The following is a 143,435-nucleotide window of genomic DNA, read 5'->3' on the forward strand; positions in this document are numbered from 1 at the left end:
TCATTTAAGAAAGAAGAAAAACTTCCCTCAAGAAGGCTACCAACAGTTTATTATTAATTATTCAGAGATCAGTTCCCCACCCCCAAAAAGAAGATGTGTAAACACTTTCTAACTCATTGTATGGTACCACTATCACCATAACAGCAAAACCAAAGTCATAAGACAAAGCCAGCATCTCTTATGGATAATATACAAGGATTAAAAGCAATATATATTAAAGAGTGAATTCCAGAACCACACAAAATGGGTTTCATACGGTGATGAAGTGGGATTTAGGAATGCAAGTATGGTTTCAACATTCGAAAATAAAACAGTAAATCAATGAAACATATCATGTTGATAGAACAGGATGCATTTTTAGTTACTATCTGCATTTTTAGTTACTATCTGCATTTTTAGTTACTATCTGCATTTTTAGTTACTATCTCATAGCCATGGAAAGGCATTTGACAAAACCCCACACCACACTCCATAAGAACGTTCATCTGACTGGAGGTGAACCGGCTTTTCTCAACCTGACAAGGCCACCTGTGAGAGCCCTGCAGCTGACTTCATCCCCAGCGGACAGAGGGAGGCGCTCCCTCGGAGGTGGAGACCGGGTGTGGATGCCCATTCACCCCACATCTACTCAACACAGATGACAGACACCATATGAAACAGAAAGAAGCACACGTGTCTCTACTGCGTGTGACACGGGGGCCACACCCCGGCCCTCATTTCACTAAAACTGAAGCCAAGCAGGTGACACCATCTCACTTGGAAGGAAAGTGTTAAATTCCTCTTCAGGTGCTCACCCACTTCCAGCCAGACAAACTTCTCATGGTCTGTGGTGCTGGGTTTTGTCAAATGCCTTTTCCACAGCTACTGAGATAGTAACTAAAACTGCATCTTTTCTCTTTTCTCTTTTCTCTTTCCCTTTTGGTGTCTTTCAGCTTGATTGACACTACCACAGACTAGGTGCCCCTTCACAAAGGGAACTCTGGTTGCTGGTTTCGCTGGCTAAGCAGTAAGGGTCAGAGAAAGGAGTTTATTGCTATGCATGCCTGAGTTCTCACTGGCAGCTCTGATACAGGACTTACATACTGGGGAACAACCCCACCCCTGTGACTGCAATCCCAGCCTCCTGACACACACACATGCACACACACACACACATACATGCACACACATACATACACACACACACACTCACACAGACACACATGGACACACACACACACATGCACACACATACACACACATGCATACACATACATATACACACACACACACTCACACAGACACACATGGACACACACACATACACACACGTACACATATACATACACACACACACACACATGCACACACATACATACACACACACACGGACACACACACACACTCACACAGACACACATGGACACACACACACACTCACACGGACACAGAAGACTGGCCACCAATATAAGCATCTTAATTGCCATCTTCCCTTCCTTCCTGTTCACTTCCTGTCTGTTACACCCCTAAAAGGTATGCCTCTATGTGACCTTCCGAGTAAACAACTTGCCCTGCTGTCCTTGTGTCAGGGGCAACTTTGACTCCTGGGGAACTTGGAGCTATGAGAAATAGTCATAATAGATTGTTAAATCAACTTGAGATCTCTAGAAAGGTTAATAAACCTGAAGCTGAACAGGAAACAGCCTGCATCTATGTTTGGTCTGATTAAGACCAAATTTACTAATAAACTTCTCTTGTGGGACAAAAGCACATATGTAAAAAAAAAAAATCCTTTGAAAATGTCCATTGGTTGTTAAACTGTCAGCATTTGGACTCTTTAAAAAAAACATGCCACTCTTCTAGAGTATTCTAAAGAGAAGCCAAAAATCAGTAGCCCCCTTTCTTTTCTAGGTGGGAAAAGAGTTCTCAACTCACTGATTCTGTAAGTATTTAATGTTTTTAAAGTATGCAGTAGTCAGGGTCAGACTCGTAGGAGCAACCACAAACCTTGCTGATGGTGTTGTGGGTATCTCTTCTTTCTTCCCATAGCAACCCTACAAATTCTGGGATTTGTGCAAAACAAAAAAAGTGCCTTGGTCCTAGGCAGGACCTCCATCCCTGGAGCCATCCCCACAACGTCACTTCTGTACCATGTGGTGCTACCTGGTATGTGGCCAGTGGGTGGCGCCACCTGATATGCGGTCAGTGGGTGCACTGGCTTTGGTCCCGTGTAGTCTCCACACCTTCTGTGCTCATGGAGAGAGAGGGGTGCAGCTCAACCCTCCGATGGGCTCCACAACCTGGCACTCTGCCAGCCTTCCTTCCTCTACAGCTGTTTGCAGACCAGCCAGGGACAGCCAGGGCTCTTGTGACAGTTGTTCATAGGAACACGGTAGTTTCAGTTTTTGAAGTGGAAAGATATGTTTGTGTGGCAGATGTTTGTTATTTAATTGGTTAATATTGTGTTCATTAACTCTTAAAATGAACGAATGTTTTGTTCTTTTAATATAGTCCCTAAGACCAATGCTACTGTGGACTCCAGTGGGCTCTGTCTCAGGGGCATGCTGTCTCAAACTCTACCTCCTGGGACCGGAGACCCTGATCCCTGGTAGCTGCTATCTGTGTGAGCACTGAACTGCTAAATATCCTAAAGAAACAGGACACAAGGCCATTGTCCTCCAAGGTCCTCCAAGGTCCTTGAAAAGGTCTTCTTTTCTCTGTGTGTTTTAAATAATAACACAGGCCAGTGATTTGTGAATCAGCCTGATAACCAGAATTCAAGCCCTAGGACCTATATAGTAGAGAAAATCAGCTGCCCCAAGTTGTTCTCCACACATTTGGCAAGTGAACCCACAAACAAACATACTCCAAACACAAAATAAAAATGCTTAAAAAAAAAAAAAGTAAGGAACTGGAAAAACGGGTTAGCAGTTAAGAGAGCACCAGCCTCACATCCAGGACCTAAGTTCAATTCCCAGAACCCTCAAGGCTTCTAACAACTGTCTATTAACTCCACTAACAGGGTATCAGATCCTCTGCCCCCCAACCCACAGAAGCACCAGGCTCACACATGATGTACACATACATGCAGCCAAAACATCCATACACATAAAATAAAAACAAATAAATCTAGAACCATAACTTCTTAAAAGAATTTTAAACTGTCCTTAAAAGAGTAATCACAAAGCACTCAGGTTTCCCAGGTCTACGAGAATTTAATGAAGTAAACACTGTATTCTCATAAAGTCCTAGTTGTTAAAAGGGTTTTTAAAAAAATCGCTGGATCTGAAAAGCGAGGAGAGGAGGCGGGAGGTGCGTTCCCTCCGGTGCTGGAGAGTGAGGACAGGGGCAGGGGACTGAGCAGGAGCTGGCTAGCTTGCATGCTGGGCTTGGGACCGGCTCGCCAGGGCAGCGAAGATGTCGGTGATTAGCGGAGGCCGGACCGCGGGCGGGCGGAGCGGGGCGGGCAGCGGGCTGACTCTCCGCCCCGGGGAGGGCCCCCGCGGAACGCCGGGCGGAGCAGCGGCTTTAAGGGTTGGCCTCGGGGACCCGGGCTGCTCACTCGCGCGCTCGCGTCCAGCCATCCCCCGTCATGGAGCGGCCGCCGCGCGCCCTGCTGCTGGGTGCAGCCGGACTGCTGCTCCTGGTCCTGCCCCTCTCCTCTTCCTCCTCTTCGGATGCCTGCGGCCCGTGCGTGCCGGCCTCCTGCCCCGCGCTGCCCCCGCTCGGCTGCCCGCTGGGTGAGACCCGCGACGCGTGCGGCTGCTGCCCGGTGTGCGCTCGCGGCGAGGGTGAGCCGTGCGGGGGCGGCCCGGCCGGCAGGGGGCACTGCGCGCCGGGCATGGAGTGCGTGAAGAGCCGCAAGAGGCGGAAGGGTAAAGCCGGGGCAGCAGCCGGCGGGCCCGCGAGCCTCGCCGTGTGCGTGTGCAAGAGCCGCTACCCGGTGTGCGGCAGCGACGGCATCACCTACCCCAGCGGCTGCCAGCTGCGCGCCGCCAGCCTGCGCGCCGAGAGCCGCGGGGAGAAGGCCATCACCCAGGTCAGCAAGGGCACCTGCGAGCAAGGTGGGCACCAGCGCCTCCCCGCCCACTCCCCCTCCTCCCCCGCCGCCCCGCCGCAGAGCATCCCTAGAGACCCGCGGGAGGGAGGAGTCGATGGCTGCCCGGTATCCCGAGCCAGGAGAACCGCCTCCGCGATTCTCTTGGGATGGTTTTATTTGGAGTTGCCTGTGTGCGCCAAGAAAGTGAGAAATCGCAGCAACGGGTGTAAATATAGAAAAGATTTTCCGAGACTCGGAGGCACAATTTACCCAACTAGCCTGCAGGGCAAGTCTCAAAAGCCTCTACACTCTTGGAAACCTTTTCTCGTCATTCTTTCCTTTTCTTTCCTTTGGGTGTGTACAGAGAGATGGCTACACAGGGTTAGCAGAGAAATACAAAGGAAAGACTTTCAGAAAGTCGATTAAATGACTAGATATTTTTTTTAAATTGAAGTTCTTATTAATATTTCAAGTACTGGAGTTTCCAATTATCAAACGGTAACCTAGCTAGAGCATTATACTTGGAGGTAAAAAAAGAAACACAAACGCTTTGATGTGAACCCTCTGACCATGTTGTTTTTTTCTTCTCGGGCCTTAGTTATGTTTTTCATGATTTGTTCTCAGGATGCAAGGTTCCGTAGGAATGGCTTTGACATTGTGTTTGTCTCTAGTATCCCATACTAATCCAAACTTGCACAGATGAAGTTGGAAAAAATAAAGTCTGAGGTTGGGAAGACAAAAGAAATCAGAAACTTTAACTCTAGTGCCTGAAATAACATTTTCCGTGAGTAGCCGTTTGGAGGGAAAGTTAGAGCCCTGCGCTGGCAGCTGCTGCCCCTGGCCTCGGCCAAGGTGGGAGGGGAGGGGAGGAAAGTCAGCTGTTGCTTCTTGAACACAGTTCAGACCTTCTCCAGATTTTCCAAGGAACAGTTCTTTCTTTACAGCTTTTCCCAGAAATCCATATGCAAATAGGCTGTGTGCCATCCGCTTCACAGTTCGCCACTGAAAGCTTTGCCTGGTGTACCTCACAGTTACCCACTTCTGGCATTATCACCTCACGTTTATAAAATCACAGACCGAATACCCCGGTTTCCAACAGAAACAGTCATTTTTCCCTTTGGCTCTTGCACAACAGTCACATCATAAAGGGAAATGCACATTATGAATTCATTCCAAATATTAAGAGTTTCTTATAAACTTCTTTCCCAGAGTCTCAGAGTCAGGCATCTCTGCCCTGTCAGCAGATTAGCCTGATGACTTTCCAGGTGGTGTTTCCTCATCTGTGGCGAGTTTATTTTGTTAATTTTTATTATTTTATATGTTTGTATTATTTTATATTTTATTATATAGTTATATGTGTCATGATATATATTATATATTCTTTATATAATATATACATATTTATAAAACAGTATAACTTATATTATTTTATAATTAATAAAATAATGTATTAATTATACAAAATGGTAAGTTTCGTTATGACGTTTCATAAATGTATTATAGTTAGCCTCATCATTATCCTCTCCTCCCCTCCCCCACTCTTCTTCCTCCTCCCAAGTCGTGCCCCTCTATTTTCCTGTCTTGTTTTATCAATTTCTCTCTTGCTACTTCCTTCTCTCAACACTCACACAGTATGAAGAAGTAAGAAGGTCAGTCTGCCCCATTGCCAGGGTCGCCCAGCTCTTCCGTCCCTCTCCAGGCTGCAAACCATCTTAAGGGCGCAACCCGGCTTCATCTTTATGCTCAGGAAGATGGTGAGAAATAGCATCTAAACCTGGAATCCTTGACATAAACCCGGCTGTCTTCTCCCCGCCCTACCCTGACAAACATGGGGGCTGGCTTCTAAGGCTCTGGTAGGAGGATGCCAGAAAGCTCAGGAGAGGACAGGGAACCTTCCGCAGAGGAGAGTGGGCGATCGCATACTTATTTGGGGTCCTAGGTATAGTTTGACCTCGACGAAAGCTTAAATGGCCAAAGTACCGCTTACTTATGCACCATTTAGCACTGGGTCTTTGCAGAGAATAAAAATGTATTTCCTCCCCTCTTCTAGCCATTTCTTTGCCCCCAAAAGAAACTTTCATTGTGTTTGCACTGAGGGAGAGAAGGTGTATTTTTGCAGAACTCAGCCCCGGTGAAATAGGCATTCTACATTCTGTTCCTCTGTTTCCATTAAGCATAATATTTATTGAGCAGCTAGCCAGCTTCAGCTGTGTATAGCTGGGGAATGCAAGGAGCGAATCTGGTCTTGGCGATGAAGGAGGTACGCACTGGTTACAAATTGCCGAGCACTTTCCCTAGATCCCTGGAGCACCTCCTGGTGTTGCTCTTCACTGAGATTACCATTTAATGCCAGAGAGAGAGAGAGAGAGAGAGAGAGCTTGTCCTGCTTGGTTCTGTATTTCTGCAGTTGAAGGCGAAGCCATCTGCTTGAAAATCTGTTAGAAAGATAATGAGCTAATAATCTCAAGTCTTGGAGCCGTCACTGTGAACTGAGTGCCAGAAGAATTCACTGGGGTCCTTGGCTAACTGGAAGGGGAGACTGACAATTCAGCTTAATAAAAAAAAAAATCAGGACAGAGATGGTGAGGCAGTCATGGTGTTCTGCGTGCCTTTGGAAATGCTGTGCCTTCTGCCTAGAGTGCTCCCTGCCTACACCCTGCAGACAGACAGACAGATACACACACAGGGACATGTACACAAGAATACACACAGACAGGCACATACCCTCCATTGGAATTTTTGTCTTTTTCTCTGTGAGACCTGACTTTGCCCCTGCTCCATTATGATGTTATTTATTCTCCTAGTACTGTTCAACATGAAGAAATTCTTACTGGATCCATGCTGTGTTTTCGTTCAAAGGTTCCGTGGCTAACAATGAGCTGCAGACCTGACTCCCTGGATATGAATATTAACTGTACCATGACCCACCAGCTCTGTTCTCTCATGACCTCTCTGTCATAAGGTTCCTCGCCTGTCGAATGGGGTCACAGTTATATCACGGGGTTTTATGATGATTAAATGCCCAGAGAAGTAACTGTAGAAACCCCTGGATGGAGATTGGCATCCTTGCTCAACCAGAAAGTTGGCTCTATGTGAGAAGGGAATCTTTGTTGCCCAAAGAGCCCAGATCTCCCCGGGCCCAGATCAGTACTTGAATGGACTCCTGAATGAAAAAATCCTCCATCCCTCTTCTAGTCTCAGGGTAAGCAACTTTGAATAAATAGACACCATTTCTTAAATTGCAGAGTTCAGTGGAAGCTTTAGACAGAAGCGAATGATACTTTTACATAGTTGTGTGTACTCTGAAAAATGTACAACAGGGAGAGACGGGTTCGAGGCTAGGGGTGAGTGAGGCGGGTAGTGAGTGTGGTGGGTGAGGCAGCGCCAGAGTGGAGCCATCTGCCTGCACGGAGAATAAGGTGTGCCGCACAGACCATCCCGCCATCTCCTTAAATGTCTGTCTTTCTCCTATAATAAAGGGCAGCCTCTGTCTTATAATGCCTTTCAAACACAATGTCTGACTAACAAGGCTTAGCAGTCAGACAGAGGAGACCCTTGGGGAAGTGCCTTCCTCTGGGAATGTGGACAGTAGGCTCCCTGCTGTGTGCTCTTATACACACACACACACACACACACACACACCTCACACACCTGCCTCCACTGTGTGCTTCTGCCTTCCTGAAGTCTAAGCAGGGAATTTATCTGACTCTGTTCTCATCCATCTTGAGCTCTGATGCCATGGTTTCCTTCCACCAAATCCTCAGACTCTCACATTCCATCGAGAGCTACAATCAGGTCCAGGAGCTGTGTTGTAAGGGGGAAAAAAAAGGAGAAGAAAGCTTCAATGAAGTTTATTTGGCAAACTTAAAACCCTTTCTCTAAGGAATTCATCTTAAACTTGTTTTAAGGTTGGTAACATGTCGTGTCATTGCTACTGTGCCATTCCTATCCTTGAGTGAACCCAGGAACGCCACTGGAAGCTGAGACAGAGGAGTTCCAACAGCCAATGAACTTGTTAGGGGACTGGTTTATCTTGAGACCGGACACGTCAATGTAATGTTTTGTTAAGATAACTATGTCTCGCAAAAAGAACAGATTTATGCTGGGAGGGTGTCCAGATTTAGGGAGAAAGAGCCAATAATGAATTCTTGGGAAGTGATATCCTGGTTGAGATAGAGAAATTAATTAATTAATAAAAAACCATTAGCTAAAGAAGATCTGGTATGGGGTGGGAATGCAGTCAGAAGGAAGAGGACATGGAGTATTATTTAGCCTTACAAAAGAAGGAGATCTTGTCATTGGTGACAGCATGGAGGAACTTGGAAGACTATGTTAAGTAAGCTATTCGCAAAGAGACAAATACCACATGATCTAGCTTCTGCATGGAAAGGTAAAATGTCAAACTCAGGGGAGCAGAAAGCAGAAGGTCCTTTTTTACAGAGGCAGAAGGTGAAGTTGGTGTAGGAAGAACTGAAGAGAGGTTTGTCAAAGAACACAAAAGACAATTAGAGACAATGTCTAAGAACTGCCAGGCCCGAGACCCTAACTTGCCATGACAGGCTGTGTTTCCCAGGGTGTGCCCCGTGCTCCCTATGACTCTGAGCATTGTCTTACTAAGTCCTGTCTTAGATGGCTCACGTCCTAGCCAGTACTGCCTCTGAATTACCGCCCCACCATTAAATTACCCTCTGTCCTTGCTCTCGGGTCAGAAAAACAGAGAGAAAGGGCAAAGTTGCCTATAAGAGAGTCAATGACTGCAGACTTGCGGTTGAGAAAGAGACGTACACGAGGCTTCTGGGACAACCCCTTCCCCCACTCCATGCCCCCCAAAAGTAACAGCCTAGGCAGAAAGCCATGAAGAGAACACTTTAAACCTGTGGTGAGGATTCAAAGTGTAGCTCTCCACAATTAATGGATTCTGGGAGGGGAGCAGGAAGGGAAGCTCTCAGCTTCTTTAAGGGGCTGGTCACTGGGGTTTGATCAGTACATATATGGGCAACACAAATTGGACTTGTTTCCTCCTCCTCCTTCTCCTCCTCCTCCTCCTTCTCCTCCTCCTCCTCCTTCTCCTCCTCCTCCTCCTCCTCCTTCTCCTCCTCCTCCTCCTCCGGGGATTGGGGGGAGTCACAAGGGTTGGGGAGCAGACCTGAGAGGACTAGGAAATGAGTGTGATCCAAGTGTATAAAATTCCCAAATAATCGATAAAAAAAAAAAACATGTTGAAAAAAACCTGCCCCAACCCAATAATAATGCTTCTATAGTTTTATAACTATTTTGGCCTTGTTTGCCCTTGTTAAATAAACATAGAAGCTTCTAGAACGGTGAGCAGAACACTCATTCTCCCTTATTGCTTGATCCTGTTTTAGCCACCAAATTGTAGGAAAGCTCTGAGCTCCTGGAGTAGCTTTAGAAAGAGAACAGGCAACTCTGAAGAAGGGTAGAGGACTCAGGCAGGGTTCCTTTAGAGCAGTGGTTCTCAGCCTTCCTAATGCTGTGACCCTCTTAGACAGGTCGTCATGTTGTGGTGACCCCCAACCATAAAGTCATTTCATCACAACCTCATAACTGTAATTTTGCTATTGTTATTAATCATAATGTAAGTATGTGATATGCAGGGTCTCTGATATGGGACCCCCCCCCCAAAGGGATCACAACCCATAGGTTGAGAACTGTTTTAGAGAAAGGCGCTCCAGAGTACAAGGTACAGTCTACCCAGTTTGGGAATTGGTTACTAAATGGCAAGGGCCCATTCCAGAGATCCTCAGGGAAATAGAACTTAAAAGTCCAAATTAAATAGCCACAGGGACATTCATGTTACACACCAGGAAGAAACCTGTAACATGAATACTGTAGCATGGTTGTGTGGGAGTCCAGAAAGCCTCATTTAGAGCTGAGAAATGACCTCAGTTGGGAAGGCAGAGTAGAGGAGGCTGTCACCACTTTCCCCTTCACACAGGTCAGCTCTGAGATGGAATGACAGAGCTGAGTGGCCAGTTACTGACAACCTTAGTATGAGCTGTCCTGTCCCTAGAAGGGTCCACTAGAGACTTGCCTTCTAGAAGAAACTGCCTTATACGGGTGTTCTTTTGGACAGCTCACTGACACAATGCCCTTGGTTGGAGTCCAAGGGCCTCTCTCATTCTGGGTAGAGTCCAAGGGCAGTCGGCCTCCCTGTTCCTAAAATCTGCCTCCCAGTGGATAAGATTGTGAGCTTCCTCTACCTCTAGCTGCCCCATATGGGTTCTGACTTAGCCTCTACGCCTTTAACTATAGCACAAACATCTTCTTAGAAACCAGTAGAAAGGAAAGACTGAGTCTTATCAAAAGAATTAAGACAGGGGGATCCATGAATGTCGTTCTCTTTGGGAGTTTATGAGTGACAAGATCAGAAAGTTTTGGAAACTTAGATATATCCAGTAATTCATGTGCCTGTTTACGTAAGGTAAACATATAGTAAAGATGTCCCCAGATATCCTTTTCTCTTTAGGAGTGGGGTCTGGGGTAGAGGCTTTCAAAATGCCCATGGTGAAGAGCACCCCTAAACACACCGTACACAGAGACCCTGATGGAACAGGATAAGAAAGCCAGAGTAATGGTGGGAAGCCTGTCTCCCTTTCACTTGAAATGTACGTGTGTTAAAGACTCAAATCATGTTTTATCCCAAATTCAATTAAGGGCAAAAAAAAAAAAAAAAAAACCGATCTGACCCTTTTGAAAAAGCTAATGTGCTGAATTGCTTTCTGGGTTCGCAGAGGACAAGATTAACTAGCCACAGCTGGGGCTTACAGCAGGCTCCACCCCCTTTAACCTCAACAACCCAGCAGAAGGTTGGGAGGGGGACAGTGAGGGGGGGAAGGGGAAGCAGCATAGCTGTCCAGGAAACCCAGGGAGGAAATCCTGCTGTTCCCAGAAGCAGGCCGGAGTAACACAGAAGTCTTGCCTCTGAAAACTAAGAAAGGTTCAAGCCAGGTAAAACAGGCCGGGTAATCTAGCGTTGACAAAGACCGGTTCATGAGATATGAGAAGCCTCATCAACTCGCAGTAAGTGTCCATGAGGCCAAGGCCGAGCCAAACTGACAGGTTCACAGAGCTGTCTGCTGTCAAAAGGCAGTTGTCACGCCTTCAGGATAAGTGCGTATAGTGGTAAGATTTAGGATGATGACTTGCGTTCTGTAATCCCACCATCTCTCCGCTTTCTCAACTTGAATATCTACTCCACACCTAAGGGTGGCACGTGGGTATCGCCACTGGTACTCACTGATTTGCATCTGTAGGTATTGAAGCCTATTTGTTGGTAGTGGTGGCATTAGAATTAGAATCTTTTAATTTATCTTTATTTCATAGGCATTGGTGGTTTTGCCTGCATGTTTGTCTGCGTGAGGGTTTTGGGTACCCTGGAACTGGGTACCCAAACAGTTACCAACAATTTTGGTATATTCCACGTGATGCTAGGAATTGAACCTCTATGGGGAAAGAGCAGAGCCTTAACCACTGAGCCATCTCTCCAACACCAGTTTTAGACTCTTGACAAGGTGCAGAGGGAAAATTCATGGAAGAATTTGAGAACTCAAATCATCTTATTCCATTTTGACACTGGAAGAAAAAAAACCAAAAAACTAGTGTGTTAATTAATATTTTGCCAGGCATTGGTGCAGCTGACTGCCGTTGCCCTGTTTCTCACAGTGTTTTGGGGGGAGATGGGACATCTCCAGCTTCTACAGGAGCCTGCTTGCCTTTTTTATTTATTTATTTATTTATTTATTTATTTTTTGTTAAAGTCAGCATATAAGTGATGAGTTTTATCACAGCTTGTCTTCCCTTGAATGAAAAATATTTCCCAGGCATTTCATTTACATCAGCACAAATTAGCAGCCAGGGGTCAAGTGCTGGGGTCGGAAAGGCTTTGGATCCGACATCTGCTCTGCTCTCTGCTGGCTCCACTCCAGGCTGAGATGAAAACGTTTATCAAGAAAGAGATCTCCTGGAACTTTCCAAAAGGTTTTGAAAAGGACCACACAGAAATGAAGCTTTAGGAATGTGTCAGGGCAGCCCAGGCCTGCAGGACTCCAAGCTGGTTCATTCACCATGGGAGTTTTCAGAACTCGGGGCTCCAAAGGGGGCATTTCAATCGGGGCTTCAGCAATTAGATGGCAACCTTGGCTTCCAAAAGGAACTGCTCAGGAAGCCACCAGCTTTTGATGGAAAATGAAATGCATGCTTCTCTCTGAGCTCAGACATCAAGGAGCGGGGCCCTGCAGTGTGGCCCCTTATTAAAGATGCTAAGCCCGGCTGGAGAGGACAAGCCAGGGCAGAGATAAAGACGGTGCCCAAGGTTTGACAAGCCTGGGCTTCAGAGCTAGAGGCCCCCGAGGGCTCAGATGTGTCTCGGATCAGAGGCTCGGAGTGGTAGAGTAGAGTGGCTCTGACTTGGCTCTGTGTACCGTGGGGCCTTTGGTTCAATGGTAACTGGCGAAGCAGGGCAGGGCAGGTCTTTCTAAACTCAGCCCAGAAGAAGCAAAGGGAGCCCCCAGTCCCTCGCTACCACCCAAATACTCTCTCCTCTGAGGACTTTTTCTTTTTATCCATTCTGCCTGGCCCATCATTACAGGCTGCTCCCTTTTCCTGTCTAGCTGAGCTTAAAGAAATTGGCTTTTCTTTCCTGGTCCCACGTCCACCCCTCCACCCCTCCACCCCTCCACCCCCCACTCCTCGTCCTTTGCTGGTTATAGAGTGGCAGTCGTGCTTTAAGTGGTGAGCTCTGCTCAGCGCAGTTGCCTAAGTCACCAGATTCCTGAGCCGCGCTGACCCGCCCCTGTAAAAGCACCGGTCAGCAAACACTCAGCATGCCTCTCTCCTGGACAAGCATCCAGAAGTGAGGGGTACCCCTCCTTTTCTTAACACCACCCTAAGAAAGTTTTTTTCCGGATATCTTAGGATCTTTATGCACTCCATCAACTGGAACCTATGACCTCAATCAGGATAAGCCCAAAGGTGGGGGGAGACAGCTCCTGGCCTGGCCTGGCCCGTGGTGACTGTAGGTACAATGGGACTTCAGGGCTGTCTCTAGCTAACCTTTACTTCGTATGGTATGCTTATAGTGTGCCTCAGCAGGCAAGACCTGCATGCTATGTGTGAAGAAATACAGCACAGAGCTTGCACGCGTGCACTCTGGAGTCAGTTGGTCAGGTCCTTTATCCCTCTTCCCCGTTGTCTGAGCCAAACTTACTCCGTTCATTGTTTTCTTAGCTGAAAACCAGCTATGATTGTATCTTCCACTTCAAGGTATTAGGAAGGCGAGATAACACGGGAAAACAATATTGAAGTCTAGCACACAGAAAGGCCTCGTTCCATTTCATTTCCATTCTTATTGTTACTGGCATTATGAAGTCTGACTGAAGCGCCATTGAAATAACAATAAAAGTCAACAACAGGGGTACACACTTGTAATACCAGCACTTAGCAGGCGGGGGCAGGAGGCTTGCAAGTTCCAAACTGGCATAGGCTTTCTAGCAGAACCTGCTTTCCAAGATTTAAAAAAATAATAAAAATAAAAAGTGTCATTTCTGTGGCGTGATGCTGTCTTACTCTCACCAATGGAAACACAACACTGCTTTATATATCTGTTTCCTGGTTAGATGTGAAAACTGTTTATGGCTGCACGATAATGAAGGGTAATAGTACTAGAGACCAACCTCTAGAAACTTCCACCTTATTCGATGAGGACCAGGAATCCCACCTGTCCCTGTGGGATCTCAGACTCCATGAAGAGGGTGTAGTGACTGGCACGCGTGCTTAGACTCCATGGCTAGCATAGATACTGAGCTTTAGAGCACAGAAAGTGTCTGTCTTCCAGCTCAGTGTCACATGTATTGACTTCTAGTGGCACTCTTCACTTGCTTTAGTCCGTGGCTTGGGTTCAGGGGTCATTCAGCGCAGTAATCACTGGTCCGTCTCTTCAGTATGTGTTCTTCTAGTATCTTTGACATAGGAACGCTCCCTAATAAGTTGTTTGATATATATATAAACTATGGACTTCTTAGAGGACAGTGAATAAAAATCAGTCTGGAAAAGGAAGAGTTCCATTAATGCTGGGGGCACACACTGGGTATTGTCTTTGGCTCTTAGAGTCTTGCTGATAAAAACTATAATAGTTCCTTCGCTGTGTTTCTGTCCTCTGACCTACACGTGTAGCCTCAGCTTGGCAGGAAGACATTTGAAAAGAATCAAAACATTCAACTGTAAATGAGCAGATGTAGACTCAGGAGGTGCCCTGTGTCTGAGAGATCATACCATTTACTGTCAAGTGCGGACTAGAAATGCGGGTGCAGGTAGGAGCGCTGAGAAAATGACTAGCTTTGCAGACCAGGCACCTGCAAGCTGAGTGAATGTGGCAGAGCTTTATGACCTGCCACTTTCCAGGTACAAGGCCGCCTCACCTTCCGGAGCAGTTGTCCTTAGCTGGTCTGCTCACCAGGGCGAGTCACAGAAGGCTATGCCCGAGCTCCACTCCGAGATTCTGATTTAATTGGTCTGGACGTGAACTGAGCCAAGGAACTCATGAACACTTTCCAGATGATTTAATGTCCTGCCCGAAAGCCTAGAAGTATTATTGTTTTAAAGTGATTTCCCGTGACTATAGGGGACTCTCATTCTTAGGGAAATTCTTAGATGATGGGACAGTATTTGCTCTGCCTGCCCAGAATTCAGTGTTTTACAGCCAAGGGACTTTTCAGGATGCCGTTTGTCCACCATAGCAAATAGAAGCTCTTGAAACGCGTGATGGCCTCCCATGTTGTGGGGCAGCTCAGGGCTTGCCTCTGTCTTTCCTCCTGGCTAGTTCAACGCTCTCACCTGTTTGGACAAAGTGGAAATGTGTTTGCCTCTGTCGGAATCACAGTACTTGAGAGTTTACCTAAACCCACATGATCCAGCCCGTGTGTTGTTTCTCGGGAGCACGCCTCCCTTGCACCTCAGGTTTTCATCAGCTTTGCTCGTCACTGAGTCCTCCATGTCACACAGCCTAGGGATGGGGTAGGCACCGGATGAACAGATGCATGAAGGATGAAGGCAGATTTTTCAGGCACCCTATTAGAAAAAGGAATCTTTATCTCTTCTCTGGACTATCTGAACTCTCCCCTCTCTGGAATCTCTAATAGGATGGTGTAGCTCCACTCAACTTAGAGGTCCCCCAGCCTAGAGGGGAGTCTCATGTCACTTGACTGAGACCCTTCTGATTGACGCATTCTCGGCATTGTTCCCTGACACAATGATGCTCTCAGCCTCACCAGTGGGCATGGGGATTGCCTGAGTTCGCGTCTTTTGAACGTTCAGCCATGTCAGGACATTTAGCCTCCTGAGAAGGTCCTCTAGTCTCCCTTCCCCCTCAGCCAGACGGCAGCAACACAGAACACAGCTGTGGTATCTGATCATTCTTCACTATGAGTTTGTGTCCTGTTAGTTTGCTTTGAGCACAGGTTAGTGAATACCGAGCTACTGTTCCTGGGGGTAATACAGACGAACCCGCGACCCTTGCTGTGTGTGCACATTTCTGTTTACAGGCTACCCTGCCTTGGACTCTCAAAGCCCTTACTAACCAGCACCTCATGGTGATGCTATTGGTCCTCACAGGGAAACTGAGTGTAGCGGCTTGAATGAGATTGGTCCTCATTAGGTCAGGTGTTTGCATGCTTGGTCACCATGGGGTAGAACTGTTTGAGAGGATTAGGGCAACAAGCAAGTGTTGGCAAGTGCAAATCCTGCAAAGGAGGACTGAGGACATTTGGAAATGACTGTTCCAACAACAAGCAGTAGGGACCTTACAAGGATGTTGAATGCAGAACTCTTATGTGAAATGGGCCTCCTTTATATAACGGTGGGCAAGAATGGATGTTTAAGGAACCATTTGGGGGCTGACTCTTGATCCAACAGACACATTCTGTCCCTGACTGTATTGTTCCATTGAAATCTGGATTTTGTCCTGACCCTTGACCTTCTGACCATTAACTCCCTGTAAATAGGACTTCCGCTCTTATTTCATAGGGCAGCAGGAAGGTTATATGACTGCTCCCCCCATTTCTTCTTCCTGCCTTCCTCCCAGCTAGTGGAAAATTAGCCCTTTGATTCCTATCGAATTCTTGCGTTTTGTACATGTTGTGCTGTGTGCCAGAGGGAATTTATGTCACAAGAAAGATACTGGCGTCTCTGTATGGATCCTGCAAAACTAATGTCTGTTCTGATTGGTTGGGGAGTGCAAAAAGGCAGAATAGATGGTAAGACTCAAAGTAGGGTAGCCCTGTGTAAGCCCAGTCAGTAAAAACACACAGACATGAAAGATTGCACACACCCGCAGGCATACATGTAATTTTATTAGTGATCCCCAGAAGCATATTTCCCTGGCATGGAGAAGTGAGCGAGGGCCCAGTCATACTTACAACCTGCACGTATAATGAACAAATACATTTTATCCTCATTGCATTCTGTGGGCGCTTATAAGTAGTATAACTGCCTTGCTGCATAGTATATAAATGAATTTATTATTGCTTCACCCAAAATAGCATATAGGGATGGAAAGGAGTGGATCTTATTCGTACTTGTTTATAATTGAATTAATAATAGAACGTTAGTGCAAACGAATCTTCAGGATTGTTTTAGGGACTGGAGAGATGGCTCAGCACTCAAGTGCCCTGGCTGCTCTTCCAGAGGATCCAGGCTTGATTCTCAGCACCCACGTGACAGCTCACAAACGTCTATAACTCCATTTCCAGGGGCTCTAACATCTAGCCTCTGGCAGGAACCAGACATGCAGGTAGGGCACAGGCACACATTCAGTGAAAACACCTATGTACATTAAGACTAATATTTTTAACTTTTGAAGTAGTTTAAATACCTTGATAAATGCTAAGGAAAATATACAGTAGATTTATACCACTCCGTCTAGTTCCTTGGCAGAAGAAATAAAAGGAACATTTTAAATAGGTGCAGTGGTCTGCGGAGACAGTGAGGGCAATGTCTTCCTATCAGTCTCCAACAACTCGGCATCTACTGTTTCTCCCCATGGACAAACCAGGATGGATTTAGAGTCCACACTTATAAATACTTGTTAATTAACTTCAGCTGCTCTGCAGCTCCTGCGTGTCCTGGGAAGATAGGCAAATTTAATTTTTATTTTTACTAAAGATCTTTTTGTTATTAAAAAAAAATCTAACTTTGACCCAGCCACTCATAAATCTGTGGCAGGAAGATTAAGAGTTAACATAGACGATCTTATGTGAAAACAAAACAAAACAACCGAAAAGGCTCAGCCGCTCCCCACAAACTAACAGGGTGGAAATCTGAGGGCTTTGCCAAATTCAAAAATGGCCCCTGCCCTTGGAGCTGACCTTGAGTTTTGCAGAGACTGTGGGGTCGTGTTCCTCTTTTCCTCTGAAGCGTTGGTCTCCAGCGTGTCATCCGTAAAGCCATTATCCCAGCTAATAACACTGCTGACAAGATACAGCACAGAGGAAACTGCCTGTGGCTTCCGGCAGAATTTTTCACATTTTTGATGGAGAGATAACATAACAGCAAAGTGGGATTTATGAGCATTTCCCTGTGGGTGAGTATGTGGTATCACCCGTTTAATCCCCAGAAGAAGGCTGTGATAGGGTATCATCTGTACTTTATAAAGTAGACCACCATGATGCAGTGATCTGGATGCCCGAGACCTGCTCCTGTTACCGGAAAACAGATGCAGCTAAACCCAGAATTCAGATGAGCTGCTGGGAATGCAGGCGTAAGCACCACACTCAATCCCAAACCTGCCACACCCAAGTGTCAGAGCCTACCAGAGGTGTTAGATGCTTCTGCATTCATTTACAGCTTGCCTGCCTGCCTGCCATCTTTCTTTCTGGCAAGGTCTTGGTTTGGAGCCCAGGCTGGTGGCACTCATGAGGCTCTGCTTCAGCCTCTAGAGTGCTGAGATTGCAGCCTCCACCCTTGGCATTGTAAATAGTTCTTAATCTACATATTCCAGTTTGTGTCCTTCCTGTGAGTGTTCTTCCTTAAACTTCCTGCCCATCCCTGCAGCCTCCAGCAACAGATTACTACCTGCAGGAGAAAGTGCGAGTACTTATTCTGTAAGGTTAGGTGTGTGCTTTTTCAAGAAAAGTATCCAGGGGATCAACAGATGTTCTTTGATACACTAAAATAATGTAAATGATTCAAGTTTTGGCAGTGGTGTTGTCTGATACAGCTCAATAAAATGATTCCCCAAATCCCTGTGATCCACTTGGCTAATTGCAAGTGATTCAAGTCCGAGACTGCTTAGATTGGTTTGTTTCGTGAAATGAAATAATCAACAGGTCATTTCACTTCCTGGGGCGGGGGCATGGCACAAAAAGTAAAGCAAATCAGAAGAGGTAACCAGATAAACTCCTGTGTCTTCTAAAAATAACACCTCACCACTGAAGAGAGGAAGCTGTAGACAAATTACTTTTCAATCCACTTAAATAAAATTGAGTGCTCTGCAGAGATCTCACCATGGCGCACACCTATTTCAAATCCACAGGATAAGAATGCGGTCCACTGAGCCCATAAAAACCAGCATATCTTTCTGCTAGGGACCCCAGCAGATGTCCTTTGGACATCAGGAGAAAAAAACGGTACCCAGTAGTTTCTCGTGGAGATGTGACGTTTATTTTAGATTGATGAGTTCCTGTGTGAACAAGGCACTGAAACTATGCATGGCACCATCATGTGGGTGTAGTGTTTCAGTTTATAAAAACTGTCAGCTTATGCCTCTCTGTGTTTGTACATTCATCATTTGCACGTGCCCTCTTCCATTCTCCCTCTTCAGATTATGTACATAGTATTACAAAAGAACATCATGAACTCCTACCCCCAGTGGCCATGACCATGGTTAGACAAATTAATGAAGTGACAAATTTGAAATCTTAAGACTGTGAAGCCATGGATGAATGCAAGATTTTGTTCCGTTTGACTCTGCCAGTGACGGAAGCCACAACTCTGACTGCATACCCAATTAGTTAACTACCTCGTGTGCACCTATAGCAAACGTTTGCTTCTAATTAAGCCAATCCATGTGCATCCGGGCCACCCCTTTTTCCTTAAATACTCACAAGCAGAGTCCAGGGACTACGGTATTACCAAGTTATCTTGGACCAACCGATTAGTAAAGAAACCTGCTACTAGTTTCTATGGCATAAAATATAAAGTTCTTACACTTGGCATCCATTTGAGAACATCTGATCCTTCTTCCTGCCAGTCATTAGCCATGGAATGAAGGGTGAGCATCTGCCTCCTAGAAGCTTGTGTTGCATATTGACCTGGAAAGGTCTAAGTAAGGATGGCAAGTCTTATGTTATCCATCAATCACTTTAATGAGTACAAGAGAGCACCTTGCCACCCTGCCAAACACTATAGGAATTAGGAATGACTCTGTCCTCAGTAAAGGATGGGAAGGCTTACTGAGTGCCACGCCATATTATAGCAGAAGGCTCTAGAACAGACTCCAGTCTGCAGGGAGTCGTGTTGACGGGGAAATGGCAGGAGCAGAGGTTCTCCATCTCCATCCCTGAACTCGGTCTCCCTGGCAGAATAAATGGAGCCGTCAGAATCAGAATGAGGGGAATAGGAAGGTGTTTAATGGATACAGAGTTCCAGTTTTACAAGATGAAACGATTTCTGAAGATTGCTCTCACAACAACGTGAGTGGATAGATAGATAGATGCCCATCGACTCATGGAGTCACATGGTAGTCGGATCACAATGCATTGTGGACTCACAACCTGTTCTGTCACTGCATCGGAGCACAGTGCACTTGCTGCGCTGTTTCCCCTTGTGATTGAGTAACTGACTGATCACTAAGGCTTCTTCACCCAACCTCTCGAGAATGTCACACCCTCAGCACTAGCCTGGGAAAAACAAACCCTCCAAATCTCATGTACAGCTTCCGCTGAATGTTACCACTCTTGTACCATGGCAACCTTTTAAGCACATAGTCTGAGCCATCGTAAGTGGGTACCAACTGTACTGACCTGTACACATAAATAGGTGAGGTGGAGTTGGGTGGGTGGCTCAAGTGTAGAGCTCTTTCCTAGCATATCTTCAGTGATGGGGTGGGGGGGAAAGAGTCAATATTCTCATATTTAGTGTAGCATGTGTTTTACCAAAGCTTAAAAAACAAAATTAAGTAAAAACACAGAACCACTAGATACCAAAATGGTAGGTGACAAGCTGTTCCTGAAAATGCCACAATGCAAATGGGTTGGAACCTGTGCCACAAGGCTTTGGGAAATCAGCAGTCATGAGGAAGGGACCAGGGCAAAGCAAGGTCATGATGACATCTCTGACCAAAGAAAGTCCCCACAGATGCTCACTGTGCTATGCACACTTGGGTAGGTCCCTGGGACCCGGGGAAGGTGCAGAAGGAGCTGCAGTCGCCTGGGCCTTTCACCTACAAAGAGCTGCTGTGAACACGAAAAACAGTTCAAATCTGGGCGATCCAGAGACAATAGAGACAAATAAAGGTCAGGGAGGGGAACAAAACCAGGAAGCCACAGAAGGAAAGTCATCGAATTTTTATCACTAGATGAGAGCATTCAAAATGGCGATCTCAGAAGGGAATCTTGGGCAGCAGTTCCTTCAAAAAAGTGTGTGTATTTTACATAAAAATAAGCACAGAATAAGATCAAAATCAGAGGCTGGGTGGTGGTAAGACCAGAGTCTTACAGAAGCATTAAGAAGGTTGAGAACTGCTGGGCTGGGTGGGCGGTGGTGGCACACGCCTTTAATCCCAGCACTCTGGGAGGCAGAGGCAGGCGGATTTCTGAGTTCGAGGCCAGCCTGGTCTACAGAGTAAGTTCCAGGACAGCCAGGGCTATACAGAGAAACCCTGTCTCCAAAATAGGGCCAGGGAATGGCACTATTAGGAGGTGTGGCCTTGTTGGAGTAGGTGTGTCCTTGCTGGAGTGGGTGTGGCCTGTCACTGTGGGCACAGGCTTATGACCCCCCCCTCCCCATCTGCCTGGAAGCCAGTATTCTGCTAGCAGCCTTCAGATGAAGATATAGAACTCTCAGCTCCTCCTGTACCATGCCTGCCTGGAGGCTGCCATGATGTTCCTTCCTTGATGACAATGAGCCTGTAAGCCAGCCCCAATTAAATGTTGTCCTTTATAAGACTTGCCTAGGTCATGGTGTCTGTTCACAGCAATGAAACTCTAAAACAGAAATATATGTGTGTGTGTGTGTGTGTGTGTGTGTGTGTGTGTGTGTGTGTATCAGAGCTGGGGAATGTGTGTGTGTGTGTATATAAAACTTTAAGAGAAGTAACAAAAGCCATAAACAGTGAAGAAATGAGGAGCAACTACAGCTGCCCAGGCAAACAGGAAGATCTGCTAGACCTCACACAGAGTCTCCCCCAGTTGCAATTAAAAGAACAATCTTCAGTAGCGTTGCCCCTCCAGATTGACCTACTTTTGCAAAACTCCTAACTCTCACTGCTGGGAAATGTGTGAGGAAATAAGCGTTCTCATCGATAGCGCGAGGGCCGTGAATTGCCCAAGTAATGTAGGAACACCTGTTCAAGTTAAAAGTCCGCATGCCTTCCGAACCAGCAGGCTCAGAACTGGGGACCTAGCACACAGGAGCAAGAGCGGCAGGATAAACATATAAGAATGGGTGTGGACCTGTGCATAGTTAACATGCGGAAGAAAACCCTTCTAGGTTTCTCTTAAGTCAATCCATGCTATGGATCATTGTATGGCTACAGGATACAGTGAAGTCCCTCCTGACCTGCAAAGAACAAGCTTTGAAACGTTGTTTAGTGAAAGGGGAGACCAGCAGGGTGACATGTCTGACTTTTTTTTTTTCATTTTAAAAAAGGAAACAAAAGTCATATAGAATGAATATAGGTTACTTGGGGGCAGGTTTATCATAGGATTAAAAAGGACCCTTTATTGTCTCTTCTCATGTTCGCCTGTTGTTGAATTAATATCCTAAGCATGTACTGTTGCATTTTTTAATGCCAAAGAAAAGATTTGAGAAGAATACTGTATCATTGGTTTTCTCCAGGTAATATAAATACTGCTCTAAATCTAAAGGAATTTTCTCTCCCTTTTAAAGATGTTTATTTATAAGATGGTGAGGGAGGGGATGTATATGTCAGTGCATACATGTGTGGAAGGCATAAGACAACTTTTTTTTTTTTTGGCTTTTTGAATTTGGTTTTTTTTTTTTTTTTTTTTTTGAGACAGGGTTTCTCTGTGTAGCCCTGGCTGTCCTGGAGCTCACTCTGTAGACCAGGCTGGCCTCAGAAATCTGCCTGCCTCTGCCTCCCAGAGTGCTGGGATTACAGGCGTGCGCCACCACCGCCCGGCTGGCATAGGACAACTTTGTGGAGTCAATTCTCTCCCACTTTTATGTGAGTTCCAGGGATCAAATTCAGGCTGCCAGGTTTGTGGCGCAAGCCTTCTTTTAATTAGCAAAAGTGAAATTGAAATTGGAGTTAGACTCAAAGCTATAGATCAGCATAAGAGAGTCCGTCCACACACAGCACCTCTTCTGGATATACGAGACAGTCCCAAATAACAGCCCAGGACCAGTGGTGATGTGAAAGGAAAAATGATAAGGCATCCTTTGGAACTCAGGGGGACTCTCAGGAAGGCTGACTCTCAGAAGGGCTTTCTTCCTGGAACTGGGTCCTTAAGCTGCTGTGTGCTTCTGTTTCCTTCTGTTTCACATGGAGAAACAAAGGGTCAGAGAGGATCCAAGGTCCCTAAAGGACTTTTCCAGCATTGTTTCATCCTTCCCGTTTAACTGGTTAAAAACAGAGGGCTCCCTAGGTTCAACCCACAACAGCACAAGGCCAACGGGATGTGGTGGGAACTGGAGCCAGGCCCAGTCAGCTTGCCTGTCCACATGTCCTCTCTCACACTTTGCCCTGCCTCTGTCTGACACACACACCAATGTTACTGGTTCAGTTGGCTGGCATGCATTGCCTTTTACCTGTGTATCCAAAAATCTGTCAGATGCAAATTACTTACATAAAATGCCTAGTATGATCTAATCTGTCAATGTCGAAGGACCAGGGAGGCAAAATGATTTGATTATAAGCCCAAAGTAGAAACATTTCTGGGCCAGCATAAAAACTCTGCAAGTTCCTTTATTTGTGTTGAAAACCTAGAACACTAATTTTTCCCCTCCCTTTATGAATAGAGGATACTAGAGTTTTGTTTTTAAAAATCGGGATTCTAGCTGGGCGGTGGCAGTGCACACCTTTAATCCCAGCACGGGGAGGCAGAGGCAGGTGGATTTCTGGTTTCGAGGCCAGCCTGGTCTACAGAGTGAGTTCCAGGACAGCCAGGGCTACACAGAGAAACCCTGTCTCGAAAAAACAAACAAACAAACAAACAAACAAATCAGGATTCTGGAGCCAGTGAGATGGCTCCGCTGGTCAAGACTTGCTGCCAAGCCTGACAACCTGAGTTTAAGCCTCAACCTGGTGGAAGAAGAAAACCAATTCCTGCAAGTTGTCCTCCACTTCCACATGCGTGCCGTGACACATGTGTGCCTTTACATACATGTGTGCATTTTAAACACACGGCAAATAAATAAACTAACAAATAAATAGGTCTGTAAAAATAAACAGCCCAAGGTCCCATAGAGTGGAGAACAGTTACGGCTCATGTGTGAAACGTTCACTTGGGCATTTGAGTGCCTACTGCTCGGTACTGTTTGTTGTGGAATCTTTAAGCTAGGGGGCATGGCTAGAAGGAACCGACTGGGGGAAGACTTTACAGGTTATAATGTGCAACCTTCCCAACCCAAACACTGTCCTTTTCTGACCTGCTGTATGGCGGGGCAGCAAGCCATGTTCCAGACTCCCATGACCATTGAGAGTGTCTCCAGCTTGCCCTCCTTCCCAGCCATGAACCCAAAGAAGACCTTCCTCCCTCCATGCCCCTGTGAAGCATTTGTCACAATAGTGAGAAAGGTGACTGAGACCCTTCTTGACTCTGCCAGGGATCCCAAGGTCGTATTGCAGCTGATGCTTACATTTAGGCTTGGTGAGAGTCCCCGGGCAGTAGTTACGGCTTCCATCACCAAATGTTTTTCACTCAGGGTCCAGGCATTACTGTCCCGGTGGGAGGGTCACACCACACACGAAGTAGGATGTGACTAATAAAGAATGTGACTTTGCTGCAAGTCTAGACAGCTTCTGATAAACGTTTTTTTAAAAAAAAAAGGTCAGGAATGTTTTCCTTTGTGGGGGGAAAACTATGTGGTCCATGGTGCGAGGGGGAGGAGTGGAGCAGGAGAGATCTAAACTCTGCCTCCCTCCCACATAATTTCTCAGCATGTCAGCAGCAGTCAAGTTCGACTGCCCATCCCCCTAACCCCACCCCCGCCCCTGGCTTTAGGACATAGGTGGATATAAGCCAGAAGAGAAGAGGAATACATCTGTGACACATGGGTAATTCCAAAGTGATGACCCGTCAAGGTTGTTAACCTTGACAACACTGGAGGCAGCTTCCACCCTGTAGCCAAGAATGTTCTAGAAAGTATCCACCAAGGCCCACTTTAAATACCCATTGGGATCCTTACTTCCTGCACCAACAAAAGAGGGAAGCCCTGTAGAGGAAGCAGGTGTTGACTCCTGGAAGAGAAACACCCAAGTAGACTATATGGCATCTCTTGGCATTCTTCATAGACCGGTAGATTCCAGAAACACCAAACAAGGGCATGACGAGGGACTGAAGAATATGGAGTTGGCACTGCCACCCCTTGGGCAGGGAGGGGATGCAGCAGATAATTTTGTAAGGAAAAGCACATTATACACAGGACCCATCCACTCCTGTCTTTCAACACATTTTTACTGTCTTCTCGAACTTCCCAGTCCAGTGTCTGTTGTAGGGAAATGGTGTGGGTGAGACCAGAGCTGTCCCTGGTCTGTTATGAATAGAATATGAACATTTCACAAAGGAAGCTCCTTCTAAACAGCTGGGCAGGGATGGGGCTGGGAGATAAGTTTTTGCTATAAACTTTAGTGTGGTGGCTTCAGTGGTTTCCGCCGTCATCCATATCCCAGAGTGCACAGGACTAGGGCAGGTAGAAGGATGAACACGGAGGCTGGGGGGAAAAGATTTCATCTTATCTCCATCCTCATATCCACATCCCAGCTTCATGCATTGTGTTACTCAATCTCCCGTCACCATAGCAACACCTGTGCTAAATCACAAGCAGGAAAGATCGCTTTCCTTCATAAGTTTGTGAGGCTTCTATCCATGATTTGTTGACTCTGATGTTTGGGGGCCTGTGGTGAGGCATCATGGTGGGAGATGTGCAGTAAAGAAAAACTGCTCACCTCATGACTAGGAACTGGGTGGGGATAAAAACCATGAGCTAAAGGGATAAATGACTCAGTGGTTAAGACGGGCTTTCTGTTCTCACACAGTTTTGGATAGCTGTAACCATCTGTGACTCGAGTTTCAGAGGGACAACCTGACGTTCTTCTCTGTTGCAAGGATTTCTGCCTACACATGGTACACATAAACTCACACAAGTGCACACACATATAAAAAATAATTCTTTTTTTTCTAGAAAAGGTGAAAACAAAGTGCCTTGGGACTCATCACGCCCTTAACAGACACACTCCCAGTGACCCAGACTTCCAGCTAAGCTCCACATTTTAAAGGCTCCACAGTTGCCAGGCAGTGGTGGTGTATTCCTTTAGTCCCAGCACTTAAGAGGCAGAGGCAGTGGATTTCTGAGTTCGAGACCAGCCTGGTCTACAGAATGAGTTCCAGGACAGCCAGGGCTGCACAGAGAAACCCTGTCTCAAAAAAAAAAAAAAAAGTTCCACAGTCTCCAAAAGAAACATGAACTGGGACCACATATTTAACTCCTGGGCTTTGAGGGGACCCTCAATATCTAACTGCAGCAGCACCCCTCACTTTTGCTGTTGATATATATAGTATATTTTGAAAACTTGTTCATCAGGACGACAACCGTGGCAGGCCAGTGCTTTTCCCCATTGTACAGAGGAGAAATTGATTTGATGGTTCTTTCATTCTTGTAGCTAGGAATTAGTTCAAATGCCTACCAAACCTCGGTCAGCTGTGAGGGGATGAGAAAGTCCTATCAAAGAGCCACTGCTCAGAAAGCAATGGGGATCATGGCGGGAGGCAAGTTCTAGAGGCAAAGCTGTTCTGGAATCTTGGCCCTGGTACTGAAGCTCTGTGAGTCTGTGGCTGTTACTTAACCAGAGTCCTTGTCTGTAAATACACCTTATTAGGTTCTTGTGGGGATCCACAGAGGGGTTGTGTGCAAGAGCATGGACTAACGCCTGACCTGTCGGACAGAAGTTTATTACATGTTAGCAGGGACGGTATTATTCACCGCAGTGGTAGTTTTTATTGTTCAGTTACTAGTAATGAGAAAAACTGTGTCACAGGAAAAGCATGTCAGAGGTCAGCTGCAGAGACCTCACTGGACAGAAGACACCTGGAAAGATCACAAAGAACTTCGCCTGCTAGCTGTCTTCCCGTTAACTCTGTTTTGGATTTTAAAATAATAGTTCCTTAGTGGAGAAAGAGGACAAGTCGCTTCTCTTTGCATGTAATGTCTGTTGGGCTGCGGAAGACTGGGGACTCGGTGCAAAATTCATCTGCAGCCTGTCCCAGGGCTGGCTCCGGCCTCCCGGTGCGACGGTGCTTACTCTGTCAATTATTTGACTCTCTGAAGTGCGCCTATCCTGAACAACCTCTGCTAAGGGGGGCTGTGTTAATGTGTAACGCCAAGATAAGCGAAGCACTGCTCTCTTTATTGCCCTGGTTTTTCCATGACTGTTCAGTTGGAAAACCAAAAATGGTTCTATTTGCATCTCATCAAGCTCTGTTGAAAGGCGGGGGAGAAAGGGTTTTTGCTAATGATGAGCATGGGAAGTTGTAACAACACAATGAATCACCTGCAATTCATTTTTCTTTTCTTTTCCTTTTTTTTTTAAACAATCGCACAAACTAGCTTAGAGAGGTGGTGCCATTGAACAAGCAGTAAAGAAGAGCTGAGTAGCTGGGTGTTGCTTTTGTAGATGGAAGGCATGGACCTCATCTTAAAAGGCCTCAAGGTCAGTTTTATCCCTACCCAATTGGAAGGCATCGATGGAAACCCACAATTAGGATGCACTCGCAAAAACGAGCATCTTCGGTAGACAGTGTTGAGTTGGTCCACAAGCATCCGTGACCCCAGGGGCAGGAGCCAGCTCTGCCTGTGGGTAGGTTTCCCAGGTCAGTCGGGATAGATGGTGGAGCTGGTCCCCTGCACAGTGTGACTGGAACTTTCCATTGCTAAGGGAAAACTCCCTGCTACCATCCAAGTGCATTTCTGAAATGCCTGACTGTGTCAGGGGCCCTGCAGGCTGGGGATTAGCCAGCCTTCCCTGGACAAGGTTAATGTTCAAAAGCAAATCGCGAAGGAACGTGGTACAGTTGGCTTAATAAAAAGTCCTTGAGTGCAAAACACGTATTTGTATCACTGGATCGTCAAAGGTGCCTTGTAAAAGGTGAGGAAGAGATATCAATAATTCAGAATGAAAGTCCTAGAATTTAGAACTGGGGGCAATGTCTTGAAGACTAGGGACAGGAAATGGGTCTGTTGTCACGGTTTCTGTTGACCACAAGTCTGTTTGCATGTCGGTTAGTGTGCAGAGGCGGAGGTTTTGATTATCTAGGAAGTGTTACAGCGTCGTGGTTAGGAGCCTGGTTCCAGGACCCCATTACCTAGTTTTAATTGTTGTCACCATTGTTGTTCTTATTGTTAAGACAGAATCTCATAAATCCCAGGCTGGCTTTGAACTCCCTTATGTAGTAGCCAAGGATAATTCAGAGCTGTCAACCCTCCTGCCTTTACCTGAGAGCTGGGATTACAGACCTGAGCTGACTTGCCTTGGGACATGGCATTGTTCCCCTTGGCGTCTCATGTTCTGTTACAGAGACCTGAGACTTCTATACAGGATTCACCTCCAGGTGTATCCCAGTGTTTGCATGGGAGCTGGTGTTCCAGGGCCAGTGTCGGGTCTGTTACCTGAGTTTTTACTATGAACCTACCGTGAAGAACCTCCACCAAGGAAGGGCTGCTTCAGTGTGCTCTGTGGCATCATAAGGCATACTGAAGCACGACTGTGGTATGTCTTATTCTGTTTTGTTTCCTCTGTTTAAATCTAGAATGACTGTGGGCAGTGGTGGTCCATGTCTTTAACCCCAGCACTCAGGAAGCACTGACAGGTGGATCTCTGAGTTCAAGGCCAGCCTGTTTTATGGAATGAGTTCTAGGACAGCCGGGGCTATACAGAGAAACCCTGTCTCACAAAAACAAACAAAAAACAAAAATAAAAATGAATCTAGAGTGACAAGGTTAGAAAATTATTTGAATTCTGTTGACATTAAATGAATCATTTCAGATACTAGTGAAAGAAAAAAAAGACCTGAAAATATTAAATAATAACTCCTTTTTGGTATCAATCCATCTTCGATTGGATTTTCCTTGAAATTATGAATAAAGCTTTTGATCTTGTTCCCATCTGAAGAAAGTATAAATCAAGACTTCATCCCTAAGAGAGCATCTCCATCGGTTACTTGTCTTCTTGTTGTGACCGGTTACCTGACAGGAAGTGATTTAAGGCTTTAGGGGTTTATTGCAGCTTTGAGGGGACAGAGGCCATCAAGGTGAGGAACACATGGAGGCAGACATGTGATTCGTCCTGTCCCTGTGCAGCCAACAGGAAAGATAAAGCAGATAAGGAGCAGGGTGGGGCTATAAACCGCAAGGCCTACCCATGTTGACCCACCTTCCAGAGAGGTTTCATCCCCTAAAGTCCCGCAGGCTTCCCAGACAGCAGCACCAGCTGCTGGAACACACAAGCCCGTGAGGGGTGTGTCCCGTTCGTTTTGAAACAGTGTCATTTCCTGTCTATAAGGTTCTTCACAGATGTCTACCCAGGTGCCTTGCTCGAAGCCAAGCACCTGTACTGCTTTCGTTGTCCCTGCTGTCGTCCATTTCCATTCTTCACCTCACTCTGTGCTCATCCGTAACCTCTGCTGACGACTTCCGTAACCTCTGCTGACGATCTTGATCGCCCAGTTCCGCTCCTTCAGAGCTGGGATTGCAGGCACGTGCAACCCCACTCCACTTAGCCTTACGTTCTTGCACAGGACAGGTGCTACAAGACCTAACATACCGGTGCAGAACAGAGTAAGCCTGTCAATGTTGACATGGCCCAAGGTGGCAGGCGTCTCTGCTCAAGCTCATTGCTTTCAGGGAATAAAGATGGAGTGAGGTGAGAGTCATGGAGAGAAACTCTTCCAGAGTAGTTCAAGTCTCTGTTTTTCTATCACTGTCACAAAAACATCACAAGCGGGGCAGTGCCTACGAAACTGATTAATTTGAGGCTCACTGTTCATGGATTAGTGCCCATGAGCTTTGTCATGGGAATCATGGCGGCAGACAGGCATAGCTCTGGCACAGTCGCTCAGAGCTCCTGTCTGGATCTACAAGCACAAAGCAGAGAGAGCCAACTAGGAATGGCATGTGGTTTTGAAACCTCAAAGCCTGCCTCCCACAAGGCCACACCTACTAATTCTTCCCAAGCAGTTCTACCAACTAGGGACCAAGCATTTAAACCTATGAGTCTACAGGGGACAGTCTCATTCAGATGCCACATAAACCTTCCCTATCTTGGTATAAATAAAGAGATCTGTGGTATACTAAAGAGTTATGCTCCCCCAAATGTTATGTGCCCAAGCCCTGTTTTTGGTGGCGTTTGCAGGTGAGGATTTGGGGAGGTGATTAATTATAAGAGAAGAGCTTTTAGGCATGGGACTAATATCCTTGTCATGCCATATAAGGCTATGGCAGGAGGATGACCATCTACATAAGAGGTGAAGTCCTCACCAGCATCCAGCTATTCCTGCACAATGACCTTGTACCTCCGAGTCTCCAGAACTCTGAGAAACTTCTTCTGTGTAAACCACCTAGTTTATGGTATAGTTTATGGTATAGATGCTCGGGCTGCCAGACCCCTTGGGCAGAAGGTTTTCGTGTAGCATTCCTAAGTAGTCCCATAGGACTTCTGGAAATGGAATTCCATCTGTGTGAGAACAAGCCCATTTGGAGCTTACGCACATTGCAGATCCATTACAGGTACGCACAGGTGTGGGGGAAGAGCAACAGTTAAAGCGAGCTGTGGAGATTCGGGCGCCTTTACCCCATGTTACTCTGTCATGCCCACCCACTGTGTCAGATGTGGAAATCATTTGGACTTTATGCTTTCTCCATTCATCAAATGTTCTTTAACCTCCTCAGCCGCCATTCTGACTCCTTTCTCCCTTAGAGACATTGGGTTGCTGTTGGGCTCCCCCCCACCCACACTTCCTTTTTTAAAAATGTATTAGTTTCACCGAAGCCTTGTGCTCTTTTTAAGGTTTTAGGGTTACTGTGCAGAAATCTCATTAGAAACGTATTGCTCATTAAAACATATTGCTTGGCAACGAGGCATTGAGAGTGGTCACCCCAACTGAAATTTTTAGCTTATATTTTTACTTTTAAACCATTAGGTTAATTAATGATAATAGCTAAGCTAATTAATTTAACCTCCATGGAGTCTTCTCGTCTTATATTATTCCAGCCTCTTCACTGGAAGCTCAGTTTCACTGATCAAACATCAGAGACAGTTGAACCCTCATCTAGCCGTTCATACTAGTCCCCAAATAAGGAACAAGTGATTATACTGCCTTTGCACAGTCAGGATACCAGGGCTGTTTAACTTCAGTCACTAGGCAGGCAATGCCTCTAACATTTATTATGCTAGAGATGATGTTTTTGGTAAACAGGTTTGCTGAGTCCCTTTTATTTTATTTTTTTTTAAATCTTTCCTTAAAGTACTCCTGTGTTGGATTAACAGATTAGTTTTAGGTAGTTTAATTAGGAAGTTATTACCTATAGTCTGATAACTAACAATGGTTATCTGAGTTGTCATACACTTGTGTTTTAGTTCATTAGTCTGGAACCCCCCACCCGAAGTTTGGAGGAACAGACATTCCACTGTGGATGGGGAGGCTTTGATCACACCTGCAGGGTTCAGGATTTATCTTAGGGGAGGAGAAGCAGGTATCCTAAACAAATCCTATCCTACACAAAGTAAAAATAACACCGACTGAGAAACTTTGGGTGCTGTGATTCTGTGCTACCATCCACATCTTTTGAAGACAAAGCTCATGTCAGCGCACAGTCTCCTATGCCCGGCAGGAGGTTCGCTAAGCAGCCTCGTACCAGATCACAGACCATGTTCTGATGATCCTAATGAGGATGGACTCCTCAAAGCCGTGTTCATCTCACTGTGGATAAATGGATTCAAGTCTTACCCACGGGCCTTTAATTTTCAACTTTGAATTTGCAAACTCTCAAATTCCTTCAATGCCTGGTGTACAGAGAAGGCTATGAATAGCAGGCCTGCTTATTTTTAATGGAAGAAGTCTGTGAGTACAGCACCGGGCTTTGAAACGTGATTAGTCAAGCGTCTGATCAGCACGATGCTCCACTGAACAGTGTTTCCCGCTGCATTCCAATCAGATTCAATGTCTGTCCTGCAAAACATGACTGCTCCGAAGACACCTACACTTGAGGTAAATAACAGTCTGTTGTTTTAATAGCCATGATATCAAATTAAATATAATTCAAAATGTTGAAGCGTGATGGTATTTGGGTGCTGGTAAGTGGGTTTCATGTGGTATCCACCCCCCACACCATGAAATATGGTTTTTTTAGTTGAAATATTTAAAAATAATACGTTGCTGAAAAGGAATTTATAGCACTGAGCATGGGGTATATAACACACCTATAATCCCAGCACATGGGAGGCTGAAGCAGGCAGATCTTGAATTCAAAGGGAGCTTGGGCTACCAGTGACTTCAGCCCCTGGTGATGGATGGGCTGAGTGTTTGTGATGCGGACAGGTCCAGGCCTGGCGTGCAGTCTGGCCTGGCTGGGTGAGATGAGACTCCAAGTGTGCTTTCTCACACTCTCAGAGGGAGCAAGCAGAGAGGATGGAAGGGAGGGTGACTTCGTCCGCTTTCTGTTGCTAATAGCACATTACTACCAACCAGTAAGTTATAAAGCAAACAGATCTGTTTTCGCACGTGGTTCTGGAGCAAGGTCAAGGGGCCACATTTAACGATGACCTTCTTGCTAGCCATGTCCCAAAGTGTCACTAAGCATTGCGTGGAAAGGTATGTGAGCCACCAGAGATCTAGCCAGACCGGCTTTTATAGCTGACCCACTTAAAATAACCTATTAACCCACTAATCCACAGGGCATGGATGGCTCATACCACTCGTGAGGGCAAAACTCAAACTGCTTCATAAAGGTCCCAGTCCTTCTCACTTAGTAATTCAAAATGGGGATTAAACTGCAACTTGAGCTTTGGAGAGAACAAACCGCATTTCAATGAAGCAGAGGCAAGAAGAGTAAACTGGTTTTCTGCTCAGGACTAGAAGCGCAGTTTACAAAGAGGTAAACAGGACGATAAAAAGGAGAAAATCTATTCCATACTAATCTTCACAAGCAAAGTTTTGAAAAATCATTGTGGCTCCCTGAAACGTACTGTGGGGTGACCAACAGTCAACAGCCAACCCTTCTACTGAGTTGAGCACAGAGCTTATAGGCCAGGGACATAATGGCTCGGCATGTGGGTTTGAGAGCCCCCACCCACACAGGGACCACCCAGGGAAAGCATGGAGCTTCCCTTGGGCAGTGTTGAGGGGGCCAGAGTTGCTTAATTTAAAGTGATCAAGCAAACTTTCATTAGTACAGATGGTATAAAGAAGCAATCTGAGGTTGAAGGCTCCAGTTGACAGACCAGACTGTTCCCCTGACACAGATAGGATGCTCCTCGTGGGTGGACGGTCACCATGACAGCAAGGAGTAGTGTTGGGTCAGGATCAGCTTCCCAAAGGCCTCATCAGAAAGAGTGTTCGTTGCAAAAGTTAGTGTTGTATTCTCCCCAAATGTGGCAAAGAAACCCATCAACGACAGTGCTTTTCGTTGAACCTTGAGGAAAGACTGTCTGATAGTTTGGGCGAAAAGATTCACTTGCCAGTCCTTAAAGTGATGTGCACCCTTCCTCCATCCAGATGTGGAGCACATGCTCGTGGGCCCTTGGGACTCCATTAACATGAGATGTGAGGTGTGTTCAGAGCAGAAGCCCTATCAAGAGTTGTAAAATGGGCCTAAGTGGAGGAACCCATCGTCAATGGGCTGGCCCCCTTTGGTAGCTTTCTGGAAATGGAAGAGTAGTGTCTTCAACGCTCAGTCACAGGATTGATGACATTTGTCTTTCAAGATTAAGCCTCCCTCCCTCCTACTGAGGATTTAGCCCAAGGACTCATGCACTCTGGGCAAGCCCTTCACCATTATAGTATACCCCACCTACACCCCCCTCCCATCCATCCATAGCCCTAACCAGATGGAAAAACACCCGATGGTCCCATGAGTCATTGTGCGTCCTCACTTCCCCCCACTGTGAGCTGACTTACACATTCTAAACAGAAAACAGACGTTTTCTTTCGTAAGCACTTAGTTTTATATTTTTGCATGTTTGACTTGAAAACCATTACAGTTCAAACCTGCACTGGAAATGTCCCAGCACTGGCAATGTGGCCTGGGACACCCATCTCGGCTAGCCAGAGGAAAATGTAGAGGGGTGATTTGGAACACACTTCTACGATTAATATTTATTTTTAATGGTTTGCACTTATTTCTGTCCCCAAAGAGATTGGCTAAATGCTATCTTCAGCAGGAAAATGTCCTCAGACGGAGTGGAAGTGCACAGATAAACAGAATAGACAATCTGACATTTTAATCTTTTATTATTATTATTATTATTTCTTGGTTAGGTGGCTGGGGAGGAGGCAATGGTAGAATCACCGAATGTAGCATGAGTCCTTTTTTACTTTTAGTTTTTTGTTTTATTTAGACCAGACTATGAAACCTCTCTGTGTGTCTCTGTGTATCTATACACACACACATACACACACACATATATATACAGCACACACATATGGAGACCAATGTCTATATACCCACACACATATATACCTACATGTGGAGGCCAGTATCTACACACACACACCACACACAAACACACACACACACAAACACACAAAACACACACATATGGAGACCAATGTCTATATACCCACACACATATATACCTACATGTGGAGGCCAGTATCTACACACACACACCACACACAAACACACACATACACAAAAAAAACACACACATATGGAGACCAGTGTCTATATACCCACACACACACATATATATATATATACCTACATGTGGAGGCCAGTGTCTACACACACACACACACACACACACACCACACAAACACACACACACAAACACACATGCATGCGGAGGCCAGTGTTCAAGGCAAGTTCATCTTGTCTACACAATCTAGTTTCAGGCCAGTCAGAGCCATATAGAAAAACCTTGTCTCAAATTCAGACACGCTATGTGTGTAACAGATTAATCCCACTGTTCCTTAGAATTCAGACACAAGACTGACTCGGCAGCAATGCCCCTCGCATTTCTATGGGCTGTTTAAAGTAATGCATGCTTGTGGTCAAGGCATGTGTTGCAAGCCCTGGGCAATATGTTTCTGCTCTTTTTAATATAAGGAATTATATGACCTAGAACATTGTGGAATGGAGAGTTATGCACATGTCAAGAACATCCTTGAAATACACTATTATCATCATCATCATCTTCATCATCATCATCATCATCAGTGCACACAACACCTTGGAGCCAGGCCGTAACAGTCCCTGACTGCTCACTGCCCATCTGTGGGACCTCATGTGAATGTGTGATGTGGCTATCCTGCTTTTGTGTTGCTCTTGGTTTTATGGTGACATTGGAGGAGGAGGATTTTATGATCAAAAAACAAAATTAAAAAAAAAATCTTCATTCTTCCTAAAGTGATTACAGTTATTAAGGGAGACAGACCTCCAGCTGTAGTAGGGAAAATTCAAAGATATATTAGTTATTTACTACTACATAATAAATTAGTTCAAACTTCAGGAGCCTAAAACAGCAATAAATATTCATTATCTCAGCCTTTTCCTCCCTGTGGGCCTAAACTCTGGAATAGCTCAGTCTCAAGGTTCTGACTGCGGCTGTCGAATGGAATAGTCAAAATGTCAGCCAGGGAGTTGGGGAGGTGGCTGAGTCAGGCCAGAGCCTGCCACACAACCTGAGTTCGGATTCTCAGTGCTCTACTGAGGCGGCTGGGATCCCAGAGCCAGGAGGCAAGGGGAAGAGACACGCAGGTTCCTAAAGCTCCTGGCCCAGCCGGTCTAGCCTTTTGGAGAGCTGTAAGTTCAGTGGAAGACTTCCTCAGAATTAGATGGAATGCTACCAAGGATCTTACCCATAACCATCCTCTGGAATCCATACATACGGCTCCCCTGCATGCACATACTTGCACCTTCTCATATATGTACACCATACGTATGCATACATACATACATATATACATACATACATATATACATATATATATGTACATATATACATATATATACACACACATATATATATGTGTGTGTATATATATATATATATATATATATATATATATAGAGAGAGAGAGAGAGAGAGAGGTTGATTGACTGTTGACTGATTGGTAGATTGATTGATCTCAGCCTGTGTTTTGGCTTACTAGCATGGTGCTGTCATGAGTCCTTAGTCCCTTGTCAAATGGACTTCTCATTTTCCATTCCTAAGCATTGTTTGAGGATGGCAGCCTTCTCCTAGATCATATGATCCCAAACAAAGCAAAAAGGAAGCTGAAGCACTATTTGTGACCCAGTCTCAGAAGTCCCACATCGCCGCCACTCCCACACATTCTGTTCACGCGAGTCACTAGAATAAGTCCCCACAGTCAAGGGGGCTTTCTAACACTGAGAGCCATCAACCAAGACTCTGGATCAGAGAGAGAAATCAAGAAGGGATTTACCATGGCCCCTTTTGAGCATTTACACACACACACACACACACACACACACGCACACACATGCACACAGGCACACACACTGAAATAAATATGTCCAAAAAAATGTGAGCAGTCTCACATTCTTCATCTATCACAAGAGCCAAATTATGGAATCAATCTCAGTTTTCATCAGCAGATGAAAGAGTTTTTAAAAGGTATATATGCATAAGGGAATAGTATTCAAGCTTTAAAGGGATGGGAAATTTCTATTTTTAATAGCATTATAGAATTGTAGCCCACTGTGGTGAGTGAAATAAACCAAGCACAGAAAAATGTGGCATGTTCTCAGTTCCGTGCGGGATCCAAAACAATCAAAACCAAAGGAGCAGGGTGCAAGGAAGAGTGGAGCCTGTGGCCAGATGGGGATGCTGTGGATAGAGATGAAGAGGCTTCAGGGGCACAGAAACTCAGTTAAACAGGCGTTATTTGTTTTAGCAAACTGTGCAATGCAGTGGATATAGCACACAAATAATAGTGTATTATACACTTCATGGGAAGAGACTAGACTTCAAATGTCCTCATCAAGATAGATACATACATACATACATACATACATACATACATACATACATAGATTATAGATGATAGATAAAGAAGAGATAGATGATAGATAGATGATAGATAGATAGATAGATAGATAGATAGATAGATAGATAGATAGACAGACAGACAGACAGGATAAGAATTTGAGGTGATAAAAATGCTCATTGGCTTGGCTCGGTTTTACTCATAAATTATAATATCACATTTATCCCGTAAATACATACAACTACAATCTGTCAAGCTGTAGTTAAAGCACACACACGGGAAGGAAGGAAATCATTAAAAGATACGTCAGAGATTCCTGCAGCCAGGAGTTAGCCAGAGGGGAGCGATGTTGAAGGAGTGACTTTGACCGGGAAAGGAGAGCTGAGACTCTAAAAGTAATCTTTCCAAGGCAGATCTTCATTTGCAGTTGCTGGATCCTCTTTCCCAATGGGAATATTACCAACTCTGCAGGGAGCTGGCTCAGAAACCAGATGTGCACTCTCTGGACCTGCCAATTAGAAAATGCTTACCTGATGGTACTCCAGGACTCTGTTATTAAGAGTGAACCTTAAGCCAGGCGTGGTAGCGCACGCCTGTAATCCCAGCACTTGGGAGGCAGAGGCAGGCAGATTTCTGAGTTCGAGGCCAGCCTGGTCAACAGAGTGAGTTCCAGGACAGCCAGGACTATACAGAGAAACCCTGTCTTGAAAAAAACAAAACAAAACAAAACAAAACAGGAGTGAACCTTATCCTTATTGCAGGGGCCAGTCCAGGATGGTGTTAAGTTTATTCTTGACTTCCTACTTGACTGCATTAGAAAACACCTGGGAGGTTAATGAAGCACAACTTGCAACTCCGTCTGGACGTTCCCAGAGATCGTTAGGTCATGAGCGCTGCGGCCAGATCAGGGCTTATCCCTCGATAGACTTCTAATAAGGCAGCATTGCTAGACCGTGGTGAGAATAGACGAGGCCTTTGGAGGGAGTAGCTTAATGATGTGGAATCTTCCCTGGCCACAGTCTTTATGTCCTTTTCTCCACTTGTTCTCCAAGAAGCTTCTATCCCTTGACCCCGTTACCATGGTGATCTGCCTGCAGCCATGGGCCTGAGCACCCACCGGATGCACCATGAGCCAAAATAGCTCCTTCCTCCCTTAAGTCGTCCTTTCTGGTATGTTTGGTCCCGGAGATGAGGAAGGTGACTTTGTTCTCTCCAGAGCCCCTTCTCAAGCCAAAGCCTTGTTTGCTTCTTCAACTTCCCATCTCACCTCCGTAAACTGAGCTGATTTATCTTGCTGGGTGACCCGTGTCCTTGAACCTGTCATCCGCTTTCCAGCTCCCTTGCTGGAGAACACAGGAAGATATGTTTTGCTTAGTGTGCATCTTTGGAATGATTTTCCTCTTTGTTTTTCTATCTCAGACGCATGTGGGCAAGCCAGCACCTGGAAACAGGACTGGGACAAGCCTGGAAGTGTGGGCTGAGGTCACTCGGGGAGTCCTACCCAGGACTGTCTGTGATGTTCCCGAATTCCAGAGCAGGCTGCACTTTTCCAACCCAACGCCCAGGAGAATTGGGGAAATTACTTGCCCAGACCCTCAGTTATCTTATTTGTCCGTGTTTCACTCAGGCAAACTGGAATTGTTCCCGAGTTGAGTCTGGCAGCTAAGCATCCGCCTAGGAACACAGCTTGGGGTGTTTTGTGGCTTTCCCAGCACATTTCTGCTCCCCCAGTTTGTGTGAGGTCTAGATGGCCCCAGAGCCATTTCAGGGCTCTCCTTGGGAGCTGACTCAGGAGCCCAGGAAGGGCAAGCCCCAGCATTCACATATTGTACCTACAAACAGCTGAGGACCAGTTCATAAGTAGGTCCCAATGAATCAAAATCTCTGCACTTGAAACTTTCCCAAACGCTAAAGCATGCCGGCGTAGAGACTACAGAATATTATAGTGGCAGCTAGCTGGATTTTTATAACTTACAAGGTCATTGTTAATAAGTAACAGCCAGGAAAACCTGCTTCTTGGAGTGACTCCTAAACTCACACTGTTTAAACCTTCTATGAACATACTAAGCTGAGTGTGCGTCCTGGTAGAAGCTTCCTTTCTGAGGCGCAGGGGTTTGGTGGTCATCCCTTCCATGACAGGGGTGAGACTCAGGAAGAAACTAGAAAGAACAATCTGTCTGCCCGCCAGTCTAGTGGGTTAGGCACAAGGATGCAAAGACCTCAATAAGGATGAATACAGAGGATGGGAAGGAGGCCCAGGTTCTGAGCAAGGTTGCTATAGAAATGCAAAGAGGAAGAGTGGATGGAGATAAAGATTTTGGTGTCAAACAAAAATCAAGGGGAAGCTGAAAGGAAGAGAACATTCTAGGAAAAAACCCAAACGTGCCAAATTCGGGAGCAGGGAAGAGCAAGACACATTAGAAACCACGGGAAGTTCATGGTGGCTGAGCTCACAGTGGAGGAGAGGCGTGACAAGCCAAAGCCAGGAGGGTCCTCAGGACCAGATCTGACTTGATCTTCACTTTGTAGGTTAAGTAGTTCAGTAGATCAGACCCTCCCCTTTTCTAGTGGTCTTACAGGAGACAGCTATACCAGAGAACATTCTTGCTTGTTTAGTTCTTGCTTTTTTGAGGCCAGGTTGGCCCCAGCTCATGGCCTTGCTGCATTAGCCTCCCTAGAATGCTGTGGTTACAAGCATGTACCACCACACACGGCCCAATGCTTCTACATCTATTGTAGAGCCCTCGACAGTCTGTCTGCATTTCAGTTGTCTGTATACTTGTCTCTCCACGCTTCCTGGATTGCTGTCCTAGGTAGAAGCCAACACCTTCCCACCCCGTGTGTCAGCACACCACCTGGTTCAGGGCAGACCTCGATGAAGTCTTCGCTTCCCAAATAGATTTCATTGCCGGAGACCACACAGCCCTGAAATTTGATGTAATCGATATACAACCAGACGTTTTACTTGCGGTGACAAACACCTAAGAGGCATAGTTTAAAGAGGAAGAATTTCTGGGCCCTGGTGAGGCAGCACATCATGCAGAAAGGAGGTCTGTTCGCCATATGGCGGCCTTAGTCTTTTACCCGTTGTCGAGTGTTTTGGGGTTTTCTTCTAGTTTCCTGATAGGATTTATCATTTCTTCTATAGGAAGAAGCCAGGGTTAAAATATGTTTCAACCAAGTCCCACCTTCCAAAGTCTCATTCTTCCAATAGAGCAGAGCAGCATCACCTACAGACCTTCAGCTATGAGCCTGAGGGGACAGCTGTCTCCAAACCATAGCACCTGGCAGTTCCTCCACTGTGACATCCTTTCCCACAGATGTCTTCCTCCCTCTCTTCTCCCTCCCTGCCTCCATATCTCTCTCTCTCTCTCTCTCTCTCTCTCTCTCTCTCTCTCTCTGCATCCCTTAACTCCCTGTGTTTCTGTCTTTCTGTCTGTCTGTGTGCGGTATGTCTCCCCCCTCTGTCTCTGTCTCTGTCTCTATCTCTATCTCTATCTCCAGGGTTTACTCTGTAACTCTGGCTGATCCAGAACTTGCTACATAGACCAGGCTCCCCTCGAATTCCAAGATTCACCTATACATAAAGCTTGTGACCAACATCATCTTGATACCTAAAGCTGGCCAGCTTACCTGAACTCAGAGATCTGTTCATTGTGCCCCGAGATTCCTAAAAGGATCCTATATCCTTTTAGATTCCCTGAGAATTGTCTCCAAGAGAACTGAAGCTACAACTTCAAGAGTTTGGAGAATATTTGAATCCCCTGTGTTTATAACAGACTTTTGCCTTATCTGTGTGGCTGTTCTATTAAAAAAAAAAAGACACATGAAATACCACCCATCTAGTGAGGAAATTATTTTACTTAAACAAAACAAAATGCTACAAGGTTAGAGACAGTGTTTGCTCTAGAAGGAAAACCTGCCGAGAAAGAGCCACCTCCACAAGGACCCTCAGGCACACCTGGCATTTGGGCTAATTTGCATTTAGCTGTTTCCAGTTCTTTTAAAAGTGCAGCATACATCCAGGCCTGGTAGTGCAGGCCTGTAATCTCACACACTCTCTAGACTGAAGGTTTAGGTCTACCCTGGGCTACAAACTCAATTCAAGGCACTCAGAAGAACTTTTTCTGATTGTGACAAAACACATAAGAAGATGACAGTGGCACACACGCATACAACAGCGTACTTCCTATGTCCCCAAGTCCTACCCAAGAAGAGTTAGCCACAAAGAGAAGCAGAAGTTTCTGTTCCAAGTTAGGCCTCGGGAATGACAGTAAAACATACAGAATGTGGAAGAAGACATGCTAAATCCCTCGGGGAACCAGGAGAAAAGCCGAGAACACTTCAGCAAAGAGCAGAAAGCAAAGGTGACTTGGGGCGAGGAACTGAGAGCTTCTGCGTCTGTGAACATTACAGAACGACACAGAAAATAGCCAGAGGGCACGGGCTGGGATGGAAAACCACAAAGAACAGGGAGAGCTCAGTTCTGCGCGGCTGATTCATGTCTGGGGTTGCCTGCCAAGCAGTTGTAAGCATGGAGGTTCTAGCTGAGGCAGAAGCCGAGGCCTGGCGGGTAAAACGTCAGCCGGTGCCGGTTGAGCAGGAGGTGCAAACCACCGTGCCTCCGGAAGCCTGGTCCTTCTCTGCAGCTCACCTCACTCCCTTCAAAACCAGAAGGTGTCCTAGCAGGCCACCTGACGAGGAAGGAGCAAAGCCGGGAGTGGGGAGACCAGGAGTAGCACCCACATGCTCACAAGGGCATGTATAGAGTCTATGCATGGTCTCTAGAGTGGGAGTCAAGAGGGCTGCAGTGGGGCAGGGTGGGATACCCAGAGAACCAGTGATTCTAACTCACAGAAATGGAAAAACAAATGGTCAAGAAGTAGACTCAGAAATATCAGTGAGTTCACTGTTTTTTTTTACAAGGAGTGGCAGTGAGCCACCGTCCTCTGTGCCTGGACAGTTTAAATAAACCAGCCAGAAAGGGCCTTGGGGTTGTGATCAAGTTTCCATACCCTTTACCCAGAGCCGGCTCCCTGGGCTGCCCATATCACCTTGCACACTTGGACCACCTGCGTGGTACCTAGTGCCACTTACCCGAAGCTGCATCTAGGGCCATTCTTTCTCTTGTTCAACCCTTCCATCTTAGTCAAGGTTTCTATGCCCGCACAAATATCATGACCAAGAAGCAAGTTGGGAAGGAAAGGGTTTATTGAGCTTACACCTTCCACACTGCTGTTCATCACTAAAGGAAGTCAGGACTGGAACTCAAGCAGGTCAGGAAGCAGGAGCTGATGCAGAGGCCACGGAGGAATGTTACTCACTGGCTTGCTTAGCTTGCTTGCTTATAGAACCCAAGATTACCAGCCCAGGGATGGCACTACCCACAATGGGCCCTCCCTTCTTGATCACTAATTGAGAAAATGCCCCACAGCTGGATCTCATGGAGGCACTTCTGCAACTGAAGCTCCTTTCTCTGTGATAACTCCAGCCTGTGTCACGTTGACACACAGAACCAGCCAGTACACCTCCCCTCCTCCCCGCCATCTTCCTACCTGTCTTACTCTCCAGCTACTTCCTGCCCTGCAGCACTCAGTTACAACCTCCCCGGGCCAGAACCAATGAGATCGGAGCATGTGGCCTAACCGCGCATGTGTTCTGGAGCCCAGAAGAGGGTCCAATGTGTAACTGAATAACCAACCACTGATTAAGATCCAGGGGGATGCTTATGGTTGCAGCATCCCCTGCGGGCCCTTCCAAAGGCTAGACAACTTCTGGTAACAGATTCTACTGCACACACAAACTCTGAGGGCTGCTTCTAGAACTGTTAGCCTGTAATCTTAGGAACCCAAAGGTGTTCCTAAAGTACAGATCTCTCTCGTGGCTGGCCCAGTCCTCAGAATGCCGAGGAACTTCATCCTTCCTGTTGTCAGTTCTGTGAGATTCCTGTAAATTCAGACCTCCCTCTTCCTCAGTCTTTCCAAATGTTCCAGCCAATAGATTAAATAGTCCAACCCGGATGATGTTGAGAGTCATCTGGGAGGCCCATAGGTATTTCTCCCCAGGGAGGAGGACATCTATTTGTAACCAGCCTGCAGCCTTTATTGGGCTAGCCCCCAGATCAGAGAGTCCCCCCTCCACAGTGGGATCAGGAAGTCCGTCCAGGTGCCAGAGGATTCTGGGATGCCTAAGGATGTTTGTTTGGAGAGCAGGGCTGCCATAGACTTGTGGGTGGGAGTTCTGGGAGCTCACCACCTAGCTAGCCTTTAGAAGTCCAAGAATTGAGCAGGACTGTCTGCCTGGCTTGGCTATTAGTGCCTTCTTGTGGAAACTTCCCCTAAGCAGTTCTGTGCTTGCAGAATCGGAAAAAGTGATATCTTAACACCTTGCATTTATGGTCAGTCATAATCCAAACAGGCCAGGCCTGTGATTCCCAAGAGTATGTTAGTATGAGTAAGAAACACCCAGGTAACTAGGGAGTTTCCCCTCAGAAAGATATACTTTGTAAAGTCAGTTCTTCTATCTACTACCTCAGAGAACACCCAGCCTAGATGACCGTGTGTGTGGATGTTAGTCAGGCACGTGTTAGTCACATGTAGTTAAAGACTCCGACTTGATGGGGTCTGCGGATAGTTAGCTCACCACTTGGCGAGGTTGCAGCAGAGGCCTGTTGGAGCTCATCTCCCCTCCCAGAGGGAGCTCATGTGTTCACTCACCTGAACACGCCTTGTTTGACTTAATGCCCAGACCGCAAATGACAGAAGCATCCTTAGGGTGGACTCAGACCCGTCTAGAACATTCTGCAGTAGTCTGAGGGGACAGACTCTGAATTCAGACCTTTTGTCGGTACTGTACCTTGTTCTTGGGCTGGATTCACACAAGGAAAGGGAAGACAATAAGAAAATGCCCGTTCATAAGCCACATAAGGTCTGTTCATAAGCAACAAATCTTGGGCTGGAGAGATGGCTCAGAGGTTAAGAGCACAAACTGCTCTTCTAGAGGTCCTGAGTTCAATTCCCAGCAACCACATGGTGGCTCACAACTACCTGTAATAGGTTCTGATGCCCTCTTCTGGTGTCTGAAGACAGCTACAGTGTACTCACATATATAAAATAAGTCTTTTTTTTTTTAAAGGCAATAAATCGCAAGAAGCAATTTTCTGTTCACATTCCATGGTCAGTGCAAACCTCAGGAAAGGATTTGGAGTTACTATAAGATGCACAGTCTAAAAAAAGACTTCTGAACACTGATCACTCCATATTCTCATCTATCCTTGAGGGGGAAAATAGACTACACTACACTCAAAGGAGAGTCTTAGCATCAACACTGGAGCCAAAGCAGGGTGTGTCACTAACTCAGAGGCTATCAGAAGTCAACCAGGATTTGTTGTATTGGATAATGTCGGCTCTGCAAAAGGACCAGCCCTGCAAATCCAAGGCGGGGACGCTTCCATTTCTCCATCTGATCTGAGCAGGGGAAGATGGGCCCAGCAAGCCACAGCAACCCATGGCTTCCCCATAGAGAGGGAGAGTGAAGAGTGACCCCTTCCCTAGGAAGGAACCCACATTCCTTTCCCAGGTTAAACTGGAAACTAGGTGGAGCTTGCCCTGCCATTGCAGCTCAGCGCTCTGACTCTGTTCTGAGCCCGCATCCATAGATCTGAGAGAGGGTGATGGGGGTGGCGCGTGCGGGCAAGGCACCACGGTATCCATGTATGCGACTGTGGTGAAGAAACCCTTTATGTTGCACGGTTACCGAAAACATCTGTTCAATATGTCAGTGCAGTTAGGAAACCCAGACCCATCACTCCTGGCTCCTGGCCAGGCTGACACCGCTTCAGTTTGGAGAATAGTGACCTCCTCTAATGTTTTATGTCACCAGCTTGTACCGATTTCCCTTGTTCCCCACGACCTAGTTAGTTACTAGGTCGCATTGCAGGTTCTGAGTACATCTTCATCTTTTTTACCCCACCCCCAGACCCTATGCCTCCAGAGTGTCCGGATCCCACAAAGACCTCCATAATCATGCCTTGAAATGCCCCACGAGTCATGTGACTCCTCATTCAGCAGAGTTGAGGACTGTCAGAGCCCAAATCATAGGCTACAGCTCACACTAATACACATTGAGTGATCACTCCATGTTCTGATATCATTTTATGGTCTAAGTGTGCTGAACTACTCCCAATAGATTCAGCCTTAATAGATTATTTCTAGGGGAAAAGAAAGAAACACTTCTACCCACTTTTCCCACCAAGCAGTATTTTGGCAGGGCCCCCTCACTCTGAAGTCTTGGCACTTGATTTACACTATAGTGTTAAGGACTAATAGTAGCTAGTATTTAACCATATGAACTGTCCTTAAACTGAAACTCTGAAATTCCACATGGCCTGTACTGCTTAGGATTTAGAACTGTCTTCTCCCCCCACCCCTTTGCCGACCCGAGATGCCCCCCTGAGATCATGTGCTAGGTTCCCACACCAGCATTCAGCTTCTGCATCACCCCACCTCTGGAAGTTCCCAAGATGGTTCACCCTGGCAGATGGCTCTGCTCTTTAATTAGCTGCACAGTCGCTGCTTCCCCTCGCTTAATATCAGGAAGCGTCTCCTCGCTCCATCCCCCTCCCCCTCTTGCCTCCAGCGCCTTCCTACTATTCTTCTCCCGTTTTTGACCTTTTGTTTCATCTTTCCCCCTTGGATGAGTTATCAGAATCTCATCTCGATCTAGGGACTTCTGCCAAGCTGTCTGAACTCTTCCACGTGCAGAGTATGAAATCTTCCTCAAGCCCCCACTTTCCCCTTATTTGGTAATGAGAGTCCATACCCTATGAGCTATTCTAGTGCCAGGAATCATTAAGAGTCAATGTGAATGCGGTTTGCAAAGGACCCTGGCTTAGAGAAGTCCTTATCCTCATCTGGGTACGCCGTGTGTAGCGTGAGGTGAAACATTAACCACTGGGATGCAGAATGCTTTGTTTTGCATGTGAGTCTCTCTGATTGATAGAGCTGCCCTTCCCTGTGGAATTTGCTCTGAGTGATGGATGTTCAAATTAATTCTATCTTCCGGTGGCATATACTAGTTGGCTGGTTGGTAGTGGGCAGCAGCCAAAAGGCATGCGGCAGCAGAAAGTCAAGTCAGAGATTCAACAAAATCGTAATGGGTGATCAGCCAGTAAGAGGTAGCTATGACACTACTTCAGGTAAGTAATGTAGCGATGGGACATGGGTCCCTTTTGTGACAGTGTAGACCTTCTCGACTCCTAACCAGGGAACTCTGATGTGGCTAGCACATCGAGCCCTCACCTCCCAGGGAACAATGAAGAACATCAGACGTCACAGTTGCTGGCTGCGCAGATGCCGTCGGAACACTGGCCTCCTCATGAGTCCGGCCAGGAAAGCACCAGAGCGAAATGATATGCTAAGCCATGTGGGGTGAGCTCTGAAGCCAACAGAACCTTGGAGAAGACGTATGTGGGAACAGCAGCTTTAAAAATGCCCAAGAGAGGTCAGATCCCAACCTTCAAATAAAGACAAGAGATGAGAAGGGGGGAGGACATCTCCAGGAGGGAGCACGTGTCAGGGGAGGCAACGGTTCTAGAATGACATCGGGGAGGCCCTGAGGGTGAATAGGATGGCTGAGAGCAGAGCGGGCTTGGAGAGAATGAGGAAGAGTGAGGTTAGAAGGGAGAATCAGGGATGGCATGGGGGATGGGAAATGCGGTGAGCTAAAATCGTGAGGCCAATGTGACGTTGGAGGACAGATCTTGTAGGGAAGAACTTTATTTTCTAACTTAGGTGGACTACATATTCAGCCTCAAAACATGACTTCTGGCATCTTCTACTCAGCCATTTTAGACTTTAAAAATGAGTTGACTAGGGAAGAGGTGACACTCAAGTATGTTCCATTTTATTCATCGCTGGGACAGTGGCCTGGAGTACCAAGTCCTGCACAACATGGCTGGGCAGATGCAGAACTCCGCTTGACCTGCCTGCGTTGCAATGATGTCCAGAGCCAGACAGTAGACCCCAAAAACTTTATGCATGTCGACTGTGTTCTGCAACATTCGTGATAGGTAGACTCACTTCAAAAACCCCCAAAGAGGTCCTAACTTCTTGTTCTATAGAAATGGCTCAGTGGTTTGTCTAAAGTCATAGGCAAGGATCCAGAGCCGAGTGTTCTATTCCCGGGAGAGCTTGTGTGGAGACAGCTCAGGTCACGTGGAGGGCTTTGTGTTCTGCAAGAGGCTGAGACATTGTTCACATACTTCTTGAGTATTATCCCTCCGCATGCGTGTGTGTGTGTGTGTGTGTGTGTGTGTGTGTGTGTGTGTGTGTGTGTGTGTATTTATAGGATGATGAGTTTTAACTCCATCTTTTACAACTTTATATAAAATCAGCTTATATGAACTGCTGGTCGTATTTGAGGTTAATTTATATTATTTATATTTCCTCGGCATCTGTGTGAGTTGTGAGAATTGCCTTTCCTCACTTCTTCAGAACCAAGTTGTGATGTTCCAAATGTAGATCTGCCCATCTGTAATTATTCCATCTCTATGCTTTTGGGGACATCTCGGGACATGGTAACTTTTGGTTCCTAAGAGACTACTCCTGAAGTAAGCTGGTAGTCTGAGTCATTTGTCTGGAACATTGTTAGAAGGGACAAAGATGCAAACAAAAATTACAGGTGGCTTCTAACTGTTTCTGGGAACTTTTAGGGTGACACTGGTTCATTCACTGAATTTTAGCTTTCTTCCAAAGAATATGTAGAATATGACTCCTCACTCCGGGTTCACCGGGGATCGGGTTGTCTGTTTTCATTTTCATTTTCTTTTCTTCTCCTTCTCCTCCACCTCATCCCTCCTTCTTCTTTCTCTTCAAAGAATGGCTTTTAAAAATTACCAAAGATCTGAAGTCAACAATAATTTTTTGGGTTTTTTTGTGTTTTTTTTTTTTTTAAGATTTTTTTTTCTTTTTTTTTTTTTTTTTTTTCTTTTTCGAGACAGGGTTTCTCGGTATAGCCCTGGCTGTCCTGGAACTCACTCTGTAGACCAGGCTGGCCTCGAACTCAGAAATCCACCTGCCTCTGCCTCCCAGAGTGCTGGGATTACAGGCGTGCGCCGCCACCGCCGCCGCCGCTGCCACCGCCACCCGGCTAATAATAATTTTCTTAAAGTAGTGAAATGAACTTGAACGCAAAGTAGACGGAATGAGCGTTAGCTGAGTTGTGCAGGTAAGAGAGCAAAGAGGCGCAGCGTGGTTGGGGCACAGACATCTGGGAGAGTGAACTCTGGGGTTTGGAGAGCCTGGTGGCGGGCCTTTCCTCACGCCTGCAGCACTGAGGCAGCTTGGCTCTTCTCGGGAGCTGCCTGCATACGTAACGGAAGAGAAGAGCCGTGGACAGTCGGACATCCTATAGACAGGATATTTGCTAGACAGACGTTTACCACCCTGAAATCCCTCGTGGGACAAAAGCATGGATAAGCAAATAATTAGATTTATTTTTGGGTTTGTCCCTATGCATTGAAAACAAATCTGGGGGCTGGAGAGATGGCTCAGTGGTTAGGGGCACTGACTGTTCTTCCAGAGGTCCTGAGTTCAATTCCCAGCAACCACACGGTGACTCACAACCATCTGTACTGGAATCTGATACTCCCTTCTGGTGTGTCTGAAGATAGCAATAGTGTATTCATATAAAAAATGAATAAGATTTTTTTAAAAAGAAGAAACAAATCTGGGATTTTCCTCTTTAATTGGAATCCAGACACAGAGGATAACTTAGATGCCAATGTCATGACTCACAAACTGGCCTTGGGATTTGATTTTCAGAATTTTGCATCAAAAAATCGGCTGAGAGTGAATTAAAGTCTTATCTTTTTTTCCTTCCTTCTTTCCTCTTTTTCCTTCCTTTCCTTCTTTCTTTCTTCTTTCTTTCTTTCTTTCTTTCTTTCTTTCTAATGTCTTTATCATTTGGAACAGAAATACATTCTGATTTTTTTTTTTTTTTACTTTCTTGGAAGAAAGATTAGAAAGAGGAATTCTTTGATAAAGATAATAAAGGCATTGAGCTGAAGCAGGACCTTTGTGAACTGAACTCTGGGATCCAGAGTTGGCAGTGGTGCTACTTTCCAGTGGAAGATGTGCAGTGAGGGCCTTTGTGCCTGGGGGAGGGGCTGTCGCGTCAGCCAGCACTTCAGCTTCTTCTTGCAACAGGACCTGGACCCTGATGGTGTCCCCGAGTCACCGGGAAGTCCTTTCTTGTCTCTCCTCACCCTTCCACTCATCTTCCTATAAGGCCCACATCCTGCCTTTGCCGAGAGTCTTCCAGCCCGTTTTGGTAATACAGGCGTGAGGGAGGCTGAGGCAGGAGGATCTCAAGTTCAAGGCATGCCGGGGTTATACAGTGAGTCTGAGGCTAGTCTGAGGCTAGTCAGGACATTTGAATCAGACCCTGACACAAAATTAAAAGTTAAAAAGATGTCAGGGATAGAGCCCAGTGGTACAGTGCTTACCTAGTCTGTGTAAGACCCTAAATTCAGTCTCCACTGTTGGGGTGGGGAATGGGAGTACCTTTTCTCCTGCTTGGTACCAGGAAGTTCCCAGAGCAGGAAGCAGCAAAGATCCAGGCGGCCAGAGAGGCAGACACACCGTGGGTATCAGCTCTGAGCAACGTGAGTGGGGAGAACCCTGAACACCTGTGGACTCTACCAACACAGTCAATGGGAAACAGCCTGCCCCGCCTACTGTGAGGTCTACCGATGACGTCATCTGTTAGTCTTTAATTGATGGGGCTCTCCTTTGCAGAAGAGGATGTGCCAGGCCTGAAAGCCCTTTTGTAGTGGCCCTTTTCAATTTAGATGATGACATTTGTCCAACTCTTCCTCGTGTTCTTGAGTCTAGCCTTGGGGCAACAAGGTCATTCGCAATGGCCAAGGCTTTCTGTCAGTGTCTCACCAGGAACTGCTGCTAACAGCCATCCTCTGGCCTGCCCACCCACCCTGCGCAGGAATGATGCCGGCTTTTAGTATCTAGAACTTGTAGGATTCTACACACAGCCTGGTAGCAAAATGAACAATAATCTTTTGTTTTCAATAATCTACAAGTGGACTCAGCTCACTTGAGTCAAGGTGTTTTATGTATCTCAAGAGGAGCTCACCACACAATTGGTTCTGATTGTGAACTCACTCCCTGACCCCATCCCCCACCCCATCTCCCATCCTCCATCTCCACCCCCATCGCACCCCACCCCACCCCATTATTCCTGGTGATAGCATTCATTCAGGGTATTCATGGGCTCCAATGTTTTTCAAGAACTCTTGCTTCTCCAGAAAGTCTCTTTTTCTTGGAATAGTAAGAGACCTGGAGGGAGACCCATTGTAATAAGCCCTCCTTTAGTTCTCGAATATCAGCAGGGTGGGTTTCTGAAGTATATTACTGTTACAAGTACATGGACAGACAGACTGGTGAAGAGTCCAGATGGGGATCCACACACGTATGGCTGAGGGCTGGACCAGAAGGGTATTACTGATGACACAGTAGGAGAACCACGGTCTACGGTCCTCTCAATGTGGTGCTGAAACAATAGATGGCCTGGGGGGGTGGGTTGGTGGATGGCCTGTACATCATAACAAAAGCAAACATTAATTCATGATTAAACAAAAACTTACTTGGAGAGGACGTATACATAAAGACTGAGGAATTGAACAGGGCCCTTTAGAGCATTCGGTCAAGGTTTATTAACAGGGCCCAAAAGATGCAAAGCTTAGGGCACGCCTTTAATCCCGACACTCACAAGACAGAGGCAGGTGGATCTCTATGAGGCAAGGCCAGTATGGTCTGCAAAATAAGTTCCAGGACAGCCGGCGCTGCTGGGCTCCTTCTGGAAAAGGAAAAAAGAAGGAGGAGGGGAGGGAGGGAAAAAGGGGGGAGGGAGGAAGAAAAAGGTGTGAAAAAAAGCCTTGCTACAGTGAAGGTTAGGCACAGCACTTCTACTTGTAATAATAATACTCCAAAGGCTGAGGCAGGAGGATCATGATCATGAGTTCCAGACCAGACTGGGCTACATGAAGGAGATGATGTCTCAATAAAACAGGACTCATCCTAACTGCTTGAAGACTGAAGGAGGTCTGTGGCCCTGCTCCTAGGCCCCTGCCTTGCCTCTGGGAAGACAAATGCAGGTTGCATAACGGGGACACGCAGCGCCTCACAATAGAACCATTCCCATGAAGCTTTGCTACTTGGCTCTGTCTGAGAGCCTGAGCTGCAGCCTTCCCCAGACCCCACCCCGCCCCGCCCCCACCCCACCCCACCCCCAGCTCTTGAGAGCCTTGGCATAACTGGTATATCCTTCCCAGAACAACCTCTTGAGATCCCTTGAGGTCTGAGTCAGGCTGTCCCCAGCCCGTGTGGGAAGGACGGAGCAGCAGGGGGTCCTCATGGGGACTTGGGAGAAAGGAGTTCAAAGGCCAGCCAGATCCGCTTGTGTGAGTCCAAGCCTTGGGGTCTCAGAAGCCAAGAGGAAGCTAGGGAGAGGGCGAGCCCCACATTCTATATCAGGGCGTTCAGACTAGGAAATGTGGGAGACAAGGCCAGAAACATACATATAAACACAGCCTCGCTCTGCTCCGTGTCCAGCTTTGCTGTAAAAAAAAAAAAACAAAGCAACACTCCCAGTCACGGTGTATGCTTCCTACTTGGGCCCGCAATCCACAGAGAAGGAAACATAAAATATATTTAGAGCTTTCGAAACGGATTGTGTTGTGCGTTCTTACAAAGGGAGAAAAAAAAAAAAAAACCCGCCCCAAGAGATTTGTTTTAAAAGTTTCTAATCCTTGAGATGAGTGGGAGAATCTTGCATAGTGGGGTCATTTCCTTGCCCTTTCCAGACGTTAATACACACTGAAAATAGATGTTGGGAGGGGGGACTCTGTGGCCTGTGAATACCGATTGTGCAAGACAGTTTTCCAGGCCAAGAAGGGAAGGTTGTGCCTTTCCCAGGACCCCGGTACAAGATGACCCTGTAGTTAGATATTTAACTAGGCTTGAAGACCCCAGACAGAGGGAATAATTAACTTACTCATTCCAGAGGCAGGGAAAAGCACCCCGGAGGGCTGTCTAGTTCTTCAGCTGCAGTGTCTCTCTGTGGAATCCTAGCACTGTGTCCCCTCCACTGTACGCTGTCCCAAGGCTCCCTGGAGGGCCCAGGGAGCCGAATCCTGGCATTGCAAATCAGTAGATGGGAAATAGTACTTGATCCACTAAAAAGGAGGTGTGTGGGCTAAAGAGACTGCTCCGTGGGCAATGGAGTTGAGATCTCTGCCACCCACATTCAAGCCAGTGTGATGGTGTGCAGCTGTTGGCGTAACATCAGCGGGTCACAAAGCCTCAGAGCTCAAGGCCAACAAGTGAGCTTCCAGTTCACTGAGAGAGCTTCTCTGAAAAATAAGATGGAAAGCAATAGGGGAAGATACGCGGAGTCCATCTCTGCCTTGTATGGATATGCCCTAGCTCCAGCCGAATAGGTAGCAGAGGATGGCCTTGTCCTCTGCTACCTATGTGACTACCATAGGGAGGAAAAGCCCTTGGTCCTGGGAAGGCTCGATGCCCCAGTGTAGGGACATGCCAGGGAGGGAAGGCGGGAGTGGATGGGTGGGGGAGAACCGAGGGGGAGGTGGGATGGGATAGGGAGTTTGTGGAGGGGAAACCGGGAAAGGGGCTAACATTTGAAATGTAAATAAATAAAATATCCAATAATAAAAAAGAAATACAAAAAAAGAAATAAATGTAATTTTTTAAATTAGCAATTTAGAGCAACTTAATTAATAAAAGGTAGCTATGTAGACCTCTCCTGCTGTGATATTGGGGTGCTGGCCCCTCCAGGGAGGAACCGGAAGCGAGGCCAGGACTCTTTCCATATCTGTTGATGTCAGAAGTGGGCGTTTCAGGGCCAAGGCAGAAATCATCCGGTGACTCTGCTTGTCCGGGCTCAAGAGAGACTGAGCAGGATGGAAGCTCTAGGCCTTTCTCTTGATTCTGGTTTACGGATTAGTCTCTTTCTTCTGTTGATTAAAGCTGGGGTCAGCAGTTTCATTCTGTAAAGGCCCAGATCTACAATATTTAGGCCACACAGTCTGGAATGCAAACCCCTTGGTCCTGCCAGGGCGATAGGGTCACTCTGTGAACCGGTGGATGAGGCTGCCCCACTGACATTTATGGACATTAAAGGAGAAGTTCTTCTAGTTTTCACATGCCATGAAACAGTATTATTCTTTGCATTTTCCCCAAACGTTTGAACTGACTGTTCTTTGGAGGCCACGCGGACATAATTAGGAAGGCAAATTTGGTTCACCGTCCTGAGTTTACCAACTCTGGGAACAGAGAGTCATACAAGCTTACAGCAAAAGGGGCGCCCACTACGGATGGATTCTGAGTTAATGGCCTTTTTACTCACAGGAGAAAAGGTGATCACTGGGTTCCAGAACTCCAGAATGGGGAAGTATCATCTGGCCACTCTTGGCTGTCCCCAGACCTGCTCACTGCTGGGAACCCAGCCACCGAGAACCCTGAAACTAGCCCCCTCCTGTCCTTTCTTTGGGTGCTTGGTCCCAACAGAAGGCAGCCACTGTTTTGAGCATTTGCCTTCTCCACTAGCAGAAAGACCCTCTCCCCACCTTCTTTGACACCCGCCCTCTTCTGTACCCCCCCCCCCCGCCAGTTCCCAGGACACCCCTCTTGAACCTGGGTGCATTCAGCACATTTTACTCATCTCCCCCCTCCACCACCACCCCAGACAGGGTTTCTCTGTGTAGCCCTGGCTGTCCTGGAACTCACTCTGTAGACCAAGCTGGCCTCGAACTCAGAAATCTGCCTGCCTCTGCCTCCCAAGTGCTGGGATTAAAGGTGTGCGCCACCACCGCCCAGCAGCACATTTTAAGATAACTTCTTCGTATGTTTTTCTTTGGTTATACAAGGAGTGGCTGTTTGTTAGCACTGTCCTCTAAGTGAGCATGCTGGTCAGCAAAGGAAGTGAAGCATTGAGCATTTCGAAACTGAAGTTTCTTGGTGTTAATGAAAAAAAAAAGTCCAGCTAATACAAAACAGCTGGTAAAATAAACCTCATTTAAGCTCGGCTGGGGGAAAGGAGACAGTTTTGCTAGATTTTTGTTAGATAAACAGGTTTTTTTCCCCCTACTAATTGCGTTTGTTGTTGTGTTTGCTGGTTTGCTTAGTTCAGTCCTTGCCTTCCCTAGGAAGACTGTAATATCACGCTGGCGACAGGAAGAGGCCTGCTCGGCTGGCCTTTGAGATGCACTTCAGATAATCTACAGTGGGGGGAGGGTCCCATAAATGAGGATCTGCGTTGTGAGACCCTGACTGATGATGGACTGCTAAACAATGGACTTGGCTTTCTGGCTTCCTTCGTAGGTCCTTCCATAGTGACGCCCCCCAAGGACATCTGGAATGTCACTGGTGCCAAGGTGTACTTGAGCTGTGAAGTCATCGGAATCCCAACCCCTGTCCTCATCTGGAACAAAGTGAGTAGTGCAGGCCTCAGGGAAGCATCGTGCACCCGGGAAGCTTCTTTTGCACGGCCCAGGGCGTTGGGAGTGCACAGTTCCGTCTGCATCACTGCCTGCTGCCCCCACGATGGTGTAGCCTGTGGCAGCTGGGACCTCTGTCTATATCAGCAAGTATCTTCCCCAACCTCCTGATTTTGGTAGCAAGAATCGTGGTGAAATATCTAAACCCACTGTTTTCATTGTTTTGCCTTGCTGTGACCAAATGTTACCTGACAGAAACATTCAAGGGAGGAAAGGTTCATTTTGGCTTCCTGGTACAGAGGCTCACCGTCTACACAGCAGGAGAGACATGGTGGTATCACTCAGTCCATGGCAGCAGGACTATATATGCAGGAGGTTATGAAGTGAGGAAGAATCTTCAAACTCATGCTAATAGAGGAAATTTTGTTTTAAGTCAAACAGCAAAGCCACACACCCCTTTTTAGCTAGTTTGCTTCTTTGGCAAGCTCAAAAATGGACGATTGTCTCAGTTGTTTTGTGTGTTTGTTGTCTGGGCAGAGGGGAGACCTCTGGCACTCGGAGAGATTCTAGGAGGGGTTTTGGCCTCATTGTCAGACGTCTCCATAACTGATTTCAGTTTATATAGCTGAGGGGCAAAAAAGAAAGAGAAGGCAGCTCCGGCCTCCGGGCACCCAAATGCGATCAGGGTTGGAATTCTTGATCTCTGTTCTCAATCTGTCGGCCTCACTTTCCCGTCGGAAAGCCTCCTCCGCAGAAGGCAGAGTTAGCCTCACACTTTAAAGATTTCAGAGGCAGCAAAGCTTTCCCAGCTGCCGGGTTAGCCGCCTTAGTTTAAATCAGGGCTCCTGGCAGCCTCTGGCGCCCCCGTGTGGCCAGAGAAATGCGGCCACTACGAAACTACCTGGCTTGAGTGCGGTTACCAGGAAACGCCTGGACCATGGTGTGGGCAGAGTTGACCCAGTTCTAATACAGCAGGCCGGTGACCCAGTTCTAGTACGGCTGTCCCTCGCAACTGAAACGTCCGTTAAAGGCAATAATGGGAAAGAAAATTGTTTCATGTGTTTTTTAATTCGGTTATTATAAGTCTTAAAATATATTACTGAAACGGAGGTGCTAGATGTGTACAACAGAAAAAAAGCCTTTTCCCTGTGTTCTTTACATCTTTTCCAAAGTCCTTATTAACATACGCTGTTGACCTTTAAAATAGGTGGGAAAGGACAGACATGAAGTAAGGATTGGCTGTAAACCAAGGGAGGTGAATCTCCCCTTCACACACAGCCTTCTGAATCTCTGTAGCATGGATGGAAACTGGCAGGTTTTATCACAAAACAGCAGTGGGAATTATTTCACGTGTCTTAGCCCTCAGAGCAAGATGCAGCCTGGGCTCTGGACTCTAGCTGCTGCTTGTCTTTGATGAGGTTGTTACAGGAAGAGCCCCCCAAGGTCCCAAACATCAAAGTACACTGTGTGACAGCTTACCAGTCAAACACAGCAAGGCAGACAAAAAAAAAAAAAAACAAAAAAAAAAAAAACAAAACAAAAAACAACAACAAAAAAAAAAGTACCAAGGATCAAACCAAGGATCAAACTGTCCGGGGGCACTAGTGGGTGAAGGCAGGGCGACCATACATACTCCACAGGTTTTCCAGAAAAAAGCCTAAAACATGTTTCTTAAAAGCCAGATAGAGGGTACACACCATTAATCCCAGCCCTTGGGAGACAGAGGCAGACAGATCTCCAAGGTCTATATAGGGAGTTCCAGGCCAGCCAAGGGCTACATTAGTGAGACCCTGTCTCAGAACAAAACAAAACCAAACAAACCCCACCTTGCTTAGGTAAAATTGGCAGGAAGAAACCATTCTGCTTGCTCAGTATTCAGAAAAGGAACAGTGTTGAGAAAATTGCTAGATTTAATCTAATCACGAAGTCCGGGAGACAATTCTGGGGATGTGGCATTTTCAACTTGATGTTTTCACACGGGGACCTAAGACTCTCCTTCTGATTTTTCAGGTCAAGAGGGATCACTCTGGAGTTCAGAGGACAGAACTCTTGCCTGGTGACCGGGAGAACCTGGCCATTCAGACGCGGGGTGGCCCGGAAAAGCATGAGGTGACTGGTTGGGTGCTGGTAAGTGCCACAGCCGCCCTCTGGGAACTCCAGGCCTTGGCAAAGCGTCCCGGTCGCCTGCCTGAAATTATTCTTCTCCCATTTCTTCGGAGCAGCCCTGCTGTTGTAGTACAGATACAGCTACAGGAACTAAGGGAAGAGCTGAAGCTACTTTGTTTAAAAAAATAAAATAGGAATTAAGAGAATTCTGCTTGCCTAAGTCCAAAGCAGAATCCTTACACAGAACTGAATTATCATTCATGGTTAACAAGTATGTGATTTTGCTTAACCTTTGAGTCTGTATTTGATCACAGCACCTAGCAAGCCCCCCCCCCCAACACGTATGTGCACCTACCCAAATTTTAACATTCATGTTGTGATTGAAAGACATCCATGCCACTGGAATACGGCCGTTCCACGGGGTTCCGGCACAGGACTTCACTAATAGCAGCTCTGCCCCCAAACTCCTGCGCATCATAGGGACCCCACTGGGTAACAGAAGCCACAGTAAAAGAGAGAAGACCTCCACAGAAAACTAAAGAGCCTTTACCTTCCGCAGGTGTCGCCTCTAAGTAAGGAAGACACTGGAGAGTATGAGTGCCACGCCTCCAATTCCCAAGGGCAGGCTTCGGCGTCGGCCAAAATCACTGTGGTTGACTCCTTACATGAAATACCAGTGAAAAAAGGTATGTTAGCCAGCTCACCATTTAAATCTGAAGTGTTTTAATAATCAAGTAGCATGCATGACCACTAATGCAATTCTGAAAAGCATGAAGTCTACAGAAGTGTGAATTAAGCATATGTAACTACAGCCAGACCACACGCCTCGAGAGGACACGTGGTCGGCTGAGGGTCACCATGACTTAGCCTCCGCCTCATCTCGAGCAGGATTCCTGTGACTTCTATGTGTCATTTCCCCTCTGCGCTGTGACACACATTGCTCTTCCAGAGGAACTGAGTTCAGTCCCCAGGCTGTATCTGGGGCAGGTCACAACTGCCGGTAACCCCAGCTTCAGGGATTCCTGTGCGTTCTTCTGGCCTCCATAGGCAGCCACGCACTCATGGCATACATTCACATAAAACACACACATATATGTAACAAATAAAAATAAATCCTAAAAGAAGCTAGAAAAGAGGTTGGCAAATACTCAGCTGAGTCCTGCTCCACTCCTAGAACGCTTCTTCCAAAGAACCCATCACACAGCGACACAGCAGTGCTGCTCCCTGACATGTCCGTTAGTGCTGTTGGAGTGACCTCTGACCAGACACTCCATCAGACCATGAACAACGCTTCCTGTCAGCATGTGGTAGCTCATTCCACTGGCCAGGCCACTCAGCTGTGCAGTGAAAGGCATTATCAAGCAAAAGTGTATTTGATCAGAAATTCTTCCTTTCCACCAAGATGTGTGGTGAATCCAGGCAGTGGCGCACCCCAGGGCTGGGCCACCTGTCAGAATCTCAGCTCCGAACAGCACTCTTCTAAGTTCTGAACGGGGGCTGGGCTGCAAAGTTGCTTAGGGTCTCTGGATCTCAACTTGGAAAATATGCTCTCCCAAGTTTATGGGAAAGCTCCCCTTTCCACACCTAAACAACACAGCAGCACTGGCTCTTGTAGGTGAAACTGCAATGCTCGCCCTCCCCGGGGAACCCCAGCTTGTCTCATGCATCCTTTATCCCATGTTTCTGTCACCCCTCCCACCTCAGTTCTTATGCATGGGAATGGTGTACTTGCACATACCTTTGCACATGTAGTGCCCTCAGAGACCAGAGGAGAGCATCAGATCCCTCAGGACTGGAGTTACAATGAGGACGGCCATGTGGATGCTGGGACTCAAACCTGAGTCCTCTGGAAGTGCAGCCAGTGCTCTTAACTGCAGAGCTGCCTCTCTCCACCCTGTTTTGTTTTCTTTAAAGGATGGTCTTGGGCACTTGTCTGTAATCTCAGCATTTGGGAGGCTGAGGCAGACAAGTCAAGAGCTCAAGATTAACCTGGGCTACATAGTGAGAAAACTTTCTTAGGAGACAGAGAGATGGAGAGGGAAAGAGAGAGAGAGGGAGAGAGAGAGGGGGGAGAGGGAGAGAGAGAAAGAGAGAGAGAGAGAAGGGGTGAGAAACCAAACAGAGGTCTTCCTAAGTTGCCCAGGCCTTTAAGTCCTGGGTTTAAACAATCCTCCTGTCCACGCCTGAACCCTGGGTCTGTAAGCGCATTACCATGCCCCTGCCTGTTAGCCATATAATTTACCATTCTCATTGACTTAGGAACTGACAGTCTGCCGTACCAAACACGAGTGTGACTGTTCTTTCTATCTTCTGAACAGGTGGAGGGGTTCAGCTCTAAGCCTGCGACATACACTAGCCTGCGGCTGAACATGCTCTCAGACAGCGGACAGCTCTGACCCTGCGATTGCCTGCCACATGTCTTTTAACCTAACCCACTATCGCTTTATTACAGCCAGCTGATGTTACACAGAGAAATCAAACACATCAAGACTATCTACAAAAATTTATTGTTTATTTACAGAAAAAGCATGCATAGCTTTAAACAAAACAAATAAAATTCTTATCACAACAGTTCTGTCTTTTTTTTAAAAAAAGAAAAGAAAAAAAAACCCCAACAATCACAGAAGCAAGATCCAGACAGTCAGGGAATGTGGCCGTGCACATCCGCCGGCTACACGCTCATCATCCGTGGCGCGATGCTCATGGACATGAGCTCCTGGAACAGCAGCTTGCACGCATACGGCATTCGCACCAAAGAAATCTGCAGGGAGAAGACAGTGGTCAGCAGGCCAGCTCAACGGCTCCGCTCCCTCCTCCAGAGCGGGAGGGCTAGCTAACACTCACCCTGGGCCTCACGAAGCTCTGACCAAGCAGGCTTTGTTCCTCCTTTCTGCCAACAAAGCCATTACTCCCCCTTCCTAACTGATAAATTCAAGTCAAAGCTTAAGAAAACCTCTTGGCTGAGCTGGAGAGATGACGCCGTGGTTAAGAGCACTGGCTGCCCTTCCAGAGCACCTGGGCTTCCTTCCCAGGCTCCACAGCTCAGAACACCTGTGAGCTCCACCCCAGATGATCCGCCGCCCTCCCGACCTTTGTGGGCAATGCTGACACATGGTGCACAGACGCACAAAATATCCATAAGCATATTTTAAAAGTTTAGATTCCTAGTGTGAGGCCTTACTAGTTCTGAGATGAATAGCTTAGTGAAACTGCTTTTAAGCTTGTTTTAGAAAAATCAAATTATATTTCCTTGTCAAACTAGTATGTCAGAGACCTGCTATCAAAACTGAAAACAGCAGCCTATTCCACTACACTAAGTGTGCCATGATTACTGCATAGGAACATCCATGGAATCGAGTGTACACACACCTGGGTCTTATTGCGGCATCCCCTGCATTCATACGTGTGAGTCCTGGTGTTGGCAATCGCCATGATTCCACAAAGATTACAAACGTGAACCTGATACGGATCTGATGCTTCAAACAGCCTTTCTCTTAAAAACTGTGCTGCACCATGGGCGATCTGACAGTCTCGTTCCATTTCTCCAAAGCGCAGGCCACCGTCACTGTTGATACAAAAACCAAGAGCTTGTTTGTACATATTTACTGTGTGTATTTGTGAATGCTGCACATGCCCTTGTGCAGAGGTCGGAGGACAGACTGCAGGAGTCGGTTCTCTTCTGAGAACTAAACCCAAATAGTTAAGCTTAGCAGCAAGCACCTTTCCCCACTGAACCACTCCATTGGCCCTGTACCCATCTGTTCTTATAAACAGTGCCCTGATTAGTGACGAGTCAAGAGGCAGCAGTACAGAACCAGGTTCTGATTTTTATGCCCTCGCAATCTAACCTGCTGAGGAGGGGGAAAGGCAACCAAGCATCTACTATACGTCAGGTCTCCAAATGAAGTCACAGATCACGTGCTCAAGGAGAGCAGACAAGTTTCCTCCTCAAATACACTGCAGACTCAACATGCCATCACTTAACTTTCTAGAGGTCAATTCTATACTGAAAGTGCACTTAAAAGTCAATCCCAATAGGAGAGCTTCCCCAGCCACGAGCCTCCGAGGAGGAACGTACAGTGACACACACTATCAACAGGCGAGTGGGGCAGGTTTCCCAGGGGACAAGGGGACGTGCATTCAGATGGGCATTCGAGTGAGGGAACACGTGCATTGTGAGCACAGGCATTACTGAGTAAAGCTAACGGGCTTATAATGCCATTACTACAAAAGGCTCACTATTCAGCCTTACCCAATACTACACAGTGAGCTTGCATACTGTACGCTGAGGAAGAGAGCACTCACTCCACTTCTACCATAGGAACTCAAGGTGAGAAGCTGAGGGCACAGCCTTAGAGGGTCTGTCCACCCAACACAGGTGCACAGGTAGAAACTGCGCTCTCATCAACTGTACTCTAGCTCATCCAGCTGTGCAGTGACTAACAGCTACAGAGGGGAGAATCGCACATGGAGCAAACATGGTGCTGGGAACCAGACGGAAGCTCTGCAGGTGCAGGGAGTGCTCTCAGCCGCTGAGCCTTCCCTCAGCCCTGGTTTATTTTCAGCATGCTCATCTTTACACAGGCTCTCAAGTTAGTCTGTGGGTCTTGGGAAGACCGAGCTACACATGTAATACTGCAATACTGCTTTCCTTCTGCCACCATGCTGACACCTACACTGACTGTAAGGAAGGGAACAAAACTCTCAGGCAGAGGAGCCAGGCTCTACTAAGCAGGGATCCCTCCCTCACAGGAAGGAAGACCAGTTTTACTCCAACAGTAACACTACTTATGTTGAGTCAAACTTTGTTACAGAACAAAGAAATGAAAGGAACTGAACAAAGCCAACCTTTTACTCCAAGGGAAACAATTAAGGATGTACTACAAATGGTTAAAAGTTTGAGCTTCTGAGCAAAAATTAGAATTTTACAAAATCACCTGCTACTTCATACCCCACAGCTTCCTATACTTCAGTAGAGAGATTGACAAGTGTGGGGTTTTTTTATTTTGTGTGGAATAGAATTTAACATTGTAAAATCTGTATAATTCAATGAATCTATATTTCCCAAATGATTAATTATGATTCTGTAAAACTGCACATGTGGCACACAATTTGGCAGAGGAAAACGGAATTGAACTAAGCCCCGGCATGCTAGCCTTGCACTCTACCATTAAGGGCATCCAAGTAAGCCAGTGATTGTAATGTGACGTAACAAATTCACTGCCGAGGCTTCCGAGTTGTCATTACAGCTAGCCTTCAATATACTAAACTTGGGGATGGTGGCTCAACAGTTAAGAGCAGAGGACCTGAGCTCGGTTCCCGGCATCCACCCACACCTCAGAACTGCTTGTAACTCTGCTCCCAAAGGACCCGACACCCTCTTTCTGGCCTCTGCTATCACCAGGCATGCAGACAACGCACACACATACATGCAGGCAAAACTCCCATACACTTTTAAAGTTATTAAAAAGAAAAAGGAAAAAAAGGAAGAGAGGGAGAAAGAAGAAAGAAGGAAGAAAGAAGGAAGGAAGAAGGGCGGGAGGGAGAGGGAGAGGGAGGAAGGAGGAGGGAGAGAGAGAAGTGGAGCTGGTCTCATGCCAGAGTTGACACTATGTGGGAGGCTGAGGCAATGCCACAAGCTGAAGGCTGTTTCCAAGCCACAGAATCTCTCTCATTCTCTCTCTCTCTCTCTCTCTCTCTCAAACTCCCTCCCCACCACGCCTCCCTCCCTATATAGAGAGAAAATAGGAAAAAGAAAAAGGAAATTACAAATCACCAAGCACAGTAGTGCAGGCCTGAAAGTGAGGCCTGTAAATATCAGTCTCCTATGGGAGGCTGAGGCAGGAGGTTGCCATTATTCAGAGTTAAGCTGGCCTTCAAAGTGAATACCATGCCAGCCGGGATTATATAAAAACATACTGTCACAGGGAAAAGAAAAACAAAACAAAAAACACTGGCTCAAAAATAAATGAAGATTTAGAAAAACAAAAACTAAAGTAACTCTTCATTTAGTACAGCAACAAAAAGACATTCTTCCCTTTCCAACCATATCTATCTGTGTGACATCTGAGCTCCCTCAAATACAAAACTGGGCTAGAGAGACGGCTCAGTGGGTAAAAGGTTCTTGGTGACCTGAATTCACCTGAATTCAATCCCCAGGACCCACAGGATGAACGGAGAGAACCAAGTCCTAGATGTTGTATTCAGACCCTCACACTCAGACCATGGTTACACACACCTACACGCAAAATTAGATAAAGGTAATAAAAATATTCTTCTTAAATACATCAGTGAGCTTGCATGAGCACACACCTACGGTCCCAACTGTCTGTGTAAGAGAGTCTGAGTCTAGCCTGTGCTATCACGAGACTCTATGGAATGAAAGAGATGGGATAAGGAAGACAGGTGGAGGAAGAGGAAGGGAAAGGAGAAATACTGCAATGGAATTAATTCAGAAGTAGAAGAGGCCAGCTGCCTTCTAGTTCACTAAAGAAATTTGCAAAAACTGTACGTGTGACATTGTAAAATGTCACATTTATCACTAAGCTAACTTAGAAATATACTGTTTTTTCATTAAACATGTACTGTAAGTAATGGTTTTGTCTTTGTTTTTAAATAAGTATTTTAAATTTCAGTCTAATCTTTACTGTAGTGAAAAGCATGGTTCATATGAAGAGAAGTTCTCTAAGGGTCCTGAGATCTAAGATTCGACATCCACTCCTATAGACCTGTATCCAAAGTTTAGGAAGGAAGTTGGCTCACTGGCAGAACCCTTGCCTAGAATGTTCACAGCCCTGACTTTGCAGCAGAAGCTGTTACAGTGAGGAGACAGGCACACAGGCAGTCACCACACCAGTCTCTACTTATCCGTGCTTCACCCTTCCCATGAAAGGCTAGTTGAATATAACACGCAATGACTGACTGACTGACTGACTGACTGAGGCAGCCACAGCTTCCCTCACCGAGATCGGCCCTCCATGGGCTGTCTGTTGAGAATCTGAATGGGTCCCCGAGCACGAGAATGAATCTTGTCGTCCACCATATGCTTCAGACGCTGGTAGTAAGTGGGGCCAATAAAAATCTGTGATGTGATCTTTCGGCCAGTGAACCCATTGTAGAGTACCTGAAAACAGACAGATTTTTGCCACACATAACTACAAATATTAAACAAGTTCAGAAATGCATATGCACATACTCCACACTCCTTTTTACATAAAAATCAAAACTAGCCTATAATGAGACTGGGATGAAAGGGGTAGACACTGGAAGGGACTTTCAAGGCATAAAAGCATTCTGAGTAATTTCTTTTCTCGGCGTGTTTACTTGGTGGGACTTCATCATGCTGTATGCTTCTGAATGGCTTTCTTGTATATATAAAAGGACACCACACAGAATATACTTGCTCCATAGGTGACAGTAAATGTACCTCATTTCCTCTGAGATGGTAGCCGTAGTCAGATAAAAGGTTAGAAATCTTCTGCACATTGACAGCATCATTAAACGGAGTGGCATCACCAATTTCACCCTTGTTGGCAGAGACCTTAGGAATGAGAGCATGTGTGAGAGATGTCACACATCAATAAAGAGATATCCAATTTAATTGTCTATAAAGGCAAGACTTTTAAGATTAAAAATGGTTATAAAAGTTGTGATATACTGAGATTCATTTTTTAAATATCTTACCTAAGACACTTGTAACAAAGTAACTCCCTAAAAAGAAAGACTAACATGCTCTCAAACAGAAATCTTGCATGAAGACACCAAGGATCCCAAACACAACTGATGTACTCAAGGTAAGTAACCTCTTAAGGTCTTAAATGAAGCCATCCGTGTGTCAAACTACCATTGTTCTACTTTAACAAGACACTCAAATCTAGAAAAACTTACCCTCAAACATGAATACACAATTTTAACATTTCTTAAAGTCATACTAAGCCAACTGTCTATGAATTAACTTATCTACAGAAAAGAGCCAGGTGCTATAACCACAAATATACGCAAAGGCTGTATGTATTGTATCTTACAAATAAATAGGTCTTGGGCCGGGCAGTGGTGGCCCACGCCTGTAATCCCAGCACTTTGGGAGGCAGAGGCAGGGGTCTACAGAGTGAGTTCCAGGACAGCCAGGGCTATGAGGAGAAACCCTGTCTTGAAAAAAACAAATCCAAAAAACCAAAAAAAAAAACAAAAAAACAAAAAAAAAAAAAAAAGAAAAGAAAAAAGAAAAAAAAAATCCAAAAAAACCAAAATAAAATAAAATAAAAATAAATATAAATAGGTCTTGAGCCCCAACAGTACAATTGGCTAGTACAATGTTCTTAGGCAAAAATTCCTTCTTGCCAATCCTTTGCAGTTTTTTGTGTGTGTTGGTATACGTATATGTGTAAGGGAGGAGTACACATCCATGTGCAGAAGAGGACATCAGGCTGCTGGTTAATTTGTCAAGCAGAAACAAGTGAGAGGCATCTGGGACACGGGAGCCCGAGCTGAGGACCTGCCATGGGACTGCTCTGTGAGGACCTGTCTGTCCTAACTGATGTGGATATGGGAGAGAGGCTCAGTGCACTAGAGGGCTGCCATCCATCAATAGGTCCAAGAAAAGCTAGGCAAGCCCCGGGCATGGGGATCCTCCACGGCCTACTTCAGTTCCTGCCTTGAGTTCCTACCGACTTCCCTTCGAGATAGGCTGGACTGTAAGCTGTAGAATGAAACAAACCCTTTCTTCCCTAAGTTGTTCTATCACAGCAACAGACAAAACCTAATGCATCCATCATTCTTCACACTGCCCTAAGACAGGTCTCTCCTCCCTGCACTGGGCCACCAAGTCACAGTGATTCTCCTGTCTCCATACACATCAAAGCACTGGGGTTACAGCTTCCCCTCAACCCACACAGTATTTGTATATTTAGTTTATTTACACAGAGATCACAAGTCAGCCTGTGGGCATCAGCCCTGTCCTTCCAGCGCGCGGGTTCAGGTGTGACTCAGGCTGTCAGCTTGCTAACATTTCCCCAGCCAGCTGTTATGACCCTTGATATGAACTAACTGCGGTCATCATGCTCGCACAGCAACGCCCTGTCTACCGAGCCATCTCCCTAGCCACCCACAGATTTCTTCAAAATAAAAAAGGATGAGAAAGTGGAATAGCCAATCTGAAAGCAGGAAAATATCACATTAGCTTTTAACAAAGCATCTTGGTTCAATGATGAGAGAAATTGTCACCAAAACAAAAGAAACATCAGCTGGAACCTGTTGTTTTTCAAGACAAAATCTTACCTTTCCTTGGAGACATTCGATCAAGTGACCAATCGTCATCCGAGAGGGGATGGCGTGGGGGTTTATGATGATGTCAGGAGTTATGCCTTCACAGGTGAATGGCATGTCCTAGAAAGAAAATTGTAAACAACGTAAAGTCACGGGAGTCTCTTAGAGATAAAGCTAGGCAGACCTGACACTGCCCAAGTAAAAATTTGAATGTCCTAATTTATTTTCAACATGATAGGTTAACAAACACTAAAATTTAAAAAAAAAAAAAGTTACATGAAACTGTAATTAATCTTCCACTACAACTTTAGGTTAGGCAAGAGGAAAGATTGAAGACACCTACCTCTTGTCTATACTGAATACCACAAGTACCCTTCTGACCATGTCGGCTAGCAAATTTGTCTCCAATCTGCGGAATTCTAACAGAGCGTACCTGGTTTCACATAAAGATGGGTTAGAAACTGAAGTGCAATTAATTTCTAAAATGGTCTACGTGAATTAAAGCCACACTCACCCTTATTTTACAGAATTTATATCCCTCCTGGTTGAGAGTGACCATCACCTGGTCCACGATACCCGTCTCACTGGTTCTGAGGAAAGTGCTGCAGTCCCTCTTGGTGTAGCGCCTGTTGGTGCTCTCCAGCTCATCCTCGTTCTCAGGTAAGGTGACCGTTTTGCCTATAATCACATCATCTCCTGAGACGCGAACCCCCGGGGCTATCAGACCATCATCGTCCAACTTGTCGTAAATGGCATGCCGCATACCTGTAGGAAACAGACAGGGAATTTTCTTAAACGAAACTAGAGAGAAGTATTTAAAATGCCACGTAACTCCCCCAACAAGCATGAGAAACTACATATGTAACTCTGTTCCAGATCAGAGATAAATTCATAAGTCTCTAACACCACAAACATTGTTCATTATTGTCCTTATTCCAAACACTAGAAACCCTGTACTCTGATACCATAGTCTATAAATTAACAAAAAAAATCTACCATACCTGGGCATGGTGGCACACACCCCTAATCCCAGCGCTCAGGGGGCAGGGGCAGGGGCAGGGCAGGGGCAGGGGCAGGGGCAGGGGCAGGGGCAGGGGCAGAGGCAGGGCAGGGCAGGGGCAGGGGCAGGGGCAGGGGCAAGGGCAGGGGCAGGGGCAGAGGCAGAGGCAGAGGCAGAGGCAGAGGGAGATGGATCTCTATGAGTTTGAGGCCAGCAAAGGCTACTAATCAAAGACCTTGTCTCAAAGTGGAGGTGGGAAATAGCTCTGCAGTTAAGATCACTTGCTGCTCTTCCAGAGGACCCAGGTTCAATTCCTAGCACCCACATGGAAGCTCATAACCAATCAGATGCCATGGTCACACATAAAATAAAAATGACTTTAAGCCAGGCGGTGGTGGCACACGCCTGTAATCCCAGCACTCTGGGAGGCAGAGGCAGGTGGATTTCTGAGTTCGAGGCCAGCCTGGTCTATAGAGTGAGTTCTAGGACAGTCAGGGCTATACAGAGAAACCCTGTCTCGAAAAAAACCAAATCCAAAAAAGCAAATAAGAAAAAAAAAAAAAAAGACTTTAAAAAAAGAAATTTACTAAGGAAAAAAAAAACAGAAGAGAATTGGATTCTATCGAAGGAAACATTCCCTAATGTGTGGCCACTCTCACATGAGGAAGAATGCCTGTGTCCTATGTGCCTATATCCTATACACCTGTGTCCTACATATAGATTCTTCCACAGAAATCATGAGCTGTGCTCACACACACCCCACCCCCAATACAGGATATCTGTGTAGCCTGACTGTCCTAGAACTCACTCTGTAGACCAGACTGGCCTTGAACTCAGAGATTAGAACTCAAAGATCCACCTGCCTTGGCTTTCCAAGTGCTGAGACTACCACCACTCAGATGCTCATCGTAATTCCACTGAACACCCACTTACTGCTGCACAGAACCAACTAATAGGAGTGTAATAAGGAAGAACTTAAGGAAACAGAGGACACGATACCTTCACACAATACTATCAGGAGTCCATTTCCTACGGAATCCTATCCCTGTAAATACTTTCTAAGTGGCTTGTGACAGTGATTAACAACAGGAGACATGCTGGACATCTTTTCATCATCTTAGAACACTTAGGAGTATTTTGGTAATAAACTGTACAGCTTTCACCGTGGTTTAGGGAAGATGCTGAAGACCAGGCCAGCAGCACAGTGAGAATGCAGCTACACGTGTGGCCGCAAGAGCAACGGCCTCACTTCTTTCCTCCCCATGGACTAAAGAGAGGAAATCTGAAGCAGAAAGCCCTGAAGCTGAGCTCTAAGAGAACCACAGGATGGGGAGACAGACACACAGACACACACAGACACACACAGAGAGAGAGACACACACACTATAGAAAAGTGGCATGGCCTGGCAACACTGCACAGGTCAGCACGGCAAGTTAAAGGGGAACAGCACAGTTTGACATTGTTAATGGTCTGACTTCCCCAGCATAGCTGTAGCCATTCTGTTCACGTCTGCCACCAATTTCATACTGTGGCTGTCACATGCATACCAGTCACTGACAGAGACGTGACTTGGCCCAAGGACATGCTGACCACATACCTACTGTTTTGTTCTGTAAGTTCTAAATGTCCTGTATGAGGTTTGTTAATCTTTAGAAATTGAACAAAGCTTTACGTAGGACCCACTGAATCAAAGGTCAATATGAACTGTTATGTCTAAAATATCTTAGCTCAGAGCTGATCACCGGGCAGCCCTTCCTGCACCTACGTATGAGCTCACTGTGGTTTTGGTGGCTGACACTGAAGAATGCTACTAATAAGCTAAAACATTATGATTATAATACTCATGCTCTGCTACGTCAATGTCCCCTGAATTCCCATTCACCCTGACCCCCACCCATCACCTTCCTCCTAAACGTTAGCTGACAATGCTGTGCCTACTGAGCCACCCCTCCCCTCCCTTTAAACTTTTAAGCCTGGTCTTCCCTATAAAAGCCTGCCCTAAGGGCAGACAGTGCTGCAGTTGGCTGCCGAGCCCTTCTGCTGCCCTGACCATTCAGTATCAAGCTGTGCGCCCAATAAGCTCTTCTTCACTGAGACCAGAGCCCTGAGGCTTCAGTGGCGGCTCCTGGCCCACAGGTGGCGCCGTCTCTTACCCTGGCATGTCTCCCGGGTAGGTTTCTCAAACACCTCTTCTTGATCAAATCCTTTCTTAGACTCTTGTTCTTTGTACGATCGGTAGAAAACAGACCTAAAAACAGAGTTCCGAAGGTGATTTATATTGTCTTTCAGTAAAACGTCTTAGATTACAGCAATGGTGTTACCTGGTATCTGGAAGACAATCTGAACCACAAAGCAGGCCCAGGGCCACTGTGCACTAGGGTCAAGGTTCAGTTGTAAATGGGATTTACATGCAGCATCTGACTCAAAATTGTAAACCAGCATCAAACGTGACATTGGGGACCCAGGTAACTAAGTCCAGCCTCCTCCTAACAGTCCTCTCCCAACAGCCCTGAGCACAGCCACTGAGGCGTTTTTATAAGAAGCTATGACGCCCACACTTTTGTCCTAGTACTGCTTTATAGAATTACACAGAGAAAATTTTCTCCTATAAATACCCCTTGTTTTAAAGAACCTTCTTATGCTACATATTTAAGATTAATCTTGTTGTCAGTAAAAAGAGAAAAAATAGGAAGGCAAATGTGGTACACACTTGAAATCCCAATCTCAGAGGACTGAGGTGAAAGATTACCGTGAATTCAAAGCCGCCTGGACTACATTGTTAGTTCAAGGCCAGCCTGAACTCCACAGTGAGACTGTCTCAAAAAACAAACATGAATATAAATAAAACACACCATAATTTTATCAGTAGTTATTTCAGAGTTCTGTTTTCTTTTTATTTCTTCCTTAGATGTTTCTATATTATCCAAGTGCAATTATATATTTGCTTGCAACAGAAAAACATTTAAAATATCACATCTGAAAACCCAGAGACACAAGAATCACCGTCTGTAGCTGTATGACCACCAACAGATCAGCTTTTGGATTCAGGCAGTCAAGTTTATTCTTAAAAAACTTTATGGAAAAAAATGCATTTCTACTACAGCTGTTCTTTTTTTTTAATTGGTTATTTTATTTATCTATATTTCAAATGTTATCCCCCTTCCCAGTTTCCCCTCCACAAACCCCCCATTCCCCTCTCCTCCTACCCATCTATGTTTCAACAAATTTTACCAAAAGCTGACCTGAAAAAGCCTCTATCCACAGCTGAACGGTTCATGATAACAGAGTCTTCTTGATTATAGCCCGTGTATGATGCGATGGCCACAATTGAGTTGATTCCTACGATACATTCAAAAACGCACAGTGAAGAACCAGCTGGGAAGCAGGGAGACCTATCCTTTCACTGAAATCCATTTCCGTATTCGTCACAAACACTTGGATGTTTGTATCATGGGAACTGCTGCTGTCTACGCCTCCCTGAACCTGTGAGTGAGGCAAATGCTCTGGTGGCTTAACCCTGAACCGTCATTGCCAATGAAGCCGTTACTACCAGCAGTTCTCATGGTTTGCAGTTGCAGAGTGCTTCCCCTAACCCAGTCTTTGGATCTTCACAGCAACCCTGTGCCCTAAACAAAACAAGCTTTATTATTGCCATGACTCAAAGGTAAGAACATAAGCCTCCAAAGTGAATTAGCGGCAAACTCAAGCCTCAGACCCTGGCCTCTTAATTTCTAATTTTAAATATGAAAATTATATTTTCATATTTAACAGCAGCAGCACACCCTGCTGCTCTCTCCCCAGGCCACCACAGTGTGGCACCACCTTTCAGGACACAATTCTTAGTAGCTGCTGCCCTAACTACTTTAACTGACATAAGACTAGCTGTGGTGCCAAAGGTCTATCACCTGACACTTGGGGAGGCGAAGGCAGGAGGACTACGTTAGCTCAGGAGTGTGGAAACAGCCTGGGCAACACAGACCATCTTTAAACAGCACTGGGAAGGAGGGGAGGGGGAGGGGGGAGAGGGAGGGAGGCAGAGAAAGGGGAGGTGGGGGAAGGAGGGAACAAGAACAAGAGAAAACTGGAACCGGAGAGCCCGCACTATGGCATTTGCTGTACAAGCCTGGCACACTAAATCTGTCCCCAGAAGCTACGTAAAATGAGAAGACCCAGGTTCACAAAACTGTCCTACGATCTATATGCATGGCACCCATGCACAGTAATAATAAATAACAAGTGACTGGTTTATTGTAAGGAATTATGAGGCACAAAGTTGTATTTCCAGCTCTAAGGATACGTTAAGTAGAAAAGTCAGCCTATGGTATACAGCCTATGGTATACACCCAGCTTGAGCTACAAGAAGTCTTTTCTCAAGAAAAGAAAAAAGAAAAAAAGGGAGGAGTAGGAGGAAGACTGATAACACATAATACAGTAAACTGAAGCATGAGAAAGTGCTCAAACTGAGGAAGACACTAGAAGTCACAAGTACCTCACAGCCCCGTGAGTCCCAAGGGACTGTGGAGATGGGTATCCTACCAAGGGAAAGCTCCTAACAAGGACCCCAGTGCCATTCTGCACAGATACAGAGAAAGCATCTTACCATTCATTCGAAAGCACAAGAGCCCAGACAGCAAGAGCAGTCCTGAGCATAAAATCCTGCCTGATGTCAAGTTATACTTCAGAGCCAAAGTAACAAAACCAGCAAAACCAGACACACAGATCAACAGGATAAAACAGAGGGCACCTAACTACAGCTACCTAATTTTTAATATTTTTGTTTAAAACGGGGTCCGTTATGTAAACCAGATTCATCTAGTACTCAATATGTAAGCCAGGTTGGCTTCAAACTGCAAGAGGTCTGGAAGCCTCTGCCTCCTGTTGGGCTAACGTCAGGCTAACAACCATCCATAACTCCAGTAGAGAGCTGATACCTTCTAGCCTCTGTGGGCACTGCGAGTTTGTGGTACACGTAGATAAACGCAGGCCAGACATTCACACACATAAAATAAGCATAAACAATCTTCAAATGATTCAAGGACCTTCACTTAAGCCCCTAAAACTCAGAGACTGTTACAGGAAACTGTGGAGAGTACACTTCAGCATAAGCACACGTATGGCTTTCTGAATAGGACAATAATTCCCTGCAAAGGGAACTGTTACTCAAATAAAGAAACAGCCTACAGAATGGGAGAAAATCTCTGTAGCTCAACATTCAGCAGAGAGTTTGAATCTAATCTTAAAAACAAAACAAAAACCCAAACATCAGGAAGAGAAGCTGAACAGAATTCTTAAAGAAATAAGATGTTTAGAAAACATTTTTAAGCCTGGCAGTGGTGGCGCACAACTTTAATCCCAGCACTTGGGAGGCAGAGGCAGAGGCAGGAGGATTTCTGAGTTCAAGGCCAGCCTGGTCTACAGAGTGAGTTCTAGGATAGCCAGGGATACACAGAGAAATCCTGTCTCAAAAAAAAAAAGAACCAAGAACCAAAAAAAAAAAGAAAGAAAAGAAAACATTTTTAAGTGTTCAACATCATCAGCCACCAGCAAGCGTAGATTAGAAAGAACCACTCTGAGATTTCCTCACAGTCCAGTCAGAAAGGCTATTCAAAGAAAACACAGGACGAAATGCAGACAAGATTGTGAGAAAGAGGAGCCCTATTTACTGTTTACCAAGAGCGCACCCTGGTGCAACCACTGCGGAAATTAGTGAGGTTTTTAAAAAAGCTGAAAGTTTAATATCATATTTGAAGAGCCCATGGAATCCAGTTTCTGCTGGCCATACGCTCATGGATGTGGGACCGTTCGCTCAAGTGGAGTACAACGACCAACGGCCACATCCTAACAAACCTGACTCTCCCTCTCGGGGAGCCGTCAACTCCAAACCTTCACTAATAAAATGCCACTGGAACTGCTCAGGTCCTTTCCACGCCATGAGAACAGGCTTCAGTCACATGACGGCACTCTAGCCACATGACACTGGCATGACTAGTCCCACATCTCATGGTTCACAAATGATGGAAGGTCTTTGCTCAAATTCAAACATCCCCTTTACCAATATCATTCCTATAAAAGCGGCTCTACCTTCCAAGAGGAATCAATCATTTTTTGACACTGTACTTCAATAGGACTTTATACACAACATAACCCTTTCCACACATCCACCATTTTAATTCATTCATGCTTCTCACATCTACAGTCTGTAAAGCGGTCAGTGTTGTGTGCAGTTCTTAATCTTCCCAGGCACTTCTCACTGACAAAATCATAAAGACAAAGAGCACACTGAACACACCTGCCGGCAGCTCTCTAAACCGTAGATATTCCATAGACCGTGTAGTCACAAGGGGCTTCTGAGGATAGTAGAGAACATGGGCCAAGGTGTCCATCCGCACATGGAAGTTGGTGATATACACTCCCATCGCCTGCTTGCCCATAGCAGACTGGTATGTGTTTCTGGGGGACTAATGGTAGAAACAATAAATAAAGACAATGAATATTTAATAACACATCAGAAATAATTGGTTAACAGGTTCCTGGCCTTTTCTTCTCAGACAGGTAGTAACCACTATGGCTGCCAACAAAATTCCGGGCCAGCAGACTGGAGGTTTGAAGGGAAGGCCCCACAGTCTCAGCCCTTTGAACACTTGCATCCCAGGGGATGGTGCTGCCTCCGGAGGTTTGGAGGTGTGGCCTTGCTAGGAGAAGCACATCACTGGGACCAGCTTTGAGTTTCAAAGCCACATGCTATCCCCACCTTGCTCCCTGCTTCATGCTTTTGGATAAGGATTAGGATAAAGATAACAGTTTGCTATCCCCCTGCCTCTGCTCCTCCATCATGGATTCTTATCCCTCTGGAAGCAGAGCCCAAAATAAATTTCCATCTGTAAATTGCCTTGGCAGTGACATCACAGGAACAGAAAAGTAACTAATGCACACGTCAAACAGCTGAGTCTGTAGGTGTGCACGCCCTCTGACAAGATTTCACACTAATTCCTAATATTAATTACTTCCCGATTCTTTGCAAATCAAAAAAAAGAAGTACGACCAACCTGGTTGTGATCAGGAAAAGGAATAATAGATGCACAGACGCCAAGAATCATTGACGGGTGAATCTCACAGTGGGTGTAGGTGGAACAATAAGCTACTTCTTTCTCCTGCAAATCATCTGGAGTCATTGCGAGCATCACAGTCTCCTCTTCCAGGGTATCGATATATTCTACTACCCCACTGGCTACCAGATCCTGCCAACTAAAAAAACTCAGATTCATGAGACACTTTAATACAAAACCTACTGCTTTAAAAGTATTCCTATCTGTGTTTGTACTAATATGGAAAGAATTCAGAGTTATATGACTGTCAACGTGAAAGGCTGCTGGACCATACACTATTAGACTGCACCTGCTATTCACTTTGTTCTAAAAATCGACATTTGTGGGCCTGAAAGACGCTCAGCAGTTAAGAGCACTGACTGTTCTTCTAAAGGTTCTGAGTTCAATTCCCAGCAACCACATGGTGGCTCTCAACCATCAGTGATGGGATCTGAAGCCCTCTTCTGGTGTGTCTGAAGACAGCTACAGTGTACTCATATGCATAAAATAAATAAGTAATTCTTTAAAAAAATCTATACTTTTTAAGTAGGGATAAGACATAGGTAAAACACAGAATAAGGGCTGGTAGAATAATATCCACCTATTACTCATATTTACTTGTGAAAATGACATTATGAAAATTATGGCAAAATCAACAAATAAGAATTGAGAATACTCACTCTTTTACCACACATGTTATTTTACAATAGACTTACAATATTATTTAGAGTAAAAGTTTAAAGCAAGTTCATCTTTTCTATTATATTTCTTATTTTTGCCAGGAGTGGTGGCACACTATATTCTCTGTACTCAGGAAGTTGAGGCAAGGTCGTAAGTTCACGGCCAGTCCTAGATTCCACTGTGTGTTCCAGGTCAGCCTGGCCTAAACAGCAAGAATGTCCCCCTCAAAATCCTTCAGTCACATTACAGGTACTATGTTCTGCACTACACAGGCTCTTCATCATCACATTTTAACACATCAGAAGACTTTCACACTTCAATACAGATCCCACAAGTCCACTGTACAACCAATAACAAAACACAAGAAGAGTAAGTATGGCTGCTGATGGTACAGCGTCTCCGGCCCTGAGGACCCCGCGGAGTGGCAGTGCTGTACACTGATTACACCGACAACAACTCAACTGTGAACTTTGCATCTCAGCTTTGCACTACATGGATTTTTTTCTCACCCACAATCTTACCTGTAGTTGTTATATTCTCTCTCTTTCAGTTGGTCAATGTGTCTCTTCTTCAAAAGAAGCTTTTGCTTTTCTACAATCAGAAGCGGTCTACAAATACGGCCCGCATCTGTATAGATCCGAATCTCCCGCTCTCGAATATCTCTGATCATAGAAACCTAGATATAAAAGATAAAACAATTTCATGGCTTGGTTTTTTGGTTTTTTGGGGGGATTTTTTGGTATGATAATAATTCAGCTAAAAATACAAGTAGCTGGGCACTGTAGGATTCTCTATAATACCATCATTCAGGAAACCGACTGGAGAGGATCAGTTGATACTACAAGTGTAACACCAGCATAGGCAAATGAGTAAGACTGCATCTTAAAAATGAAGAGTTGGAGAGGTTGCTCAGCAGTTAACATCACTTGCTGCTATTGCAGAGGACTCAAGATCAGGCCCCCACATGGTGACTGACAATCATCTGTCATCCGGGTCTAGAGGGTCTTGTATCCCCTTCTGGCCTCCACAGACACCAGGCACACACATGGAGCACATACATACATTACGACAAACATTCATACATGTAAAATAAAAGGGCACACACAGCTAAGTGACAGAGCTTGCCCTAGCATGTGTGGGTTTCTAGGTTTGCTCTTCAACAGTACGCACTAACAAAAAACTCAAAACAAAAAGATAAATCAACCATTGTTAATCCATTATAAAAAGATGTAATTGTAATACTCAGGAGTAGAAAAAAAACCTCTAACCCAAGCTTAATTATTCAGCTGAAGAACATCAGAAGAGCACACAAGCCCATGTGAAATGGAGAAAACATTTTCGGCACCACAGGCACAAGTCTCTGAGCGTGCTTATTTTAGACTGCAGTTACTACTTCTTTTGGCGTTGATCCTGCAGTGCTGGAGGACGAGCCGAGGGCCCGACTTACATGGCAAGTGCTGTGCCGCGGAGCTCCAGTCCAGGCCGGTATTTTAGGACAAGCACGTCACCCTGCTTCCTTCCAGTGACCAGCCCTGTGGTGCCCTGTCCTTAGACAGGACCACTCTGTGGAGCTGTCTGGAAACACTTCCTGCAGAGCAGGATGCCCCCCACCCCTGCTCCAGAACACTGAAGACATGCACACCACACCGCGAGACTGCTGTCCTGCCCACACGTTCCCGTTTATTCCGAAGCCTGCGTTTCTCACCTAGCAGACAAACAGCTTAAGTCCCCAGAGGAGCCACCTGCCACCGGTGACCACTGAGTACTTCAAATATGACCACTCTGAACGGAAATGAGCTACAAGAATAAGTTTCATGGATTCAAAAGTTACTAAAATATTTTAAAATACAAAGCATTACACTAACACTTTTATATTTGGTAATATTTGAAGGGTAACATTTTGGATGTATCAGTCAAATAAAATACAGAATTAAAAGTTATTTTGTTTGTTTATGTTTTACTTTTTTAATGTGGCCACTGAAAAATTTTAATTGTGTGGTATTTCTACTGCATGCACTGGTCTACAAATACATTCCTAGAAAATATAAAATGTTTTCTGGGAAAATATGCAATGCAAAATTTATGAATAATTATTAGCACTACAGAAGTGTTTATATGAAAAGAAGTCAAAAAAGGAAACTCAATTTTCAGTGAATTATCTAATACATAATCTTTAATCAATGACTAGAATATACTAATTTCCCAAAGTTGGAGAAATGAAAACTGGGTCATACTTCCCCATGAAATAGCTTTTAAAAAAGTGAAATCGAGGCCAGAGTGGGTAAAGGTACGTACTCCCAAGCCCATTGACCTGGGTTCAATCCCCAGAGTCAACTTGACAGGAAGAGAAAACTGACTCCCCAGAGCTGTCCTCAGACCTCCACATGTACACATGATACACATCTGCATGTGCACGTGCACACATGCACAGTAAGTAGATAAGTAAGACACCCTCTTGGCTAATTATAGGTTCTTACTACTTACTATGTTAGATACAGCTCAGTGGAAGAATATTTGCCTGCTATGAGGAAGGCCATGGATTCAACTGTCAATCCTGTACAAACAAGAAAAAAGGAAAAGAAAATTCTTACTTCGGATACAATGATGTCCATCTGCCGCCGCAATTTCCTCAGTGTGTTCATGAGCTGTTCGGGGTCTTTATGGATCCCAACCCAGCAGCCATTAACAAAAATCTTGGTTGCACTGTATGAAAAACCAAAAGCATGGTCACTCAGCGGCTCTGTACCAACAGCGACTGGAACATAAACAACAGTTCAAAAAGAAAACTCATGCTGGGCGGTGGTGGCGCACGCCTGTGATCCCAGCACTCTGGGAGGCAGAGGCAGGCGGATTTCTGAGTTTGAGGTCAGCCTGGTCTATAGAGTGAGTTCCAGGACAGCCAGGGCTATACAGAGAAACCCTGTCTCAAAAAAACCAAATCCAAAAAAAAATCAAAACAAAACCAAACAAAAAACAACAAAAAAAGAAAAGAGTAAAAAAGAAAACTCATCTGGACGCACTCCGCTATAGCTGCAGGTGAAATTTCTTCTAAATTTTCCATGCTCCATTCTTCTAAAAATTCCAAAATTGGAGAGGGTTGAGATCCAACTGAAATATAAGCCATCAGGGCTAAATTCTTCACAAGTCCTACAGCATGGCCCTACGGAGTAAGCCACATAATTATTAAATCAGGTTTACATGCCCATAAAAATTATCTCCTATAAATATTTATATTTGACTTCAAGGTATACCTATAACTAAGAAAAAGGTTATTAAAAAGTCTTAATTTTAAAACATGATAGGTAGTTAAATAAAAATATTCCTTGAGATAATTGTGACATATAATTACTAGCAGACTTTTTAAAGGTTCTTATCAATCATTCACAATTTCATTACCACATTTTTATATACATTTCTTTATAACCTTTTCTTACAAGTAGAAGATCTAAATTAAAGTTTTTATTTTTAACTTGGAGGTTGTGTACACATGAGCCCAACAGCCAGAAGAGAGCATCGGATCAGCTGGAGATGGAGTTACAGGTAGTTACGGATCTTCTGCAAGGGCAGTGTGTGCTCTTAACCCTGAGCATCCCCTCCATACATACATAATGTGCCTGGGTCATATCGGGTCTCCCCTCTCGCCTCCCTCTCACTCCCATTAATCCTGTTCTTCTTTCTAACTAGTAAACTACTTGTTCTGGAATACTGGGTGGCACAATGAGTCCCATATAGTCTGCTTCCCGCACAATGTGCCCATGTACACTTCCCCAGTGGCTACACCACTACAGAAATGTCTGTCCCGCCTCCATCAACTGTGCTCATCAGCACACCTTTAACTGAGCATTCACCATAATGTACTACCTCTGGCGTTTCAGCAGGACACACCATTCCCCACAACGTGTTGTGCAACTGTCTGGGCTTGGCTAGCTTGCCATCTCTGCCAATAGGAGAGTTCAGACGCCGCAGGTGAGACAGAGTAGATGCAAAAGTCAGGCGGTTCAATACCTAAGAAAAGAAGAGCACATCTTCAAAATCCAGGCGAGCCCACAAAGCGCACTATCACAGCGAGACAGCTAGACCTTGTCGTTAAGCTCTTCTTGGGTATCTTGTTCACACCCATAACCTAACTTTCATTTAGCAGTGAGAGTACTCATGACAAATTTTTAAGAAACCACATAACACAGAAAGGAATTGTCTTTATTTTTAAGTCACAATTATTGGGTGGGAGGGACAGATGTGGCAGTGAGAGGACCACTTGAGAAGTCCATTCTCTCCTTCCTTCCTTCCTTCCTTCCTTCCTTCCTTCCTTCCTTCCTTCCTTCCTTCCTTCCTTCCTTCCTTCCTTCTGCCCAAAGGGTCCCAGGATCAAATGCAGGCTCAGATTAGACAGCTAGTACTTTTACCCAGTGAGCTATCAAAGTAGTCCCAATTTTCTTTATCAATTATTTTATACTTAGTTGTCTCTTAGCCTGCAAACAGTAGTTTGTACATGTTAGCTACTAGTAAGTATTAACATATGTGATAGCAATTCATATCCTTATGACCACAGAAGATGCCACCAAGTCAGTACTAATCCCAGCACTTTCTCCAGGCTGAGGCCTCTGAGTTTAAGAGATACATGTGCTAACTGTAAATGCTTCTGGGACGTTAAGTAAGTAATACTTGCACCCTTTCCTCGCACTGTATTACTAGCATCACTAACCTTTCTTCTTCGGTTTCCAGAATTACTGAAATGAATTCATCTATATCACTATATTTACAAAATAATAAACACACCACCACTGACAGAAATGCTCTAAAACATCTCAGTGAAATTCCAAATGCCTTTGCCCTACTGTCTCCAGTACACTGCTGCCCTCCTATGGCAACGCCATACAGCCTCTCCCACGCCTCAGACCATGAACCACCACAGAGCAGGTTCTTCACCCTGCTCTGCTTAATGAATTGTTATCACCTCACTAAAAGCTATCTGACTCACTTCAAGGAAGAATTGCTCTATTTTCCATATATTATGGAGTTTTCTACCATTCAACTAATCAATCACAAAGTCTTACAAAATCTACATATGGAACCAGAAAGATGGCTCAGTGGCAAAGAAACTTCAAGAGTTTGGTTCCATGGGGCTGGAGAGATGGCTCAGCGGTTAAGAGCGCTGAGGTGCTGAGTTCAATTCCCAGTACCCACATGGTGGCTCACAACGATTTGTAATGGGATCCAATGCCTCTTCTAGTGTGTCTGAAGACAGCTAGAGTGTACTCATCACATACATAAAATAAATAAAATCTTAAAAATAAAAAGTTTGTTTCCCAGAACCCACGTCTCAGGGCTCAAAGCTGCCTATAACCCAAACACCAGAAAATCTGGCTCCCTCTTCTGACCTCCACAAGTACCTACACACACACACACTCAACACACACATGCATGCACATACTTACAGACACACACACATACACAGGCACACAGACAGACAGACACATACACACAGAGGCAAATGCATATATATGCACAAAAATAAAATTTTGAAATTTTTTTAAAAGTTATTCTCTCAGTATTTCTCAAAACTTGACCTATACAAAACTGCTCCAATGCATAGAAATAATCTAATTATTTCTCACCTCAGCCACTGTAACAATCTTCCTGCCAGCAACCTCTCCGCACACTGTTCTCAGCTCCCTCCTAGCCTTCCACTTAATTAGTAATCCTGCTGCTTCAGCTCACCAACACACGCAGCTCCTTCCCTCAGCCTTTCCCTTTCCCTCAGGAGCTGAGGAGCCTCTCTGCAGCTTCTCTGTGAGCAGTGCTTCTGTGTTCCTCCCCCACCTTCAACTATTTCTCAGTTGTGCTTCAGTGATGAGTTCGGTGTTACCTCTTCAGAATAGTCTTCTCACCTTTTAGTCTGGTGTTACCTCCTCAGAATAATCTTCTCACCTTTTAGGTTCCTCCCAGCATTCCCAAAGGAGCTGTAGCTACCTTACTAGATTACCCATAAAGCCTTCTTTTAATTGTTTATCAGCAAGTGTAAACCATAAATTGCTGGCGATAACTGAACATGTCTTATCTGTCTTTCAGTCTTCAATGACATGTCTCAGGGCCAATGGCAACTCGCTGGCTGAATTCATAGTGAAGCATTTACCCCTCCGGCTATCTAAAGAGCTGCATATGCCCACATCTGTTTCCTCAGTAGATGCTGATGACCCCTAGAGGGCTGGGATAGTATCTAATTCATGTGGTGATCCCAGAATCACAAGTACACTCAGTAAACCCTTACTGAACGAAAAGGAATTGCAAATAGGCTTAGCTAGCAACACCTCTCAGTTTCTTAAATATTCTATGTTTCTAAGAATCAAGAACTTAAATTTGGAATCTGAATGCTAAATCAATCAGGTAATACTGATACTGGCTAGTTTTAAAAATTATGAAAATATGTAAATTAGGCATGATGGTGCAGACCTGTAATCCCCAACACTTGGGAGCAGAAACAGGACGGACTATCTAAGTTCAAGACCAGAGCAGCTTAATAGGGAGACCTTATCTCAAAAAATAGTTAATTAACTGATTAGCCACAAAAGCCAATGCCTAAGGAGTATTTACAAAGCTTTTCTAGCTGGGTGGGCTAGTGAGTAACCTTCCACCTGACTGAAGATAACAGACTCTAGGCACTGCCATCTGACGTTACACATGCACTGTGGCACGTACATGGCCCTCACCACTTAAAACACAAGTTTACAAAAATTCAAGTTTTCCCCAGAGGATGTAGCTCAGGAGGCAGAGTGCCTGGCAACACACATCTACCTCTGGGTTCAGTCTCCAGTACCTCACAAAGGGGGCATGGTGAGAGTCTAGCACTTGGAAGGTAGAGGCAAAAGAATCAAAAATTCAAGGTCATCTTTAACTACATTGCAAGTTTGAAGCCAGCTTGAGCTATATGAAAAATCTTATCTCAATTCAAAAAAAAAACTTAAAACTAAATCAACAGCTTCCCCCATTACTGTATTCATTATATGGGTATTCATTATAAATACAAATGACTAAAGAAATAAGGGCAGGGGTGTGTGTGACTCAGGGGTGGGACACTTGCCTAGCATGTACAAGATTCTAGGTCCAAACTCCAGTGTGTGTGTGTGTGTGTGTGTGTGTGTGCACGTGCGCGCGCTCAGTAAACTGCTACATACATATGGTACACAGGACTCACGCACACACGGACTTAACAGAAGCCAGGCAATGGTGGTGTGTGTGCCTTTAATCCCAGCACTGGGGAGGTAGAGGCAGGTAGACCTCTGAGTTCAAGGTCAACCTGGTCTACAGAGTGAACTCCAGATAAGCCAAGACTTCACAGAGAAACCCTATCTTGGAAAAAAAGAAAAAAGGAAAATATTTTTAAAGCAATAGAGAAGTATTGGAAGAACTACTTCTGTCTCCGGACATAGCGTCTCACCCTGTAGCTCAGGCTAGTCTCAAGCTTGAAGCAATCTAATCTCCAGTCTCCAGAGTGCTAGGACTGTAAGTATGAGCCACCACACCAACATTAAGAAATATATTTTCAAACAAATAAAAGGCATGTCCAGAAATTTTCTGGGTTAGTTTCTAAAATGGAGTTTTCAAGACAAAAAATCTGCAGGGACAAACTGTAATCCAAGGATTATGGAGGTTGAGGGAAGAGGAATACTAGTTTAAGGCCAGCCTAGCTATACAGCAAGATCCCGTTATTTCCCCTTCCCTATGGACTGTCCCTGGATTTAGACTTTCGTATATCAAGTAGTAGTAGTAGTAGTAGTAGTAGTAGTAGTAGTAGTAGTAGTAGAAGAAGAAGAAGAAGTAGTTTGCTATCTTGAGATTCTAAATACAAACCAAAAACTTGACTCTCTTATTGCTAATGGATAATTTAAGAGAAACTTTGTCTCATTATTCAAAAACTCCTAGTGATTTTTACATCTGACCAAGGAAAACAAAAACAAAATCACTCAGGTTCAATGAAATGAAAAGCTCTGCTAGCCCTGTAACTTTCCCATGAGCGCACAGGCACAGTGGCCACCTCACCTGCGACACTCCAGCTCTGGCTTGATGAGCTTTCTTCTGGTCACCCCAGTTCCCAGTGGCTAAAGAGTATTTTAGCCCATCAGATATGATCCTTGTCTTAATTGCCAGCTCTAAGTTAAAGTCCTTCCCGCGATCAATAAACTTCTGTGCATAGATTCGTACTTCTTTCAGCAAATTCTTAAACATGCTGTCAAAGAAGATGATGTTATTATAAACATGGAAAAGTTTACAGAAACATGCATCTTCGGCAGAGATGATACCACCCACAAACAAGGCCACGCAGTGATGTTATTATTACCACTCTCTTTAGCATCTACATAGGCATGTAGTAGGGAGAACAACTACCACAAAGTGCTTAAAGAAGGCTACGATGAAGATGGCTCAGTCAATAAAGTATCTGCCGTGAACCCATAAGGCCACGAGCACCTGTGTATACGCAGACCATGGCAGCCACCCCTGGGCACTAGGGAAGACCCCCCCATGCAGAGGAAGTCACAGGTTCTCTCTACTGTGCCACTCTGTAATCCTTACCCTCTGAATAAGAATGCAAGCAGAGGCCCAGCAAGATCCAATCTCTTGTTGCCATAGTGATCTCTGTCATCTAGCTCTCTTCTACCCAAGGCTGCTAGAAGTAACCTATGAACCATATACCTAGAAAAGAAAATGAAAACACCTGAGGTTTAGCTTTTCTTGATATATCTCAAAATGCAACTTACTCAACTGTAACTCAGCAAAGATCTTCAAACAGTAAAATTTAACTTACCCCAAGAAATAGGCCTTTTTGGTCTCACAGAAGTCACTGACCCCAACATGAGGGAGCATTTCCTTCTGTAAGACTTCCTTTGCATATTTAATTCTTTTCTCCTTAGTAACACCAGGCTTTGCCCCTCTTGAACCGATGAAGTTTAAGGCAACATTCTGCTCTTGGATGACAAACGCTTCATCGAGAGACGGTTTAACCTAGCAAGTAATCCACATTAAGTTTTTTCAGATTTATATTTTTACCGAAACTCATTTTATTAACATACAAAATAACTCTGACCTATTTTTAGAAAATACCAGTTTGGAAGGCTCCTCAAAGACAGAGATGTCTGTCAAATCCACCCAGTGTGAGCAATTTCATTTTCATGAACAGTACAATTCCATATTTTATAGGTTTTTTTCAAATATATTTTAATGACCAATGCTTTGAAGGCAAAAAACAAAAATAAGACATTTCTTTTAGATATTTTAATATATTTAGAGAAGTTTCATGGTATGATTAGCTGAGCTACAAATGCTTTTCTTTCCAGTGCTTCTAGGAATAAACATTTGACCTATAAATGAAACCGTTCAGTCTTAAAAGGCAACTTTAAAACTGCACTGCAGGGCACACCCAGATTCCAACCTTGCCCTATCTACAGCCTCTGGGCAATCTGTCAAGTTTCCTCAAGGGAAGGCTTAGATAAAATAATTCTCACTGGGGCTGTAATTCACTGTCTGAGAGCTTACCTAGTCTGTGTGAACCAAGGGTTAATCCCTAGCACCCTCAAGCCTGCAAAAACCTTTTCTCTGAGTTATTTTTAATGTTAAAATTATCAATTTCCAATTATGCATTAACAGTGGGCATAAGAAATCAGAGTATAAAGAAGCCTGGCATCTATAATTACTCCCCAATCATATATCTATCATGCATACGAAAATGCTTTTCTAGAAAATGTATGCACTCATCCACCCACAGTTCTAAATGTCCAAGTTCTAATCAGAGCACCAGAGATCACAACAAGGCCACATAAACCAGTCACAGTGGCACATGCCAGTAAGTCCAGCACTTAACAGACAGTCAACAGACTGCCAGCCTGTATACAAAGTGAGATCTAGGTCAGCCAGGACTAAAAAGTGAGACTCTGCCTCAATCAAATAACGACAATAAAAACCCCACAAATGAAAAAAAAAAAAAAAAAAAAAAAAGCCGGGCAGTGGTGGAGTATGCCTTTAATCCCAGCATTTGGAAGGCAGAGGCAGGCGGATTTCTGAGTTCCAGACAAGCCTGGTTTACAGAGTGAGTTCCAGGACAGCCAGGGCTACACAGAGAAACCCTATCTCAGAAAAAAAAAAAAAAGAAAGAAAAAACAAACAAACAAAAAACCCCACCAACGTATAGTGGGTCATATAATATTTTTTAAGGGAAACTTGATACCATTGTTATTACAAAATTATTTGGCTATGATTAATAATTTGGTTGGGTTTTTAAAAGGCATAACAACTAAAATATATTTTCAAAAGCTTAAAAATCATGAATTCTTGTATGGTGAATGTTGGATACATAGGCCTGTAAAAATTAGTCTATACTTCATAAGAACTAAAAGGAAAAAAAATAATTTTCAAAAATCAATATACTTAAAACGAGTCAGGTCTTTAACTTCACTGAGACAAGTTTGGGGGCAGACAACTTACTTACTACGCTACTGTGCTGGCCCTAGAGTCATTACTGATGTCTGTGATGTGCTGTGTGCCACAGGCCGCTGTGGAGGTGGCTGTCTCCATCCACCTTTATTTGTGCACTATCTGAGCACTAAACTGAGGTGGTCAGGCTTGTGTAGCAAGAGCGTCTATCTGCTCTTACTATCTGCTGAGCCACCTTATAGCCTGATTTATTTTTATTTCTTGATTTTAATAACTATACTATGATTTTATCAATGAATGTTGTTTCCTAGGAAATAAACACTGCCCTAAAGAAGCATAACACCTACAACTATTCCCAAACAACTATTCCCAGAAAAAAATAAGACAAAGAAAATGCAATAATCCTTGCTGAAACTGAGTAAAAACTTCAAGAAAATGCTAGTGCCATTCTTACAATTTTCCTGAACGTTAGAAATTATTTCAAACAAAAAGTTTACAACAAGCTGGGCATGGTGGCGCAAGCCTGTAATCCTAGCACCCTGGGAGGTAGAGGCAGGCGGATTTCTGAGTTCAAGGCCAGCCTGGTCTACAGAGTGAGTTCCAGGACAGCCAGGGCTACACAGAGAAACCCTGTCTCAAAAAAAACAAATCCAAAAAAAAAAAAAAGTTTAAAACAAAAAAGACCAGCTCTCAAGTGCTCGTCCTCCGTGCTCGTGGACCTTGCAGACGAGCGTGCTTGCACGGTCTCCTCACTGCTGCGTCTTCAGGCTGCTGACACCGGACGCCAGCTGCTCCCCCTTCTCATGTCTCTGCTGTTGCAGAGAACTGTCAGGGAGACGGGCTGAGCTACACTTTCACTACACTGTAAATGCCACAAGGCAGGTGACAGGTAAATTGCTCTGAAGAACATTTCTGCGGTTTTAAGGTTAGCACTATCAGCATCTCTAGGTGTCTCACAACAGGGAGCAGGCATTTGCTTTTTCATTACCATCTCCATCATCTCTGGATCCTCAAAGTCATAAATGATGTGTTCTAAAATATCTCTATCAGACACAAAGCCTAATGCTCTGAACACAATGATGATGGGAACTTCTTGCTTGATGTATGGTAACGTTGCCACGATGCGCTGGCCAATAGCACTCTTCTTTGCACCCTAGAAAAGCAAAAATGATACCAGAACATGAATATACAAGAGCTCAGAGAAACACAGAGGACCAGAAGAGCTCAGAGAAACACAGAGGACCAGATGGCCAACTTAGTATACATGTTACACACTTCAAAAGAAGTATGTCTGTCTATTGTCCTACAGCTTCTTTTAAAAAACACTGAAATCGGCTTACTAAATCTTTGCTCCTTAATCTGAGACAGGATCTCACTATGTAACCCAGCTGTCTTAGAACCTCAATGGCCTGCATGCCTGTCCATGGAGAGCTAGCATTAAGGATGTGCATCAACACACCCAGCACGTTTAGTACTTTTACGGGCAACCTCACCACTTAAATCCAAAAGAACTTCCATTCTCTATGCTTGACAAGATTCTCCAAGAATTGTTGAATACAAAGTTTGGGAATAATGTTTGGCAGCGAACGAAAACAAAAAAAAAAAGATTGTTACTTTGCCATCCCTGCCCACAGTAAGAGGGGAATAAAAAGTAGACTGCAAAGGGGGGGGACCCTGAGAGTTCAGAATGTAAATAAATAAATACTAGATTGCAAGGGGCAGCTGCAAGAAATGCTCCATGGCTAAAAGCACGGGCTGCTCCTACAAAGGCCCAGGCTCAGTTCTCAGCACCCACATGGCAGGGTCACAACAATCTTCAGCTCAAAGGGATCCAATGCACTCTTCTGATCTCTGGGAATCCCAGGAATGCACATGGTGTGCACACACAACAGGCAGAACAGTGATATATAGAAAGTAAAATAAACCTAAAAAAATTAGATGACTGGGTGCTGGTCACTGTACAGATGTCTCTAATCCCAGTACCCCAGAGGCAGAGAAAGACAGATCTGCGTGAGTCCCTAACTACCAGGGGCTACACAGGATCCTTTCTCAAAATAGGTCAGGATAAAAAGAAAAGGAAAGACAAAGATGGGAAAGCCAAGCCAGGATGTTTCTGCTTGGTCAGCTAACATTCCATTCAGTCAACCATTTGTCCATCATCAGAGGACCAGGTGGTGCCACGCTAGCCTGGAGACCAGAGTTCAATAATCAGAATGCAGAAAAAGATCAAAGAAGAAAACTGGCTCCATAAAGCTGTGCTCTGGCCTCCGCATATGTGCTGTGACACACGTCCCCTGCAGCAGCATCACGCACACACAGAGAATAAATATTTTAAAACGGATTTTAGTGGCTGGAGAGATGGTTCAGCTGTTCTAGAGGATCCAGGTTCAGTTCCCAGCACCCACATGGCAGATCCAATGCTCTCTACTGGCCTCCCTGCACACCTGGTAATCATGTCGTGCAAACATGTATGCAGGCAATGTACCCATACACATAATAAAATAAATTTAAAGAATTTTAATTCACATTTCAACAGATTAAGGGACAGCCTCAGTCAGTAAGGTGTCTGCTGTAGCAAGCATGGGCGGGGCCTGAGCTCCATCTCCAGAACCACATAAGCTGTGTGGGTTAAGAGCACTCCTGCTCCTCCAGAGAAACCAGGTATGAGTCCACATAGCACCTCACAACATGGCATCTGTAACTCCAGTCTTGGGGACTCTAACACCTTCTTCTGGCCTCTGCACATGTGGTGCAGATACACATGCAGCCAAAATACTAATACAAAAGATAAGTCAACCAATAAGCTATTGCTGTGGCTTCCACTTATAATCTTCATGATGCTTCAGGAAGCAGAGACAGGCCAGGCAGTACTGGTGCATGCCTTTAATCCCAGAATTCAGGAGGCGGCGGCAGACAAATCTCAAGTTAGAGGCCAACCAGACCAATACAGAGCAAGTTCCAGGACAGCCAGGGCTACCCAGAGAAACCCTGTGTTGAAATAGCACCCTCTTCACCCCACCCCCCAAAAATTAGTCTGATGGGACTGGAGACATGATCGGAGTTAAGAATATATACTGTTCTTAAAGACAAGTGACTTCAATTCCTAGCACCCATAATGGGCAGCTCATAACCGCCTATAACTACAACCCCAAGAAGATTCTAGGCATCTAGTCTCTGAGCAACTACACTCAGATGCACATAGCCACGTATGCACACACACATACACATAATTAACTACACTCAGATGCACATAGCCATGTACACACACATACATACACATAATTAAGATAAATATAACTTGGGCATTGTAGCACAAGCCTTTTAATCCTAGCACTAAGGAGCCAGAGGCATGCTTCTGTGAGTTCAAGGGTAGCCTGGTCTACAGAGTGAGTTCCAGAACAACTGAGCTACACAGTAAGACCCTGTCTCCCCCCCAAAAAAAACACACCTTAAATAGTCTAGTAAATTATAAAACAAGGCATGGCACACACCTTTAATCCCAGCACTTAAGCAAAAGAAGGCAAATCTCAGAGTGTGGGGCCAGCCTGGTCTACAGAGTCAGTTCCAAGACATCCAGGGCTACACAGAGAAACCCTGACTTGGAAAAAGCCAGAAGAAAACAAAAGAAAAGACGAGACGAGACGAGATGAGACAAGGGGAGACGAGGGGAGACGAAGGGAAGGAAGGAGAGGGGAGAGGGGGAGGGGAGGGGAGGGGAGGAGAGGAGAGGAAAGGAGAAGAGAAGAGAAGAGAAGAGAAGAGAAGAGAAGAGAAGAGAAGAGAAGAGAAGAGAAGAGAAGAGAAGAAAAGAAAAGAAACATGCCTTAATAAAAATTATAAAACAAGAAATGAGACAGAGCTGGGCTGTCATTCAGCACAGAGCACTGTATAAGCTCTAGGTTCAATCCCCAGCACAAACATACTTAAGTAATAAAGCAAAGCACAAAGGAAAAGGCCCGAGGCCTGCGCCCGGCCTCGCCATACCTGCCCTCCTCTGGCCAGCATGCTGACCCATATTGTACTGGTGGGCCGGGAAGAGTTCTCCAGGCATGAGCGGCACTCTCCTGTATAGGCGTACTTGGAATCCTTTTTGGCAAACACATAGACTGTGTTTGTTGCCATTTTCTCTTGAGCTATCAGAACCTATGGAAACAGTAAGAAAATTACAGCCTAGAAACCAAAAAGGTCACTGAAATAGCAAGAAGTAAAACCTGCATGGTTATTTAATCTAGTCAAACAGGCTTATACTTCACAGAAATATACACGCTTCAACAACTGGCAAATTTCTACTGCACATTATGCACAATTTCATAAAGTTTTAATTTACAAAAGTTTAGGTATCACACCTTAAATAACTCAACTGTCACTTTCAGGTTATCTGTAGGAATGCATACTTTCCATTTTATAAAAATTCGTGTGTGTGTGTGTGTGTGTGTGTGTGTGTGTGTGTGTGTGTAGGCCTGGGATCCAAATTCTATTCCTCTGCAGGAGTAGCATGTGCTCTTTTTGGAGTGTTTTAAATACCACTATACCTTCTCTGATCCATTAATAATAAAATAGCCGCCGGGATCCAAAGGACACTCATTCAGCTCACACAGGTCACGATCTGTTAAGCCATTCAACAGGCAGTACGTAGAGCGCAGCATAATCGGAATCTTCCCTATGAAGGTTTTCTGGTGCTGAGTCTGCAGCTGCTCCTCACCTTCCTTAATCACTGTCTTCGTTATGTCAACATAGAGCGGAGCAGAGTACCTGCAAATAAAGTGAGCCAGAAGTGGCCAGAAGTTATTTGCTAAAATAACTACTTAGGTTTTTTTTTTTTTTTTTAATTTTATTCAGTATCAGGTGCTAACAAAGAAATGGAAAAGGTCTATCTTACGTGAGATTTCTTAACCTGGCTTCATTTGGCATCATTGGGGAGGGGGCACCATCTCTTTCCCAATGAGTAGGTTTGGAGAGGTAAATTTGTTCAAACTTCAGTAAATATCTTGGCTGGAATTAAACAAAAGCATAAGTTTTGAAAGTCAGGCTCTTATTGTCCATTTTTAATCCCTGCACTTAGAAGGCCAAGGTGGGAGAATCATGAGTTTGAAGCCAGACTAGGCAATATAGCAAAATCTTGCCCCAAAATACACATTAAAGTTGTAATGACTCCATCTTAACTGATATTAGCATTTTAAGTAGAAGTAACTCTACAACCTAACAAAAACTAATCAATTTTACTGACATGAGGATGCTCTAAACTTGAAATCCACATTACAGTGATGTGGTTTGTCCTGTATTATATTACACATAAATACTATTAAATTATTACTTATATTAATATTTATACTATATACTTGTTATATACCAATATAATTATTACTTAAGTATATTTATATTAATAACTATTATTGATTATTAATGTTAAAATAATAAAATTAATATTTTTGGTTTTTTTTAAACCAGACATGGTGGTGCACACCTTTAATCCCAGCATTCAGGTAACAGGGTAAGGTAGATCTTTGTGAGTTTGAAGCCAGTCTGGTCTACAAAGCAAATTCCAGGACAACTAGGGGTATATAAAGAAAATGTCTCAAAAATAAATGAAATTATCTTGATTATTTCTACTTCCAGGTAAGGCATATATTATCTTTAAAAGTAAAGTCCCCATGTGTAGGTACCTAAGGAAGCCAGGAGAGTGTGTGAGGCCTAGGAGCACTAGGAACCAAACTCAGAATGTGCATCTCTTCACCCAGAGGTGTTCTCTTATTTCTGACTGCTTCCTTAAGGACAACAACAAGGAGGCCTCGTCCCTGGGATGGGGGAGCTGAGAGACGACGGCCTCACTGTGCATCTTAACCACACATCCAAGGCAGCCTTTCTACTGGAGCCTCGCTGGCGCCTCACCTCCCACATGCCGAGATCCCAGGCAGACAGCACCTTGTCTGGCTCAAATAGACATTTATTTACCGGGTATGCCATCTGCTCTAAATTTATTTCAAAAAATCAAACTTCATTCCCCTCCTCACAGATACCCCCCTCCCCATCCCCTGCCGCCCGCAGCCCTCCCTGCCTGGCATTTTACCTATGTTTTACATCCTGAGAAAAGGAACCCAAGAATTTTCTCCCGTGTTTTCATCATGCTTCTTCAGGGACCATGATGCCTGCTGAGGTTGCCAACACAATTGACAGTAAAGTGCAGTGCCTTCTTAGTGCTGCTAAGAAGACTGAGGCAAGAGGAGAGAGAGAATTCAAGGCTAGCCGAACAACTTACTAAGGCCTTGCCTTGAAATAAAAACTAAAAAGGAAATGAGACAAAGCTTAGGAGGTAGAGTTTTTACCTAGTGTGTGTAAGGCCCTACAGTCCATCCTAAAACCAAAAAGTACGTACTATCTGAGTAAAGATTAAGGCTTTACATCATTTCATATAAATGCACATCTTCATTAACAAAGATAAATCCAGAGCTAAGTGGAGGTGCTGTGGGACACTGCGGAAGCTACCGAGTGGGAGGAGGCCTGAGATTCAGATGCTCCCCTCCACCTGTGCAGCAGGGAAACAACCGTCTTACCGGCTCTTCAACTTCTCCACTGGCGTGCTGAGCTTCAGCCTGTAGGTCGATCGGGGGAGCATCTTCCACAATTCTTTGAACAGACATCTGAATAAACTCATCAAAGGAATCCAGCTGTTGTCTGACCAAGCCTTTTTCATCAAAATAAGAACTAGGAAAATATTAAGGTCATAATCAGTTACAATTCAATTTGTGTTCTAGCATATTTCTTCATTTTCATTTAATCCAGCAGTTCTCAACCTGTGGGTTGTCACCCTTTTGGTAATCTCAAAAAAATATGTATTTTTTCATAAAAGTAGCCAGGCAGTGGTGGTACACACCTTTAATCCCACCACTTGGGAGGCAGAGACAGGTGGATTTCTGAGTTTGAGGCCAGCCTGGTCTACCAAGTGAGTTTCAGGACAGCCAGAGCTACAAAGAGAAACCCTGTCTCAAAACAAAACAAAACAAAACAAAACCCAAAAGTAGCAAATTTACAGTTCTGAACAGCAAAGAAAATAATATTATGGTTGGGAGTCACCATAACATAAGGAACTGTTTTATTTCTATTTTTTATTTTATGTATTCACCATTGCTCTCTTCAGACACACCAGAAGAGGGCATCAGACCCCATTGCAGATGGTCGTGAGCCACCATGTGGATGCTGGGAATTGAACTCAGGACCTCTGGAATATCAGTCAGTGCTCTTAACCACTGAGCCATCTCTCCAGCCACGAGGAACTGTTTTAAGGGGTCAGAGCATTAATAAGATTGAGAACTGCTGACTTAATCCAACTCAACAAAATTCATGAGATGCCAACCAATACAGCTCAATCATTACATAAGGCCAGGAATGTTTTCTTTGTAGACATGTTTGGGAGGGTGAAAGGAGCAACATAACAGCTATAAGGCTGCGCTGATCTATAAACAAACTTCATTCAAACTCAAGCATTCCCCAGTGCCGTGTTACTATATGCAATGTGACTGTCCGTGTGGTGATCCTGACATAACAGGGTAGTACTTTGTCACTTATTTTTTAGTGTTCATCCTGTGTTTTACTTCAGCTCAATTACACTTGGAAAAGGGTCGGAGTCTGGACTGAAATACAAGTTTGATGGGACTTTACTCATTTTCTCATTTACAATATGACTTTACTCATTTACAATCATTTAAAAACAGAATTAGATTAACATCACCAATAATAATAAGTGCACCTCTTAATACAGAGTGCTATGCTTCTGCCAAAGGACTCATCAAAACACAATACAAGGAAAGCAAACCACAACCCACAAGTAGTGTACAAAATAACTGACCAGGTTTCTTATCTTAAAAAAAGACATGCTGAGAAACTGATTCAGATTGAAGGAAGCAGAACAATAAGTCATAAAAGAAAATGCATGAAGCTGAAGAAATGGTTCAGCAGTTAAGAGTCCATATTCCTGGTGCTAAAGACATAGCTTTACACAGCCTGGTAAAGAGCAGCAGACGGCGGACTCTTCTGAAGGAGCCAAGTTCAATCCCCAGCACCCACAGGGTGGCTCACAATTACCTGCAAGTCCAGTCCCAGGGAATCTGATGCCCTCTTCTGGCCTCCATGGGCACCTGTACACTAGGCACACATAAACTCACACAGGCATATAAACACAAAAAGACAAAATTAAAGAAAACTAAAAACAAAGAACAACAAAATGCGCAACCTCAAAGACCTGGGACAGGAGGACTAGCAGGTTCCGGTTCAGACTGTGCTACACACGAGGCCTGGTCTCAAAAAAACTAATTGACAAAAATAAATTCCATACATAGCCCTAGGTCCAGGAAGAGAAAAAAAAATTTTTTTTTTGTTTTGCTGTAAAACTAAGTAAGATAGCTAGCAAAATGTATAGAGTCTGTAGTTTAAATAAGATTATTGTATCAGCATTAATTCCCATATTGTGAAAAGTACCTGCTACTTACTCTCCAATGTTTCTAGGGAAAATGCAAAGAGAGGAAAAAAAAAAAAGAAAAGAAAAGAAAATGTAGGCCAGCTGTGGTGTCAGATGCCTGTAACTCCAGCATTCAGGAAGCAAAGGCAGGTAGATCTCTGTGAGTTCGAGGCCAGATTTACAAAACCAGGCCCAGAACAGCCAGGGCTACACAGAAAAAACCCTCATCTTAAAAAACAAAAAACAAACAAACAAAATAGTATAAGGTCAATATTTACAGGCTTCTGTAAAGTACATAAGTGAATTTTTTAGCTTTTCTCTAAGGTGGAAATATTTTAAATAAATAAATATAGCCAGACATGGTGAGGTGTCCCTCCGATCCCAGCACTGAGAAGGCTGAAACAAGAGTGCTGCAGGTCCAGCCTAGACTATAGCAAGTTCCACAGCATCCAGAGCTGCACACAGTACTGTCTGCATAAAACAAAGCAAGCCCTGTAAGTAACTAATACATGCTACATACATTAGCAAGCACAGAGAAGACCAAGGTCTGCCCAGAAGGAACAGAACAGGACCCACACCTTCTAATATCTACCAAAGCCCGTTCTGTTCAGTCTAGAGTTACCTGATCACGATCCAGCATGCTTCCTGCCACAAATCTGGAGTGATTTCATCATCGTCCTCATCATATTGCATATCTGCAAAAACAAAACACTATGTTCACTGCCCGAGAGATGCCACGAGTTCACACGTTACCTCTATGAAGTAAATAGCACTCTGCTAAATAAGAGACAACCACTTCACCCACTTTCCTAAAATTTCATTCAATTAATGTCATATCCCTATGTCATATTAATATTCTTCCTATATAGTTTTTATAGCAAAGTTTCGGTTAAGTTGTGAGAATTTGTAATTTTTGTCTGATCAAGAAAATCCATGCATCCAGGCAGTGGTGACGCACACCTTTAATCCCAGCACTTGGGAGGCAGAGGCAGGAGGATTTCTGAGTTCAAGGCCAGCCTGGTCTACAGAGTGAGTTCCAGGACAGCTAGGGCCACACAGAGAAACCCTGTCTTTTAAACACAACAACAACAACAAAAAAAAAAAAAAAAAACAGAAACTCTGAAGCAGAGTCAGGTCATGCCCACCACACCCTGTACAACTTTCCAAATAGTATGACCTGTTCCCCTCGGAGCTGAAGATTGACTGCAGGGCACTGCCCACACCAGGCAATACTAGCATCAAGCTACATCTCCAGTCCAGTATAGAAGCTTTATTTGAACATCATGTTCCTGTTAAAAGTATGTGAGGAGTGAAATATGATCTATAGAAACATATACTCTGAGGGCCATGAACCTGAATTCAAAGTCCAGGACCTCTATGGTACAACTCCATGTGTGTACCTGCACACATACACACAAAATAAATGTCATAATGGTGTTAAAAGCTTCTAAATTTCTTTCAAGCAAGAATAATTTTAAAAAGACTATAATGATTCTAATAGATTTTTATGAGGTATGAATGGGTCTGATCAATGTTGAAGCAATTTTAAAAGCTGAAGCTTTTGCTTCTACTGTTTCCATGTGAAAAGGAGGGGGGATGCATAGGACAGCCACAAAGAGCTGGAATAAAATGATTTTTGATCAGAAAAGAGGGAGCTTTAAAAAAAAAAAACACAACATGAAAATAAAATGGGTAGTGCTAAGAAGTATGCATATGAAAGTAAAAAGCCATTTTGTCCTTGTGAAAATGGAATACATACCATCCTAGAACTGTCATCTCGTGGGAAGAGGCCGCTGAAGGTCATATTTTAAGGCAATTTACTTAAACTGAAGACAGGGTTTAAGAATGTGAACCCAGAACCCATTCTTTGTCCCTAATACGTCCAGGGTTTAACAATGTCTAACACAAGGACGTGGTCAAAACTTGAGTTACCCGGGCCTAGAAATATGACTCAGAAGTAGAGTCTGTGCAGACAGACCCTGGGTTCAATTCCCTGTGCCATTAAAAAAAAGAAAAAGAAAAAAAAAGCTATTCAATAAGTCGACTTGAAAAGATACAAGAAATCAATCAATGTCAAAACAACCGAATGTTAAGAAGCTACGCTACGTCGATTCTACAAGGTGGTTATAGACTTAACCGGAGGCCGTGGAGGGAGCAGTCAAGCCGACCCAGGAACGTGAACCCTAGGGTTCCCTGAGCCTGCACTGCTAGCAATGCCAAGTTGGTTCCCGGGCTAAAGCGTAGGAACCCGGCTGCTGGGCGCGCGCCACGAACGGGACGCGGCAGCTGGCGCAGATCCCTGCAGGTCCCCCGCCGTCCCGCCTAAGTAGCTAGCGCGAGGCGCGTCTTGCGTGGTCACCTACCCTCATCGGCGTCATACATCTTGTCCAAAGGTTTCTGGAGCCCTTAACCCGAAATCACAAAGCTAAAGATGGGAAGCGCGGCGACAAACTCAAGAGTGCCAGACGAAGTAATTTCCGTCTCCGGTGTTCCCAGAATCCTCGGCGTCTAAACGAGGGGGCGGGATGTAAAGTTTGCGCCTGCGCAAACGACAGGGGAAAAAAAGTTTGAAGGGCTTGAACTGCGCAAGTGCGAATTATAGGTTGCTGGCTGCCGCTGAGAAGTTGGATTCAGCTAATGAAAGTTTCTTGCTGCGTGTTTTTCAGTGTTGTTGCACAAATGCCACTTGATTTGTGTAGAGATTTAGGAAAGAAATGGATCTGGGCGTAGGCTGAGCACTGAGGACTTTCTCCTGCTCACCCAGCTCTATCTAGTCCGTGCCTTGGACTCAATTCTCGATCTCAGAGCTTTCATCGCGAGAAATCCAGATTTGGCCACGCCGTTGGACAGTTCCCTCGCCTCTAGTCCCTGACCGAGTTGGTTCTCGGACGCCAGTACGCGTGCGCGCGCGAAGCCCCGCCCTCCCCGCGCTGTCCTCGCGCTGTCCACATGCTGCCCGCGCGCCTGGGTCGCTGGCTGCTCTGCGGGCTCCTGCGGGGCCCCGCGCCAGCCGCTGCCTGCTATGGCCCAGCACGGTGGCTCCTGGAGGGCAAGTGTGAGGTCTCCATCAGCCAGCGTGCATCATCCCTGGGCCGCCAGGTTCCCCCTAGCTCCACGGCGACCGAGGACAATGAAGAAGGCACCGACACGGAGGAACGTTTTCTGTTCCCGGAGTACGTCCCGGAGCGGACCCCTGAGGAACAGCTGCGGGAACTGCGGGAGCTGCGGGAATTGCAACAGCTGCAGCAGGAGAAGGAACGACAGAGGTTGCAGCGGCGGGAGGAGTGGCTTCAGCAGAAGCTGCGGGCCGGCCTCCGGGCGCTGCCGGTCCCAGAACTTCCAGATGCATCGGTGCCGCCCAGCGGCATCTACTGCTCGGGCTGCGGAGCCGAGCTGCACTGCCAGCATCCCGGCCTGCCGGGCTACCTGCCGGGCGAGAAGTTCCGCGACGCTGCACAAGCGGACCGAGGCCCGACGCGGACCGTGTGCCAACGCTGCTGGCTACTGGTGCACCACCGACGCGCCCTGCGTCTGCAGGTGAGCCGCGATCAGTACCTGGAGCTTGTAAGCACCGCGCTGCGGCGGCCGGGGCCCGCTCTGGTGCTCTATATGGTGGATCTGCTTGACCTGCCGGACGCCCTGCTGCCCGACTTGCCCAAGCTGGTGGGCCCCAAGCAGCTCTTCGTGCTGGGGAACAAAGTGGACCTGCTGCCCCAGGACGCTCCCGGCTACTTGCAGCGGCTGCGGAAGCGGCTGTGGGACGACTGCATCCGCGCCGGACTGGTGGTGGCCCCTGGTCATCGAGGACCACAGTATCCTGCGGGGGAAGAGCCACTGAACGAGATAAAGAATCAGAATCCGTCGTCAAGGTCCCGCACGGTAGTCAAGGACGTGCGGCTGATCAGCGCCAAGACCGGCTATGGAGTTGAAGAACTGATCTCTGCTCTTCAGCGCTCCTGGCGCTACCGCGGCGACGTCTACCTGGTGGGCACCACGAATGCTGGCAAATCCACTCTCTTTAACACACTCCTGGAGTCTGATTACTGCACCGCCAAGGGCTCCGAAGCCATCGACAGGGCCACCATCTCCCCCTGGCCAGGTGAGGCCCCATTGCTGAGAATTAGATTTGACCCAGGCACCTAGTACATCTACCCTTAAATGTCCACGTTGAGCTGCCTGGAACCGTCCCTTTAAAATGTTTTTCCTCTCATTGGTCATACCTCTTGTGACAGGTTAGCGTTTGGAAATTCGATGCATGTTTGGTTTTCTGATAGAAATGTTTCTAGAGGGACTGGGGATAAAGCTTGATCGCTAAAGTGCTTGCTTGCCTAGCACACGTGAAACCTGAGTTAATCTACAGCATCCATAAACAAGGCGTGGTGGCAAACTCCTACATCCCCAGCACTAGGGAGGTGGAGGCAGGAGGATTAAAGCCATTCTCAGCTACATAGTTGGAGGCTACTGTGTGGTAGATCTGTAAACAAAACAGTTTGCTTTCTTAGTCTAACTAAGACCCTTACCCCCTGAATTTACTTACTCTTGGACTGTTACATTCCACTGTGAAACAGCTGATGCAGTATGTGTGGAGCTATCTCAAGAAGCACCAGACTTGTGAGTTAAAGAAACTAACAGCTTAGCATGGTGATACTGTGTGTCATCACAGCTCTAGAGCCTGAGGTGCCTTGCAAGAGCCAGTCTGAAGGAAAAAGCTGAGGAAGGAGGGAAACATGCATACTTAGAGAGTTACAGTCTTAAGAATTAGGTGTGCTCCCTTGAAAGCAGAGTTTAACTCTGTTAGCCACCCTTAGGTAGTTCACACTGAAAGTTGTCTCTGGCCGAACTACCTTGGCTGTACTGCAGCAGTGGTCCTCAACCTGTGGGTCGTGACCTCTCTGGGAGACCTTCTCACAAGGATTGCCTGAGACAGTAAGAAAGCACAGATACTTACAACTGATAACAGTAGCAAAATTACAATTATCAAGTAGCAACAAAAAATAAGTTCATGGTTGGGTCACCACAACATGAGGAACTATAAGGAAGGTTGAGAACCACAGATAGGATAAATAGGAAAGCAGGGGTAAAATGGACTTGCAAGTTTGTATCCAAATTCTGACTTAGCCTGTGAACCAGTCACCAGGCCTGTTTTCTCATTTGTAAAGTACCGGTATAATTACATAGTGGTTGTCATGAAAGTTAAAGGAAATAAATCAGAAATGCTTGGTTTTCTTCTCTCACACTTTTTGAAAACCTTATTCTGGTATTTCAGGTACCACATTAAACCTCCTGAAGTTTCCTATTTGCAACCCGACTCCTTACAGAATGTTTAAAAGACAAAAAAGGCTTCAAGAAGATGCGACCAAAGCTGAAGAAGATCTTAGTGAGCAAGAACAAAGTCAGCTCAATCACCTGAAAAAGCATGGCTACATAGTAGGTATGCGTTACATAGTAGGTATGCAGTAGGTATGCACTACATAGGAGGTTTGCACTACATAGGAGGTTTGCACTACATTGGAGGTATGCACTACATAGGAGGTATGCACTACATAGGAGGTATGCACTACATTGGAGGTATGCACTACATAAGAGGTATGCACTATATAGGAGGTATGCACTACATTGGAGGTATGCACTACATTGGAGGTATGCACTACATTGGAGGTATGCACTATATTGGAGGTATGCATTACATAAGAGGTATGCATCCTTCCTCTGTGAAAAGTTGTTTAGAGCCACGCAGTGCAGCCAGTGTAGCCGCTGGGGAAGAGCGATTTTTTTCTAGGAAGAGACTTGCTTCTGGAATATAGGGTCGGGCGGTGGTGGCACACGCCTGTAATCCCAGCACTCTGGGAAGCAGAGGCAGGTGGATTTCTTAGTTTCCACGGAGGGTCGTGAGCTGTGGGACGCGCTCCTTGCATCAGGTCCTTGCATCGGGCCCTCTACACAGTGTCACTTGGTGCCCCGGGGCTCTCCCTGCAGCTCCCAATTCTTGAACTGCCCTTTGCTTTCTAAGTGTTTCTATTGGATTTACTTATTTTGTGAGGCCAGCCTGGTCTACTGAGTGAGTTCCAGGATAGCCGGGAAATCCTATCTCGAAAAAACCAAATCCAAAAAAACCAAAAAAAAAAAAAAAAAAAAAGAATATAGGTTTTTTGTAGGAAAGGCACCCATTGATTAGAAACCCAAACTAGTTTTTGACTAGGTTCTCCATCCCTTTGGTATCTTTCCTATGATTTCATTAATGGAAAACAAAAAGGGATTTTTAATACCTGACTAAATATACACAGCCCGAAACACAATTGACTGTGGAGAGAATGACCCACATATCTTCTAAAAAGAAGACAAAAGTATCATCATAGCCACAGTCTCATATTCATACATATAGTTAGAGTGATTTGTTTAAGGCAAACAAAAGATATCTTCAGAGTGCAGCCTAGTCCCAGCACTTGGGAAGCAAGGCAAGTGGATCTCAGTGAGTTCAAGGCCAGCCTCTTCTACATAGAGAATTCTAGGATAGCCAGAGCTATATAGTGATACCAGAGCTACCCTTTCTTAGAGTGGGTAGGTCTTCAGAGATGTCAGGTACATACCTGTAATCACAACACTTAGAGGAGATTTAAAGTAAAAAAACAAAACTCATTTCCATAGTGGTTTTGAGGCAAGCCGGTCTCAAAAAGGTCTTTTTCCAAAATACAAACAACAATCAAGATAGATGCGTACATGTGTACGTATATATACATATATGTCTGATGATTCCTATCACTAGGAGAGAAAATGGCAAGTTTAATACCATCTTGAACTATGTAAAGAGAGCTCATCTAAAAAATTTTCTTGGGGCTGGAGGGATGACTCAGCATTTGGAGCACTAAAAGCTCTTCCAGGGGACCCAGGTTCAATTCCCAGCACCCACATGGCGGCTCACAAGTGTCTGCAGTTCCCAAGATCCAACACCCTCTTCCAGATATACACATTCAGGCAAAACACTGATGCATGTAATTTTTTTTCTTATGACCTAGAATCAAAGCATTAAAGGAGTGTCTGATAACCTCAGTTTAATTTGTTGTAGGAAGAGTTGGAAGAACATTCTTGCACTCTTCAGAACAGAAGGAAGAAGTTCCCTTCGAGTTTGATGCTGACTCCCTGGCCTTTGACATGGGAAATGAACCTGTTGTGGCTGTGCGCAAAAACACCAAACAAATAGAACTCACCCCAGAGGACGTGAAAGATGCCCACTGGTTTTATGACACCCCTGGGATTACAAAAGAAAACTGTGTATGTGTTTGTTTCCTTTTAGAAACATTTATGTTTAATTTAAGTAGAAGTACTTTCTTAACTGGCCAAAAAAAAAAAAAAAAAAAAAAAGCAAAAGGAGTGCTTCCATTTTACAACTCAATTCTGGTTTCTTCATGAAAACAGTTCAAGGATGAATGTATATGCCGCAAATTCTGTATTCACTCTGTTGGCATCGCTGTAGGCAAACTACAGCATTAACAATGTGGTTGCTACCTTAGGGAGAGGTGTGTTACAGATTCCTGTACGTTAAGGTTAGGAATTACAAGTATTGTGGTCCAGCCTCCTAGTCTGTGCTTGAATTCACTTGAGAACATGTCAGTCATGATGTCCTATAGCTTGATGAAGTGACTATGACAACTTATTGGGGCAATTTCATGTGAACTCCCAGGGTATTCAGCTATTGACTGCCTGCCCTTTGCATTGCACTGAAAGTCTCCCTGTAACATGTACCCTTTGTTCTTCAAACTGTGTGGAACCAACAGAGTATGTATGTATTTATTTTAAAGATTTATTTATTATATGTAAGTACACTGTAGCTGTCTTCAGAAACACCAGAAGAGGGCGTCAGATCTCATTATGGATGGCTGTGAGCCACCATGTGGTTGCTGGGATTTGAACTCAGGACCTTCGCAAGATCAGTCAGTGCTTTTAACCACTGAGCCATCTCTCTAGCCCCCGTATGTATTTTCTCTGACAAACCTTGAAATACTTTAAATTCTAAGTGGCCAAGTGAGGGAGCATTTTGAACAGGGTCAGCTCCACCAACACTGCCACGATCTATCCTTTCCCTAAGACCACAGTGTCTCCCAGTCACTTGGCTTTTGTCTGATTAAATTCAACCAATATTTAGGTAAGCCTGGTAATGCACACATTTTGCTTAATATTCTAGTTGCATCCATTTTCCTACAAAAACCATGGCTTCATTCATTATTCAAAGCTCCCTGTGGAACTAAAACTCGTCTTCCTGTTGATAGATACCAAGGTTGGTTCCGTCACCTAGCTACTGTGATTTCATTTTTAAATGAATTTTATTTTCCTTAAATCTTAGCAGAATCTGGTAACCCCTAGCTTTCATTTTCTGTTTTTGTTCCGTTTCTTTAAAACCTTTGGTCTTGCAGTTGGAGAGACGTCAGCATGACTGCTGTTTTTAGTCTGGAGACATTGATGCTTGTCCAGAGGAGCCAAGTCCAATTCCCAGTTCTCTCTTACAACCTCCTTTAAGTTCTGTTTCAGAGGATCTAATGTCTTCTCCTGGCCTCTGCAGGCATCCACCTACAGGCATGCACACATCTAAAATTAAAAAATTAAAAAAAAAAAAAGTCTTGCCTGACAAGCTAAAATGCATGACACTGATTTTCTGTTTTTCAAGAGAAAGGATCTTCAAGTTACGGCCTAGTTCCTAATGTAGAGTGACCACTGTGCTTTCTGCTTTAGTTTGAAGAAGAGGGGTATTTTTTTTTTTTTTTTTTTTAAAGGTATAGTATTTTTTTTCTTTTTTAAGATTTATTTATTTATTATATATAAGTACACTGTAGCTGTCTTCAGACACACCAGAAGAGGGACTCAGATCCCATTACAGATGGTTGTGAGCCACCATGCGGTTGCTGGGATTTGAACTCAGGATCTCTGGAAGAGCAGTCAGTGCTCTTAACCGCTGAGCCATCTCTCCAACCAAGAGGGGTATTTTTGTTGTTTGCGACAGGGTCTTTGAAAATACTACGGAGTCCAGGTTAGCCTAGAACTTGTGGCAGTCCCCCTGCCTCAGCCTCCCAGAGTTGGGATTTGGAGAGATAGACCATTTTGCATTTGATACTTGCATGCTTAATCTTTAGGAGCTGAGATCGCACTGTCCAGTGTAAAGCTGGAAGCTGCTGTCACCCACATCCTGGAGCATACATGTCCGTTCTTTGTGAGCCAACCGTGTTTTGGGGTACATTCTAATTTTGACATTTGGGGGATAGTGCTATCATAGGAAAGTCTTATATACCTATGAAGTTATTTCGCCACTGTTTAGAACTCGGCTGTGAAATAAAAATAAAAGTTAGAGATTATATATAAATTTTATGTGTGGTTAGTGAACATAATTTTGTTTACTGTAAAGTCTGAACATTTTTCAGTACTTAATTTTATAAGTAAGTCACAAAATATGTCTTCTAAATCTTGTCTCTCGCTTTACAGATTTTAAATCTTCTAACAGAAAAAGAAATCGATGTTTAGAACTCGGCTGTGAAATAAAAATAAAAGTTAGAGATTATATATAAATTTTATGTGTGGTTAGTGAACATAATTTTGTTTACTGTAAAGTCTGAACATTTTTCAGTACTTAATTTTATAAGTAAGTCACAAAATATGTCTTCTAAATCTTGTCTCTCGCTTTACAGATTTTAAATCTTCTAACAGAAAAAGAAATCGACGTTGTTTTGCCAACACATTCTATTATCCCAAGAACCTTTGTCCTCAAGCCAGGAATGGTTCTATTTTTGGGTGGAATAGCCCGAATAGACTTCCTACAGGTAAGAAAGTCTGTGCTATTGGAAAATGAACAAGTATTAGAATGTAATTCAGGACAGCAGATACATGAAGAGATTGGTAAAATCTCGATATAACTAAGTCTTTTGTTGCTTGTTTTGTGTGTCCGTAAAATTTTATAGTAAAAATAGAGAAAAATTCTGTGTTACAATCTGTGAAATCGATGCCAGAGAAGCTGGCTCAGCTTACGAGCACTTGCTGCTCGGTCGGAGGAACATAGTCCAGCTCCCTGCACCCACGCTGAGCGACTTCCCACCACTCAGCTCTAGCCTTGGGGAGCCCGCTTCGGAGCAGCGGGCACCTGCAGCCAATGAACGGAGCCCCACACAGATACACACATATCTCAAAAATTAAAATCCATAAAGGCAGGGCTTAGGCGCCCACCTTTAATCCCAGCGCTCCAGAGGCGGAGGTGCAGATCTCAGTGAGGCTGAGGCTAGCCTGTTCTAGAGAATGAGACCCTATTTAGAACCAATGCAATTAAAACTGTCATTAATGAGATAGTGAATCCTGTATATATCTTATAGGGTTTGGGGAGGAAGGGGTTCTGTCATTTTTTTTCTTTTTTCTTTTTTTTTGTTTTTGTGTTTGTTTGTTTGTTTGTTTGTTTTTGAGGACATAGTTTCTCTGTATAGCTCTGGCTGTCCAAGAATTCACTTTGTAGCCCAGCCTAGCCTCGGGGTGTATCTTCTGAGCACTGGAATTAAAGGTATGCGACAGGGACTGGAGAGATGGCTCAGCAGTAAAGAGCACTGGCTGCTTCTCCAGAGGTCCTGAGTTCAATTCCCAGCAACCACATGGTGGCTCACACCCATCCCTAATGGAATCTGATGCCTTCTTCTCATGTGTCTGAAAAGAGATACAGTGTACACTTTTTTTTTTTTTAACAAAAAAAGGTTTGTGCCATAAAGCAGGCACTTAAGATAAAGTACTAGTCATTTCCTAAATTGTTAGGACCAAGGTAATGTACCTCTTCGTATATTCTAATACACTGTATTTTTTTTAAAGATTTATTTATTATATCTAAGTACACTGTAGCTCTCTTCAGACACTCCAGAAGAGAGCGTCAGATCTCATTACAGATTGTTGTGAGCCACCATGTGGTTGCTGGGATTTGAACTCAGGACCTTCAGAAGAGCAGTCGGTGCTCTTAACCACTGAGCTACCTCTCCAGCCCTAATTCACTGTATTTTGCTTACTTCACTTACATAGCTTATTTTGAGAATCTTCAGGAATTTCTCTCCATTTTTTTTCCAAAGTGGGAACAAAAAGGAAAAATGAACCATGGATATATTATTTGCAACTTACAGACCACTGCTAAGGAGTGTTTCTTAGCTTTATATTCACACTACGTGGAAAACTTAGCCTTTTATACCTAGAAGGCTTGAACATGCCATTACAGTCATGGTGTTAATACTTTAAACCTGACTACAGAGTTACAGTCAGAACATGCATTTCCTTATTGGTGGCTTTGGATTTTTGTTGGGCTTTGGTTTGGGAAGTTTGTCTTTTTTTCTTTCTTTCTTTCTTTTTTTTTTTTTTTTAAGAATAATTTACTTCACCAGGCAGTGGTGGCGCACACTTTTAATCCCAGCACTTGGGAGGCAGAGGCAAACGGATTTCTAAGTTCGAGGCCAGCCTGGTCTACAGAGTGAGTTTCAGGACAGCCAGGGGTACACAGAGAAAGCCTGTCTTGAAAAAAACCCAAAACAAAACAAAAATGAATAATTTACTTCTTATTTTATGTGTATATCTGTGCCTATGTGAGTTTTTGTGGGCCATTTGTATACAAGAGCCCATGGAGGCCAGAGGATATTAGATCCCCTGGAGCTATAGGCTCCTAATGTGGATGCTGGGAACCAAACTCAGAGTCATGCCTCTGCCCTTCTTTGGTGTTCTTAATACTAGATATATTAGATATAAAACTATTTTGTTGATTGGGGGGCGTGTTTTGTTTGTTTCTTCATTTGTTTTGTTTCCCTTTGCATAGTTTGGTTTAGGGGTTTGTTTTTTGTTTTTCCGCCACTGAGATTGTATTGGTTGAGGAGCAGCACGCAGACATTTCCGTTGTTAACATGGTTAAGTCGTATGTTGTGTTGACATAGCAAGACCCCGGAGAGCCATGCATTGCACTTCTTCTTGGACAGTTACTCCAGGATGCTCCAGCCTCCAGCCTGGCAAGTTTTCCTTCCGACCTCACATAACTGTCAAGCGCTCAGAGCCTTCACTCCAGCTGACTCATAAACAGTACCACTCAGAGTTTCCACCCTTCACAGCACATTATCACAACTGTTAGGAAAATGGACTGCCATGACTAAAGACTTCACAGTCTTGGCAAGGCAAGAACCACAGTGTGGTTTATAGGAAACAGTTATAGAAACATGAGACCAAATGTAACTGAAAATATTCCAGACATTCCAAGTTGCAGTTTAGTATGCTTTTTGTTGTAAAAAAATGTTACAATAACATTTGTTATCGGTGTTATGCTGACAGCTGAGACAGTCACAGCCTCCCCAACAACCAAAAGATGACTTTACCTCCTAAAAAGATCATTTACACTTTTAAAAATGGGATGAGCTATGATTCACACACACACACACACACATACACACATACACACATATACACACACACACACACACAAACCACCCTTTTAAAAATGCTTCAGAAGCTACTAAAAAAAAGTCTCCCAGCTCCAGGAGGATAAAAAGTTGATAAAAAGATTGTTTTGAATTGTACAAGAAGGGAGATACCACTGACAGCCGGTGCTTGGCTAGTCGGACTTGACTTCTTTCTTGGTCCTCGGAGGCCGGACATGGTTTTCAGTCTGTTTCCTCTGGGTAGATCTGCAGTTTGAAGGTCAGCCCCCCAGCCTGTCTGCTCCCCTCTTTCCTTTGGCTTGCATATTTTTTTGTCTGTTGATTCAGCCTTTCCCTCAGCCTTTCCCGTGTACCTTGGCGGGCAGGGGCAGGTTCCACAGTCAGCTCCAGGGCTCTCCTCCACCAATTAGACCATCGCGTGGGGGGCATGTGCTTAACCCACCAGGAGGCCTGCCTGTTTAAGTATTTATTTACTGTGTATATGAGTGCTCTATTTTCATATATACCTGCCCAGCAGGAAAGGGCATCAGATCCCATTACAGATGGTTGTGAGCTACCATGTGGTTGCTGGAACCTCTGGAAAAGCAGCTGGTGCTCTTTACCACTGAGCCGTCTCTCCGGCTCTGTTTCTTTGATCTTTAAGAATGGTACTCCATATATTGCCCAGGTTGACCTTGAATTCAACATCCTCCTGCCTCAGCCTCCTACAGATTTACCACCATGCCTGTTTTGTTTTTTATATAAAGTCTGCAAAGGCCTGAGTTTTACATTTTACAAGAATCATTAAAATAGATTATTTCTATTTTGTCCTTTTTTTGTTGTTTTGAGATTAAGTCTCTTGTATCCCAAGCTGGTCTTTGAAACTCCTAATCTTCCTGCCTCTCTCTCCCTTGCCAGGGAGGTCAGAGGTATGTACCAAATACACAGGTTTTATTTCTTTTTTAAATTATACATTACAATGTACAGATTTTCCAAGATTTCTGTTCTGTAAAATAACTTTCTTCCTTTCTTAAGGGAAATTACTCAGCCTGGTTTACAGTTGTGGCTTCCAACTTCCTTCCTGTTCATATTACTTCCTTGGACAAGGCAGATGCTTTGTATGCGAAACATGCAGGCCAGGAGTTGCTACTGGTAAGCAATCCAGCCTAATGGCTGCATAGTTACAGTTCTTGTGCCCTAGGACGGTTCCATACCTCTGCTGATAAAGCCTGGTAGAGAACCATCCGTTTCTGTCAGCTAACGCTAGTCTCACCTTACTCTTCAAGCATTCCAGGTATAAAGCAAGGATGGGCTCTACATGAAAAGGGGATCTGGTCCAAGCCCACAGAAGCCACAGCAGTATGTTTTTCTCTCCAGTGCAATATCCAGTATGGTGGCCCTAGCCACATGTAGTGCTCTAGTCAGATTACATGAAAGTTAAAATGTGGTTCCTTAGTCACACAGGCCACTTCAGCCTGATAGCCACATTACTGCAGAAAAGCTTATTGGCAAGCTGGGGAAAGAAGTCCCAGGAGTCATCACAGACCTTACTTACTCCCAGCATTTGGAGGCTGAAGCAGACGGATCTCTATGAGTTCGAGGCCAGCCTTTTGACTTTCAGATCAAAAAGAAGGTAGAGATTTTTGTCACAGTTGAGGGGTACTGAAGGCATCTGACATGTGTAGGTCCCGAGGGATGCTAAGCCATCCTGCAGCAGATATGTGAGCCACTCACAATGAAGAATCAACCAAACTGTCGGTGGTGACTGAGAAGCACTGCTCTGAGCAGAAAAGCTTTCCCGCCTCGTGCCTAATCCCAGGGACTCAGGGAGCTCAGCTAGGAGAGACAGACACTGAAGCATCCTGCTGGGGTTTGATGTCTCCCCCACAGCACAACTTAACAAAGCTATGGCTCTGGGCATGTTTTCTGCTCCACTGTGTATTATGCCTCTGTATAAGTGTATCATGTATTAAGGCATAATGTACTTGTGAGAAGTGGAAAAGATTAAGTCGTGAGGGCACTCTTCACCTGTTTCTCTCACGTTGTTTGTTCTTTTGGCTTTGAGTCAGTTTCACTGGGTGTAGTCCTGGGTGTGCTGGAATTTGCTGGGTATCCTGGCTGACCCAAAACAGATTCTGCCTCGGAGTGATGAAAGGTCACAGTGCTGCCTCCTGTATGCTTTTCACTGTGTGGTGTGTGTGTGTGTGTGTGTGTGTGTGTGTGTGTGTGTGTGTACATACTGAGGTCCATGTCACAGCCTTCATGTGGAGGTCAGAGGACAGCTTTGTGTTGTCAGGTCTCTTTTCAGCCTCTTTGTTGGCTCCAGAGTTGAAGCCAAGGGTCTGTAGGCTTACCGTGCACGTGCCTTTACCTGCTGAGCCCTCCTGCGGCCATGGGACTGTTTTAAGTGCCACTTGTATTTGGGTGATAATGATAAAATAGCTGTCTCAAAAACAACAGGCACACCCAGTAGAGCAGTGGTTAGTACCGGTGCTCACCAAACTAAAAACAGAAAGGGCTGCCAGGTCATCGGGCAGTGGTGGTGCATGTCCTTAATCCCAGCAGTTGGGGAGACACAGGCAAGCAAACCTCTGTTTGGTCACGGCCAGGCTCTGTCTACAGAGCAAGTTCTAGGACAGCCAGGGCTGAAAAACCCTGTCTTGAAAAGGGAACCAAAAAAAATTAGCCAGGTGTGTGTAAAACTCCAACATTGGACTATAGAGCCAGGAAGATCTGTAGTTCGACATCATCCTTGAATGTATATCAAGTAGGAAACTAGTTGAGCTACAGTAAACTGTGTCAAAGAATTCAAAAAAGAAGCCAGAGATTAATCTTTCTGTTCACACCTAAAACAACTAAGGTGTTTGGAAGGAGGGGCCTTGCTCTGATGCTATTCCGTGCAAATTCCTGTGGTGGTTATGAGAACAGCATGAACACAAGTGCAGTTCTGCTCAGATCACTGCCAGGGCCGGGCCCACTATCCCTAATACACTTATTAATACAACAGAAGAGGGTTTTCTACTTGTCATGTTTTTTGAGATAGCTAAGAAGGCATGATACCATAATTCAAGCATTTGCAAAGCCAAAGCAATAGGATCAGGAGTTTATCCTTAGCTACCTAGCAAGTTTGAAGATAGCATTGGAGCCTATTTAAAAAAACAAGAAGGAAGAAGGAAAAAGTCTCATTCTGTAGCCCAGGCTAGCCTCAAACTCATGATAATCTCCTTCCCCTAGCCTTCCAATGTACGATTATTGACCACCACCTCCAGCCATGATGGGTTTTGAGGTTTCTTTAGTTTTGTTTTGAGACAAAGTCTCAGTGTATAGCCCTGACTAGAGTAGTGCTCCACTGTGTAGACCAGGCTGGCCTTGAACTCAGAGAGTCACTTCCCTGTCTCCTGAGTGCTGGGATCAAAGTGTGAACTGCCATGCCCAACCCCAGTTACAGGGAATTTGATTTGAAATTCCAAATCTCTTTTGTTCTACTGGAAGGTTCCAATGGGTGGAAGAGAACGGATGGCCCAGTTTCCTCCTCTTGTTGCTGAAGACATCACATTAAAGGGAGATGGAAAGTCTGAAGCAGTAGCTGATCTCAAGTTCTCCTCTGCAGGTATCGTACTCCGTTGTTGTTGCTGTTTGGCTTTGGTTTTGGTTCATCCTCTGTGTCCTAGAACTCCCTCTGTAGACCAGGCTGGTCTAGAACTCACATGCCTCTGCTTCCTGAGTACTGGGATTAAAGATGTATGCCACCAGTCCCTGACTAGTAAAGAACTCTTTAGAGACATGATTTCTCTGTATAGCCCTAACTAGCCTAGAACTCACTCTGTAGACGAGGCTGGCCTCAAACTCACAGAGATCTGCCTACTTCTATCTCCCAAGTGCTGAGATTAAAGACATGTGCCACCACTGCCTGGCCCTGGTAATGTACTCTTAAAAAAGCAGAGCATAGGCCAAGTACAGTGGCATGTGCCTAAATCCCAGGATTTGCAGGGCAGAGGCTGGAGGTCAAAGCTACGTGAGACTCAAGTATAAAAATAAAAAGCTGGGTGTGGTGGCACACCTGTGAGCCCAGCATTTAAGAGGCTGAAGGAGGATGGGGGGAAAAACCAGATATGGTACCTCACATCTATAATCCCATTACTCAGCTAAGGCAGGTTTACTTCGGGTACAAGGCTAGCCTGAGCTATAGCACTTGGTATAATGATAGACACCCTTAATCCCAGCATTCAGGAGGGAGGCAGGAGAATCGATACCAGCCAGGTATAGACAGTAAATTTCCAGGCCAGCCAGGGCTGTACAAAAAAAACCTGTCTCAAAAAAGGTTTTGGATTTGGTTTTTTTTTTCCAGACAGGGTTTCTCTGTGTAGCCCTGGCTGTCCTGGAACTCAACTCTGTAGACCAGGCTGGCCTCGAACTCAGAAATCTGCCTGCCTCTGCCTCCCAGAGTGCTGGGACTACAGGCATACGCCACCACCGCCCGGTACATGCTCTCTTCTAAGACAAACACATTAGTTTAAATGCACCTTGTTAGCTGGTCTACAAAGTAAGTTCCAGGACAGCCAGGGCTACACAGAGAAACCCTGTCTTGGAAAAAAACAAATCCAAAAACAAACAAACAAAACAAAAAAAAAAAATGCAACTTGTTCTGAAAATGGCTTTGTACCTTTTACAAATCTATTTCATGATTTTTCATTGTAGGACTTTATTTAGTCCTTATATGAGTACACTGTGGCTGTCTTCAGACACCCCAGAAGAGGGTATCAGGTCCCATTATGGTTTGAGCCACCATGTGGTTGCTGGGATTTGAACTCAGGACTCTTAGAAAAGCAGTCAGAGCTCTTAACCTCTGAGCCACCTCTCCAGCCCACGTGTGTTGGTTCTTCCAGCTTGTTGAGCTAGATCTTTTTTTTTTTTTTTTTTTTTTTGGTTTTGTTTTTTGTTTGTTTTTTTTCATTTGTTTGCCCCCTCCCCCCCAGACAGGGTTTCTCTGTGTAGCCCTGGCAGTCCTGGAACTCACTCTGTAGACCACGCTGGCCTCGAACTCAGAAATCCGCCTGCCTCTGCCTCCCAGAGTGCTGGGATTACAGGCGTGTGCCACCACCGCCCAGCTTTAGATCTTTATTTTTATAGCTTAGCTTCAGATGCCAGGCTAGCTTATCCACATGCTTCGAGCCAATCGCCCTTTCTCTGCCTCACATCTCCCTGGAGGAATACTGGGAGATCCAGATGTGTTCACCATATCTAAGTTATTATTCTTTGAGACACAGTCTCATTAGAAACCATCACTGATTGGCTGTCCTGAAACTCTCTATGTAGACCAGACTGACTTTGAACCCACACATATCCTCCTGCTTCTACCTCTGAGTGCTCTAACACGCCAGCTCATGTATGTCCAGGTGCACTTGAGCGCAGGTCCCCACAAAGCCCAGAAGAGAACATCAGATCCCTGGGAAATGGATTTCTATGTGCTTGTAAGCCACCCGGGATGTTTAGGTCCTCTTTCAATTTACACTCTTAACCACCAAGCCATCCATTGCACCCCTTGCCTGGCTTTTTATGTGAGGTCCAGGCATTGAGCTAAGGTTGTCAATAGTATGTAACAAGCACATTTACCTACTGAGCATTCTCCAACCCTGTGTGCTTTGATTTGATTTCCTTCCTAAGATGATGGATAACAACATTTTATGTTCTCTTGAATGTCTTACAGGCTGGGTAGCAGTAACACCTTATTCTGAGGGCACACTGCATCTCCGGGGCTACACACCCGAAGGGACTGCTCTGACTGTCCGCCCCCCTGTCTTGCCATATATCGTTAATGTCAAAGGACAGCGCATCAGGAAAAGCGTGGCCTATAAAACTAAGAAGCCTCCATCCCTGGTACACAATCTGAAGAAGCACAGATGAGTGGGGCAGCTGCGGGTCACGCTGGACAGTGAATGCTGAAATGTCGGAAAGTACTCAACACAAAAACAAGAAAGGCCCGCAAACACTTACCATTCTTACAGAACCTAAAAGTCAGCTTTTTGAGCTATTTAGGACTATGCTCATATAATTCATTATTTATAAATAAAAATCTTTCTTTCTTAGTGTCCATGGAGCTGTGACCCAAGGGTACATAAGAGGAGGCCTACTTCCTTCAGATTTTCATGGAGACAGGGATTCATTTCTTTTATTTGGAGTTGTTGGTTGACAAAGCAACCTAGTAATTGAATGACCAAAATAACCTAACCCCCAAGAATGTAGCTGCCACCTCCCATCGGATCTGAACTGCTAACAACGTGCTGTGAGTTACTTTCACGGTCACCGTTATCAAAAGAGCCAACAAACACAACCTTAAAGAGGAAAGATTTAACTCCTGGTCCCAGACCACTTCAATCCATGCTGGCCCTAACCGAACAGGACAGCAGGAGACAGGAGGACCAGGAAGGACAGGAGGACCAGGAAATAGAGGACCAGAACCAGGAGTTGGGCTGTAACCTTCAAAGGCTTGTTCCTAGTAACCTACTTCTGCCAACTAGGCTTTCCCTCTCAAGACTCCACAGCCTCCCAAATAGTATGGTAAGCCGAGGATAGTCAAGAGATGGCTCTGCTCTTTCAGAGGATCTGGGTTCAGTTCCTTCCACCCCCGTGGCAGCTCACAACTGTGTAACCGCACTTACAGAGGACCTGCCTCATCCTTCAGTTCAGTCCAGGAAACCAGGAACAGAAAACAGACACACATAGAAGAGCTGTTATCTGGTGGGCTGCACTGGCATTGATGACTGAGTAGCAGCAATAACAGGACCACACAACCTGAACTTCCATGGGCTTTATTAGTATGCACAGCACAAGGGGTGGGGTAGGCTGGTTGGTGTTAACCAGTCTCTGCAGTCTCAGACTGCAGGCGCCCTGGAGGAAGGAGCTGCAGTGTGTAGTGTGTAGCTGCAGTTGAGTGTGGAGTGTTCTGCACACTGACAACACTCACACTCGGTCCACTGGAAGGCTTTGTCACTCCCACGGGTCCTTGACGTGGCTGTGCCTCCGTACCCAAAGGTCCACAGGACGTCCTTTGCTTCCTACAAGCTCCAGTGGCCTCTGACAGCAGCAGGGGGATACCAACATGCATGTAGACAAAAACAGACATACAACATTAAAGGAGGAAGACCATTTAAAAACAAATGGGCAGTTCAGATTTTGGTTGGTGGCAACTCAAGCTGTCAACTGTTTCCCAACAAGTGTGGAATGGAACGGGCTGTGGAGAGTGGACAACTTCCCTATTCAGAGGGGAAGTGGGGTCTTCCACACAGTAGACACTGTCTGGCAGTCACAAGTGATTCAATACTCACCTCCATGGGTTCTGTCTCAGAAGGGCTAAGGGTGTAGCTTCCTAGGTAGAGTGCTTGCCTAACATGGATGAAGTCCTGGGTTCCATTCCCAGCAGCATGTATAGCAGGCAAGGTGCTACAAACCTATAATCCCAGCCCTTGTGGTAAAACCAGAAATCCAAATCCAAGGTCATCCTGGGCTACAGACTAGAGGTCAGCTTGAAAGACAGCAGACTCTGCCTAAAAAAATAAACGATCCTAAAAGCCTTTAAATAAAAGGATCCGGGCTCATTCTAGCATCAGAGGTCTAGTTTTCTAGTATGACAAGAGACTAACGCTTGCCCATACATGGCTGTATCACAAGTCAGTAAAGCTTCTGATATATGATGACAAAGACCCTAGCTGTATACAATGTGGCCAGATCCTAATGCTGAGACACATGACCATCGGATAAGTGGTCCCAAAGAGAACCAGTGAGACCCACACTTTGACCCAGCATTTGGGAGCTCCGATGCATTTCACACTCAGTCAGCACAGGGTACAGACCTATTATCCCAGGGCTAGGAAGACTGAGGCAGGAGAATGGCCTGTTTATTTAGGGACTAGGGAGGAGATGATAGTGGTGGTCGTTTTGAAACAAGTTAGCCTCACACCTGAGATCCTCCTCCCTCGGCCTCTTGAGCTGGCATGACGGGCACACACCACCACTGGTCGGTCAGCTCTTCATATGTAAAGCAGACGTCAGTATACTGACATCCCTTGTCTGGAGAAACGAGGTTAGGTGCAACCTTGCCCGTTGGTCACCAGAAACTACTCCTGCCATTACAAACGTACCTCTCTACAGGGTAGCAACACTCTAGGTACGCAAAAAAATATGAACGTTTCCCTGTGCAACCCTGACTGTCCTGAAACTCCCTCCTGGCCTCAAACTGAGATCTGCCTGCCTCTGACTCCCAAATGCTGGGACTGAAGGCATGTGCCACTGTGCCTGGCCTCAGTTTACTTTTTTTTTTTTTTATAAACAGGAAAATTTAGTCTTTATTCATTTAAAGGCTCTCCCATAGCCCAACCTGGCCTGGATTCCTGATTCTCTCTAGTGCTAGGAATAAAAGCATGTGCCAGCAATTTAACGTATGTTAGAAAAAGAACAGAGGGGCTGGAGAGATAGCTCAGAAGAGCACTGACTGCCCTTCCAGAGGTCCGGAGTTCAACTCCCAGCAACCACATGGTGGCTCACAACCATCCTTAATGAGATCTGACGTCCTCTTCTGGGGTGTCTGAAGACATCTACAGTGTACTTATATGTAATAAATAAATACATCTTTAAAAAAAAAAAAAAAAAACAGAAAGAAAAGCTAAATACTGGGCTGGAGAGATGGCTCGGTGGTTAAGAGCACTGACTGCTCTTCCAGAGGTCCTGAGTTCAATTCCCAGCAACCACATGGTGCTCACAACCATCTGTAGTGGGATCTGATGCCCTCTTCTGGTGTGTCTGAACACAGCTACAGTATATTCATATAAATAAATCTTTAAAAAAAAAGAAAAGCTAAATACTAAACAAACTAAATGGGAGAGGTGGTGCATACTTGTAATCCCCACAGCTAGAAAACAGAAGCAGGAGAATCCAAAAATATCTTGACTCAAAAACAACCAAGTGGTGGTGCACGCCTGTAGTCCCAGCACTCTGGGAGGCAGAGGCAGGTGGATTTCTGAGTTCAAGGCCAGCCTGGTATACAGAGTGAGCTCCAGGAAAGCCAGGGCTATACAGAGAAAACCTGTCTCCAAAAAAACAAATCCAAAAAACCAAATTTAAAAAAAACAAACAAGAGGAATCCTATTACTTTGTAATATTAGGCCATTACTTTCTATACTAACCTAATTTTAAAACTCAGACACACTGTGCTAACTTTCTATCATTGTTGCAAAGTGCTTGGAAAATAGCTGGAGAGATGTTTCAGCTATTAAGAACACTGCTCTTCTGAGGCTGGTGCGATCTCTCAGAGGTTAAGAGCACTGGCTGCTCTTCCACAGGTCCTGAGTTCAATTCCCAGCAACCACATAGTGACTCCATAATCCAGATCTGGTGCCCTCTTCTGGCCTGCAGGCAACTTGCAGTACAGAATGCTGTATACATAATTTAAAAAGACTACAGCTTTTCCTAAGGTCCCCGGTTTGAATCTCAGCACCCTTATGGCACCTAACTCCAGTTCCAGGGGATCTGACATCCTCTTCAGGCACCAAGCATGTACATGATGCATGGACATACATGCAGACAAAACACACTCATAGAAAAAAGTGAGAATGTCAACTTAAAGATATGGGCTCAGCTTCAAAGTAGCATATCACCTGTGGTAGTTTGAATAAGATGTCCCCTCTTCTAGTCTCTGTCATCTCAACCCTTCGTCCCCAGTTGGTGGCTCTACGGTGAGGCTTTGGAGTGAACTTGCTGGAAGTATGTCACTAAGTGGGTTTTTTTGTGTGTGCGCGCGTGTGCATGTGCGCGTGCGTGTATTTGGTTTTTTCGAGACAGGGTTTCTCTGTATAGCCCTGGCTGTCCTGGAGCTCACTCTGTAGCCCAGGCTGGCCTCAAACTCAGAAATCTGCCTGCCTCTGCCTCCCAAGTACTGGGATTAAAAGGGTTGCGCCACCACACCCGGCCTGCAATGAGTTGCCATTGTTCTTATGCATAACACAAGTTTAGACTCTGGGAAATAATCTGCCATGGTCTTTGTCAGCAAGACTATGAAAGCCAAGTTAATTCTTCCCCTGGGCTGATCTAATTTCTGGGTAGTTATTTAGGAAGTAAAAGGAAGCTTTTGGAACAGGGATTCTCAAGGAAGAGGCATTCTGAAGGGAATCTGGACAATCTAGGAACATTAACTGATCTCTGTGCTGAAGGGGAAAGAGGGGTGCATATCCATAGGCTGTTCATTTGCCCCTCTTAGGATAATGGGGTGGAACACGTGGGACAGACACTTAGAACAGGTGGTGGTCTGCCCTAATCATAGCAGTCTGCAGCCATGTTTTTGATGTTGAAGCATTGCAGTGACTAGGGCCAGCAGCTAAGCCACTGAGGCCATGGAAAAGCAGTTAGTCTGCTAGAAAGTATATCCTGTGTCATATTATTAGGAAGTACAAAACTGCCCCCAAGATCCTGCTTAAACTTTCAGCAAATCCATGTGAAGGGATGCCTAGTTAACGGACAGATGAGAGATGAGTTAGCGGAGTTGGGGACAATTTTGTGGGTTCATGAGTTGGTTTTCTTTTTGCTGAGACATAGCCACAGTAGACTCGTTTACTTAGCATTTACACTGACTTCTGGAATTTCTTCCTGTGTGCACAACTGTTAGCCGCTACTCACAGGTTTTTTTGTTTTTTTGATGAAGGCATCAAAAAAAATTGCCTTCATCAAAAATACTACTACATCATCAAAGCCCACGTGTCTTCTTTGTATATAAGGTTTTTATCCAGCAAAGAAGGCTGGATTACCACCCCCATCATGTGTGTGTGTGTATGTGTGTGTGTGTACACGTGCCACAACAAACCTGTGGCAGTCAGGGGACAGATTGCAGCGATGAGTTCTCACCATGTCGAGTCAGGTCGTTGTGCTTGGTGGCATGGGCCTTTAGAAATTCTGCTACTAGCTTTGTATGCCGTGCAGAATCCTCATCTCCAGGAAAGCTGCCCAAAACCTACGCAAGTGTCCCAGTATGACTCCCCCTGCTCCCTCTTGCCACCGCAGAGAACTTCAAGTGCTGATAGTGCTTTCTTTCCTGCTTGCTGGAAAGCCTCCTTCTTAAAGAGAGCTTGCCAAGTACCACGGACAGAGCACAACATGGCGGCTGGGATCCTGACAGTCTGGGCCACATTAGATAGATACACAGGAAATGTGAGATGCAAAACTCCAAAAAACAACAACCCCACTCAAAGTGCCAGCGCTGAGTTAGCATCGAGCTCAGCCCCTGCTGGAGCCTCCCGATTGCTGAGAAGACAGGCAGGCACCACCTCGCCCTACGAGGCCGTGACTGTTACTCATCTCCTGTTCACCTGGAGCTCAGAAACCCAACTGTGTACTCGGCTTGTTTAAATGACTGGATCCACTTTTGTAGCGTGCAACCAGCTTCTCGTCCCTTGTAACTTGCACTAAGAGAAAAAAGAAGTCTTTGTACTTTATTGCTATAAGGAGTCATTCAGGGGGTCATGAATTCATCTCTAATATAATATCCCTTCTTTCTCATGCTGCCAGGGCTCATTACTGACTACACTGCAGGGGACAGCCCCGTGATGGAGCTCTTGCCTACAATGAACAAGATCTGGGTTTGATCCTCAGTACCAAACAACAACAACACAAGGTATAATATACTCCCAGTTGCATGAAAGGAAGTGATGTTGGCTTCTTTGATATACCAATAATAAACGAAGGTCTGATAGTTTTGAAAACTTTATTTCAATGTAACTATATGCATAAGAAATACACTCATCTTGGTTAATAGAATGCAATTGTTTAACTTATCCTACACAATCTTGACCAGAAACTTGGTACATGGTTTACAATTAAAAAAAAAAAAATAACAAAAAACAAACTGCAATCTGTTTCATCTCTATCTATTACAAATGTATAAAAAAATCCTCCATCAAATGCTGCTGAAGGCAGCAGGACCTTGAGAAATATACCTTTGGTTTGCCTCAGAAAAGTAACACATATTGCACTGTAAAGGTTTATAAAATTGGCGCAAAACATTGTTGCAATGTCAAAATACCAGTTTTAAGAGTTCAGTAACTAATGAAGCCTGGAGCCTATGGGACATACACAGAACTGTAGAAGCTCTCACACGCAGCCAGCAGTACAGACTGTAAATCTACACAATCAGATCATTCTGAGCTAAGACTATCAAGCTCACCTCATGTGCTCAGTCAACCAGGAAACCCTAGAAACACCTTTGATTTTCTGCAAAGAAAACAAGAGTTTCTTCAGCATTTCAGTTTACAAGTAACAAGCAAGTTCCTTCCGTTTCCACATTCAGAGTTCCACATTCAGAGTGAAACTCAAGAGGTGAGCTTGGGTTTGACTCTGCATTACTTTACACTTGAAGTAGACCATGTGAGGACTTTAAAAGTAAATCTAAAAAAGCAAAATGACCCTTCTTGGAAGACTAGAGAAAGACAACCTGATGAAGTTGTAAAAAGTTTCATCAAAGCAATGTAGCCTTTTATGATTTACGCCTCAATTAAAAAAAAAAAAGTAACCCCAAAATAAAAAGCAGCTCTGAAAAAGAAAATATAACTTAAGATATTTTGAAAAGACAAGGTGAATACGGGTTCAAAAATAATTAAGATACATTTCTCTAAGGCTACCTAGGATTAGGCTGTAAAGAATTCTACCATTTCAAGTTTATCACTAGTTACTAGATATCAATTTACAAGTAAGATGTTCATTTTTGTGTTCCTTTATCAAGATAAAAATCTACCTTCAGACTATGAGGGTAGTGATAGGGAAGGGGAGAGACTAGAAAACAAGATTCAAACAATCCCATGCAAGTATCACAGTTTTCAAATGGAAGAACTCCCAACTGTACTAGAAGTTTCAATCACTAAGATACTTTCAACTGAAATGATTTTAAGTACAAATACATGGCACCAAGGGTCAGGCCTAATATAGGCCTGAGGACCAAGTCCTTGTTTTCTGGAAGAAAGCCCTCAACAGTCCCACTCAATTTCAGGTAACAATGCTTTTAAAGACTAACTTAATAAGGTTTTAATTTCCCTTGTATTTTTGTTTTTTCTCTTTTACTTCTAATCTTAAAGACTGGATTTTAAAACTTAGTCAATTCCCAGAAGGCATTGTTTTCCTTTGTAACAAAGAATCCACAAAGACCTCTTCCTAAGAACCAGCCAGCTCCCAGCCTCCAACCTGTGCTTGAGGAAGCATCTTGTTCAACATCTTGAAAAGGTAATGTAGGCAAAGTCTGCTCATGAACATTAAAACTAGTTGTTAGAAAGACTTAACTAGCTTTATAATTTAAATTTTAAACATAAATACTTGCAGTCTGATCTGCACTACAATGATTGTCGGAGCCTAGAATTCAACATTTACAAAGTCTCATGCACACACACAAAACACACACCATTATCACACAACTTGTGTCTTGAGAAAATCTTCTGCTTTTTAAATCTTTGGCCTCCCAGTCAATTCCAAGTTTAACCAACTAAAAATAAAACTTCACTCAGAATTTCACCAAGCTTTTCACCCACACATTAATGCTTGTCATATCTTTCATGAACTGTCAAAATCTGAAGCCTGCTCAGAGATCGCCAGGTAAAATAAATGAAATACACAGAAGTTATTCCATCAAAATGTCACAAATCCCTATTGGGATCACTTAATTTACTACTACCAGTAAGAAAAGTACACGTTGGGTTTTTTCATACTCTGGAGAACACAGAGAACCTGTTCTAGAGTTCTCATACAGTGTCCCTTGGAGAACATCAGGACAGCTACAATTCACTTAAGGCCTCTCCTGTACAGAGGCTGTCTCACAGGGACAGCGAGGACACCCACTAGTTTGTGGAGATCCCTGAGAAAATGATACTTAAAATCTGGCCTGTACTTAGTTATCATCAGCCTTTTCAGCACTCACTGGAAGAAGCAGCAGCTGCTTGCTGGAACTCAGCACTTTCAACTAGACTAGTCATGTGACCACAATGGCTTTCTCACAACTGATAGTCTACAGTCTGAAGGATAATCACGTCTCGTGGCAGGTTTGCTGCTTCCAAATATCACCTGGAATTCTCTATTCAGTAGAGTAGCAGCCATCCCAACATCAACCATCTACTGAAAAAACTCCTTAGAGGATGATCACTCTCTAATAAGCTAGAAACAGCAAAATAACTCTGGTGATTGATTTTTGAGACAAATTTTGTTCAATATGCATCTGGAAAAAAAAATCAGACTGGAAAGCTGTGGAATTACACATATCCTCACCATTCAAAATAACTTATATGAAACCAATTCCGGCATAGATAAGAGGTGAAATTTAAAATAAAAAAGACAAGAAAACAAAACAAAAACCCAAACAATGGATTGAACCTGCATGTTCCATTGCTTATAAACTTGCACACACTATTGTTCTGCAAAAAAGACAATTGCAGCAAAGAAAATGAAAATGGCCCTTTGCAAACAAGCCCTAAAAGCATCCCTCCAATAAGGAAAAAACAAAAACAAAAATCATGCATATATATGTCTAGAGTGTTACTATTTAACACAATGCTGCTTCTGGGGGGAAGGGAGATTAACTGCATAGGTTAAAGAAACAAAAACAAGAACCATGTGCAACATCTTAAGCCAGAAAAGCACCAAAATAAAAAATACCAAAAATCACTTTTTATAACGATTAACATATAACACAAAATATTGATAGCAAGTTAGGAAGCAATTACCTGGACAGATACAACGTCCAATGTTGAGAAATTCTCTCCAATTTAAATCTTTTTTTCATCTCTAAAGAAACCGTAAAGTGCTAACTTTATTTATATAAAGCAGGCAAATTCTTCAAGTAATTTACTAAGCCAATTTTTATCAATCTAAACAAAGAACTAAGAATTAGGAATTACAGTGAAGAGAAAACCTGACAGGTTGGAGGCGGCCAAGGCGCGGCGTGTCCCACCACCTTACCCTTCTCCTTTCACCTGACTCGTGAGCTAGTTACAGATCTGTTTTCTTACACGAACTCCGTAGGATTTGCTAGGATTTATTTATGAAACACTCACTAAATAGATGTACAGTCCTAAGAACAAGAATGTTACTGAAAACTCAGCCCTGGAGACTATTAAAGCAAGCTTGTGTTTATCTACAGTCAAACTAAAATTAGAGGCATGCTCACAAAGTCCGCACGGCGCTTCTCCCCAGGCTCAGCTACTCCTGCTCCTCCTGCTCCTCAGCTGCTTCTTCAAGGAAGTAGACATTCACCAAATGGCGATTGAGGTGTTTGCTGTAATCTTTTTCCTTTCTAAAAGAACGGTCACAGAAAATACAAACGAACTCTCCGTCAGTCACCTTAGCAGCCAGCCCTGCCTTTCCACTCTTCGGCGCAGCGTCCTGGGGCGCCGGCCGAGCCCCGTGCAGTCCCGAGTCATCGCTGCCCTCGGACATGTTGTCGCTCAGGTCACTTCCATCATGGCTGTGGATGCCCTCGTCTTCCTCAATTTCCTGAGACTCGTTTTCAGCCAAGGTGACCGGAGGGGAGGCCACTCCCGCTGGAGTCGCTGCTTCCCGCTCTGCTGCCGCAGGGGTGAGAGGTGACACTGGCTCTACGGCCGAGTCTGTGGCAGGGACACTGTCTGCCTTCTGCTCGGCGTCCACTTCCATTTCACACACCTCAGTGGCGCCAGTGTGGCCCTCGGGTGCCGTCTCACCATCGGGCACCTTCGCGTCTTGTTCCGAGGATGAAATCCCGGCAGCCCCCTCGGGGGCAGCTGGCTCGGCCGGGCGCTCCCCGGCTCCCGCTGCTCCTTTGAGAGGAGACAGTTTACCTCCTTCCCTGTCAGAGACCATGTCTTGGTCCTTGGGTGTCTCTTGTCTTGAGGTCCCCTTTGGCGGTGATGGCGGCGGGGCTGGGAGGCCCTGTGCGCGCTTGCTTTCCTTCAGGAGCCTGCTCTCTCGGACAGGCACCAAGCCGACCTCCATCAGGACCCGCTCCTGCCGCGCCATCTCGCTCAGCATGCTCAGCCTCTCCTTTGCTCCGTCTTTCCGCGGAGACGACCTTTTGGTTGGCTTGACTTGAGGCGGCTCCGGGATGGCAGGGGGCGCCCCCGGGGCAGGCCCCACCTGAGGGGGAGCTGTCTGCGCAGCCTCAGTCTGCGCATGCTCCACAGGAGAAGGCCGCTCCACAGGACCGTCTTCCATGGGAGGCGGCTCCACCTGAGGTGGCTCCGGCGGGGAAGCCTCCACAGCCTCCATAGCCTCCATACAGGGGGGCTGTTCCTCCGGGGAAGCCTCCATGGCCCCGGAAGGTTCCGTCTCAGCAGGCTCCGCGGCCGGGGAAGGCTCCGTGTAGGTGGGTGGATGGAGCTGAGGCGGCGCCACAGGAGCAGGCGGCTCCGTGGGCAGAGGCTGCTCCTCCTGAGGAGGCCCCGGCTGGGCAGACTCTGTCGGAGCAACTTCCATGGGACAGGGAAGCTCTGCGCACGCAGATCCTGACAGGGCGCCGGCCGCCGGAGAGGGGGCAGGCCCCGGGGAGGGCGAGGGCGAGGGCGGCTCCCCCTGCGCGGTCCCCTTCGGAGCAGCCTTGCCGCCTTTTTTACTGGGCTTGGGCTTGAGAGGCGGCTTCTTTGCGGCTTTCTTGACGGGGGCACTGGGCTTCCGGTCCCTGTCCCCCTTCCTGTCCTCCACTCTGCCGCCGCCCTTCGGCAGGTCGGGACCGGTTCTGGATCTGCCCTCTGTCTTCTTTTTCTTTTTTGCCACTGGTCCCTCGTTCACCGGCTCACCCGGGGAGTGGGCCTCAGCGTCCATCTTCCTTTTGTTTTTCTTGGCTTTACAGGGCTTTTCTGGATTGCTTGCCGCTTGGCCATCGGCGCTCTTCTCCTCGGCTGCCTTGGTCTCGGCCGCCGCCTTGCGAGTTCTGGGCGTCGCCGGGGCCGCAGGGACGCCGCCGCAAGGCTTCTTCTCTTTGGAAACCTCTTTTCCCACGACTTTTACGGGTTTCTCGTTTTTCTTCCCAGATGCCTCCCCCTTTGTTTTCGTTTGCTCCGACTCTGTCTTCTCGTTGTTGGCAGCGTTACTAAGCAGGTCAGCCTCCCTCTTTTTGGTTTTCTTTAGCTTCACTTTGGAGACGTCCATTGTTTTGCTCGGACAGGTGGGATGCTTAGATTTGAAATGATACTGTAGATTACACTTCTTGGAAGCCGCGTAGTCACACACCGGGCAGTTGAACTGCCGTGGGTTAACGTGCAGCTCGACATGCTTTTTGAAGTTGCTTCTATCTGCTGTTTTGTAGTCACAGTGAGGGCAATTAAGAGGTTTAGGCCCGTTGTGAACCTGTCTTGCATGTCGGGTCACTTCGTGCTGATTAGAGGCCACATAATTGCACTGATCACATTTAAATGGCTTCTCACCTAAAGGTAAAGAAGAGATGTCAGAGATAAAAGACACAAGTCAACATTAAAATATCCTTAGGAGTTGTAAATGTAAAATAACCACAGAGAGCACTCATTGGGAAGACTCATCATGCACCTTCTATTTCCACTTTCCATATTTATTTGTATAACTTTCCCCTATCTGGGATGGAGGCTTGATATTCAAAATCAATAGGAGGAATAACCAACATTATCTTCACAACAGTTTACAGTCACCCTTGGCTCTAGTATAGACAGGCTCTGCAGGAAGCAGGAACCACTGGCAGTCGAGATGACTGTGGGACAAAGCCACCCCAAGAGGAAAATGCTTTGACTTTTTTACCTCACCCTCTAGAATTCTCTTAAACAAAAGTAGAATGTAACACAATAGAAAATACTCACATGTGTAAGGTGACCCTACGAGTGGAGACTTAAGAGTTTCAATCACAGGCTAGAGGTCTAAGATTTAAAGCTCTGCCTTAGCTAGAGGGAATACATTAACCTTCACCCATCACCTATCGGTGAGAAAAGCTACACTCAGCAACGTTCTCTAATAGCAGAGTGGCTATTTTAAAGAAAAAATAAGGCAGAAGTCAACTAGAAAACCTAAGTAACTTTTTTTCAATCCAACTTCTCTATAAAAAAGGGTAAAGAAACTAAATGTGAGTGGTGGCATACAAATAGATATGGTGTGTAACACAAGCAGACAGTCACAACCAGACACAAAGCCAGGCCCCACCCACCCAAAATTAAAGCATAAAAAAAAAAAATTCTACCTGAATACATACCCAACTAGATCACACTCTAGTAAATATTACCAATTGGTATCCATACCCCACCGGTCCAATGGAGAGCATAGTAGAGAAATGGAAATTGACATTTATGAAAATTAATCTTTCAAACAACCTCATTTATTATTATCCAAGTTTTCCATAAGCAAAATTAGACATAAAGCTTAACTCTGACGATTACAGATTACACCATTAGAAATGTCTGTTGAAGAATCCCAACCTCCCTCAAAGCCTACTCAGGTGTATCCTCAGGTACGTGAAACCAGTTCCTGCCATGTTAATTAGGAGTTTCAGCTAGGCATGGTACTTGTAATCCCTGCTACTCAAGGGGCCCACTGTATCTGAGGCCAATAAGGCACCACAGCAAGAGCCTATCTCAAAATGTGGAGGGGATAAAGGCCGGAAGAATACAAGTCAATGGGGAGGGGCTAGCCCAGCCAGCGCAGGGCCTGGGCTTGGCTCAGGTCCGCAGATAGGCCTGTATGGTTTCTTCGGCACATGCGTCCCCCACTTTGGCCCTCGTGTCCTTAGCAGTAATGCTCTACGTGGAAACCAACATTCGCTTAACATATAGACAGACCACTGGATGCAAACTGGTGGCCTACTGGTTAAAAATCATTTCTACAGTTAAAAACACTGTCAGGAGCCAGGCGATGGTGGCGCACACCTTTAATCCCAACTTTTGGGAGGCAGAGGCAGGTGGATTTCTGAGTTTGAGGACAGCCTGGTCTACAGAGGACAGCCAGGGGTACAGAGAAACCCTGTCTCGAAAAACAAACAAGCAAACAAACAAAAACAAAAAAAAGTCAGGAAGCAAATGAGCTCTGCAGCTGCTTCCTCTGAGAGGCCGACAGCGTCTGGCCATCAGTGGTCTGACTAATGTGAACTAGCTAAGGAAGACACACTCGACGTGCATGGCCTGGAATTGCTCACGGAAAGTTTGGGCAAAACAACAGGGCAGGCCGGGCCTGCTGGTACTGGTGTATCACACTGTCAGTCAGTCTGGGGATAAGGAGTTCGGGGTCACGGCCAGGTACACTAACAGGCCAGCCTGAGACAGTCTCCAAAGCAAACACCAAGCCTTGATTCAGTCCTCAGGCCCACATGAAACCCAGCATGGTGGCACACACCTGCAACACCCACACTCTTCAACATAGTTCCTTAAAAAACATGGAGACAGCAAGGTGGCCCCTCAGGTAAGGCACTTCTTGTCAAGACTGAACAGCCTGGTGGACAAGACCAAAGTGAAGGCAGAGCTGTCTCTATACATAAGACATGAAGGCACAGCCATACAAACACAATAAATTAATTAAATTTGATTTTAAAATTTGGTACTGCAGTTCCAGGATGGCCAGAGCTACACAAAGAAACCCTGTCTTGGGGCTGGTGAGATGGCTCGGCAGAGCACTGACTGCTCTTCCAAAGGTCCTGAGTTCAAATCTCAGCAACCACATGGTGGCTCACAACCATCTGTAATGGGGATCCGGTGCCCCCTTCTGATGTAACTGAAGACATCTAAAGTGTACTTACAAAAAACAAATAAATACATCTTTTTTGTTTTTTGTTTTTTTTCGAGACAGGGTTTCTCTGTGTAGCCCTGGCTGTCCTGGAACTCAGTATGTAGACCAGGCTGTCCTGGAACTCAGAAATCCACCTGCCTCTGCCTCCCAAGTGCTGGGATCAAAGGCGTGCGCGACCACCGCCCTGCCAAATAAATAAATCTTAAAAAAAAAGAGAGAGAGAGAGAGAGAGACCCTGTCTTGAAAAAACTAGGTAGTGTAAATCTGATCAAGAGCCAGTCCCAGGGGAGCTCACAGGCCCTGGGGACACACACTTAAATTATGTCCCAAACTTCCTCCTAAGTATTTGTGTGTATATCTAGAGTTAGCCAAGATTCTTACTGCAGTTAGAGAGATTAGTTCAGAGACTTAACCAGTCAGAGTGAGGACAAGCTTGGCCCTATATAAGACGTCTGTTACACCATCCAAAACTCAGAGAACATCCCAGAAACGATGGAGTGCTGGGCAAAGCCAGGGATTAAATCCAAACTTCTCATTGTGAGAGACTCTAAGGTAATCATGTTCTTCAGGGACAGGTTACTGATTTTCGAAGTTAGCCCATGTGCCCTACAGGCTATGTGTTCTGAATCAGGATAGAGATTCAAGTCAGTCACAGACAAAAAGGTACTGTCTTTTTTTCAAGAGATGCCAGGCTATCCTGCATTTATTTTTGGTCCGTTGGATGTTCAGGCTAACCTCACCAGGCTGCCTAGGACGACATAGGCTGGCTTGTGTTTTCAACCCTCAAGAGCAGGACTACAGTTGTAGCTGAGCTTGGACTAGCAGCATCCCAGCCTCGGTGGGGTTTTTAATGTATGCTTGTGCCCATGGCCCCACACGTGAAGCGTCAGAGGCCAGCCTGACGGAGCTGGTCCTCTCTCCTCCCACGTGGGTCTGGGGAAACTGAACCTGACAGCGAGCACCCTTACTTGTTAAGTCATGTAGAAAGCTTCCTTATATACTTTTTTAAAGATTAATATTTTTATGTATGTGGGTGTCCCTGCATAAGTTTCTATACATCAGGCACATGAAGATGCCCTCAGATGTAGGCTTAAAGTTTTTGTAGCGTACTTTAATAAGGGTTCAAACTACTGCTCTCTCTAGTCTACCATCCAGCCAAGGCAGTGGAAAAGAAACGTTATCAGGATCTGGGGGACGTGGACCTGGTCAGCAATAGCTCTTTGGGGGCAAGTCCGATCTTTGGATAGCAGTTCAGTCCTCTAGCAGACACCAAATACAACTTATCAGCTCCAGACCAGTCCTCTAGGCAGCACGCACGGACTCAGCGTCAACCAGCAGCTGCTGCCCAGTCCTGAAGGAACTGTTTGTTAGGCTCCAACCTGCCTGAAATGAGGCCTTGGAGGCGGCAAACTGACACAGAAACCTCACAAGCTTCTTGGCAAGCTTTTCTCAATGGCAGCATTTGCAGCAAACCAAGCCAATGCCTAGTGCTCCTCTCCCACGGCTGTGGAGTCACATCCACTTCACTCAGGCCTAAGGCATCAGGCTCCCTGAAATTGCAACTGTAGGCAATTATGACCTGTGCACTGGAAACTGAACACAAGTCCTCTACAAGAACAGTCAAGGCCTCTTAAGTGCTGAGCCATCCATCTAGCCAGCTCTCCAAATCTGTGTTTTATGTCTGAAAACAAGAGACTACCAGAAGCAATAACCGAGACTGTTTCAGTCACTGTACAGCCCCGTGTGACTTTGTTGTAAGTCAGTGGATCATCCATTATTTTCTTTCCATTTATTTTGTACTCGGGTCCCCTTAGCGCCACTGAACTGGGTGATAGTTCATGCCTATCCCCAGCACCTGGGGGGTGAAGGCAGGGGTTGAAAACTTAATAGCTATGTACTGAGATAGGAAAATCAAAAGTTTAAAGTCATCTTCAACCTGGGCTACATGAAAACACCTAGAAATGAGAACAGAGGGAAAGGCACAACTAGGTCTATAATACAATAGTAAGGAAACTGGGGTGGGGGGAGAATGAGGGACGCTTAGGCTACACGCTTAATCCTTTGTTCAGTTAGTTTCGTATGTATGGGGTCTTTTGCCCACAAGTGTGTCTGCACTCCATACCCATGCACTACCTACATTGGCCAGAAGGGCCAACAGATGCCCTGGAACCAGTTAAATGGTGAGCCGCCACCATATTGTGCAGGAAATCAAACCCTAGTACTCTGGAAAAGCAATGTACTCTTAACTAGTGAGAAATCAACCCAGCCCCAGGGTAATCATTTTATCACACACACAATCCCCAAAAAATAGGATAAATTCACCTGTGGACTGTGCAGAACTCATGCCAATTCTAACAAATATTAGGAACCCTTTGGGCTGAAGAGCCTGATCAGAAGGTCTTGCAGAGGACCCATGTTTAGTTCCCAGCACCCACAGTGTCTCCTAACCATCTGCACTCCAGTTCCTGGGACCTGTCACCCTCTTCTGGCCTCCACAGGAACTGCACCCACATAGTGCACTTAAAAGGCAAAATACACTATTAATAAAACTTCAGAAAGAGAAATGAAGAAAGCTCTCCCAGAAAAAGCATGCAAATAAATCCACATCTCTTTTGTTCTAGAGTCTGATCTAAAAGAACCCATATTTACCCTCCCCATTCCCATGCCTGGCACAGTGGCACAGGCTTTTAATCCTAACACTTCCAGGCAGGGGCAGATGGATCTGTGAGTTCCAGACAGCAGAAAAAAAAAACCTCCAAAACCAGTAAGTTATAAACAAATCAACTTCAGTTCTAAAAGGAATTCTTTATAAAGGTAGTTTTTAACAGTGATATAAAAGAAATGACAATTTACTGAACTGTCGGTGGTCACCATCTCTTACCAACCTGAATGAGTGCGCATGTGTCGAGTTAGATGAGTCTTCTGAGAACTTGAGTAAGGACAAAGTTCACATTTATAAGGGCGTTCTCCTGCAAAATTATAATGACAGTATTTAAGATGCTTACTATGTAAAAATAAACCCAAAACAATTCTGAGCAGTGTAACTGATCCCTCACACACACTTTTAGGCATTTCAGCGTCTGGGGTTTGGAACAGATTACCCTAGGTAGTCAAGGCTAACTGAAACACTCCATCCTCCTGTCTCTGCCTAAATACAGTCTTATATATCTTCAGCTGATTTCCATTTTTTTTTTTTTGAGAGAGGATCTAAAGTGTTCAACAGCAATGAACTTGTGGTCATACTGTCTCGAACTCCCAACATACATCCAGGGTCACAGATGTGTGTCCAGACTAGCAGGGATGACCCTGAATGACCTCCTCCCTTAGCCTCCCAAGAGCTAGGACTATACGGTAGGTTTGAGCCACCATAACCACAGCTCAGCAACTTTGAATAAAACTATTCCTCTCCCATTACTGGCAGATCAGTCAGTCAGTCACATTTTCTGAGTTAGATCTGGGTGGTATTACACGCCCCCAAATCCACACATTGGGGAGGGGGATTTGGAGACATTCTCAGCTAGGAGCTGTTGTGCAGCACGACACAAAGGAGAGTAGGAAACAACACCAGGGCCAGAGTTCGCTCAGTTAAATGCCCAGAACCAGTAAGATAGCTCAACCATCCAAGACTTCAGTTCCAGTCTGAGGCCCTCTTCCGGCTTCCTGGGGTACCAGACATGCAGATGTTCCTTCTACCTCTAAAATGTCAAGGGCAATGGTTGTGACCACACACCACCCTGCATTTAAAGGAGTTACCTTTACAGTACATACTAATAATAAAATGAAAGCGCAGTGATCTAACATTAGACACTGTACAGAGGACAGCTGAAGGTGCCAATGACTCAGCACTTACAAAGCATCTTATTTAGAGACAGGGCTGTCACCCAGGTGGCCTTTCATTCAGTCTTTGGCCAAGCAAGGCAGGCCTTGATCTCATGATTAGCCGGCCTCACCTCGCTTATAGGCCTGTGCCACCAGCCCACCTATGCCAAGGACATTCGGGGTTGTCAAGGGTGCCAGAAATCCGCCTGCCTCTGCCTCCCAAGTGCTGGGATTATAAGCATGTGCCATCACTGCCCAGCGGATTCTATGTTCTTAAAGCCTCCACAGACACCCATACATGTGTAACACACTCACAAAAAACAAAATTAAAGTAAATCTTTTAAAGGAAGTGGGAGTGGGGGGACTGAGACAAAGGTCTTCCATTAAGAGAGCTCAAACACAACCTTCCAAGACCAAATTCAGTTCCCAGCCCCCACAGCAGGTGCTGTCAATTGCCTGCCGTAGGTACAGCTCCCCTGGCTCCAACACCTCTAGCCCCAGGGCACCTGCACTGGATAAGCAACACTCAAGGAAAAAACTTACAACTTAAAAAAGTTAGGCACATTGCCTTTAATACCAGCCCTGGGGAGGCAGAGGCAGGTAGATCTCTGAAGTTTTGGGTCAACCTGTTTGCACAGCAAGTTCCAGGACAGCAGGGGATGCAAAGAGAAACCCTGTCTCAAACAAGCTAAAACTAAACAAATGATTCTGTGGGGAACCCAACACTTCCTTCCTAGGAAATAGACGCTAGTTATCTCCACTCCCACACTCTAAGTTAAAATCTTTGTTGTTTGGTTGCTTTTCAAAACTGGGCCCCACCGTGTAGCTCTGGCTAATCCTATAGATCAGGCCTGCACAGGCCTCTTAAGTGCTAGGAGAAAAGTGTGAGCCACTACACCAACTTAAAATAAAATGTTTTTTAAAAAAGTATAATTTTTCATCTTATTTTTCCTATTAGAACTACTCAATCAACAAATGAAAATACTTTAGCTCTTTAATAAGGTCTTTCCACCACCATACCCCTAACCCCCTTCTTGTTTCTGAGACAGGGCTTCATTGTGAAACCCAGGTTAACCTTGAACTAAGGATCTCCTAGCCTCTGCTCCTGGAGTGCTGAGGTTACAGAAGAGTAATCGAATGCTTGTAGCTTTACAAACCTCTGAAAGGCCTCAGCAGCCTAACAGTTCTGAAAATATAAACACATACTTTGTAATAAATAAAATTATTAAACCAAAGTATTGTAGTGCCCACAGCATCCTATCATCTAGCATGGTCTGTATGAACCAGCAGGGATGTCTCGGTTTTTACAGTGAAACACTGTACCACTCTACTGTTTGGGATCAGGTCTGTCACCTGGCTAACTTGCAATGACATATGGATATGCATATGAATATGGAGGGAGATAGACAGAGACAGACAGATTTACCCTCAAAGTTGCAGTTCTCCCTGCCTCTGCCTCTAAATGCTAGATTTAACTCTAGCCACCATACCAAAGATTTTAACCTTTTTTACCCAACTTTTTCAGATAAGGTCTTACTTTGTAGGCCTGGCTGGCCTGACCGAGAACGGTCAAAGCCAGGCTGGCTCCAGCTGAGTGGGTGTGGTGGCACACACCTTTAAACCCAGCACCCTGAGGTGGATCTCTGAGTTCCGGGACAGCCAGGGCTACACAGAGAAACCCTGTATCAAAAAACCCTAATATAAAGAATAAAAAAGTAAAAACTGGTTTCAAACCTAGATGTCTGTCTGCTTCTGCCGAATGAAGCCAGGCTGCTTCACCAATGTCTGATTTTGGTTTTTCCCAGGTTTCTATGTATATGTGTGGGTATGCACAGGTAGCTGCTGAAACCAGGCACCTCTAAGCCTTGGGTGCTGGGAACTGCATTGATTCAAAAGTTTAAGAGAAGCTGTTGCACAGCATGGTGGCGCACGCCTGTAATCCTAGCACTTGGGAGGCAGAGGCAGGAGGATTTCAGAGTTCAAGGCCAGCCTGGTCTACAGAGTGAGTTCCAGGACAGCCAGGGCTACACAGAGAAACCCTATCTCGAAGGAAAAAAAAAAAAAACAAAAACAAAAACAAAAAAAAAAGTAAAACTAAGAATAGCCATCTTCTCAGTATATACATTCATTTGTCTTAAGTCACCAGAGGGCTGAGGCCGGAGAGTGAGTTCTAGGCTGGCCAGGGCTTCGTGACTCACATCTATCTTCCTAGACTTGTTAATAACCAAAAAGCAAGAATTCAGCAGGCCCAGCTACTACTGAAACAAACCCTTGTCTTACAAAACAAGGTTGGGCTCAGTGACACAGACCTGTAATCTACGCACTCAGGATCCAAAGTCAAAAGTTTGGGGACAGAATGATACACGGGGGAGTTCAGGCCAGCCAAGGTCACTCGTGAGGCTCCAGGAGCTTTTCTTCGTAAGCTCTGGTCAAGTCCTCTGGAAAAACAGCCAGTGCTCTCAACCTCGGAGCCATCTCTCCAACCCTCTTCCAACTTTTCCTTTTGGAGTAAGTCTGAGGAGATGAGGAACATGAAAGCCTCCTCAGACTTAAGACTTCTGAGCCTGAAAGTCCTCAGAACCTTGTAGGTATTCGGATAGGCTGAACAAATGCTTCTTGTCTGAAAAGCAATTTTCCTAGGAGTGCTTGCTTGTTCTCAGGAAAATGGCTTCAACTGGCACTGTCTACTCTGGGCTAGCGATGGCTCAATGGTAATGAGCACTGGCTGCTCTTACAGAAGGCCCAGGGTTCAGTGCTCTGCACCCACCTGGCACTCACCACCCGCCTATATGCCAGTTCCAGGAAGTCCAATGCCCTCTCCTGGCCTCTACAGGCACTGCACACGTATGGTGCAGTTAGACACCATCGGGCAAACTACTCATACACATAAACTAAATGTGAGAAAAATGGCAAGGGACGATACACGGCTCAGCAGAGAGGATGCTCTCTGACTCCATGCACCAAACACAGCGGCACATGCCATGCTCTAATCCTACGGCTGAGAAGGTGGAAGCAGAAATATCAGATATTAAACAACCTCAGCGACAAGAATAGTGAGTTCAAGGCCAGTCTGAGCTACTAGAGATCCTGTTTCAGAGAAGTGGTGGGGCCACATGTGGTGCTGCACACCTTAAACCTAGCAGCAGGGGGAGGGACAGGTGAATCTGAATTTGAGACAGCCAGAGCTAGTGTCTCTGTTTCAAAAAAAAAAAAAAGGGGGGGGGTGGAGCTACAAAGTTATTTTCAATACACTACACAAGGCTAATCAGTGAGCTTTTTTTTTTCTAAGCCCTTGATTCCCTTGGGAAACTGTAGCATAGCGTATCTTAGATGTGTTCCACCTACATAACCTGTAAGTTTAAAAGAGCACTTAGCACTGTGAACCCTGATATTTCACACTTTGGGAAATAGACTTTAGGCTCTCTTACCTGTATGAGTTCGAACGTGTTGAACATAATTATTTTTTCGGTCTGAAAAATAGTTGCACTTGCTACAGGTGTAGACTTTCCTAGGAAAATGGTTTCTCAGGTGTTTCCTCCAGTGGTACTCACTGACTGTCGTGTACGTGCATATGATACACTTGTAGACACGCTCGTTCTCCCCAGCTCGCAGATGGTGCTTCAGGTGTGCCGTGTAGTGATCATACCGGTTGGTATTATAGCCGCAGCGATCACAGCGGATGGGGCCCTTGGAGAACTCGCCTTCTTCGGCCGGGGAAGACCCATTTTCCCTAGCTCTGGCCTGTTTCTCTGCACTTTCTTCCACAAAAAACTTCTTAGCACTGTGAACCCTGATGTGATGTACAAACTGCTCTTCAGACTCCGCTTCGTACTGGCACGGCTTACAGCGGAAGGGCTTGGCCTTCAAGTTCTTGCATTTGTCCTCAGCTGCAGGCGGTTCGGGAGGGGGGTCTTTATTTGCGCTGTATATTTCTGGAGCGGCAGATGCTTCAAATACGGGCTGGGGTTCTACCGCACTTAGCTCCAAACTTCTCAGTTCCATGTTTTCCAGCCCACTGGGGTCACCTTTTAGTTCAGTCGGCTCTTCAAGGCCTTCTCCTTCACTATCTGAAAAGTTGTTGTCTCCGACGGGCATCAGTTCGGCCATCTGTCTCTCCTCACCAACCAGGTAATCACAGCAGCTGCCGTTCACTTCCCCGGTCAAGGCCACGTTGGCTAACATGATGAGCTGAGGGGCGGCCAGTTCAGCTTTCGAGAGCTCATGCAAGTCATACAAGTCGTTGGGTAAGGCCATGCCCATGTTTCCACTGCTGTTGAAGAGACTTCCTCCTCCAGAAGACTGCCCCATCACCTGGGTGGCCATAACTGTACGCTGGATAAAACATAACCAAAAAAAAAAAAAAAATTAAAAATATAGCCCTCATGACCCAAAACAAGTTTCCTCCCAATGTAACCTTTAAAAATTCAACAAGCTTCATTAACTTCTAACAATAACTTTAAAATGCTTTTCTTGTATGGCAGCGCCTGCAAGCAATCCTAGCACTCCGGAGGCTTGAGCAACGGTGCTGTTAATTTTCAATTCTCTTTACTGCAAGTCACAAAAGCATGTAGATGAGGAACTGTTTCCTCTACACCCAGAAAAGAAAGAAAAGAAAAAGAAAAAAAGCAATTCTTTGACCCATCAGGTCTACACCAACATGCAAATGTGTCAACCTTCTTTCTGGAAAATAACTTTTTTTTTTTTTTTTTTTTTTTTTTTTTTGGTTTTTCGAGACAGGGTTTCTCTGTGTAGCCCTGGCTGTTCTGGAACTCACTCTGTAGACCAGGCTGGCCTCGAACTCAGAAATCCGCCTGCCTCTGCCTCCCAAATGCTGGGATCAAAGGCGTGCACCACCACAGCCTGGCTTAACATTTTTAATGTTAACTAAAATTACTTTTAATAACCAAAGTACTGAATAGTTAACTATTGTTTTCTCACTTCTCCCTTTCAACAGTTCAGTGGTCTGAATGAGAACTCAAAAAAAAAAAAAAAAGCCCACAGGCATTCGGTGCTTCTAATGAGGACATCAAGAAATCTGCAAGACTAATTCAACTTCTTCATGAGAATGAGAATTCAACTAACTCTAAAAGAATAAACAGGAAAAAAAGAACATTTTTTTAATGACTCTTAATGTAAAAGAACAGTGACAGATCCCTTTTTCCCACAAAAAGGGAAGTTTTAAAGAGTTTTTTGTTGTTGTTAGAAAACTCCCTAAGAGTCGTGCAACTCAACACGTCAACCAACTTACGCGCATTGTGCTTGACTTGGCCTACTGGCCTAGAGGAAGCCATTACAGATCACCTTAAAAACAAGTTGAGTCTCAACCTCCAGCCTCAGAGGTGCTACTCACGAACTCAAGCGTCCCACTTGCAAATTATTAAAGGCAAGATAAGCAAAAGTACTAAAAGTCAAACTTAAACCGAAAATACAAGAAGCGGGGCAGTTTCACCTAGAGTCTAAACATAAGCTCGCTCAGTTACATGCCCCAACAAAAGTTGAACCCGAATGCCATCACAGGAAACAGCTCTCCCCTAGCTCAACTGCCCCACGGATTCCACAACGGACCTCAACATCCACTCCAAAGCTCCCCACGCACCTCACCAGCCACACTCCAAGGAATCTCCACGTTTCTCGGGCAGACTGTGCAAGCACAGCCCGAAAGCAACGTGTTGCACGGAATTCCTATGTGCGGCTGCCACCAGCGCCGGCCTCGGCGGCGGCATTCCTAACTGAAATAGGCATTCGGCCATTTTCTCAAAATACCAAACACAAAGCAGCTCTTTGCAAACTTGGGCCCTCTTGCTTCCTCTCCGCCACCAACCCGCGGGCGGTGCCTGGGCTCTGACCTCGCGCGCTGCCCACCACCCTAGAGGCGCCTCTCGGCCGGCCGCGGCCCCGCAGCCCCCTCCCCCGCCGCCCGCACTAGCCCGGGACTGGGCGGAAAGTTACCTCGCTACCGGCGTCGATCGGGCCTGTACCGGGGCTCCGCGGCGCCCTCCCGAGGCTGTCGGCCCCCGGTCGCTGCGAGGGGCCCCACGCGGGCCGCCGCCGCCCCCGCGCCCGGAAGTTTGCGAACTTCGCTCCCCCACCGCGCACAGCCAGCGCGGGCCGCAGAAATCGCTGTCCAGCCCGCCGGCGGCGCCGCCCGTGCCCCGGGCTGAGTCAAACGGGGCGGCCGCCTTCCGGCCCGGCTCGCACTGGGGGAGGGGGCGGCGAGCCTGGGACGCCGGAGGGGCCGGGGGCAGTGGGCCCGAGGCGGATGGAGGGTGGAGGGGGAAGTTTCAGGACCGCGGCCACCAGGAGCGGCGCTCCGGCCTCCGCGGCCCCGAATCCCAGCGCCGTGCGGAAGGGCCGCCCCGTGCTCTGCTGGAGACCAGTGCCCACGCCGCTCCGCACCAGCCCCCGGCCCAGCCCGTGACTCGCTCCGTAACTCGATCCCGCCCCCGCCCGCCCGCCGGCCGCGCCGCCCCAGCCACAGTATCTGCAGATCAGCCCTGGACAGCGCCTCGCGCCGCTCCGCGCCTGCCCGCCGCCCTCCCCCGTCGCTCTCCCGGGCCCGCGGCGTCCTACCCTCTTAGCTGCGCGCCCACGGACCGCCGCCCCCGCGTCGCCGCCGCCGCTCCAACTCCTTTTCTTTGTTGCTGGACTTTCGGGGGAGGGGAGGGAGAGCGGGGAAAAGTTGGGCGTCGAGGCCCGCGAGACCCGGGGTGCGATCGCAGAGCCGGATCAGACCGCCGGCCCTGATCCTGCGGTCGCTACGGTCCCGGCCGCCCGGGTCTGGGGCCCGCGGCCTCGGCGGCGCTCGATCTGCTGCTGCGCCGCGAGCTCGCGGGAGCCGCACATTCCAGCACAGGACGCTGCGCCGCGCACCCGGCCCGCGCCGCCGCCCGCCCGCCGGACACGCCCCCTCGCCGTCCGCGCGCGCCCGCCGACACGCCCCCTTCCCCGCCCGCGCGCGTGGCCGCTGAGCGCGCCCCGCCCCTCGGCCCCGAGGCTCGCTGTGGACTCTTAGCCTGCCTGGGGGCGCGCCTAGGGGAAACCTCACCTAATCCGCTCGGGCCCCCCACTCTGGCTTTAGGTTCATTAAAGGGGCGGAACCTACTCCTAGTACTTCTTCCTCTTATAAACAAATAGCAGAAGTAACCCCCAGCCTTACCCGTGCCTTCACGAGTATAGGGGCTGTTGGAGAAAACCATACAGGCATTGACCGCCCTCTTGAGAAGTATTGTCTTATAGCCTCTTAAGTAAGGCTGAAGCCCCGGAAAATACTGTTCAGGCCTGGCGTGTGTGCTCTTCGCCGGTAATCCCTACACTCACAATGCTGTTGAGACTGGAGGATCAAGAGGCCGGAGTTCAAGATCAGCGTGGGCTGCTTAGGGATACTAGCCCAAGAAATTAAAAGCAATACAAAACGGAAGATCCGGGCCTGGCTGCACATGCCTGTAATCCTACTTGAAAAAGGCTTGAGCACCCGGAGGGGATTGCTCTTGTCTGTAATCAGACTCAGAATTTAGTAGACAGAGGCAGGAGGATTGCTGAGAGCTTGACGCTTGAGTGGCTACATAACAAATATCAGGCCAGCCATAGCTACAAAGTGAGACCTTTCTCAAGCAAAGAAAAAAAGCTATGTCCCTGCCTACGGATCTTTATGCTGAACTGTCATTTTAAGCTTCGTGAGGTAAAAAGCTTTCAGATTTCAAACTCTAACCTAGAGAAGAAATTCAGTCCTTGTGGGAGTTGAGACCAAGCCAAGTCGAGTTCGGTGCTTGATGTCTTATAATGGGGACAGTGAGTCTCGGGGCCTGTGCCTTCTCACCTGAAATGCCTTCTTAGCCTGCTTTTAATGTCTTCCTGAAACGTGGGCCACGTAGCCTTTAATTTGTAGTCAGTGAACTACCACCTAAAGTTTAAAGTTCTTGGTGGCCTTCAAGGCCCACATTACGTGAGCTAAATGTGTGAACCTATTGTTAGCATTACAACAGAGGTAGCAGCAGGTGGGTGCTAAGAGGCTGGAAGTAGAACTTCAGGTTCCACTGACATTTTCCTTTACCTCACTTTGCTAGCACGCTGTAGAATCCACCTTTCCAAAGAACCCTACAATCTGTTACTAGTTGGCACAAAATCGAATGAAAGACAGAATGAAGGCCCTAAGGTACTTGACCACCAAAGATTTCAATGGCTTTTTTTTTCTGGGACAGTCTTCCTATGTAGTCTAGGCAGGCGTCCAGATTGTGGTCTTTCCACGTCTGGAGCTTTGGCCTTACAGGTACAGGCTGCTGTGCACCAAAGTCTTTTCAGTGCAAGCCCCATGCATTGAATTAGATTGGAAAAGCACTCTTAGCGGAAATAAAACTGATAAGGAGGAAAATAAAAAGCAAACAAAACAATAACTCCCTCACCTATTGAACTGGTGAAAAGAGAAACCCGGTTGGAAGCTTGGGCCAATAATCTTAAGTACTTGGGGGGCTTCAAGGCAAAAGGACTGGAGTTCAAAGTCATTTCCAGCTACATAGCTAGTCTGAGGCCAGGAAACCCAGCCTCAAAAAAGAGCCTGTGTAGCTGGGCGGTGGTGGCGCACGCCTGTGATCCCAGCACTCTGGGAGGCAGAGGCAGGCAGATTTCTAAGTTCGAGGCCAGCCTGGTCTACAGAGTGAGTTCCAGGACAGACAGCCAGGGCTACACAGAGAAACCCTGTCTTGAAAAACCAAATCCAAGGGGGAAAAAAAAAAAAAAGGCTGTGCCTCCCAAATACTGGGGTTCACACCCACAGGCTTGGATCAGCACACCCAGGTTTCGCAGTGCCTGCCTCAGAGTCCTGCACTCTCCCGACTGCCCCTAACTCCAATCCAGCCTTCCTTTTTTCTTAAGATTTATTTATTTATTACATATGAGTACACTGTCACTGTCTCCAGACACACCAGAAGAGGGCATCAGATCTCATTACAGATGATTGTGAGCCACCATGTGGTTGCTGGGAATTAAACCTGAGCCCTCTGGAAGAGCACCACTGAGTCATCTCTCATAATGGTGCTCATGAATGATTTTCTTTTTTCATTTGTTTGTTCTTCAAGACAGCGTTTGTGTGTGTAGCCTTGGCTGGCCTGGAACTCTCTGACCTCAAGCTCAGATTCCCCTTCCTCAGCCTCCCGGAACAGTGGAATTAAAGGCATGCAGCACCTTGCCTGGACTGGGAATGATTTTCTTATTTATGTATTTGTTGGATTTGTTATTGTTATCTCCCTTATCGGTGGTGGTGGTGGTGGTTCTGCGTGCTGCGTGCGTGCGTTTGCTTAAATAGTCTCAAGTAGCCCAGGTTTAGTTTCTACTAAACCTATCAGATTTGAAGCTACGCTAGATGCTTGCACTTTCCTGTCATCCCAGCCCACAGGAAGAAGAAACAGAGGGATTACAGGTCTTGAGCCAGCCTAGTCTACCCAGCAAATTCTAGGCCTGCCAGAGCTACAAAGTGAGAGACCCAGTCTGTGAAACAGAAACGAAAGAAGGCATGAACTATTTCTTTTATGTCCAAAAGGGCACAAATAAAAACCCAGCTTTTTTCCAGTTCCGGGATGAACGTTCTTTATTTCCTTGGTGTGACTGCTAACTAGAAATGGTTTATTAATTGTAGATTTAGTCCCTCCTATTGTGATGCTAATAGACCAAAGGCTCAAGGCGGCTGCATTCATTTAACATTTGCAGAGGCTATTGTCCAGGGGATGGAATATTCAAAGTGACCCAAATTATCATGACATGCAGGCCAGAGGTCAAATTCAAAGCCAGATTACAAATCCATAGACTTCCGGGGGCTGGGGGGGGGGCGGGGGGGGGGCGGAGAAGGAGTTGGGGGGGAGAAAGGGTTAGACCTACAGACTTGAATTCTTAATTATGTTGACAGACTACAATCTATTTTGCTGCCTCCAAAATTTCAAAATTTAAGATAAAGACTTTGCTCTGAGAGTGAATTATTTTCCTATCAGTCTTTTTTTTTTTCATTTCAATTATCTTATGCTCCCAATCGCATTCTTCTACAGGAAGGTTTCAAAGCTCAGTAAAATATTGTTTTTGAACACCCATGTGCTTCTCATTCCCAGCCCTTTCATCTTCTCTGTGGAAAAGGGCTCAGTCTGACCCCACATCAGTGCGCTATTGAATTTTAATAATCTGCTTTAAACGTTGTGTCTGCTTCAAGGCTTATGTTGATGAAAAGTTAGAGTACAATATTCCACCCTGATGTTGACATTTCTGTCTGACCTGTACAGTCACCAATGAAAGGAAAGACAGGGCCTGTGAAGGAATGGAGTAAACTACCCCTGCTTGCCAAGGAATTTCCAACATAAGGCTCCTGGGGAGAAACAAGAAATAAAAACTCTGAATATTCTTTTTTAAATTTTGTTTTAATTTCCAGCCTTTCCTCTTTTAAGACCAGTTCTCACTCTGTCTCCCCTGGCTGACCTGAAATTCACTAAAACAGTGGTTCACAACCTGCCTAACGCTGTTTCCCATATCATGGTGAGGCCCCAACCATAAAATTATTTCATTTAGTTGTTACTTCATATAACTGTAGTGTTGCTACTGTTAGGAATCGTGATGTAAACATCTGATAGGGAGGATAGCTGATATGGGGACTGTGATATGGAGACTCTGATATGGGGACTCTTAGGGGCCAAAGCCCACAGATTGAGAACCACTGCACTAAGACATCCAGGCTGCAGAGATCAAGCCTGCTTCTGCCTCCGGTATTTTATCTGACTCCAGGTTCTGTGAGAGACCCTATTTCAAAATGTAAGGTGGAAAGAAATCAAGGAAGATATTCAGCTTTGATCTCAGGTTTTCGCAGCACACATACACCTATGCACCCGAAGAATCAGAAGTTTAATTGTCTTTAGCTACATAGCAAATTCAAACCAGCCTGGAATGCATGAACTATCTCAAATGATAATAAAAGGGCCAGCCGGGTAATCCCAGCACTTGGGAGGCAGAGTGGATTTCTGAGTTCGAGGCCAGCCTGGTCTACAGAGTGAATTCCAGGACAGCCAGGACTACACAGAGAAACCCTGTCTCAAAAAAACGGAAAAAAAAAGCGGGGGGGGGGGGGGGGGGGGGAGGGGAGAGGGGGCAATGAGATGGTTCATCAGGTAAAGGCATTTCCTGCCTAGACTGAGGACCTGAGTTTGATCGCAAGGTGAAAAGGAGAAAACTGACTCCCAGAAACTGTCCTCTGACCTACGCACAGGCAGGCATACAGGCACGCACACATGCATCATACATTCCCTTGAAGGGAAAGGCTAGTGAATCTCTGTAAGTTCAAGGCTAGCCTGGTCTATATAGTGAGTTCCAGGTCAGCCAAGACCCCCCCTTTCCCCCCCCCCCCCCCCCCCCCCCCGTCTAAAAAATAATAGCAAAATAAAGATAGAAATGGTGTGGCTTGCTCTTGTTTACAGCAGTGTCCTTTACCCTACCTTCCTGCTGGATCCTGCCCTTCGGTCTGATAACTAGAGCACAGTGTCAGGTCCTCCAGTGGCCACATAAACATCCCCTCTCTCCTGCCTGCTTTTGGAGTTCACCTCTTTTCCATTCACTGCTCTGGCCTCCTCCAGCCCTGGCTGCAGATCCAATCCAATGTTCTGCACTGGTGGCCAGCTTTCTGCAAGCCCCTCCAGCACGGCCTGCCTGGCTGCCTCCCTCCTTTCCTTAGAACTATCCTCTCCGTAACCATACTGTGTAAAATCCTGGCCCTCTCTCCTTCCATCTATTCACCTTGACCTACTTTGCTGTTGTCTGAGACCGCGTGTAATGCAGCCCTGGCTGGCTGGCCTGCCGCTTACAGAGCTAGCCCTCTGCCTCCAAGTGCTATCTTACAGCTTTATTTCCTTAACATTGCTTTATTTCTTTAGCACTCATCACTAACATGGCCGCTTTTCTTTCCCGTTGGGTGCTTGACGGGTACTGAACTCAGCTCCTCAATCTGGGCTAGACAGAGGGCCAAACTCCATTCATCTATTCTGTTTATTATGTGTCCTTACTGGAACCTGAGCTCCTCAAGGACAGGCAGACTTTCTGTCTGTAGAATCTGTATCTTGGTGCCTGCCACAGGACTTTTAGTTAATGTCACAGTCTCTCCTACTAAGGAATGTCTTTCCCCAGGCTAGCCCTCCAGCAGAAGCTAGCACAGCTCTCCTGCTGGCAGAGTGCTGAGTACCTCCTGGAATCTCCCGAATGACTATTGACTGAATAGATAGCCATCTCCTCCAGTCCACCTGGGAAGAACCCCTGCCTGTTCCTTTGTTTGGATTCCAAACTGTAGCCCATAACCTCTAATTGCTTTCTCCAGGTGGAAAGAACATTCTTTTTTTTGGGGGGGGGGGGGGGGGAGGAGCCTGGGCTACAGGATGTGATTCTGAGCTCAAAAAAATATATACGTACATAATCACACTGGGTGGTGGTGACACAGGCCTTTAATACCCGCACCCTGGAGGCAGAGGTAGGTAAAACTCCAGGCCAACCTAGTCTACAGTGAGTTCTACAGAAACCCTGTATCAAAAAAACAAAATAAATAAAAAGAAAAGAAACACTGGGCAGTGGTGGCACACGCCTCTAATCCCAGCACCTGGGAGTCAAAGGCAGCCGGATTTCTGAGTTGGAGGCCAGCCTGATCTACAGAGTGAGTTCCAAGACAGTCAAGGCTACACACAGAGAAACCCTGTAGAAAAACAAAAATGAAAAAAGAAAAAGAAACAAACCAAAAATTCAATCTGTCTGGACCTTAGGTATTTTATCACTTGACACCTCTCCCCCCAGTCCCCCACCCTCGTGTGTGTGTGTGTGTGTGTGTGTGTGTGTTCATTTTTTGCAGTTTGTTTTGCCTTCTTGTGGTGTTAAGGATAAGCACAGACTCCATCTTGCTAGATAGAAACTCAATTGCCTTGCAGCGATCCCAGCCCATCTGCTGTGTTTTAACACAGGCTGCTTGTCCTACCTTCTCTGCCACAGGCTGCCAGGTCTACCTTCTCCACAGGCTACCAGGTCTACCATCTCAGAACCCTTCTCTTTTCTCTAGCCTTTGGCATAGTCCTTCCCTGAATTCTCCCTCCGCTGGATATAGGAGGTAAGTCACAATGACTAACAGAATTCCAGGTTCTTGGTTGTGTGTGTGAAGAGCAGGATGTCGGGTCTCTCACTGAACCTGGTTGGCCGGTGACCTCCCAGAATCCACCTATCTCCACCTTCAACACTGAGGTCACAGACCTGCATAGCCAAGGGCAGCTTGTTTAAGTGAGCTGCTCTGTAGATTTGAACTCAGATCCACATGCCCACCACACCCATGCCTACCACTAAGCCATCTCTGGAGCCCAAGCTCTTGGGATTGGTTGGTACTGCAGATTTGAACCTTAACAAGCACTTTACCCCTGAGCAATATCTCCAGCCTTTTTTTTTTTTTCCTCTGTGAGTAACATTGTAGCTGTCTTCAGACACACCAGAAGTGGGCATGGTTGCAAGCCATCATGTGGTTCCTGGGAATTGAACAAAGAATCTCTGGAAAAGTAGTCCGTGCTCTTAACAGCTGAACCATCTCTCCAGCCCATCCCCAGCCTTTTTAATTTTACTTTTGTTACTTCTTGGTACTAGGATACAACTCACAGAGTTGTGCTGGGCAAGCACCCTACTACTGAGCTGCATTCCCAATCCCTCTCCCTTTATATCCCCTCTTTATATTTATTTATTTACTTACTTATTTATTTGTTTATTGTTGTTTTGTTTCTTTTCGAGACAGGGTGTCTCTTATAGCCTTGGCTGTCCTGGAACTCACTCTGTAGACCAGGCTGGTCTCGGAACTCAGAAATCCGCCTGCCTCTGCCTCCCAAGTGCTGGGATTAAAGGTGTATGCCACCACCGCCTGGCTGCCCCTCTTTATCTTTAAACATAAATTTATTTTTTTCATCTTTAAATTTAATTTTTCTGAAAACCAGGTCTCTCAAAATTACCCAAGCTGGTCTTGAACTGTGTTGTCTAGGAAGACCGTGATATCCTTCTACCTCAGTCTTCCAAATAGCTGGTTGTGATGGTTTGGATGAGGATGGCCTCTCCCTAAGCTCATATATTTGGTCCTGAGTTGGTAGAACTCTTGGAGAAGGCTCGAGAGGTATGGCCTTGTTGGAGAAGGTATGTCACTGGAGTTGGCCTTAAGGTGTCAGAGGTCTACTCTGTTCCCAGTTAGCTCTCTGTCGCACTCACTGTCCTATTGCTGTGAAGAGACACCATGACCAACGGGGAAAGCATCTAACTGGGGGCTTGCTT

The 143,435-nt window shown here is 45.5% G+C and overlaps 4 protein-coding genes across 7 annotated transcripts; 2 read left to right on the top strand and 2 right to left on the bottom strand.

The window, feature by feature from the left end:
* Positions 1 to 3,519: 3,519 nt before the first annotated feature.
* Igfbp7 (insulin like growth factor binding protein 7) lies at positions 3,520 to 58,864 on the top strand. The gene is made up of 5 exons (XM_052198418.1): positions 3,520 to 4,043; positions 54,072 to 54,181; positions 56,198 to 56,314; positions 56,853 to 56,979; positions 58,612 to 58,864. The coding sequence occupies exons 1-5, from the start codon at positions 3,572 to 3,574 to the stop codon at positions 58,629 to 58,631; spliced, it is 846 nt and encodes a 281-aa protein (XP_052054378.1). The 5' UTR covers positions 3,520 to 3,571; the 3' UTR covers positions 58,632 to 58,864.
* Positions 58,789 to 95,699, bottom strand: Polr2b (RNA polymerase II subunit B). Its single transcript, XM_052198411.1, has 25 exons — positions 95,562 to 95,699; positions 93,821 to 93,893; positions 91,298 to 91,448; positions 89,626 to 89,738; positions 89,279 to 89,498; positions 88,731 to 88,889; positions 85,735 to 85,899; positions 83,125 to 83,321; positions 82,893 to 83,012; positions 82,362 to 82,548; positions 78,186 to 78,329; positions 77,345 to 77,484; positions 76,916 to 77,027; positions 74,846 to 75,000; positions 73,605 to 73,803; positions 72,848 to 73,016; positions 69,801 to 69,897; positions 68,712 to 68,806; positions 66,072 to 66,322; positions 65,901 to 65,990; positions 65,570 to 65,677; positions 63,720 to 63,833; positions 63,256 to 63,416; positions 59,663 to 59,858; positions 58,789 to 59,054 (listed from the first exon to the last, which is right to left on the bottom strand). Exons 1-25 carry the CDS (start codon positions 95,578 to 95,580, stop codon positions 58,965 to 58,967), a joined length of 3,525 nt encoding a protein of 1,174 aa, XP_052054371.1. The 5' UTR covers positions 95,581 to 95,699; the 3' UTR covers positions 58,789 to 58,964.
* A 66-nt stretch (positions 95,700 to 95,765) lies between these two features.
* On the top strand, positions 95,766 to 111,687 carry Noa1 (nitric oxide associated 1). Of its 2 annotated transcripts, XM_052198416.1 has the most exons (7): positions 95,768 to 97,297; positions 98,465 to 98,629; positions 100,262 to 100,467; positions 102,870 to 103,001; positions 106,632 to 106,748; positions 109,089 to 109,206; positions 111,304 to 111,687. In XM_052198416.1, exons 1-7 carry the CDS (start codon positions 96,148 to 96,150, stop codon positions 111,498 to 111,500), a joined length of 2,085 nt encoding a protein of 694 aa, XP_052054376.1. In that variant the 5' UTR covers positions 95,768 to 96,147; the 3' UTR covers positions 111,501 to 111,687. The 2 variants fall into 2 exon arrangements, with proteins under 2 accessions (XP_052054377.1, XP_052054376.1); XM_052198417.1 differs by lacking the exon at positions 106,632 to 106,748 and having other exon boundaries at positions 95,766 to 97,297.
* A 5,638-nt stretch (positions 111,688 to 117,325) lies between these two features.
* On the bottom strand, positions 117,326 to 135,794 carry Rest (RE1 silencing transcription factor). 3 transcript variants are annotated; one of them, XM_052198412.1, is made up of 4 exons: positions 135,711 to 135,794; positions 132,569 to 133,472; positions 128,207 to 128,290; positions 117,326 to 123,010 (listed from the first exon to the last, which is right to left on the bottom strand). In XM_052198412.1, exons 2-4 carry the CDS (start codon positions 133,461 to 133,463, stop codon positions 120,813 to 120,815), a joined length of 3,177 nt encoding a protein of 1,058 aa, XP_052054372.1. In that variant the 5' UTR covers positions 133,464 to 133,472; positions 135,711 to 135,794; the 3' UTR covers positions 117,326 to 120,812. The 3 variants fall into 3 exon arrangements, with proteins under 3 accessions (XP_052054372.1, XP_052054374.1, XP_052054375.1); XM_052198414.1 differs by lacking the exon at positions 135,711 to 135,794 and adding an exon at positions 135,090 to 135,543; XM_052198415.1 differs by lacking the exon at positions 135,711 to 135,794 and adding an exon at positions 134,737 to 134,999.
* Between the last annotated feature and the right edge of the window lie 7,641 nt (positions 135,795 to 143,435).

Source organism: Apodemus sylvaticus, chromosome 11 (assembly GCF_947179515.1).
Source record: "Apodemus sylvaticus chromosome 11, mApoSyl1.1, whole genome shotgun sequence".
In the NCBI taxonomy this organism is placed as follows: Eukaryota; Metazoa; Chordata; class Mammalia; order Rodentia; family Muridae; genus Apodemus; species Apodemus sylvaticus.

Bases quoted from the DNA above. Each gene is read 5' to 3' on its own strand.
- Igfbp7 (XM_052198418.1), top strand. From the start codon at position 3,572: ATGGAGCGGCCGCCGCGCGCCCTGCTGCTGGGTGCAGCCGGACTGCTG. The intron at 56,315-56,852 runs GTAAGTGCCACA...TACCTTCCGCAG, and splicing joins AGGTGACTGGTTGGGTGCTG to GTGTCGCCTCTAAGTAAGGA. The intron at 56,980-58,611 runs GTATGTTAGCCA...TCTTCTGAACAG, and splicing joins TGAAATACCAGTGAAAAAAG to GTGGAGGGGTTCAGCTCTAA.
- Polr2b (XM_052198411.1), bottom strand. The intron at 82,549-82,892 runs GTAAGGATTACA...CTTCTTTGACAG, and splicing joins CTTGCATTCTTATTCAGAGG to CATGTTTAAGAATTTGCTGA. The intron at 78,330-82,361 runs GTGAGGTGGCCA...TTCTTTTCTTAG, and splicing joins CCAGAGCTGGAGTGTCGCAG to GTATTGAACCGCCTGACTTT.
- Noa1 (XM_052198416.1), top strand. From the start codon at position 96,148: ATGCTGCCCGCGCGCCTGGGTCGCTGGCTGCTCTGCGGGCTCCTGCGG. The intron at 97,298-98,464 runs GTGAGGCCCCAT...CTGGTATTTCAG, and splicing joins CACCATCTCCCCCTGGCCAG to GTACCACATTAAACCTCCTG. The intron at 103,002-106,631 runs GTAAGAAAGTCT...TCCTTTCTTAAG, and splicing joins CCCGAATAGACTTCCTACAG to GGAAATTACTCAGCCTGGTT.
- Rest (XM_052198412.1), bottom strand. From the start codon at position 133,463: ATGGCCACCCAGGTGATGGGGCAGTCTTCTGGAGGAGGAAGTCTCTTC. The intron at 128,291-132,568 runs GTAAGAGAGCCT...ATAATTTTGCAG, and splicing joins ACACGTTCGAACTCATACAG to GAGAACGCCCTTATAAATGT. The intron at 123,011-128,206 runs GTTGGTAAGAGA...CTTTACCTTTAG, and splicing joins ACACATGCGCACTCATTCAG to GTGAGAAGCCATTTAAATGT.